We start from the raw sequence: 144179 nt of genomic DNA on the forward strand, positions 1-144179 counted from the left end.
ACTGATCTTAGCATTGGTAAATGTACTTTAAAAAAACAAAACAATAATCCAGCCTGATGCATTTGATCTGGAAAAACCAAAAACCAAACGCAGTGGCAGTGAAATGTTGTTGGCAAGAAGTGCTGCTTCTAGATCTATATTGGATTACATTCGAGTGCAATATAATATACATAAACGTACTGAGAATGACCATGACAAACAATGTTTTTGCTATTACTGTAATGTCCACACATATATATATACATATATATACATATATATACATATACATATACATATACATATATATACATACATACATACATATACATACACATACATATATATATATATATATATATATATAATTTTTTTATCCAAATAGTAGCCCAGCAGCAAATTGCGACCCGGGAACCTAATAGCCGCTGAGGGTTTGACCCCATTTAGCGTATTAAACGCAGGTCCGAGTAAACGCTGGGGCGATTATTAGCATTTTCTTAAGCCTAATTTATTCTTTGTTGCATGACGGTGCCACGCGCTGAAAATAGCATATCCATAGGCGGAGTTCATGGGGGACTGTTGGGGGACTGTTGTGTCTTTTCTATTCCCTTTGTGTGTGTCAGTATTAATAAGACGTGCAGAAGTTGGACTGTGTTAAACTTTTGTTTTGTCCCCGCTCCCCCCCCAGGGCCCCCCCCCGCTCCCCCCCAGGGCCCCCCCCCCGCTCCCCCCCAGGGCCCCCCCCCCCGCTTCCCCCCCAGGGCAAATGTGAAACTCCACCTATGAGCAACACTTTTATTTTGTGATGCTTTATTGAAAAAAGGTGCTATAGCTTAGATTTATTTTTAGTACGGTATTAGACATTATTGTTGCACTAATACATGTTGATCTATGCCTATGTTTACCGTATGCGGTACTTTTTGCACTAAAACCTAAATAAGGTCTGGTGCAGGTCGAAAAGCCTGCAGCAAATAACTGCCTGGTTCTTTTAAATGTCTGTGGTCCCAACCAAGTCTGATTTTTGAAATAAACGCCCCTGCTACTATTTGGGCAAATATGGTATATGACTCGGGTGACATATTCAGAGTATAATGTAATATCAAAGCATTTTACACATTTAACACCCAGTTCAGTCCTGTCAGACGGTACAAAAACAGACCCTCGGGGGTCTAATTCTGCACTTCGGACTTTAGTTTTCTGCAAAAACACTGATGAAAATGTCTACAAGGTGGTTCCGTCACCATTTTTTCCGAAACTCTGAAATAAACCGTTTTCGAGGCACAGACCATTTAACAAGCAAAACGTGACGTCTTTATATACGTCGCTGTGCCGTGGCGCCTTGGAACCGGAACAGCCGACCTATAACACGGCGCTGAAAGGCGCGTTGTGAGCTTACAGATCGGTTCATTCCGGTGCATGGCACTGGCGCGACAACAACCGATCACGAACAGAGCTTGGTTCCGTCACTGCGGCCGGTAACCGCCCAGCTGCGGCGTGTAACTGGAGGCCGCCTGCCGCGTCTCCGCCAACTCCCCGGCCACGCCCTCTGTGGGCGTGGCCTGCGGCGACGCCTCCTCCAGCGGGCAGAACTTGAGCAATAGCGACCCACCTTGCTCCTCCTCCTCCTCCTCCCCCCCCCCATGCGCGCCGTCAGTGCCGCGCAGCAGGAAACACGGGTTGCGCGGCGGCGGGAACCGCTGCGTCTGTCCGCCGGAAGCGGCCTCCGGCGTGTCAGGGTTCTCCTCCGAGTCCAGCAGGGGCTGCGTGGACTCGGAGCGCGCAAAGGCGGCGCCGGGGTGCTGGCCCTTGTAGCCGTTGCAGCTAGCGTTGGTGGTGGCGGACGAGGCGGCGACCACAGATGAGTACTGCACTGTGCTCGCTGTGGTCTCTGCCGACTCGCCGACGCCCTCGTCGCTGTCCGACACGCTCTGGCGCGGCGAGGACGTGCAGGAGGAGTCGCCTCCGATGCCGCTGCTGTGCTCCTCCGACAGGTACTTGTCCTTCTTCAGCGGCAGGCAGTTCTTGTCGTCGTCGAAGAACGGTGAATGGCCGTCACCGCACATGTCCACCTTGACCACGCTGACGTCTGTCAGGGCGTCCTCGTTGGGCGTGTCGGCCTGCAGGGTTTGGGGAGGGTCAGCGGTCAAATTAATGACTGGGTTTCAAAAGAACTGCCATGTCGGACAACTGTTCGGAGGACGGGCCGGTTCTGGAGAACCGCCGATCCGATCGACTTCACACTCGATACTGTACTTCCTCATAATATTTGTGATTTTAGATGTAGTCTTATAATCAATTCAATAACTACAATTTCAATGTACACTAACCATTAACCACTTAGCATAAGTGATATTGTATGGTTGAAACAATGTTCTAAGTACAAGCTCTATATTGTGATCATTGCTGTAGTGTTCAGTAACAGGGGTCTCTCCAGCTCTTTACTATAAACAGCATTTTCAGGTGGGTTGCCAATTTCATCAAATCAGGAGGTTTATCAGCTTCCATTGTATTCACTGTATTGCGTTACCATTCCATTTTTGTTTGTTTTTTCACTTCCAATTTCACTTTCGTTTATCTTCTATCCTGCCACGAGTTCTCACTTCTATCTCAGGGAGACCCCTGTTACTGAACAAATACTCTATTTCCAATATCAAATACTGAATCTCCAATCTGAATTTTGGAAAAAGTTTACAAAAAACAAATGTTGGTAGGCCATCAGGCTATGGTAAAAGTGGTTAATATAAATGTAGTGAAGCTAAATAAAATCTCACAACTGAAAAATTGTGACCTACACCAACAGTAATGTGTGATTTGTGAAACACTTGCGGTTTCCTAAACAATGAGCACAATATGCAACAACATGGTGATTTAGTAACATACTGCCTGATTGAGGCTTAAACATTTGCTTTTGTGAAATATCTCAGACCATTAGGATTTTATGGAAGATGCTTCTGCACATATTGCTAGTTTGACCACTTCAAATGCTCTAATTTTGAATTGCACATTTGCACCACATGCGTCCATAGAAGACATGCTGCTGGCTTCTATGGAATCCAAATGAGTGAAATCAGTCGTGGCGACTTGCGAACTTTAATGTGTTCTGGGTGATGTAGTCTTGCGTTAACCTGACTCCGCCAGATGGGGCAGCAGAGAGTACACTGGGTTCCCCCCTCCTGCTCCCATCTGGGAACTCTCAGGCAGACTTGATGCCCGGCCACAAAACGGCCTGGCCAATCAGCAGCAGCTAGAAGCTAGAAGCTGCTGCTAGAAGCTGCTAGAAGGTGCTGCTGATTGGCCAGGCCGTTTTGTGGCCGGGCATCAAGTCTGCCTGAGAGTTCCCAGATGGGAGCAGGAGGGGGGAACCCAGTGTACTCTCTGCTGCCCCATCTGGCGGAGTCAGGTTAGTCTTGCGTAACCAGACAACTATTTCACAATCTCCTCTGCTGCTCAGACTGGAAGTGGAAAGATATTCGAATAATCACGAGTCACGACACCGAGACAGGAGCATAGAGTCATACGAGCGGGAGATTCATGTTACAGTTGGGTGCCATCGATATTGTCCCTTATCATTTGACCCATTTAGGCCTGACCTCAAAACTTTTAAAAATCCTTCTAAATCCTGAAAAAATCCTTCTACATTTTCACGATTTTTCAAAAATAGCAGACCTACAAGCTCGTAGCGCGCCACTCGGTGGCGCGCTATGAGCTTGTAGATCTGCTATTTTTCAATAGCTAAATTATAACATAATGTTTAAAACACCAAAAGGGGTTCCTGCCCAAAATGGGTTAACTGTCCTTTTGCGCAGATCACGCAAACCTCAGCAAAAAGAAAAGGACAATATCGATGGCCTCCAACTGTATTTGTGCACGGATAGATTAACACAGAAATGTATCATGGAATTAACACAGACAAAACTAATGAAAGAAGAAATAAACCAAAGCAAACAAACTATCCATTTTAGCTTCAACATTCGACACGCTGTTTTGCTTCGAGTAGGATTTGTTTTTGCCGCCGCACCAAGTGAGGGGATGCGTCACATCCGCTTTATCACTTACTCATAGAAAGAGCTTCCGTTTTCCGGACTGTACGACGGAAGCATTTGAAAATTGCGAGAGGCAACAGTCTGGCCACGAGACTATGGGTGTGGGTGATGCAACATACAACAAGATGGCGCTCTTACTTTGGAAGGGAAGTCGGGTGACCAAGTGCCGATACTGCTGCTTCCTGGGTTGGGGATCTGAGGCCAGAAGTTCTTTTTAATTCTGTGGAGAACACACAAGAGTCATGTCACACTACAGAGAGAACACAAGAGTCATGTCACACTACAGAGAGAACACAAGAGTCATGTCACCTCATGGAGAGAACACAAGAGTCATGTCACACTACAGAGAGAACACAAGAGTCATGTCACACTACAGAGAGAACACAAGAGTCATGTCACACTACAGAGAGAACACAAGAGTCATGTCACACTACAGAGAGAACACAAGAGTCATGTCACACTACAGAGAGAACACAAGAGTCATGTCACACTACAGAGAGAACACAAGAGTCATGTCACATCATAGAGAACACAAGAGTCATGTCACACTACAGATAGAACACAAGAGTCATGTCACATCATAGAGAACACAAGAGTCATGTCACACTACAGAGAGAACACAAGAGTCATGTCACATCATAGAGAACACAAGAGTCATGTCACACTACAGATAGAACACAAGAGTCATGTCACACTACAGATAGAACACAAGAGTCATGTCACACTACAGAGAGAACACAAGAGTCATGTCACACTACAGATAGAACACAAGAGTCATGTCACACTACAGATAGAACACAAGAGTCATGTCACACTACAGATAGAACACAAGAGTCATGTCGCACTACAGAGAGAACACAAGAGTCATGTCACACTACAGATAGAACACAAGAGTCATGTCACACTACAGAGAGAACACAAGAGTCATGTCACATCATAGAGAACACAAGAGTCATGTCACACTACAGAGAGAACACAAGAGTCATGTCTCCTCAAAGAGAGAACACAAGAGTCATGTCACATCATAGAGAACACAAGAGTCATGTCACATCATAGAGAACACAAGAGTCATGTCACACTACAGAGAGAACACAAGAGTCATGTCACACTACAGAGAGAACACAAGAGTCATGTCTCCTCAAAGAGAGAACACAAGAGTCATGTCACATCATAGAGAGAACACAAGAGTCATGTCACACTACAGAGAGAACACAAGAGTCATGTCACCTCATGGAGAGAACACAAGAGTCATGTCACACTACAGAGAGAACACAAGAGTCATGTCACACTACAGAGAGAACACAAGAGTCATGTCACACTACAGAGAGAACACAAGAGTCATGTCACACTACAGAGAGAACACAAGAGTCATGTCACACTACAGAGAGAACACAAGAGTCATGTCACATCATAGAGAACACAAGAGTCATGTCACACTACAGATAGAACACAAGAGTCATGTCACATCATAGAGAACACAAGAGTCATGTCACACTACAGAGAGAACACAAGAGTCATGTCACATCATAGAGAACACAAGAGTCATGTCACACTACAGATAGAACACAAGAGTCATGTCACACTACAGATAGAACACAAGAGTCATGTCACACTACAGAGAGAACACAAGAGTCATGTCACACTACAGATAGAACACAAGAGTCATGTCACACTACAGATAGAACACAAGAGTCATGTCACACTACAGATAGAACACAAGAGTCATGTCGCACTACAGAGAGAACACAAGAGTCATGTCACACTACAGATAGAACACAAGAGTCATGTCACACTACAGAGAGAACACAAGAGTCATGTCACATCATAGAGAACACAAGAGTCATGTCACACTACAGAGAGAACACAAGAGTCATGTCTCCTCAAAGAGAGAACACAAGAGTCATGTCACATCATAGAGAACACAAGAGTCATGTCACATCATAGAGAACACAAGAGTCATGTCACACTACAGAGAGAACACAAGAGTCATGTCACACTACAGAGAGAACACAAGAGTCATGTCTCCTCAAAGAGAGAACACAAGAGTCATGTCACATCATAGAGAGAACACAAGAGTCATGTCACACTACAGATAGAACACAAGAGTCATGTCACACTACAGATAGAACACAAGAGTCATGTCACACTACAGATAGAACACAAGAGTCATGTCACACTACAGAGAGAACACAAGAGTCATGTCACCTCACGGAGAGAACACAAGAGTCATGTCACACTACAGAGAGAACACAAGAGTCATGTCACCTCATAGAGAACACAAGAGTCATGTCACATCATAGAGAACACAAGAGTCATGTCACATCATAGAGAACACAAGAGTCATGTCACCTCACGGAGAGAACACAAGAGTCATGTCACATCATAGAGAACACAAGAGTCATGTCACATCATAGAGAACACAAGAGTCATGTCACATCATAGAGAACACAAGAGTCATGTCACATCATAGAGAACACAAGAGTCATGTCACACTACAGAGAGAACACAAGAGTCATGTCACACTACGGAGAGAACACAAGAGTCATGTCACCTCACGGAGAGAACACAAGAGTCATGTCACATCATAGAGAACACAAGAGTCATGTCACCTCACGGAGAGAACACAAGAGTCATGTCACATCATAGAGAACACAAGAGTCATGTCACATCATAGAGAACACAAGAGTCATGTCACATCATAGAGAACACAAGAGTCATGTCACATCATAGAGAACACAAGAGTCATGTCACACTACAGAGAGAACACAAGAGTCATGTCACACTACAGAGAGAACACAAGAGTCATGTCACCTCACGGAGAGAACACAAGAGTCATGTCACATCATAGAGAACACAAGAGTCATGTCACATCATAGAGAACACAAGAGTCAGCGCAAAAGACTCTTCAAGTGTAAAAAGGTGATAATGAAACGTACGTCTCCTTCTTGTAGATGCACAGCAGCATGGTCAGAACCACGAAGAACAGGAAGCCAAGACAAACTCCAACCACGATGCCTTCGATCTGCCCCGGAGCTGAAAGGAACACGTTTATTATGATTATGTTCCTGCTTGGATCAATTGAACTAACCTTATAATATACTTTAAGCAGTATCATAATGAAAACGCACTTTTCAAAGAAAATTGTGTTTTTCTCTTTCTCGCTTTCTAGTTGTCATTGAAATCTTAGTGTTTTGACAATTATTTGGGGCTCACTTGTCCTCACAGACCACAGGTTGAGAACGACTGCGTTAGGAACACTTTGACAGAAAAACAACATGTGCACTACTTTAGGAAAGCATGTCCACTATGTTAGGAAGAGTTTGAGGTCCTTCTGTGTTCTGTTAGACTGAACAATGGCAGGAAACTGAGAGCAGACAGGGGAGGAAATGCAACACATGTCTCCAGTTGGAACTGAACGGGGGAGGTTGTGATTAAACGCCTCAGTCAGCTAAATCAGCACTTCATAAACTTTGACATGCCAAGAATCTCCAAATAGTCCCTGGCTGCCGCCCAACTATTGCCAAATACCAGTGTCAAGCATCCGTGTCATTTTTCATTTTTGCATTGGCCATTACAAAATAGCAGATGTAGCCTACAATCACAGCACATCACTTTGTGCCATGCTGTGAGCTTGTACATCTGCTATTTTTGAACATATTTTGAAAATTCTTGAAATTGTGAGAACTACAGATTTAGAAGGCATTTGTAGAATCGGCCTCTGGTCTTAATGGACTAATCGTCAGTTTAGTTGATTATGAAACAAAATCTATTATAATTCTATTTTTATTCTAAAATACTGCTTCTCTGTCATTCGGTTCTAAGTTTCATTATATTTGGGGTTAATGTCCCAGCCTCGAACCAGCTCAGAACCACTCACCGTATAAGTTTTGTTATATTTGGGGTTAAGGTCCTAGCCTCGTATAAGTTTCATTATATTTGGGGTTAAGGTCCCAGCCTCGTATAAGTTTCATTATATTTGGGGTTAAGGTCCCAGCCTCGTATAAGTTTCATTATATTTGGGGTTAAGGTCCCAGCCTCGTATAAGTTTCATTATATTTGGGGTTAAGGTCCCAGCCTCGTATAAGTTTCATTATATTTGGGGTTAAGGTCCCAGCCTCGTATAAGTTTCATTATATTTGGGGTTAAGGTCCCAGCCTCGTATAAGTTTCATTATATTTGGGGTTAAGGTCCCAGCCTCGTATAAGTTTCATTATATTTGGGGTTAAGGTCCCAGCCTCGGACCGGCTCCGAACCACTCACCGTATTTCACAGTGCTGAAGGAGTGCTCGGTGCCATTGATTGAGCCCCGCTCCGTGGAGGCCATGATCCACGCCATGTATTTGGTGTTGCCCGACAGCGAGGTCAGCTTGTACGTGTACGTGTCTGCCGACACCATTTGCTCTGCGCATGCACACGCGCGCGCGCATGCACACGCGCGCGCGCACACACACACACACACACACACACACACACACACACACACACACACACACACACACACACACACACACACACACACACACACACACACACACACACACACAGGGTACATTACAATACAATGTGCGGCCAGAAGAGATGATTTGTTTTAGGAAATTACAAAAATATTTCCCCCAATTTTTTCAAAAATATCAGATGTACAAGCTCACAGTGCGGCACAGTGACGCTACTGTATATCAACAAATGTTACTGTAGACTCCCTGGAACTATGCATTTAGTAATGTAGTAAAGTGAAGACTAGTTGTGAAACAGCGCACTAAATGATGGTGCGCTGTGACGAGTGGTGACTCGTCTGTGTTACTGGGAGGTCAGGAACTTCCACAGAAAAGGGAGTTAGAATGTCAAGAAGGGAAAGTGCACCGTGCGGGATGTCCTGCTTGAGTCATCATTATTAAGAAATGTGCCCATGATATAGCACTAGGTAGCAGCACAACTTTGGGTCAGTCATCTTACTCTGAATGCCCTACCAACTGAAATAGAAAGACAAACTGAAAACAAAATATTTAATGAAAAGGTTAAACACTGGTTGAAGTTGGGCCAGCGGTGCAAACACTAATATGTTAAGCACACATTTTAAAGAGTTGATGTCACTGCTTTCATGATTAACCGTGGGATAGGAAGGAATAGATCCGTGGGTTCTGTTAAGGCCATGATTTAATTAGCTGCGCATAGTGGTCTATCGTGCAACAAAATTAAATCAAGCCACACACACACCTATATCCTCTCCTAAGTTTAAGTGCAGTTTTATTTTCAATGCATATCAAACTGGGGGTCCTTCAAATTCAAAAGGTTCAGAGTCACTGATCTAGATTATAAACAAACCTTTCTCGTCCCCGTGTCCAGTGGAGTAGAAGACGGTGTAGTTGGTGATGAAACCACGGCATTTGTCTACAGGGATGGCCTTCCACTCTAGCACGGCCTCCGTGCTCCCGGGCTTTCCCTTTAGCCTCACTGAGGGTCCCTCCAATGGCACTGCAATGAAACATGTCAACAAACATTGAACCCTCCAATGGCAATGCAATGAAACATGTCAACAAACATTGAACCCTCCAATGGCACTGCAATGAAACATGTCAACACACATTGAACCCTCCAATGGCACTGCAATGAAACATGTCAACAAACATTGAACCCTCCAATGGCAATGCAATGAAACATGTCAACAAACATTGAACCCTCCAATGGCAATGCAATGAAACATGTCAACACACATTGAACCCTCCAATGGCAATGCAATGAAACATGTCAACAAACATTGAACCCTCCAATGGCAATGCAATGAAACATGTCAACAAACATTGAACCCTCCAATGGCAATGCAATGAAACATGTCAACACACATTGAACCCTCCAATGGCAATGCAATGAAACATGTCAACATTGAACCCTCCAATGGCACTGCAATGAAACATGTCAACACACATTGAACCCTCCAATGGCAATGCAATGTCAACACAAAATCTAATCCCACCAATTTATCAATTAATTTAACCCATTCAGGCCTGACGTCGAAATTAAAAAAAACGTTCGCTCTGAAAGAATATATATTCAAAGATTTGTGCCGCATTTTTACGATTTTTCAAAAATAGCAGACCTACAAGTTCATAGCGCGCCACTCGGTGGCGCGCTATGAGCTTGTAGATCTGCTATTTTTCAATAGCTAAAGTATAACATAATGCTTAGTTAAAACACCAAAAGGGGTTCCCGCCCAAAATGGGTTAAAAGCTATAATATGACACAGATGCGTCCTCAGGTCTAAATGGGTTAAGCCCCCTCGCACCTGCATTACCAAATTACTTCCTGCACATAATACTTCCCATCTCTATCCTATTCGGTTTTGTGTACACCTTCAAGCTGTGTGCCATGTCACATACCATGCCAATGCCTTCGCAATCACACAGTTCTGGCTCAGAGAACAATGGCAAATAGAAGGCAAAGCAATCTAAAATACATGTTCTGCATGTAAACTACACACAGAAAGGCCCTTTCACCTACCCCGCCTCGGGTATGGGCACGGATGACGCGGAGGAGAGAACACGCCCCCAGCATATAGCAGAAAATAGCACATCTAAAATCTCTGTGAGCATTGTGAGCTTGTAGATCTGCTATTCTCAGCATGCAACCAAGTGTAAAATCAGCCATTACAACACCATCAAGGACCGCCAAAATATCGTTTTGTCTACTAAATAAAATAAAAAAATAAACTAAATCGAAATTTGCTGTCAAAATCAAAACAGGTCTGAGCCTAATGAACAGCCAAAGATCAAATCTCTCCTCAGTCACCTCCTTGTTCCAGATAGGCAGCCTCCGTCCTGGCAGTTCCCACCCATCCAGAGTTGTACAGAGGATACACCGAAATGTTGTAGCGCTTGAACCTCTCCAGGTCACCTGATGGACACATAAAGAAAACAGTTACTGCCATGTTAACCATTTCAGCAGGGCTCATTTTAAAGGTAGGGTTAGTGATATTTGTTTGTTAAAACATTATAGTTAAATCACTATTCTGATCGTAATCAATGCTATAGTGTTAACTGGGTCCTTGTCTCTCCAGCTCTTTAATAAACAGAAAATACATTTTCTGGTAGGTGACAAAATTCCAGTAGCCAGAGTAGCCATTTATCAGTGTTCCAGTTCCAATTGTGTCTGCTCATTTCTTTGTGTCATCACTTACAATTCCACTTGTTTAATCTGTATCCTGACTGATTGGATAAAATTGGTATCCCGACCTGAAAATGCATTTTCTGTTTCATAAAAAGCTGGAGACTCCTGTTACTGAACAAACACTCAATGAGTACTATCACAATATAGAGCTTTCTAACACGTATTTTAACCAAAGAAAATCACTTACCCTACCTAAAAAAACAATACATAAAAAGGTATGTGGTTGAACCTGACAATATGTTGACACTCTGTTTATCTCATGTACATAGCTGTCGCTTTGTGGACCTCCCGACGTACTACCACCTTATGCATGTTTATATATCCCATATGGAGATCGCTGATTTCATCAGTGTATGCCGTGACATTGACGACACATTAAGGTTAGCGTGAGATGAGCGTGACGATGTGGTCTGCCAGCCGCTCATCCCTTGAGCCAATTTGAATACAAGATGCACTACCTATTCGTCAAGACAAATAGCAAAAATCGCAGATGTGCAAGCTCAAAACATGTCACAATGCGACACGTCGTGAGATTGGAGAGCTGCTATTTTTGAATTTGAGTCCTGAAAAGTTAAAGTTTTGCCACCATAATGTTATACATTATTATCACCTCTGACGTTGGTTCCGGTGGCGTTCCCTAGCTCTCTCTGCCAGTCCAGCTGTCCTCCGCTGACCGCCACCCACTCCACCACGTAGTGGGTTACATCGTAGCGGGGAGGGTCCGGGGGCAGGGTGGGGGTTTGCCACTCCACCCGCAGGGTGTCACCGTTACCCCGACACGTCAGCGCGCCCACCGCAGGCAGCTCTGTAAACATACACACAAACCACTGTTAATTCACCCACTTCAAATGTTATCAACCGATAATCACCAGTAGGTCACTTATCACTCGAATGCAAGCGAGCCGGCCAGAAGGCTCGCCTAGAGCTACGATTAGGAAACACAGAAGTGAAAGCATCATGAAACTGACTTACGTGGCCGGTTCAAACTGATATGAGGTTATGGGGCTTACATGGCCGGGGACTGAGTTTATAGGCCAGTCAATCTAATCTAAAAAGGGGCGTGGCCCAAAATAAATTGCAATAGTAATCGTTCAAGGTTTTTTATGATCCTTATAGGGTCATCCAAATAACATTATTATTATTATATTGGATCATGGTAAATTCAGGGGTTTAACGTTGGGGTACCATTGGAAATCTATATAAGGCAACAATTTGAATTATGCTTTAAGTAGTATGTGACATGTCAAACTAGGGGTTATTCATATTTCTGAACCCATTCGTTTGTAGACTCTCAGAGTTAAATTAACATTTTTACAATCTAAATTGGGTCCCAGAGATAGAAATGCTGTTAAATGGGCGTCCGTAGCCTAATGCATGTCAAACTGGGGTTCCTTGAAATAAAATCGGTTGAAAAACACTGCTAGAGGTGTACAAATGGGGGTCCGCAGGCTGATAAATGTCAATTTGGGGACCTTGACATGAAAACGTTTGAGAACCAATGATCTACAGTAACTGTCACAGTAATTTTGACACACGAGAACACCTACTCTGTGCCTGTCTGGTGATGACCATGGTTGCTTTGGGAGACTTCCCCGCGCCGTTGCGGGCGATCACTTCAATGTAAGCCGACTGACTGTCGAGCAGCTCCAGGTTCTCGACAACGGTGATTTCCCTTTGAGCGGAGCCGCGGTCCGAATCTGTGCGGTTGACCGTCACGCTCTCCCACTCCACGCCGTGGACCCTTACGTCAAAGCTTCTGATTTTCCCGTTGGACAACACTGGATCCTAACCCAAGACAAAAGATAAAATGCATGGAATTAAACAAACGGGAAGGAACGAGGCCCAGGGCGCCAGGCGAGTGTACGGTTCAGATTAAAGGAGACTTCCAGACCAGCGCTATTTCTTACCACAATCTGATGTAATTATATCCAACAATCAGTGGTAGAGGCTGGGGAAAAAAATCCATCTAGAACGAACCGTAGCTCAGAGCATGCTCACTCGTTCGCCTTTTTACAGAAGCTCCTTTGGGGCAAAACACCGTATTTGGTCATTATGAAAGACAGAAAATGTCTTTTTTTAGAAATAAATAGCAATTTAGCGTATGACCCAGTTGGAGCAGCAGTGCACTCTGAATGGAGTCAAGTAATTTTTCACCTGTACCACTCGTTATCGGATATAATCGGAACCGTAATTCTCCTTTAACGACGGCGAACAGGAGGCAGATGGGTCGACCAGGATAAATATAGGAAGTATTTGAAATAAGAAGCTTTTGCTGACACAAGTGAAAAACAGGCATAAACATATGTCCCACTTATTAGCTAGACTGATTGATTTACCTTAGAAATGACTTGAACTCTCCTTTTGTTTGCAGAATCCCCAGGAGTAATGACCCTCCATACATCTGGTGGGCTTTTAGGTTCTGGACAGGCGGAAATAAAAAAAATAACAAACATTTGAATTGACCATTGTTCTTGTTAACTAAAATAAACGTAAAAAAACAAGGCTTTTCGAAAAACAATTGGTAACTGAAACTGTATTGCGTTTTAGAAAACTAACTAAAATCGAAGAGAACATGTCCTTAGTTTTAGGCTTCATACAAAATCTTCAAACATTGCAGATCTACAAGCTCACATGGCAATGCAATACATTGGGACTCTTGGGAGCTTTCAAATCGGCTTAAAAAAAACCTAAAACTATTTTAAAATCACTGCAACAATACCAACCATGAATACCCAAATGCTACTCACTGTCCTCTGGTGTGGTGGAGGTACTATTGGCGCTCCAGTCGCTCCAGTATCCGTAGCCCTCCGAGTGGTGTTTACATCTGACCTGACACACGTACCTGGTGGCCGGTCTGAGGTTCTGCAGTCTGAACGACTGTTTGTCCTTGGTGGCCGTCTCTTCCAGAGGAACCTGAAGATCAGGGGTGGGCAACTTTGACAATGGAGAGGCCCACTATGTTTCCACACTCACTCCACCATTACATGACCTCTAGACCAGTGGTTCTCAACCTTTCCAGGCTGCGACCCACCCCAAGATAATCATATTTGTTCTGAGGACCCCCCAAAATAATCCTACTTGAACTGGGGACCCCCAAAATAATCATATTTGAACTGGGGAGTCCCCAAAATACTAAATATTTGGACAAAAGGATAAAACTGAGGATAAAATATGTCTAAAGAAGGCGGCTAAACAATAACAGTTGTTAATTGTTATGTTATGTACTGTACTGTACTATAGCATAGCCTATAGTATTAACAATCAAAATCAGTTGAAGATATTACATTTTGATGTTTATTTGGCAACACTGACTATCAAGAAAATGAAAACATGGCACTGCAGCATGGTTGCCGACACTTGGCGTAAAGACTTTCCAGGTCTAAAATGGTTTTAACTTACATTCATAAGCATGTGGACTCACCTCAGTCCAGTGAGCGGAGCCCGCGGGGCAGTATCGGATCTGATGCTTCAGCTCCACATATTGCTTTTTGATCGGTGGTGTCCAGGTCATCAGAAGAGACATGGGGAAAACCTTCTCCGAGATCAGCCTCACGTGTGATGGAGGATTCGTTTTCACTACAAGAAAACAGGTGCGTGTTAAGAGAGAGCCAGACTGAATGAATCGACCCCGTCGTCAAGTTAAGTCCCAAACCCCTTCGTACCCGTCACGGTGCGAAGAGGACTAAAGTCCTCGTATGACGTATTTATTGATATTTAATGTATTCAATTATTATTGTAAACTTGGCCTCAGAAAAAAGTGATAGTATCCGGCATAAACAAGCAGAAGGAGCCGGAATCAGTGGATGGCAGAGTTCACACTACAACTCAGAAGGTAGCACGGGTCCATCAAATTGAACCCGTTCCGAAACGGCGCCGATTAAAATAGGATCAGATTCTAAATAAACCCAGGTATAATAGACCCCATCCGAAAGACCCGTATGATATGACACTGCTCGTATAGGAGCGTCACCCCTGCCTCTCCGACGCAGCGACCGAGACCCACGGCTGTTGTAATGGAACTGACCCATAGTCAATATTTTGCGCCTGAGAGTGTAGAAATGAATTTTAATCTATTGGTACACTCCGGTTACAGACCGGTAAGGATCCGTGTGGTCAATTTGTACACTCGGAGGCCCCTTTTCCACCTGGGTTGAACCAGTTCCGTTCTTTTTCCCCTGCCTAATATTGAACAAGGTCAGAGTGTTTCCACTGAAAATGAATTGATTCAGAATCCTAAAAGTTGGTTCGGAACTGGAACCAAGAAATGTCCGCCGGTTCTGTGAAAGCACCAAGGTTCCAATAATCTAGAACGGAAACAGTTCTTGAATCAGCCAATGTTCTTTAGGTGGACCCTGGCCTCAGAGTTACAGACCCGTAAGGGTCCATTTGAATCCATTTGTACACTCTCAGATCATTTAGCATTTCCGTTGTTTTGGGGTGCGAGGGGACAGAAGCTGGACGTGACAAACGGTCGACTCACCGAAGCGATTGGCATCCTCCACAGCCAGGTGTTCCGAGTCGGCTTTCCCCAGAGCGTTGTGGGCCTCCACCCAGATGTCCACCCCGGTGAAATGAGGGAACAACTCAAAGGAGATCTGACCGCTGTTGTTCTGCCGGGCAACACTGGCCTTGGCTCCATCACTGCCGAGGAACAAACAATCATTACATTACTATCACTGTGAGGAACAGTCATTACATTACTATCACTGTGAGGAACAGTCATTACATTACTATCACTGCTGAGAAACAAACATTCATTAGATTACTTCCACTGATAAGGACATGCAGTCATTACATTACTATCACTGCTGAGGGCATACAATCCATATCCATCCGGTTCAAAATTACCGTAGGCGAGAAAAGAGAACGGAACCGGTTCAACCCCTGTGGAAAAATCGCCCTCTGAGTATTTCCAGTGAGCACAATATCAGCCCACTGGCGCAAAACCTGCGAAGGAAAGAAGAGGCCCAGTTTCTTTCCAATATGGCTGCTGTGCATAGAGCCACTTCCCCCGCAGGATCAAATAGGTTTTCTTCTTTTCTTATTATTATGTGAACAACACAGGCATGTAGCGCAGATAAAACATTTGACAGGGCCAATTACAATCGCAAGTTGTTTTTTTTCTCGACACTGCGCTTCTGGATGAACAGCAGTGGGGGACTGAAAGGGTTTAAACTCACAATGTTCCGAGGACAGCGAACAGCGTGTAGTTGGTGTGCAGTTCTCCGGTGCCACGTTTTCCAGGCTCCCATGTACAGAAAACGATGGGTGAGATCAGGTCGCCGTCCTGAGAGGCAACGCAGGACAGACCTGACGGAGTCTCTGGAGGATCTGGATGGATGACGGGGAAAGACACAGCATGTTAGAATCAGAATCAGCTTTATTGTCACATCACAGTTTTACAAGTAATAAAAGTGGGTGAAATTCGTTTTTTGTGCATAGTTCCCATCGTGTCATTTTTCCAAGAAAACACAGAAAGGGAAGAAAAGAGGAGATCAAGGCAGGACAGAAGAAAGTTTGAGCGCTTTTACCACAAAAAGTACAAGTAGGCTACATGTTAGATGTTTCACTTTGATTTGATCAATTTGATTGTTAAAAAATAAAAATAAAGTGCAAATCACAAAGTCTCGTGTGGATTTGAAAATACATCTAAAAAAACCTTGCTTCGTGATTATTCTGTTACAAGTTGTTATTGGCTCTAAATCATTTCTAGTTACTTCAAGCTCCCACTGCTTAAAGACATTTACGTTCGTGTGAAAGGGAACAACAGAACTTACAGCCCTTGGTCAGGGTGATGCCGTGCATCAGCTTGTTGATCTGCGTCTTGACGCTGCACTTGCAGAACAGCCAGGCGGGAGTGTCTGCGCCTACTGTGAGCGTGACGCTGACAGCCGAGTCGTTGACCCTGGTGTACGTCTGGCGGGGCAGCGGGGACGTCTTGTTGAACTCCCAGTACAGGTCATCCGCGCTGGCGTCACCGGTGCCCGTGAGCGCGCACGTGGCCGTGAAGTTCCTCCCGATCTCCACCACCGGGGACTGGGGTGCGATGATCACCTTCTGATTGGCTGAGCGGAGGAGTGGTAGAGAGAAGGACATTAGTGGAAAACTTTACTATTATAAGCAAGTTGATTGTCAGCTTTTTGTGGATCATAATAATAATAAACTTTATTATTTTGAATAGCACCTTTCATGACATGAAATGCAGCTCAAGGTGCTTTAGGCCCAAACCACACAGGCTGCAACTACTCGCAACTCCTTGCAACAAAACAAACCACACCAATGCAACATCTTGCAACTGCCATTGGGAATAATGGTTGCAAGTAGTTGCATGTTGCAAGGAGTTGCATGGCGACCCTCTGGTGTGGTTAGGGCTTTACAGAGCAATAAAGAAAAAAGAAAAAGCATAAAACATTAAAATTATAGCAAAAAGGCAGTGAATCGGGCAAAACGGTGAGGACATAGATAGATATATAGATAGATACTTTATTGATCCCCGAGGGGAAATTCAGATGGTCCCACAGCTCATACAGCCAGGCATACAATAAGGTTAAATACAGCACAAAAAGGAGGGCACGAGTTAAAAAGAAAGACAAATATATTAAGAATATATTATGAAGAATATCAACACAGGGAATTATTTAAAATTATGAAAAAGGAAGGGATGTCCGCACACTGAATTGTAGCTCCCAGGAAGATTCTTTATTTGTTACAACGTTTCGACCACTGTGGGTCTTCGTCAGCCAGGTATGATTATTTAAAATTAAACTAAAAACTAAAGTGAAGAAATAGGTCTTAAACAAATAGATATATAGGGTAATCTTAGTTTATACATGTCTAAAATAGGTAATAACAGCATTGGATTCATTGGAACACAGGTTAGTGTTTCCATCCATCAGTGAATTGAACTATGGCCCTTCCCATTATCCAAGAACATACTTTATTTGGTGGCCCATGGAATGGAATGTTCTACAACCTCCTGACTGTTGTTGAATAAATGTGTGTCCTGACAGTGTAGTCGTGACCAATGACCATTTCATAACATAAGCAGGATGACACTACATCCTGTGACACCAACACACCTAACCTCATACAGACACACATACACGCTTCAATTGGCTTTATTGGCATGAGAAAACATACATTGACATTGTTTACATTGCCAAAGCAAAAAGCACACACACACACACACACACACACACTTACTATTGGAGAGAACACTGGAGCAGAGCAGAAGACACGACCAGACCACAACCTGAATGAAACCACCTGGACCCATGATGATGTCTCCTAAACATACACACATCTGTCTGTCAATCAAACTATCTGGTAAACTAACTTGAGATGTGTTCATAAATGGATACAAATCAAACTAACAGTAGTACATTAATTAATTAATAAATACATTCATAAACAAACAAGTAAATAAATAATGCAGGGGCCCAAAGAACATCCATGTTAGCAGGTAGTGTTAGCATCCTTTAGCTGAATTAGCTCACACCTCTAAGGCTCACACTCACACAGTAGTGATCATCACGTCAAACAAATCAATAAGTCACACGTTTAACGTTACCCGATCGACGATAGATCCCCGTCCTCGAGTTCCTTGTTGAATATCGTTCGGACTATTAGGCGTCCATGTGTTATAAAGTGCTTATAAAAAGTGTTTATAATAACATAATGTTCACATTCTGACGTGAAACGCAGCCTCTAGTCTAAAAAAACAAGTCTCCTCCTTCTTCCAGTCCGCTCGCGCCGTGTTCCGGTCAACGTTGGAAAAAATCAACAGCCGATCTATAAATCACGAGGATGGGACGACAGACCGGCGTCCCCGGACAGCACGTGTTTTGTAGATCTGCTCGGGCGGACACGCTTCCGCAGTGTCGCCGCGGTGATTGGCTCCGAGCGGCTGTCACTCGAGAGACCGCCCGTCCAATCACGGCGGCCGCCAGCGACTGTTTTCCCGTAAGTCCCCGCCTCCTCCCTCCCCTCTTGGTCGTGTGTACAGTGTACACCCAGACAGTTGCACCGCCCACTTTGGAAAGTAGCCAAGCACATTCATTTTACTCAAGTAAAGGACAGTTGAGGACGTATTTTTAGTTTTTTACTTTATGTGTAAAAGTTGTCTGTATTTAACAAAGTCTTCTGTATTCAAATTAGTCTGTATTTGCATTTTCCACCAACATATTGTACGTTTTACTCCACTACAACTATTTGAAAACTTTAGTTTAATTATTTTTTAGATAGGCCTATATATTTTTTTTAATTATTATGGAAAGAAATTAATGACTTCAGCCCTGTTGTATAGCTTACTGGCTGTACAACTGATGACAGCACATGTTTGGTTATAAAATACAATAAGTGTACATTATAATTACAACTGCATAAGTAATATTCAGTAACTTTAAATCTAGTACTTGGTCAACTGCATGAACTATTTCAACCCTCCTGTTATCTTCAAATGTACTTTTAACCTTGGGGTCAACCTCCAGAAAATCAGTATAATTATAATTATTATAAAACAATGGTTGTCCGGGGATCTGCAGGTCAAAATATAGCATATCTACAGTGCTTGTAGATAGGCCATGTAATTGTAACAGTATTTCTACAGGTATTATTATATACTTTTACTTAAGTAAAACATTTGAGTACTTTCCCAGACCTGTACAAAACAAATTGCAGCTTTCCACACCTGCTGGCAACCTCACCCAAAACATGTTGTTGCCTGTCATCTGTGACCGAAGATGTTTGTGCTTCTTTGGCAAAGACCTGCACTGCACACAAATCACAAGAGAAAGTCTCCACTTATAAGTGAACCATATGCAGACAGACAGACATACAGACATACAGGCAGGCAGGCAGACAGACGGACGGGCAGGCAGACACACAATGAGGGTAATTACTATAGTAATACATAAATAAATACATAAAACTTTGTTATAACTATGTTTTATTTACTTGACATTTGGAGATATGTGCCAAATGTTAAGTTAAAGAACAACATTTAAAGCTCCAACATTTACCGATTCACTTATTAATATTCAGAAGTATTCGACCTGAAAAGGAAGCAGTTCAACATTGGCACACGGACAATAATATGAAACGCAAAGAGATTGTCCCAATATTTTTGTTTATTTACTATAAAGACAAACACCATATAAAATTTCCATGTCATAAAAGGCTTTGAATAGAGTATATTAAGAAAGTATTTCACGTTTACAGTATACAGCATCAGGCAGTTTCCATTCGTGTTGAGATTTTCATGAGTTTATTTTTGCAAGGTTGCCAACAGGAGGCGCCCTTGAGCCCTGGATTTTTTTATATTTTTATTTTTTTAATAAGCACTTAATGGAGAGAGTGCGATAGAGAGAGAGAGTGAGAGGGGGGGGGGGGGGGGACAAAGTATTCAACCCCAGTACTTGAGTCAAAGTATCGCTACTCCTGGTCAAATAAAGTCATCAGATTTTCCAGGAACGTTCAGTGAAAGCAGATCTCCAAGCTCAACAACATTCTGTGATCCGACGCGTTGTGAGCTTGTAGATTTGCTATTTTCACTATATCTGAAATGGGGATTAAGTGGTTAATTCATGATGTAAAATAGAAATATCCCTTCCTAGAAATGTAGTGGAGTCAAAAGTACAATGTTTGTCTTTGAAATGTGCTCAAGTAAAGTACAGGTGGTCAAAAATATTAGTCTGGAATCTGTGTGGAACCTGCATTTGCAAAGGGGGCCTCGTGACAAACCCGCCCCATATCTGCATACCGGACCCTGATTGGTGCCCCACAACTTCGGGGGCAGGAAAATCCAATCGCAACAGAGTGAGGCAAAGACCAAATCTGCTGAGGACAATTTTGTTTTTGTATGTTTTCCAGGCTAAAAGAAGATGTAATTCATTCACAGCACTCAAGTAAGTGCACTTTGATGTCCACCACACACAGAGAGAGAGGGAGAGAGAGAGAGAGAGAAGCTGAATTCCAATACCCCAAAAGCTCAGCCACTTGCTCGCTCACACTCGGTCACTCCGTCATGTCGGGGTTGCTGTGAAATTGGTGACCTGCTGAAATAATGTCAATCATGTAGAGGTCACCCAAATCATTGCGGTTTGTTTATTTGCAGAGTTCAACCTAGCGGTATTTAGGCCACGTATTTAATCGCAAATCATTGTGGTTTGTTTATGTACAAAGTTCAACCTAGCGGCATTTAGGTCACGTATTTAAATACCTGAGGAGGAAAATAATTTGCTGTCTGTGCTTCCATGTGGTACAGGTCGCCCAAATGAATTGCAGCAGCCAATGAGGTCTGATATGGATACGGCAGTTTGTGAATGCACTTTCTCAATCTCATCCTAAACCTAATACTCCAAACGCTCCAAACCTTGGACAGCATGTCCCCCCCTCTCCACCCCCAAGTTCCTGGAGGGAGCGTACTATACCAAAACCGGCCTACACACAATGCTTATCACGTCCCCAGAGAGATGGTGAACTCAGAGGTGCAAACTGAACCAGCTGTAAGTTATGTGAAGTCTACAAAAAGGTCACATATCACTGGAGTGAGCGAGTGCGAGTGAGCGAGTGGCCGATATGTTTTGGGGGGTATTGGAATTTGGCTATAGAGAGAGAGAGAGACACTTTGGTAAAAGACAGTACAGTATAGGACATGTGAGGTAGTACAGACAGCAATAACAGCAGTAGACGTCGACGATGAATACAAAATATGTACCACTAAAAAAAGTTACACAAGAAACAGTTTCCGCACGACTTTCCTTTCAGTAGCCTACAGCTGAGATCAAACACAAAACAATGACCATTAGCATCACATTTATAGCATAAAATAAAAACAAAAAGGATGATCTACGACAAGGAAACCCATGGGCGATGATTTAGAAGGGAGTGTTTCACTTTTAAAACACTTTCTGGGCCATTTTAACTCTAATCTACTCAGGCTTTTGTTTGCACCCCAGACAGTTTATGTTGCTTGATTAAAAATGTATAATATATTCATAATTCATGATCAGACCCTCTACTATCTTATATATTATTGTAACTTCAACTTCCATTATGTTACTCATTGAAAACACACCCTGCTTCAGGTGAATAATGTCTTTACAATGTGTGAGGGGCATGTTTTATTAATTACATAATTTATTTTTTATATATATTATTTGAAAATTAAACAAAATAAAATAAAATAAATGTAAAAAAGTAATTGAATTAGAAGCAAAATATCAGTCTCAAGAAGCAGGGACATACGTGAATTCAATGAATCCAACATCGTTAGAACGGAGTTTGAAGTTATAATGGGTTATATCGGACAGGAGAGGGTTAGTATCTTATAACATGAATATCAAATATCTAAATATCGAATCAAACAACTTAAAAACTGTCTGATGTTCACAAAATCCCGGGTAGACGAAATGTTCCTTTAAAGTATCGCCCAGGAATTTGATGGGTATACAGTAAAATCCACTGTGATAATTTAACTCGAGTGTACGAATGTGAGTTTGCACACTCTCTGAAATGTCTGAATTAAAATAGAGGATTTTACCGTGCAAGATGTGTATATAAAAATGAGAATGGTTAATGATTATAGACATATACAAGACAATAATACTGATTAGCTTCCATGATTTTATAGATTTCTTCCAGTATATAAAAAAACAAACAAGAGTGCATAATTTTAAAGCTCTTAAAAAGACATCGAGAAGAAATTAAGATTAGAAAAGATAACCCAAAAATATAACAAAAAAATAAACACAAAAGGTACTTTATGGAGAGAGAGAAAAAAAAACTTGAGTATAAAAATATGCTGAAGTACAATAATATTAGCTACCAAACGTAACATATATTTACATCTTATTATCAAACCTTAATCTAGCTCGTTTTGAAATGATTTAATTGTTTTCGCGTGATTGGGCGAACAGGGTTTCAATTAAAACTTCCAAAACAATATTTCCCCACTTTAAAAATGATTAAATTGCAAATCTATATTTGGCATCTCTACCGTGCTGCTATATTTTAGAGATTTTTAAGAGCAAACAGTTAAGGAGTTATATTTCATACATGTAACATAACTTATAATTCAATTTAACAAGAGATGAGTCCATTACAAATATCGATCACCTCCGATGTTCAAAAGAAACAATCCCTCCACCAAATAAAAAACACTGTAAATCGTTGATTTTGTCATACAGAAAAATAGATGATTTTCATTTTGTTTGAAAAGCTTCAGAACGATTGAGAAATGTGAACGACAGTTTTGTGAACTTACAGACAGTTTGAGAACTAAACGTGTACAGTGTATGCACATTATCCATTGTTGGTCTCCATGAGTGCGTGGGCGGACACACACACACACACACACACACACACACACACACACACACACACACACACACACACACACACACACACACACACACACACACACACACACACACACACACACACACACACACACACACACACACACACACACACACACACACACACACACACACACACACACACACACACGATATCCTCCCCTTAAAAAGGCAGAACAGCGCAGTTCTGTGGTAGATTGTGGTCCTTTAACAGCAATGCTAATAGACCTACAGTTGTTGCAATATCGCTTTTTGTAGATGAAATAATTTCCATAACCACGTCAGTCTAAGGGTAGCTTAGAAAGACGACAAATGGAGATAGATAGATATAGATAGATAGATAGATAGATAGAATCATATAAAATCATAAGTTAATACACAAATTCATCTCTTTTCTAAAAAAAAGTAAGAAGCAAAAATAAACATCTGAAAAAATACCAGCATCGTAAGCATTCACATTCAGTGTTACTTGCTAGCTGAACTAGCAACGATCAACCGTTTTTTTTGTTAGATATAATCGCAATTCCCTGAAATACTTTTAAATGATTTCAAATGATTCATCGACCAAAAATGTGTTTATGGCCCTGACAGTAAAATGCACATCATAAGAATGCACCTCTCGTGGAAAACGAATTGTGCACGACAAAACAAGTTGAAAGCTTGACCGATAAAAACGACAGTTTGATTACATTTTGTACACAAAAACAAAAACAAAAACAAAACATAAAACAAAAAAATGACATACTGAGAACACGTAAGAGATAACACGCACCTATTTCTAACATCGGCTTGAAATGGGTCCCCACGTTTCACAGCTTTTTCTCCTGCTTGCAAAGACGCAGTGAAAAGCAACACAGATTATCGACGTGTTGACCATTAATTAAGAAGGCACCGTTTTGGACTTTCCACACTAAAGGTAGGGCAAGTGATATTTTTAAAGTGATATAAGTGTTAATTTATATGCCTATATCGTAATAGTAATCATTGCTAGTGTCTCCCCCATCTCTCCAGTTCTTTAGTAAACAGAAAAATACATACAGGATGCCAATTTCATCCAATCCGGAGAGAACTCAGGATACAGAATAAACAGAATAATTCGGAAGTGATTAGACAAAAATGAAATGGGTTTTCTCTCTCCTGATCGGATGGAATTGGTATGCCCGATCTGAAAATGCATTTTGTGTTTTACAGAACTGGAGAGACGGGGAGACCTCTGTTACTATCATAGTATAGAGCCATTTAACACTTATATAAAACAAAGAAAAATCACTTACAATATCTTTAAACTTCGAGAGGGAAGGGGGTTTGGCGTTCCTTGACCCAATACGGACCCTCGAGGTGGGACGAAGGCGGAGGTCCGTCCTGGGGCGAGAGCGGCGAAGGAAGACAGTAGTATTTTGAGGAAATGATGTCGGACAGATGCAGTGGTTCACAAAGTAAGTGGGGTCCAGGGACACCCAGGGGTCCTTGAGGAGTTATGTGTCGGTGACTCTGAGATTGCACAAATGGAACCAAATGGACCCTTACGGTAAGGCTCCATTTGGTTTCATTTGTACGCTGAGTGAAAAAGCATCGTTACAGTGTAGATTGGGGTCCCAGACATAAAAACGTGGTATCAAATGGGGGGGGGGGGGGGGGTTCCGTGGCGTATTGCATATCAAACTGGGGGTTGAAAAGCTTGAAATTGAAAAGGTGGAGAAGCGCGGCTATGTGGAGGTCAGTGCGGGGTTACCGCCCCAGCCTGAAGGCGGGGTGTTTGAGCAGGTCCCGGGAGGTGGGCCGGTCGGCCGGCTGCAGCTCCAGACAACGCAGAGTCACGTCTTTCAGACCCGGGGACAGCTGGGGGGGGATGGAGGGCGCTGCTGTGGCGCTCGCAATCTGCAAGGACAAAAACAATGTTTTTTTTAGAAGCCACTCTTAACTCTCTCGCTTCTCAAAGACCCAGCGGGTCTTTAGTTACAGCAAATGACTGATAGTTCGGAACCAAATGGACTCTTACGGTTACAGACCAAGTGCTTGTTCTCGGAGTTAACACCCCCAACGCCCAGGACGAAGTTCTTTGTCTTTTCTATTAGTAACGCCCGACGCCCAGGACGAAGTATTGATCAAAAGACGAAGTTTATTGATATGAGAACGGATCGAATGGCTCCATAGCCCAGGAGCGCCTGTTGGGCAATCCTCGGTGTTGCGTAAGAGTGAGACGCTATTGTTAGCTGCTAAACACACATTCACAACAACATCCGGTCCGTCCGGAAAAGGGGTCCGTGTTTATAAATCGAATGGGCGCTATAATGTAATGGATTAAATAACCCCGGGCAATTAAAGTGTTCAAAGTCAAAGTCAAAGTCGTACGATTTGTCACACACGTTACCGCAGTGAAATTTGTTCTCCGCATTTGACCCATCTCTTGGAGCGGTGAGCCGCAGCCAAGGAGCGGTGAGCTGCAGCCGTGCCGTGCTCGGGAATCATTTGATTAGTAGATTTGACCCCCCAATCCAACCCTTTGATGCCGAGTGTCAAGCAGAGAGGCATTGGGTCCCATTTTTACAGTCTTTGGTATGACCCGGCCAGGGATCGAACCCCGACCTCCCAGTTTCAGGGCGGACACTCTAACCACAAGGCCACTGAGCTGTTAACGTGTGATGACACTTTGGAGTTACATGGCAAGGTAACTTACACAACTCAAAACCTCTAACAAACATTTGTGAAACATCTTCAATAGTTGCTCCATTCTAGCCTGTGCTGCAGGCTAGAATACCAGAACGCTCGCCTCAAAAACACAGTCGCCTCGGGCCGTGCGGCCAGCGGAACGGTAGAACGCTCGGTCTCTGCCTGGTATTCCTAAACGTAACCTCAGTAAACTACGCCTAAACGGTTAAACCTAACCTCACTAAACTATGCCTAGTTTTAACCTCAGTAAAACGACACCAAAATCTAAACTTATTTCTAACCTTATCCTCAGTAAAAACAAATAAAAGACGCACCCCGCCACAAATCTTTACTGTGCAAAGTCAATGAGGAGACAATTATTTTCTATCCATTTCTTATCAGCATAGCAACCATTTGAAATATCTCACCAATGTCACAGTACGGTAAGTTGCTTTAAATTAAACCTGAGGATCTTACAGTGAAGATTGGTGTCCCCCAAAAAATGTTTTTATCAAATAGGGGTCTGTGGTCTCCAACACATATCAGACTGAGCTTCTGAGGAGTGTGTGATGGACGTTTTACCTTGAATATGAGGGCCAGGTGGTTGGAGTGCTTCTCTGCGTTCCAGGGGGGCTTGGCACAGGACATCTCGATGATGGCACAGCCCACGCTCCACACGTCACAGCTGCGACCATACTGCTGTCCCCTCAGCACCTGCACACGCACGCACGCACGCACACACGCACACACACACAAAATAAGTAAGCCAGAAACATTTCCAGTATTTTGGAAATGGGAAGTGCACAAAGACTGCCGGCCATAAGCACCAACAGGACGCGGTGCGCTGCCACACGGCTGCCACATTTGTAGCAATTGTTTTTTTTACTAAACAACATTTTTCACCACGCGGTAATGCCTGGAAATAGAACAGTGGCGCATCGGAGCGCCAGGTGCGTCGTTTGCAGCCTGTGTGTTGCCCTTAACGGCTGGCAAAGACAAAGGCCTCAGACCGGTTCAAAAAGATCTTTCACTGTCGTACCTCAGGAGCCATGAAGGCGATGGTTCCCAGCAGCTGGCCTTGAAACTCGCCCGCCCCCGTGCCTTTGGATGCCAGTCTCGATGCCGCTCCAAAGTCAGCGATTCTCAGCCTCTGGCCTGTGCTGTCGATGAGCAGGTTGGCACCTAGGGAGAGGGTGGAGGAGTGTTAGTCGAGTCCCGTTTATGTCGCGCACCGGAAATAGCAGATATATAAGCTCACAGTAGGTGCGTTTACATGGACACCTTTCTTCCAATCTGATTAAAATAAACCCGATTGAAGGTTTTGGATCAAGTGTTTACATGGGGCAAGTTCAATCCGATCAGGTGTTTACATGTGCCCACTTTTAATCAGATTAGCTGCCGTTTGTATAATGAAATCAGACCCATCTGAACAGAGTGGTGATGTACTCAGGGGCGGCCTTAGAGATCGGGAGGCCCCGTTCATGACGTCATAATTTTAATAATTAATAATTATTATAAAAAAAATAAAAAATGTTTTTTTTTCCCTCTTTTTTTGTCAGTGTCTCAGCGCTGCTAGTGCAGTGAGTGCACGCGGGAGGCCCCGTTCATGACGTCATAATTTTAATAATGAATAATTATTATAAAAAAAACAAAAAAACCTGCAGCAATTATTAGCTGATGCCAACTAGTGGTAAGTGGACGTACAGGAGGAGGATGAATAATTGACTAGGCTGATTGGAAGGATGTGATGCAATGCAATACTACTACTACTACAAATAATAATAATAATAATAATAATAATTACATCATTTTTAAATTCAATTGAAATGATTGAGACATATATAAGGCCGCCACTGGATGTACTGTACTCGTTCTGTACTCGTACTGTACTAATACTGTACTTGTACTGTAGCCTACTACATTGTACTGTACTGATACCGTACTTGTACTGTAGCCTACTACATTGTACTGTACTGTACTGATACCGTACTTGTACTGTAGCCTACTACATTGTACTATACTGTACTCGTACTGTAATGCACTTGTACTGTAGTCGTACTGTACTTACTTGTACTATACTGTACTCATACTGTACTACATTGTACTGTAGGGCATTCACTTCTAGTCAGTTTTACTAGTTGACTAGTTGCCTAGTTTACTAGTCGACTAGTTGATTAACACCTTGGATGTCCAAGTCAGAGTTCTCCGTCCAAGTTCAAGGTCATGGTCAAGTGCCCAACACGGAGATTGTTAAACAGGACGGAGATTAATGAAAACAAAACCGTTCGCATCGCTCTAGAGCCTTGGAGCGCTTGTTGCCCGATCCGATGACGTGTCAAAAAGTGACACGTCATCGAAAATCTCCCCTGCCTGTTTAGCTGACGAAAACGAAAATCTTAAAACGATCATAACTCCCGATCTAAATCATCCCGTCTAATTCTGAAAAAAGATCCTGTGTTTGACGGCCTTCCGCGGTCCAGTCGCTAGTCGCGATAGATTTATTATGACCTCCCGTTGTTGTCGAACGACTCTAGAGTGGTGTGGCTATTGTTAGCTGCTACACAGACATGCACACCAACTTCCGGTGCGCCGGTAAAAGTGGTCCGTGCACTACAAATGATGGGCACCCTGGATGAAATGGATTAAATAGTTCCAGGCTTCTAAGGTGTTTTAACTACCTATTATGTAAAAGTATAGTACAGTACAGTACAGTAGGCTGAGAGTACACTCCACTAAAAAAATCTCAACTTCCCATCATGCACCTGTGCACGGTGTGAAGCTCGACAGCGCCACTTTGTCACCTGTTGGTACCCTAAACGGACAGACAGACATAGGGACACACATTGCCGTTCCTTAAGTGGCTGCACCACTCAATAATACATTATTATTATTATACACACAGCTAACCATATTATTATTAATAGGCCTATTATTACTATAAAATGGGTCACCACATGTGTTTTCCCACTTTTACCCATTCTTCCCTCCCGCCTTTACACACACTGAACTGTTTTTTGTTTGGGTTTTTTTTAATCGGGAGGCCCCCAATGCTCGAGGCCCGTTTCAATTGAAACGATTGAAACATATATAAGGCCGCCACTGGATGTATTTGGATTTGTTTCGTTAATGAAGCAGCAGAACAGTTTGACTTCAACTTTTCTGATGGGGGAAATGAGTGGAGAAGATGAGCAGAAGAACAAAGGGATTGTAATGGTAGGCCTACCTAATACCTATAGGCTATAGAGCGCCACAGTCCCGCCCCCTACCATGGCCCAGGAAATGAATCCCAATGCATTTTTCCCATAGACATTTCAAAAAGTAAATAAATAAAATAAATACTTTCTGAAATGTCTATGAGGAAAATGAACGGAGAATCATTTCCTGGGCCATGTAGGGGGCGGGACTGCAACGCTCTATAGGCCTACTGTTACAACGCTGCTGTTTGTGTAGGCCTACAGGCTACAGCCCTACTTGTAGATGGGCTTGCCCACTTCCAACCCATGCCAGTTAGCCCACATGTAGACCATGTTGGAACTACATGGGCTTGCCCACTTCCAACCCATGCAAGTTAGCCCACATGTAGACCATGTTGGACCAATATGGGCTTGCCTACTTCCAACCCATGCCAGTTAGCCCTTGTGTAGACCACGTGGGACCTATATAGGCTTGCCCACTTCCAACCCATGCAAGTTAGCCCACATGTAGACCATGTTGGAAATACATCGGGTAGTTTCCCTTGACTCCTTCAAAACCGCTCTCAAAGGGCACCTACGGATGGCTGCAATTCGAAACTGGCCCCCGTAAAATCTGAATCCCCCCCCACCGCCCCCCCCTTTTTCCCCTCACTGTATATATTTCTTTTCCCTTTTTACCTCCTTTATGATGAATTCCTGTTCTGTCTATAGAAGTGTCTATTTGTACGTCTCTAAATGTTTTGATGATTTGAACATGGTGGACCCTATTGGAAACAAGTGTAATGCTTAATTGGGTCGTCCACTCACAGTTAACAGCCTTTGTATTGAGTTTGTGCTTGAAATGTACTGTAATTCTGCAAACTGTTAATAAATTCTTCAATCAATCAATCAAAACATGTTCCCAGTTCAAGCCCATTCCCACTTGTACCCATGTATCCCGCATTGAAACCACATGGGACCCAAGTGGGCGTGCTGGCTGGGTTCCATCTCTCCTCTCTCATCTCTGTCGAGAATGCAACTAGCCTACTTGGACTGTGTTTGTTTAGCAATGGTAGGCTACTGAATGGTAGAGCCTTCAGAAGTCGGAGTTGATTGATTTCCAGTTTATTTTGTGGCTAGTAATTAATAACCCTTATGGTCTGAGTCGTCTCGTCTTTATACTATTTATTATTAATTCAGCTTTCACATTTTACCCTACCCTATAGTTGCAATGGAAAGAATATTATATTAAATATCTATATACAATGAAAAATATTAAGAGTAGGCTACATGGCATGCAAGCCATTTAAAATGTAAAATAGGCTAATGTGGAATTTTGCGCAGGTGGTTCCAAATGATGAATTGATTACATCACTAGCAAAAGACGTGAAACTAGGTCAAATCAATTACTGTAGCTGCAGCGGAGCTGTTCCAACTCTGACTTGAAGCAGCGGAGCTGGTCCGACTCTGACTCACTTGAAGCACACTAAACTGACCAGATTCAAGTTTAAACCATAATGGCATGTAGGCATAGTATTGGATATCAACTTTCTTCAGCCAAACAGAAACAGATCTGCGATCACAGAGGCAGGGGTGGGGGGGGGGGGGGGGCAGCGCATGCAACTTCAGGTAGCCTACGAGTGATTCTCATCATCCATTATCTCAGTGGCTGCAACACTTTTATTTATTTATACTTTTTATTTGCATGGGAGATTTTCGGCAATAGTTCCGTGTGTGTGCGCGCACGTGCGCTTGCAGAGAGAGAGGGGGAGAGGGAACGAGAGAGGAATACCGCCTCATCGCACTGCCAAAAACAAGGAGGTTAAGCAACAGAAATTGCCGACGATTTGATGTGCAGAAAGAACATATCAGATTCTAATCGGGTTAAGGTGTATACATGGAAGAAATGTCCTCTTGATCGGGTCTAAAAAAAGTCTAGACCACCCCTCTGCACCCGATTAGAATTTAAATCGGGTCGGACTTGATCGGGTTTATTTAGGTGTATACATGGATATTTTAAATCGGGTGTATTTAAAACCTTGTTTTAACCCGATTAGAACGTGACATGTAAACGTGCCTAGTGCATCACAACGTGCAATGTGACTAGCTTGAAGATCAGCTATTTCCAGTGCATGCCAATGTACTGTAAACACATCTGCTCAGAATCTTTAAAAAGCACTGCATTTGAAGTCCTATTAAAATGTATTGCGGATAAGGATATTTTTTGGATAAATAAATATGCATTTTTGAGGAGCGCTAGCCCCTAGCCCCTCCTATGCACAGCTTTGTCTGTTTGTGTGAACACAAACACGATGATTTGATTGGCTGATCACCCCATAGCGATGATTTTATTGGCTGAGCAAAGTACATATTGAGGATAGAAATCACACCTGTGTGACGTGAGGGGCGCTCTTATCATCATACATCATCATGACGTAATAGACACTATGACGTCAAATTGTCCATTCATTGTTAATGGGAATTTAATGTTTGTGTAGGACAAAGTTTGTGAACATACACCACTAAAAGCTGGACATAGGAGGGGGCTCAGCCCCTCAAAAAGTGAGGGCATATAAGTGAAGACGCCAAAAGTGATTGGCCTAATGACATTTGTGATGATTTGATTGGATGAGCACGGAATGTGATGTATGATGATGTATGATGATAAGAGCGCCTCTCACTTCACACAAGGGTGATGTAAGAGCCCCTCCTATATTCAGCTATTAGTGTAGATTTTCGTCTTACAACATTAAATTCCCATCGACAATGAATGGAGAATTACGTCATAATGTGTCTGAGCAAATGATGATGATGTACGATGATAAGAGCACCCCTCACTTCACATGGGTGTGATTTGTTTATAAAGAGCAGAAGAGATTTTATTGCAATTATTACAGTATTATTCATAATATGAAGCCATTTTACACTTATTGCACATGAACAGATCTGACCAATAAAACAAAAGTACCAGTTCTGTTCAAAATTTGTCGTCTCACGTTTTTCTACAAGCCCGGTATAAGCAGGATCGATATGGTTGCTCATTATCAACAACACATGAATAAGCTCCACCCCTACTTAGGAATGCCATTAGAGGTCAGAGTCTTTGAAACGTTAATTTATTCCAGGTTCAACTTTACCCTGCACCTCCTGAAATGTGTGTAGGTACAGTAAATCATGTTCCTGGACATAATTCAGCGTACTGTACGTACAGTAAAGCATGTTCCTGGACATAATTCCGTACCTTTGATGTCTCGGTGGATGACCTGGTTCTCGTGCAGGTAGGCCAGGCCGCGCAGTAGCTGCTCAGAGTAGTTGACAATCACGTTCTCTTTGAAGGCCCCATACTTGTTCAGAAGATGAGACACACTGCCGCCTGTGGTTAGAAAGCAACGGACTTGTTCAGAACATGAGACACAACTGCCACATTTTCCACGGAAATGGATTCATCTCCAGTGTTACTTTTCCGCAGCGTTTTTCAGCAAGGCATGCTGTTTTCAATCGGCAACAACACAGCGCGGCACTAGCTTGTAGATCTGCTATTTTTCAACAGCTAAAGTTCAAAATAACAGTTAAAGTGGTTCAAAGCTATAAGGCGTCACAGACGTGTCCTCGGGTCTCACCGGCCATCCACTCCACAAACAGGTTGTAGTTGTTCTTCTCGCAGGTGGCTCCTAGCATGCGGATGACGTTGGCGTGGTAGAGGTGACTCATCATGCGGATCTCCTCCCTCAGCGCCTCCACCACCTCCTCCTGCTCCGACGACGTGTTCCGAACGTACGTCACCTGGTAGACGACACCACAAAAATAAACATGTTTTACTATAATCTACAATAAACTGGTTAAAATAACATGTTATTCATTAAAGTGAATGAGAAATACTGAATATAGTATTATTATTTTTATTTTTTACCAAATGTAATATTATTACGTTATTCTCTGAGTGTTTACAAACATTTTAAAATCTGAAACCATTTCTGACCATAAACTGACCTGTTTGACAGCCATGAGCGTGCCGGTTCCCACATCCTGGGCCTGGTAGCATGAGGAGAAAGCCCCCAGGCCGATCTGCTGACCCTTCAGCCACTCGGCACCCTCCTTGTAGGGCTGCTTGGCTACCGTGTGTCCCGGCAGGGTCTCTGGAGTCTGCAACCGTTCACATCAATACATTCATAGCGTTAGATCATTAGACTGACCCATGTTTGGGTCGTTACAGCGCTCTCCCATGGACATATATGTAGACTGTCTGCAACTATGAGTAACTTAGTTTTTGACACATTTATTATAGGAGCCATTTTCAAACTGTCTTCATATACTGTACAGCAGGGTCCCCAAATAATTTGCCTCAGTCAAGGGCCATATTTTAGGGTACCGGGCTGGGGGCCGAGTCCGCGCAGGTTTTTTATTTTTTTATTAATTAAGCTTAGATAGATGTAGAACAGTGGTTCACAACCACTGTTCTACACACACACACCAGTGGTTCACAACCAGTGGTCCGGGGACCACCAGTGGTCCTTGAGGGGGTTCCAGGTGGTCCCCAGCTAAATGATGGAGAGTTGGTAACCAAATAGACCCTTATGGATCCTTAACTCTTGAGAATGTAAAATGAATTCATTTTCAGGGCAAGACCACATTTGAAAAGATATGGCAGGGCTCTAGCAGTGATTCTCATCATTTTAATTTGAAAGATGCCCAGTTTGACATGCATAGGCTACTGAACCCCATTTAATGCCATTTATATCTGGGACCTCAATTTATTATAACTTTTATTTATTTATGGACCTGTTATGGTGCATTTGGTTCCATTTGTACACTCCATTTGAACACTCTGAGTGCCAAAAGCCCTTGAACATGATTAAGGATTACTGTCATTATGGTAATCTCACACTTCATATTGCACACACCAAAGAAAAGTTTTTTTCAAACTTCTTCCAAGGGCCACAAGGGGGCGCCTCGCGGGCCGCAAATGGCCCGCTGGCCGCCTATTGGGAAACCCTGCTGTACAGTAATTGGTCCTTAAAGGGATAGTTCACCCCAAAAATTACTTATTTTCTATCAATTACTCACCCCATGGAGACTTGAATTCATGGATATTGTTTAGTTTTTGTTGCATTTGGCCAAAGAGTCTCCTTTGTGTCTCCATGGGTTGTTCATGGTCTTATGGTGCGGTACTCACGTCGGCCTGCAGGATGATGATGTCCTGGTCCTTCTCCACCTGCAGCTGTGGGATTATGGGTAATGCGTCCTGGGACTCTGACATGGCCATGACGGCAGCCAGGGCCTCCTCCTCCTCCGCCTGGATCTTCTCCAGGCACTTCTGATTGGTCGACACGTCCTCGCCCGGCGCGTCCGCCCGCTCCGGGCACAGCACCGCTACCTCCGACTGTAAGGAGATATGGACGATTAGAGTTCATTGAAACTAACCCAATTAACTAAAACTATATCTGACAAAACCTACAGTTAACTGAAATAAACATAACAATCACAACCGTGTGAAGTGAGGGGCACTAATATATTAAAGTCTAATCCATGTTGCTATGATTAGGTGACAAACGGTGACAAAATGGCATTTAATGTTTGTGTTGGAGGACAAGATGACATACATTTTCCCTTCATTGTCAATGGCATTTTTAAAACAAACATTGAACTAAAAACAAACATTAAACCTGTATATAGGAGGGGCTAGCGCCCCTCAAAAATTAAGCTTTACAAACAAATGATAACTGAAACTGTATAGGGTGTTTAAAAAACTTAAACTTTCTAGAATCTTAGAGGACATGTCCTTAGTTTTAGTCAGTCAATATTTCATACATAAGCTAATATTTGGCGTAGATATGAAATCTTCCAATATTTTGGGGTTTTCTGCGTCTTCCTCAGTCACTCTCACGACATCCATAAACCTCCTATTTGGCTTAACTCTTGTCCTTTTGCCTGGCAGTTCTAATGCACCTCTCATCCCTTCTATGGACATCATGTCCAAACCATTTCAACCTCGCCTCTCTTGTTTACCCCCAAACCTTCTAACCTGGGCCGATCCTCTCTAAGCTCACACCGATTCTCATTAGGAGTGACAAAGAGGAACAAGATCAGAAATTACTACATTTCTGATCCTGTCAATCCTTATCACTACTAATGAGAATCGTAGCAATCTCAATTCTGCCACGTCCAGCTCCAGTCTTTTTGTCAGTGTTTCCAGGTCGTACAGCATGGCTGGTCTCACTCCTATACATCTTCCGTCGAACTCTTGCTTGCTGGTTCCCTTCCGTCACAAATCACCCCTGAGTGACACTTCCCTCCATCCGTTCCACCCTGCCTGCACTCTCCTCTTCACCCTCTCTTCCACCCAACCCATTACTTACAATAAAAAAACTAAAACACCAACACTAATGCAAACTAAACTCATCGCACCACTTAAAAAACAAATCAAGATTAAATTAAAATACAGACTAATGAATCATGCAAAACAATAATAATGACCTTGAAGGTGACAGGTTGGTCGCCCGCCACCGGCATGACGGAGGCCTCCAGCAGGTCCTCGACGGAGGAGTCGATCTCCACCGAAGCGTCGGCGGGCAGCTCGCCTCGCAGCTCCTTCAACGCTCCTTTGAAGAAGGCCGTGCCGGGAATTAGGCCTGTCACCACCATGGAATGTGTTAGTTGACCACTCATTGTCATACACATAATTGTGAATCAATTGTGAGTTTTTTGGATTTTAACATTGGAACATGAATTAAAGTTACATTTATGTTTGCCTTTTAGGCTTTGTAAATACAAAAATTGCACTGGACAGATGACAAATAACCAAAATGATACAGAGAAATGACTGACAATAAGCGTTTCATGTACTATGGTCAAAACAGGGCAAATGCTTAAAAATGTTCATAGCATAAATAGCAGAGCTGTGAGCTAGTATGCTATTTCCTCTATTTTGGAACATTTGTCAACAGATGAATTCACACACACACACAAGAATGAAACAATAATAGTCTCTGTGCATAACTGGTCCACAAGGTTTCTAAAAATTCTTCTAAAAATATTGTTTTAATTTTGACAACGCTACTGTATGCCACCTTCTTCTACAAACCTTTTGGACTACAGCTATGCAATCACGCAATTATGTAACAGCTGTGTCAGGCCTTACCGGGGATGCAGGGGGCTTTTTGAGCGGGAGGGGCAGGGTGGGAGGGTTTTGGTCTGTGGATGGAGGGGAGAGGCCGGCCCTGGCTGTGCGTGTCCAGGTGGTCCTTGGACCTCTGCTGTGGAGCGCCGCACTGCATGCTGGGAGAGGAGGACGCCCAGGAGTGGTTGGAGGGGCAGTTTTGGGCCACCGCCTTACCGGACATGAAGGCCTGGCTCGAAGCCATGGCCCCGTGGCCCTCCAGGCCAGGGAACAACGCGGGCGGGTACAAACTGGAGGGCGAGGGGAGAATGGGCGATTGATCCATATGACGGTTATGGACCTGAAACAGGGAAAAGGCACAGAGATTACAGAGAGTAAAAGTAACTTTTCTTTTTACCACCGCGCTCTGACTTCTCTGGTGTGCTATCCTCTTAGATCCACATCATTCATAAAAGGTACTGGGTCGCACACAGTGGAGAGAAATATTTGTCTCTTGTGACATGATGTAAAGATACAATAAAAGAGAAAAAACTCACTCTCAAGTCATTACGTTTGGTTGCACACAGAAAAAAGCCGATTTACAAGCTCACAATGCTATTTTCATAGCGCAACCAACTTAACTGTAAAATCAGCCATTACGACACCATCAAGACCTGACAATTTATTTTTAACGACAAAAGTCGACTAAAACAATTTTCAGATGAGTAAAATGTGACCCAAACAAAATGAAATTTTATTCAAAAGACTGCCAAAAACTAAATCAAAATTTGCCGAAAAAAATCAACACTACACCACCACTGACCTGAACAGGCGGTTTGAAGCCGTCGCCACCAGGGGGAGCTCCGGCCACGTTGTGATTTCCGCTGACCGCTATGGCGGCCAGCTGCTCCATCAGCTCCTCCGGACATGCCCCTCCGCCACCGCCCTTCCCGCTGAGACGCTGGCTCTTGGTCGTGGTCAGCGGCATCTTGCGGCCCGGTGCGCTGCTTTTGGCGAGGGCGGGCGATAGGTCCGGGTAGGCTCCGCCTCCACGAGCGTGTTCCTCGCCGCTCTCCGTGCCAGGGCCGTTATAGTTTGCTAAAAAGTCAACGGAATAACGGAAATTTTGAATTGGAAAAACATTTTAGTTAACTGAAAAAAAACTAAGCGAATGAGAACAATAAATAACTGACTGAGATGTATTGTGGGTTTACAAAACAAACAAAAACCAACTAAAGGCATAAAGAAAATGTCCTTAGTTTTAGTCTTTCTTAAAAATCTTAAAATCTAGCAAAAATAGCAGATTTACATACACACCACGATGCAAAGCTATATTTGAACTTGTTGAGTCTTGCCCCTGACTAATCCATATAAAAAAACGACCTCAAACTAACACTGAAACTAATAAAAACAAAACCAAGCCTTTTCACAAAATAATGAACTACACTAAAGTGGCAAACACACTTTAACAACTAATTCAAACTAAACTGAAACTGAGACATATCATGTCAAGAAAATTAGACCAAAACTTTAATAACCTTGCTCCACGCCCAGGCTGATGGCGTCCAAGATGTCCATCTCCTCGGCGATGGCGAGTAAGCGACGGCGCATGCGGGCGTAGTGGGTGGAGCTGGGCCCGCTCAGCATGTCCAGCAGCTTGATGAAGACGTAGGGCACGCGCGCCACCATGCGCGCGGCGCCCAGGAACACCCGGCGCGACAGTTTGCCCACCATGGCGTGGGAGTTGTCGATGGACTGGAGGGCGAAGGCGAGCAGGCGCAGCAGCTTCTGGTACCTGGGGAGAGAGAGTCATCGCAACAGTTCAGAAATGGCCTCACGGATGTTTAAGATCATATGAAAGAGTAAACGACATGTAACACCGCACATGGAATAAAGCAAAATAAAATCTTGTGACTGAAACATTTTGGCAGGCCAAGCGCTGATTGAGCTTTGCCGGTTGGGACAAATAAATAAACTAATAGACCAGCGGTCGGCGAGATCGACAAGTCGATTTCTAAAGGGTGACCCCTCCCCATCCGGCGCTATGCATGGGACTACATAAAGCAGCTTTGAGAAGGTTTATTAAAGGGTGCTGTAAGAGATTTTCCTCTCTCTCTCTCTTTTTTTAACAGAAAATATGTTGTCAGGTGCGACACCAATTTCATCCAATTAGGAGAGAAAAGTGACATTGGAAGTGATTAAACACAAAAAAGAGCAGGGATCAGAACACTGTCCCACCTGGAAATGTATTTTGTGTTTAAAGTGAATGGCAAATCGAGTGGCAAAGTGAGTTTAACATTGTTTAACGTTGTAATCATATTGGACTTTTCTATTTGGATGTGGGCTGTTTTTTGACACTCATTGTGTGTTCCCGCATAACTTCCGGGTTTGATGATGATGTCACGCGCATACCCTCTATAAAGGGGGGGGGGGGGGGGGGGGGGACTCCCTCCAGTTGCTGAACAAACACTAACGTACTCACTTATGCCACCTTTCAGAAGATCTAAGATGACCGTATAAACATTCCTACATGCAGACAATTATTTGACGGGGTCTCACCTCTGCACGGGGGCTTGGTTGTGGTATCCGTCCAGGCCTCCGGAGATGATGTGGGGGTAGAACTCGTGCGGGACCTCCAGCAGCAGTCTGTCTATGAAGCACAGACGTCCCAGCAGAGCCTGCCAGTTGGTGGCCTCGGGCTGGGGACCCAGCACACAGCTCAGCACGTAGTCCACACCACCTAGACCTATGGAGCCTACACACACAACAATGACAAGTTAAACACACCACCCAGAGTCCTAGACCTATGGAGTCTACACACAACACAGACAAGTTCAAATTGTGTGCTTCTGTAACGTAAATAAAATAGCAAAAATGCTTAAATGTGTTTCTGAAAATATGGCAAATGTGTTTGGCAATACATTGAGAGTGAATTAATAGAATCATATTACTTGTGATTCCTTCATCACAGAGCACAGAAGCAAAAGAGAAATATGAGGACAATATTTGAACTTCTATCATGATCTGTGGTTCTTAAACATTTTGTCATGTAATATATTTGGCCGCGGACCTCCATGTGAAATATTTTGTGCCAGTTAACACCATACAAGATTTCCGTTGGAAATTCCAAATGTGTGTCTTGTGTTTTTTTCTCAAGATGTATTAATTTATAGCTGATGCGACGTGTTGTGACAAAGTTTGGGGAACCACTGATTCTAGAGGAGTTTTCATACTGTATGTGTGTTACCTGCTTTGAGCAGCTCGCTGCCTACCTATAGATCTATAGAGGAGTTAGTTACCTGCTTTGAGCAGCTCTCTGCCTACCTATAGATCTATAGAGGAGTTAGTTACCTGCTTTGAGGAGCTCTCTGCCTACCTATAGATCTATAGAGGAGTTAGGTACCTGCTTTGAGCAGCTCTATGCCTACCTATAGATATATAGAGGAGTTAGTTACCTGCTTTGAGGAGCTCGCTGCCTACCTATAGATCTATAGAGGAGTTAGTTACCTGCTTTGAGGAGCTCTCTGCCCACCGCCAGCTCTCCCAGCTGACCCTTACACAGCTCCAGCAGGGTGGACACAGACAGCTGGCTGGTACGGCTGGAAAAACAAAACAAAACAAAAAACAACGTTCTTTGTTGATTTATCACATGCACCTGCGTCAGAACAGAATGATTAGACTTAGACATAGAATAGAGGGTATGCGGGTGGCATCATCATCATACCCGAAGTTATGAGGGAACGCCAACTGAGTGGCAAAGAAATACTTTCTGGCCTTCACAGCCCATACAGTACATCCAAACATAATTGTTTATTGCATTAAAACAACGTTAATCAGCATCGACCTCACTTTGCCACTCGATTTGCCACTCACTGTATGCATGCGCATACCCTCCATTGTCAAATATTATGGAAACAGATGATCCGCTGCCTTGACCCCTGGATTGTCATTATATCATCGCTGAAGCCAAGGGTGGAAACTTTGTGTGTCCAAAACCGTTGCTTTTCAGGAAACCACATGTAGTTATTATTTATTCACATAAAGGTTTCCATCTGACAGTGATACCTGTACATTTTACAGTATGGACCAAAGCCCTGACGTCATTCCCAGTACCCCCAGGTCAGGGGAGTAGTTGTTCTATTGGAAATTCAATCTTAGATTGCGTCATTGGAACTGTGTGTGTTCCAAAAATAAACAAATCGGCCTAGAGTAATCTTTGTCAATAGAAAAAAAATAACTCAGTGTCCCAGGGGGATAGTGACCTCGCTCTACTGGAAGTTATGTCAGACTTCGGTTCTCTATACCGTTATATATTAAAAACAGACCTCATTCACCACCAATTGTTCACGATTCCTCAGAGAACTCCACATTTTAGCTGCAACCACTGCATTTAGCAAATATTCACCTTCCAATATTTTTACACAATCAGAGTTAAATGAACAATCCGTGGGTGTTGTTAAATGTGATTCAGCTAGTACACATTGCTCTTGATTCCAAGGCGTACGCACACTCCTCGACGTCGTCAGTATGTCATCCTGCTCACCTGTTGGCGTCGGCACACTTGACCAGGATGGTTTCCACCACAGGCTGCAGCAGCTGCTGCAGACGAGAACACTCTGACACCGAATGGCACGGTGTGTACACCAGCATGGCACGCAGCGTTTTCTAATGGAAACAACACATGTACACAAAGGTTACAGTCTACTGTACAAACATCAACAAAATGAGTTACACTCACATTATTTGTGAGGCATTTCAGCTCGCATTAGTACATTATTTCCAAATACAATATCGTGACTTACATTTGAAATCAGAGTAATTGTCAACAAACGACAGGGTCAATAATAGTCACAAATTCACAATAGACAAATTCACAGAGGGGTGCCCTGGGCGCTGCCATTACTGAGGGGTAATCCATGGAGCAGGTCAGGTGTAGCTAATCAGTGCTGCTGCGCTTAATGGTACACCTCAGTAATGGCCGCACCCAGGCAAGCCTCTGTGAATTTGTCTATAAGTAGAGTGCAAAGAAGTATCACACACATATCAATTGTTTGGGGAGCCAATGGCCTAGTGGAAAGGCACATATTACCAAATAGGCTCTAACGCAGTCTGACAGCGAGTCGCAGGTTCGAGTGGAGTTGCGCACAATATGCGCATCAAATAATAAATAAATACATTCTGTGAGCTCAGAAATCTCACGGTATCAATACCGTGGCTTTTTATACTGCGGTAATACCGCAATACGGTATACCATTACATGCCTAGTCTTGGGGTATACTCACCAAGGCGGCCACGTAGACTTTGTAGACGGGGTCGGCGCATACCATGGAGAGAATGCTGCAGCACGACTCCACCACCACATCTCCGCTGGCGCTATTGCACCGCGACGCACTGCCGCCGCCCCCCGCCACCACGCCACTGCCAGCCCCCGACCCTCCCCCCATCCCGGGGCACCCAGAGTGCTCGCCGTTGGCCAGGAGCAGCGCACCGCTGACGTCGTGAGAGAGACGGCGCAGCGCCATCTCGCGGACCGTCCAGTTCCTGGAGAACAGGCAGCCCACCAGCTCCACGCCAAACACCTGGGGAAGAGAGAAGCACATTATATCAGTCATGTTTAGTTAGTTAGTGATGTGCATGCATAACGTGAGTGGCAAAGTGAGTTTAACGCTATTTAAAGCAATCAGATAGGCCTTGGATGTATGGTCTGTCATGGCCAGAAAGTACTTTTTTGCAACTCAGTACGTGTCAGACCATGATGATGTCACACGCATACCCTCTATAGACTTCCATTTGCACTTCACGCAGTGATTCACTTTGCAATACCCGTGACGGCTGTTGCAAGTGGGCCCCCAAATAATCTGCAAAGCTATAAAGGTAATATTTAAAAAAAATAAGGAATGAAAGAAATATTTTAATCTTTAATGATCAGTCAATCGATTGTGTTAATGGGAAACAATGTAATACACTTTAAGTTCTTATTTTTTTACGGTTTTAAAGAAGAAAATATATAAGAGGTAAGGTACCTGACAGAAAGGCTGGATAAAAAATAAAATAAAACGTCTATGTGATTTATAACTCTTTTGCGGACAGTGCTCGTAGCTTCAGAGAAAACAGCGAGGGAAAATCCTATTTTAAATGGGACTCTATGGGATGTGCACGCAAGTTTCCTGGTGCTGGGGGTATGCAAGGCGTTGCCTAGCAACCGGGCCAAGTAGATTTTCAGCAAAACGCTTTCTCTCCAACATTTCTTGTAGTTGGCATATAACTGGTGTAGAGGGAAAGTCTGAGATTTCTCGTAGTTGGCATAGAAAAAAATGAATGGGAAAAGAATCTTCACGACTCTTCTTGACCCAAGGACTTAGGTTTAACATGCTCTGGAGGAACTAGATGTTTAACAGTGTATTAATTCCTCTGTATAGATTAGAGCCCTGCATGGCAGTGTTTTATCCCACCCGCTCCCAGCCTCCCATTGGATTTCTGACCACTCCCGCCCGCTCAATGATTTCATTTTTTGACTGCCCGCAGTGACCGCCTGTCCGCTGCTCCCGCCCACAAAAAAAAAAAGTCCCATTTAGTCCCGCACCATCCTGCAATTTTATCGTTTAGTCCCGCTAAATGCACAATATTTCCATTGAGATCGAAAAACATTACATTTACCCAAACAGTTGCTGAGATTGAGCAGGCATGCACGAGAGAGGGGTTGTTTATTTGTGCGTAGTTGCTCACAGATAGAGGGGAAAGTGTTTATATTGCGACGGGACATATATTATACGTGTGAGAACAAGCACCCTGCTGCTGCCCACGCAATGCAGAGAGAGCAGAGAGAAAGAGAGAGACTCCATGTGCGACATGTCCAGCACAGTAGGGAATATTACATTCTCCTCAGACATATTCATATGCTAAAGTGTTATAAGCTCTGTATCTGGTTAATTGTGGGTGGATGCAGGATTTTGCAGGGACCGCTGGTTTTTATCTTGACCGCCTGTTCCCGCCCGCAGCTATTTAAATACCGCCCGCAACATTCGCGTTGAGTCCCGCGGGCTCCCGCTTCCGATGCAGGGCTCTAGTATAGATGTCTATTGTCCATTTCTCTCTGCTCACGTTAATCCAGGGCTCTGCCAGTTCCTTGTAGGTGTGAGGGATGTGCTGCTGGGTGCTGCTCTGTGGCAGGGTGACGTCTTCGTCCTGAAACGACGTCCTCAGAGAGGACGTCCTGCTCTGGGACAGGGACAGCGAGGTCTGCAGCTGGGGGTCCGGGACCGGGGGGCCCGCCGACGCTTCCGATGAGCCCAGAGACTCACGGCTGCACACACAAAACACACACAAGACAGGGGAAAAACTGAACCAGTGGGACAATTTGTGGACAAACTTATACTTAAATCTAATTACATGCTCATAATGCTACATTTTTAATAATCTCGAAGATTTTTGAAAAATGTGGAGTGGGTCTCAACTTCTCTCCAGAGAATAAAAAGTTGTTCTGCAGTAATCTGTACATTACAAGGTTTTCAATGTTAAACAATCTAAAACGAGGTGTGGAAATTAAACTGAAACTAGATTTGTGGTCAAATGTTTAGACACAACCAACCGGAGAATACATTAGACTAGATAGTTTTATTGAGACTGGAATGTGCAATGTCTTCACTAAGTGGTTTTATAGTAATGCGTGTTGTGAACTTGCTTCTAACAAAAAGCAAACCACTCTCCTGAATCTAACTAAATAAATACCCCAAAAGTTACCAGGAGTCATAATGCTAGACTTATGTTGACTTGTTCCTAGCCTATTAATGGATTATTACATACTGGCCCAGAAAGTCTCACATTTTAACTATGTATACATTATATATAATCAAGTTTCATTCTCTGGAAATAAAAAAAGCACGAATTGGCCTCATGTTACCTGTAGAGGTCGTGGAACTTCCAGTTAGTTCGACACAAGGGACATATCAGCGCTTCGTTGTTCCTGCGACACTCCTCCGCCCCTGAGGGACACCACACAAGACAGGCTCATGAACTCAAATAGTACACGCATTAAGCCCTGAGGGACACCACACAAGAACATAAACAGTACAAGCAACAGGAGAAGACGAACATTTGAACGGAAACGATACAGCAAAATGTATTGCGATCAGAGCAGGGGTTACTGAAACAAACAAAGAAAACTAAAACTACAATTTAATTGCGTCTTTTGTAGTTTCGCTCTATACATTCGGTGTCTTTGCTGAAAATAGCAGATCGACAACCTCACAATTCACCGCAGTGCAGCACCTTGTGTGCTTGTAGATTTGCTATTTTCAGCAAAAGCTTTTCACGACAATACGGATGCTGGGGTGTAAGTGGTTTGAGTGCCACCAAATTGGTGAATTTACAATAGTCTCCTAAATGGGCGCTGTGTGATCTCTCAAACGTCCAATGTTTACTGATGCTCGGACAAAGAAAGGTTAATAGGTTTCGCCCGATTTGTCTCTGAAAAAAGCGATGTTGGTATGAAAATCCTGGGAATATTGTGTGGCTTGTGGCGGTCCAATATTTAGTTCTACACAGAGATGTACATGCAGTGGTGGCGCAGCTTGTTTAAGGTGGTATTTCTACTCACAGATGGACATGCAGTGGGGTTCCACTTGTTTAAGGTAGTATTACTCACATATGGACATGCAGTGGTTTAAGGTGGTATTACTCACAGATGGACATGCAGTGGTTTAAGGTGGTATTACTCACAGATGGACATGCAGTGGTGGTGCAGCTTGTTGCGGCAGCCCTCCTCGCACACGGTCAGGCTCTCCTCGTCCAGCATGTCCAGCAGACAGATGGGACACATCTGCTCCTCCTCGTCCTTCAGACTGCACACACACACACACACACACACACACACACACACACACACACACACACACACACACACACACACACACACACACACACACACACACACACACACACACACACACACACACACACACACACACACACACACACACACACACACACAATGTCCAATGTCAGGAAGAAATCCTTGCAGTTCCATATTCCAAATGTACATGTTTCGGGTCTCTACATGCAAAGTGTCTTGAGACAGTTTGTTGTGATCTCATACTTTAATGTTTTTGTTTGTTTGTAGTGTAATACATTATAATGGAAGTAAAATGTATCCGTTTATATTATGGATCATTAGAAAGCACTTTGTTTATTAGTCACACAGAAAGGGGGAAATTAATCATGCATTGGAATCGAGAGGCATCGCGATGCACGGCAATCGATTCATAACCGAATCGTAGCCCTAAATCGGAATCAGATTAAAATCGTCAAGTGCCTGGCAATTCCCGCCCCTACTAAATTATATTGGACCAAGAGTAGCACACATGTTCAGTGTGTGTGTGTGCGTGCGTGCGCGCGTGTACATCACACCTGTTCTCGTTGCTGTTGACAGCCGTGCTGGAAGGCCCCGCGGCAGCGTGTGGGTTGGACATGCGGGACACAAACTTCTGGATGGTGTTGCGGGACGGAGCCTTGATGCGGGAGCTCCGCCGACTGTGGTACTTCTGGAACAAGCTCTCCACCTGGACAGCAGCACAGCGGAGCAACAGGTATTCACATTTATTTTACTCGAGTTAAAGTATCAATACCGTCCACAATGTTGAAATACACTTTCACAAAAAACCTGTATACAAAATTTTGCCTAAGTAGAAAAGTACTGGCATCAAATAAATACAGTATGTAAAGTACGCAAAATGTCCCATTTCATAAGTTCTATTAAAAATGTTTCCTTTTCTTTTTCACCCCGTTTTCTCCCCAATTTAGTTGTTATGGAATACATCATGTGACAAATATAATATCACCACTCCCACCCAACTCCCCTCCCCCGAATTCGAACCCCCAGACTCTGTGGTGGTGGGCAGGTACTTAACCACTGTTCCACTCGAGCACCGTATGTGTGTCGTTTCCATTTTATGAAAATAGCGGCTATAGAAGCTCACAGTGAGCTTGTAGATTGGATACTTTCAAATAATGTAGATAGTGGATTAAAAAAGCACATTGTTTGCCTGATGAGACTGAGTGGTGTAGAAATATAAAGCATAGGTACCTCACTTTCCAAAATCACTTTCCACAAATTGGGCAACTTCCACGAAAAGGCATACAAATATAATGATATCAACACCCCCCAAATGTCAGTCATTTTCGTCTTAAGAAATGTGTGTCCACATGAAACCACTGCCTGTAGCATTATATGCCCTGCAGAACGCTTACCTCAAAGTTCTTGAGCGTCTTCCTCCACAGCAGGGGGTCCGAGGGCTCCAGCTGGAAGACCCTCAGCATGACGAACAGGACATGGATACAGAACGCCCCCCGACCACAGCTGCACGTCTACACAGAGCAGAGACAAGTAGAGAACATTAAATACCCTCGACCACAGCTATACGTCTACACAGAGCAGAGACAAGTAGAGAACATTAAATACCCTCGACCACAGCTACACGTCTACACAGAGCAGAGACGAGTAGAGAACATTAAATACCCTCGACCACAGCTACACGTCTACACAGAGCAGAGACAAGTAGAGAACATTAAATACCCTCGACCACAGCTACACGTCTACACAGAGCAGAGACAAGTAGAGAACATTAAATACCCTCGACCACAGCTACACGTCTACACAGAGCAGAGACAAGTAGAGAACATTAAATACCCTCGACCACAGCTACACGTCTACACAGAGCAGAGACAAGTAGAGAACATTAAATACCCTCGACCACAGCTACACGTCTACACAGAGCAGAGACAAGTAGAGAACATTAAATACCCTCGACCACAGCTACACGTCTACACAGAGCAGAGACAAGTAGAGAACATTAAATACCCTCGACCACAGCTACACGTCTACACAGAGCAGAGACAAGTAGAGAACATTAAATACCCTCGACCACAGCTACACGTCTACACAGAGCAGAGACAAGTAGAGAACATTAAATACCCTCGACCACAGCTACACGTCTACACAGAGCAGAGACAAGTAGAGAACATTAAATACCCTCGACCACAGCTACACGTCTACACAGAGCAGAGACAAGTAGAGAACATTAAATACCCCCGACCACAGCTACACGTCTACACAGAGCAGAGACAAGTAGAGAACATTAAATACCCCCGACCACAGCTACACGTCTACACAGAGCAGAGACAAGTAGAGAACATTAAATACCCGGCCTCGACCACAGCTACACGTCTACACAGAGCAGAGACAAGTAGAGAACATTAAATACCCTCCACCACAGCTACACGTCTACACAGAGCAGAGACGGCCAAGTATATGACATTAAAAACTCAGAACGCATCAACTCAAGCTTTAGTCTCGTCACACCTTGATTACTGCCCAGTCATTTGGTCATCCGCTACGAGTAAAGACATACAAAAATTGCATACAGCTCAACACAAAGCTGCCGGATTAGCTCTCCGGTGCTCCAAGCGGATACATATTGTAGAAATGCACACAGAAATCTATCAAGGCTTACTGCTGAGAATAGATAACACCCACCACGTATGCTCACCTTTTTCAGAAATGTTTTAATTGATGAAAAAAAAAACAGTATTTCTTTGACCAGGTAGGATTCATAAGAGATGAACGGAACATGGCCATATGACTAGACAAGCCAGTTCAGGTGATCTGGTAACACTTAAACCAAGAACAAATCTTCTCAAATCTTCTATTATCTAGAATATCTACAGCAGTGGTTCCCAAACTTTTTAGCTCGAGAGACCCAAAAGAGAAATTAGATGTTTTCCCGTTTTTGGGGAATTAAATATGTGTTGAAAATGTTTTGAAATAATAATTAAAAACTAAATTTAAGAAAAAAAATACAAGGACCTATAAAAATGTGTGCGTGCCCACAAATGGGTCCCAAGTTTCCCAACCCACTGCTTGGGAAATGGTGACCTATAGAGCTGTAATAGGATGGAACTCATTGCACAACTAATACAAACAGGCAAAAAAGTTAACACATGAATTGCTTCTGACGGAAGCAATTCAAAATCATTTAAAATCCAACCGTTGTCTTCTACTGACGGAAGCAGACATCGGAATATACTTTCTATATGAAACTGTCAAACTGAAAATCAACATTCAACACTGACCCGGTTGCTAGGCAACGCCTTTGTCACCTCCAGCACCAGGATTTTTGGGCACGACCCCATAGAGCTCCAGTCTTCTGTGGCTATTATCTCTGAAACTAATTAACTCTGGAGTCATGTGATCGAGATGTGTCAGTCACACGTTGCAGATTCCATTCCGATTGGCTATGACTGCCTTCCTGGGTAGACAACCCGGCATGCCAGGGATCTGCTATTTCATTGTGAACACTCTAAGCATTTGGTTCTCAAAATGTTGTCCTTGATTGGTTCCCAAACCTTTTAGCTCAAGATCAAAAAGATAAATCAGATGTTTGCCTGGGACCCAAACAAGTGAAAATAGCAGATCTACAAGCTGCGACCCATCAAAATATGTCTGTGACCCAAACATGGGTTCTTCGGATCCACCATTTTGGAAACAGTGCTCTAGAGAGCGTGCTAGGAACTGGCGGGTTAACTAACCTGCGGTCCAATGAAGACGCGGTACTTGTTGTCGGGGCTGTCTCCTCCAATCAGGAAGGAGTTGGGACCGATCTGTTGCAGCAGGTAGAGGCGGGCCCTCATCACCTTGTGCACGCGCCGGTTCGTCTCCTCTGGGCTGTAGGGAGAGAAGCCGTCAGGAGAGGGCGCTCTCCTTGGTGGCGTCACACGCCCGCTCTGAAACTAAAACAAACAAACAAAAAATACAGCTTTTTGGTTAATGACAGCCGATCAGGGTTATGATAGTACACTAAAACGAAATGAAATAACCTAAACTAGAATCGACAACTTCTTAATTAACTGGAATGAAAACAAAACTAGGCTTTGCAATACCCTGACTTGGAGGGTTCCCACGGTCATATAATTTCCTTGAAAATGTTTGTAATTAATCAAATGCTTTTGAAAATGATTGGATATATATATATATACGGTACATTAAATAAAAGATCTACAAGCTAACAACACGTTGAATCGTGATACGTTAGCTGGTAGATCTGTTCTTTATGTCACCTGACACCTTCGCTCGAGTCTGTCTTGGCGCATTGATTATTGCAACCGATGATTGTTACAGGCCTGGAAATGAGGCAGAACAGGGTTGTGTGGGAACCCTAACTTAAACTATAACTGTAAACCACTGGTTCTCAGGGAATTCCCAGCAGAAATGTGTTAAATTTAACCACATTAAACCCTATAGGCATCAGCTATTTTAAGGGGGGATATTTTCAGATGGGGGTCGGCTGCCAAAAGCCAAATACATAATTAATTTGGGGGTCCTTGACATGAAAATGTTTGAGGTCCATTGTTTTGAGGTATCTTTGAAGGAAAGGCAAATCTTTTAATTGAATGCAGTGATTTACAGTCTCACTAAAAGCACACTGCACTGTATTGACCGGCTCTACGACTCAAGACAACTCTATTCATGAAGAGCATTCCAGTGGTGCAAAGTAACCAAGTACATACTGTACTCGAGTACAATTGTGAGATACTTTATTATACTTCTACTCCACTACATCTCAGAGGCAAATATATTGTATTCTTGACTCCACTACAATTATTTTAAAACTTTAGTTGCAAGTTGCTTTGCAGATTTAGATTATTACAAAACATACATTAATCCATTGAGACCTGGAACGCATCCATGTCACGTTAGCGTTTAACCACATTAACCATTAAGCCCCATTATGTACTTTGGATTCTACGTCAACAATGGCCTGGCATCGGTCTACATAACATGCTATTCAAATGACATGTTATCCTTTTCATAAGGCTGCAAAGGTCGTCAAGGCTAGGGCAAGTTCTCCATTTACTCAAGTAAAAAAAACCTAATTTGAGTAATTCTTCACCGTTGCAGTGAGAGCAAAGTGTTGTACAAACCGTGCAAACATTAGGAGAAAAGAACATTTTAAAGGGTCAACAGAGGTGGGGGAGGGGCCGTGGGTGGTCTTTGTTTTTGAGCTTTTTAAAGCACTGGTTCCCAAACTTTTTAGCCTGAGAGCCCAAAGAGACATTTTATGTCTTCCTGGCAGAACCCAAAATAGTGAAGATAGCAAATATGTACAAGCTCCTAACATGTCGCAACGCGGACATGTAGATCAGCTATTTTCAATGCTTTTGCATTTGTTTTTCTAATTAATGGAATTCATTCGATTTTATTTGAATTCATTTTAAATTATATAGAAAAAAAAAGAAAAAAACATTGAATTTGTCTCCAATTTGTTAATGCTCATAAAAAACAAAATGTAAGAAACAAAAAAGATAAGATGAGATTCATGATGACCCATAAACATTGGTCCGCGACCAACATATGGGTCCCGTGTCCCGACCCACTGTTTGGGAAACAGTGTTTATGCAGAGAGGAGCCCAGAGGACAGACACAGAGACCTGAGTGACCCAGAAGTTCTATAATGGCAGAAAGAGGTCATTCATGTTCATCAAAGAGCTTTACCTTTACAACACAATACAACCTGAAAATCTAGTTAGAACCTGACCGGGAGCCCCCGCATGCTGACAGGCCGAGGGGTCCATTTGGTTCCATTTGTACACTCTAAGAGTTACAGACTTCTAAGGGTCCATTTGTAACCCCCTATAGGAATGGTCCAATTTAGCGTTGAGGTGCCCATAAGGTTTAAATGGCCACTGGACCTCCTTTAAATATAGCAGATCTACAAGCTCACAACGCATTGCACCGCGACACGTTGTGAGCTTGTATATCGGCTATTTTTGTGGAATGTTCGCCACTAGTGAGGATGCTATAGTTCATGTGGTAAATGCATTATTAATTTGGATTGTATGAAAGCTTTATTTAGAGGAGAAATACTGGACCCTTCAAATATTAGGATTTTATTGATTCCGACCTTCCTTTTTATGACGACGAGCCAATGGTAAGGAAACTCACCGGCACTGGAGACGCCCTCCTCCTGCGAACGCCAGGCGACTCGGGCTTCCCGCCGGCTTTGCCAGAGTTAGATGGGGGTCCTCCCGGCGAGGGACTGCGGCAGCCACGTTTTTGGGCCGCAGCGCCTGGCCGCGCCGCGTCCGATCCCCCTTCACCCCCCTGGGGAGCCGCTTCACTCGCCACTGGCTGATGGGGCTTAACCACCTGAGAAAGGAAGTTAAATTAATTTAACTTAACACCTGAGAAAAGGACATTTGTCAACTTGATGTTTAGTAGGCATTACTTTCATATCGTTGCAGTCCGGTGAAATACTCAAGTCGTATATATGTCCGAAAACGTTACTTTTCTACAGGATTCAGCATTCAAATTCAAAAGTAGCAAAAATAGCTGATCTACAGCTCAAAACGTGCCTCAATGTGACGCGCTCTAAGCTTGTAGATCGGCAATTTTTGCTACTTTCGTGTGACACTGTATGAAGATGAGGTTTCTGCTAGACAGCAATGATATTTACACTCCCAATTTACTTGGGTGACTGATAACCTCGGACGAGACTGACGTTTTTTTTATTTTTTTAATATAGAGATTCTGACCAGGTCAGTAATTCATGAAGGCCTCACTTTAGCCTGCTGCCCCTCAAACAAAATGATAAAATAAGCCCAGAGGTCAGAGTGACCTTAATAAACCACCTGCCTCTCCCCCAGCTGATTTCAGAATGGTCTCTGACCCTTTCCTGCCCATGTAATCTTTAGACACAGGTGTCTTTTGTTGACATTCTAAATTCTTAACTCTCCCAGATGACTTTCCATCTTCAAAAAGAGCCCAGTACCTCTAATTTGTCCAGGACTGACTCCACTCCTTATATCCACTCACTGGACACTTGATATTTAATGGTTCTACTTCTGCATACATGTACACATTTGAAATATCAAATATATCAATATTCAAGCCATGGATGTTACCTGTCAAATCAGAACGCTGACATATTCTGTATTGTTTAACCCTCATTTACCGTTGCTCTGTGTTATTATTATTGCATTTTTGATGCATCTAGTCTTTTTTATGCCTTGTTTTTACTGTATACAACAGTACTTTTTATTTTCATACACTTCCCGTAAGGCAAGCTGTAACCTTAACTGCTGTGCTGCCTCTGGGTGACTGATTTCCCCCGGTGTGAAAACAAACGTACCGGTAAGTAAGGTATGTATTAATCTATCTAATAAAGTAACGTTTTAATCCCGTCAGTGCCTGAATATCATCGTATTGAGTATATTACTCGATGAGTGTAGTGGTGCGGTTGAAGCAAGTAAAAACCGGTATTACTCTTGATCGAAATGAAGGAATACAGTGAAATTCAGGCATACAGGATTAAACCACTAATTCAGAACACAAGTGGACTGATTTGACAGGTTAACACCCATGATTTGAGGATAAGCACTTGATATTTTACATGTGTACATGTACAGTATGCAGAAGTAGGACTAGAAATAATACAAATTAAATGAATAAAACCTAAATCTCTGAGTTTTGTGCGAGGCTATAGGGTGCATGACAGACAATCAGACAAAGATGCTAATTTTTATGCATAACTCCGTTGAATGACGGCACCGTACACAAATAGACGATCTACAAGCTCACAATGCGTCAAGTCCTCGATGCATTGTTTGCTTATAGGCCGCTGCAACGAACTGCAGCGGCCAATGAGGCGTAGATTTATTAAAATTTTATATCTATGGCTGGGGATGTGTGTGGAGTCCAGGAAGGAAGTGAGACCACATTTTCATGCCAAATTTTGGTCATGACTAAACATCATAAAAATAAGATCTGGTTGCAAAAGGGGTGAAGTGGCCATTTAATGTCGTGCTCACCACAGGCCCTCTGCGGTTGTTCATGTATAAATGTGTTCAGGTATGGTTAAAGTCCTGCTACAACTCACCACAGGCCCTCTGCGGTTGTATAAATGTGTTCAGGTATGGTTAATGTCCTGCTACTAGTCGCCACAGGCCCTCTGCGGTTGTATAAATGTGTTCAGGTATGGTTAATGTCCTGCTACTAGTCGCCACAGGCCCTCTGCGGTTGTATAAATGTGTTCAGGTATGGTTAATGTCCTGCTACTAGTCACCACAGGCCCTCTGCGGTTGTATACATGTGTTCAGGTATGGTTAAAGTCCTGCTATAACTCACCACAGGCCCTCTGCGGTTGTATAAATGTGTTCAGGTATGGTTAATGTCCTGCTACTAGTCTCCACAGGCCCTAGTCTGCGGTTGTATAAATGTGTTCAGGTATGGTTAATGTCCTGCTACTAGTCTCAGGCCCTCTGCGGTTGTATAAATGTGTTCAGGTATGGTTAAAGTCCTGCTATAACTCACCACAGGCCCTCTGCGGTTGTATAAATGTGTTCAGGTATGGTTAATGTCCTGCTACTAGTCACCACAGGCCCTCTGCGGTTGTATACATGTGTTCAGGTATGGTTAAAGTCCTGCTATAACTCACCACAGGCCCTCTGCGGTTGTATAAATGTGTTCAGGTATGGTTAATGTCCTGCTACTAGTCTCCACAGGCCCTAGTCTGCGGTTGTATAAATGTGTTCAGGTATGGTTAATGTCCTGCTACTAGTCTCCACAGGCCCTAGTCTGCGGTTGTATAAATGTGTTCAGGTATGGTTAATGTCCTGCTACTAGTCTCCACAGGCCCTAGTCTGCGGTTGTATAAATGTGTTCAGGTATGGTTAATGTCCTGCTACTAGTCTCCACAGGCCCTAGTCTGCGGTTGTATAAATGTGTTCAGGTATGGTTAATGTCCTGCTACTAGTCTCCACAGGCCCTAGTCTGCGGTTGTATAAATGTGTTCAGGTATGGTTAAAGTCCTGCTATAACTCACCACAGGCCCTCTGCGGTTGTATAAATGTGTTCAGGTATGGTTAATGTCCTGCTACTAGTCTCCACAGGCCCTAGTCTGCGGTTGTATAAATGTGTTCAGGTATGGTTAATGTCCTGCTACTAGTCTCCACAGGCCCTAGTCTGCGGTTGTATAAATGTGTTCAGGTATGGTTAAAGTCCTGCTATAACTCACCACAGGCCCTCTGCGGTTGTATAAATGTGTTCAGGTATGGTTAATGTCCTGCTACTAGTCTCCACAGGCCCTAGTCTGTGGTTGTATAAATGTGTTCAGGTATGTTAAAGTCCTGCTACTAGTCGCCACAGGCCCTCTGTGGTTGTATAAATGTGTTCAGGTATGTTAAAGTCCTGCTACAACTCACCACAGGCCCTCTGCGGTTGCGTCTCTCCAGCCACTCGTGCTTCCAGGTGGGCATGCACGTGGCCTTCAGCTTCTCGCGGATCATGCGGTCCTCCGGACGCTCCTCCATCTTCTGCAGACCCCGCAGGCTGTCTCTGTGGGGCGGGGTAGAGGCAGAGTTAAAAGGTTAAAGTCCTACTATTTGTAACATACATTGCTCTATATAAAATTAAATGGTTTAGGATTTTATTGAAGCAACGTTTCGGTCGGTCGGACCTTCATTCTCCGCATTTGACCCATCACTTCGAGCGGTGAGCCGCAGCCGTGCTGCGCTTGGGAACAGAGCATGTGAGCGGCGCGGAGCACGAGCGGAAATTGTGGAGGAGGAAGTAGGAACCTGCGCTCTCACAAAACCAAGTGAACGCGGTTACTAATAATGTAGAGGCTATGGTAAACCAGTACTTAACCGTGTCAAGTTTACACCTGCGATGCCCAATTCATCTGCTTCAGTTAGCTATCAAAGACGCAGTTAACGAGCATGATGATATCAATCGCCTGTTAGTTAAAGTTAAAGTAAAACACATAAATGTTTATGCTCCGAAGGCCTTCAGGCAATAATGACCATGTGTTTAAACTTTACTTTAATTAGACAATTTCAGGAAAACAGCATTTTCTTTTTTTCCCCAGTCATTTTTTGCTGCTGAGCAGGCGTATCGGAGCGGATCGTGGAGCGCCCCTTGCGCAAATGAAGGTGAGCGCTGAGCGAGCGGAGAGCGGCGTGGGAGGGATCAACGCGAGCGAATGACGAGCGGGACAAAAGCCGCCAAGATTTCTTGGCAGCTCCGCGCCGCTCACATGCTCTGCTCGGGAATCATTTGTAGTTGATCCAACCCCCCAATCCAACCCTTGATGCCGAGGGCCAAGCAGGGAGGCATTGTGTCCCATTTTTACATTTGGTTCATTTTGTATACAAGCTCTGCAAGATCTACAAGCTCAACGTGCCATGTTGTGGGCTTGTAGATCGGCAATTTTCAGCCAAGAGGTTCGATGTTTTGAGGTTTTTACACATTTCCATGAATCCAACATATTAAAAGAAAAGATCATGTGTAGACAAACAGAAAGAAGAAAAATGTGTCTCTCTCTCTCCCTCGCCTGAAGAATCCTTGATGGTTTAAGCCTGGAGGGCTAAGTTGAAAAGGTCCTTCTGTCCACCCACTTCAAAAGGACAGGTGCGTAGGAGAAGGCAGTCAACGCACGAGACAGGAAAACATCAATCCTGCACACTGTCGACTTAATGGAAATATGTTTCGGTTGCACTGACCTTCATCAGGAAACCCTGATCCTGAGGCAACCACATACAGTACCTGACTGAAGAGGCAGTGTGCACGATGTATTTCTGAAATAGCAGATCTACAAGCTCACAATGCATTGCATCGCGACACATTACGAGCTTGTAGAGCTGCTATTTTCAAATGGCCCAAATGTATACAGGGCTGAAGTGGTTAATGTATGTTTTGTAATAATAAATCAAAGTAACTAGTAGACCTAACTAAAGAAAAAGTACAATATTTGCCTCCGAGATGTAGTGGAGCAGAAGAAAAAGTATTGGAAATACTCTAGTAGAGTACAAATACCTACTTATCTAATTAACTAGTTACTTTACACCACTGAAGAAAACACATTCCTAATCCATCATGTGTCACAACAAGTAGAAGGATTGTTCTGCAAAAAACAAAAAGGTTCATAGTTGGTGAAAATATGCATAAGAGAAGTGCATTTGAGGTTAACTGTGAACACCAGGGGGAAATGACGCCCCAGACCCGGTGGTTGTTGGAAGGCGGTTGCTAGGGTGCCATCAGGTGGTTGCTAAGGTGCACTAAGTGGTTGCCTGGGTCGGGGCAACCTGATATCCCAGTGGTTAGGGTGCGTACCACCTGGGCACAGTGCCCTGACTCCATTAGCTGAATGTTATTCCCCTACTCTGTCTCTTTGCATTCCCTGTGTCTCTCTCTCTCTATATGTGGGGGGGAATGCTTTAAAATGTCCCTGAAAAGAAACTTCAAAAAGTGGTGGTTAAAATAATAGTAAATGGTGCATATAGCGCCTTTATCCAAACAAGTGCAACACACACACACACACACACACACACACACACACACACACACACACACACACACACACACACACACACACACACACACACACACACACACACACACACACACACACACACACACACACACACACACACACACACACACACACACACACACACACACACACACACACACACACACACACCTCTCTCATCGGGAGGGGTTAGGGTGTCTTGCTCAAGCCAAGGACACTTTAAGACTAACCCAGGAAGGAATCGAACCAGGAAACCTCCCGATTCCTAAGCAGCAGTCGTGTTTCTGAGAAGTATTAGTAGTTGTAGCACAAGCAGCCATACGTACAGCCGTCCATCTATCTACCCATCATTCATATACCATACCTACAGCCGCCCATCTATCTACCCATCATTCATATACCATACCTACAGCCGTCCATCTATCTATAGCCATCATTCATATACCATACCTACAGCCGTCCATCTATCTACCCATCATTCATATACCATACCTACAGCCGCCCATCTATCTATAGCCATCATTAATATACCATACCTACAGCCGTCCATCTATCTACCCATCATTCATATACCATACCTACAGCCGTCCATCTACCCATCATTCATATACCATACCTACAGCCGTCCATCTACCCATCATTCATATACCATACCTACAGCCGTCCATCTACCCATCATTCATATACCATACCTACAGCCGTCCATCTACCCATCATTCATATACCATACCTACAGCCGTCCATCTACCCATCATTCATATACCATACCTACAGCCGCCCATCTATCTACCCATCATTCATATACCATACCTACAGCTGTCCATCTATCTACCCATCATTCATATACCATACGTACAGCCGTCCATCTACCCATCATTCATATACCATACCTACAGCTGTCCATCCATCTACCCATCATTCAGATACCATACATACAGCCGTCCATCTATCTACCCATCATTCATATACCATACCTACAGCTGTCCATCTATCTACCCATCATTCAGATACCATACATACAGCCGTCCATCTATCTACCCATCATTCATATACCATACCTACAGCCGTCCATCTACCCATCATTCATATACCATACCTACAGCCGTCCATCTACCCATCATTAATATACCATACCTACAGCCGTCCATCTACCCATCATTCAGATACCATACGTACAGCTGTCCATCTATCTACCCATCATTCATATACCATACCTACAGCCGTCCATCTACCCATCATTCAGATACCATACCTACAGCTGTCCATCTATCTACCCATCATTCATATACCATACCTACAGCTGTCCATCTACCTACAGCTGTCCATCTATCTACCCATCATTCATATACCATACCTACAGCCGTCCATCTACCCATCATTCATATACCATACCTACAGCTGTCCATCTATCTACCCATCATTCATATACCATACCTACAGCTGTCCATCTATCTACCCATCATTAATATACCATACCTACAGCTTTTTGAATCCCATTTCATGAGAAGTAACAGTTTTCGGTTTCCACTGGACAGTGACGTATATAATGAAGACGTTACGAGAGCTTGCAGCTAGACTTTGGGATGATGTCACCGTGAACCAGTCACTAGTCTGAACTAGTTTCAACTAGTGACAAAGTCGGGGGAATGCCGCGTGTTGTGCGTGTGCATGAATATATGAATATCCATTCTCTCCTACGGCTCCTCGTCGCACCCATCCTGTAAGAAGCACGCAAAGATGAGTGGTGCAAACTGTTAACTGAACTAATCGATGTAATGGATTAGTAATACATTTTGAGGATTTTTTCCTTTTTTCATTATTATTGTTTTCTTTCCAAAATAGTAAAAATTCTGCAGCAGATCTACATGATCACAACACATCTCGATGCGTCACGGCGCGCTGTGAGCTTGTAGATCGCTACTTTTTCTCTCACTGTTTGTCAGTAGAAAATAGGGATTAAGTGATTGATCAGACTAATCAATTTACTATAAAACATACTCAAAGGTTTTCCACAGTATATTTGTTGATATAAAAAGAACACACTTCTTGATTATTCAATGCATTTTAAAAAGCTAGCGATAAAATGATCGCCAAGAAGGCAATCGACAGTTGCCCTGAATCAGATCTTGCCATTCGATGAAATTAAAGAGGTTTTGCCAGAACCAATGGGGACAACGTCGCTGATTCAGCCCCCCGACTACCGAGGAGTTGGTAACGAGCGAGCGAGAAGGCAACAATGGGAGCCATCTTCCCTCTACCTGAATCGACTGGCCCCCGCGCCTCTCAAATAACAGCGATCCCACACAACTATGAGCTGGCAACAAAGGACACATTGTGTAAGAGACGACAGCAGCACACAGGTGGGTTATGGGAGGCCTGGCAGGGCCCAAGGAAGAGTCTATTTCAAAACCTGTTGCACGTAAGCCGAAACTGCGTCACACACACACACACACACACACAGAACACAGGTCGGAACAGAGGGGTCCACACCCTTTCCCATGGGGTAAAACGGCGAGGCCTGGGACTTAGGTTACGGTCGAATATGATCCCCCCCCCCTCACACACACTTGCCTCTTGCTGTGAGGAGAGGCAGACAGGCAGGCATGCAGGCAGGCAGGCAGGTAGGGGAGGACCAGGAATCAGTGTTGGTATACACTCAAGTAAATACTCCCAAGTGCCCAAAAGTGTAGTGTACAAGTGTACAAATAATAATAATAATATATTTCTTTTTTAATGTATGCGTTTCTGTGTTAGGAACATTTACATAAAACTGTACAAAAAGAAATTAAAAAAAATAGCGGAGAAAAGAAAATATTTGCTAATGGCTATGTCCGCTAGATTTGAAATATAGCTAAAGTGGTTAGTTCATAATACGTTTTTTTAAGTCTGGGTACAGAGAGTCCCTTCCTAGAATTGTAGTGGAGTAAAAAGGGCAATAATTGTTTTTCAAATGTGGCAGAGTGAAAGTTATGAGCTAGCAAAAAATCTGACCCGTCGGGCCGTCTGAACTGAGTGGTGCTGTTGGGGTGTCTGACTATTGGTTGTCAGACTATTGGAATAGTGGGACTATTGGCTGTCGGACTATTTGTTGTCAGACTATTGGCTGTCGGACTATAGAGCGTCGCAGTCCCGCCTCCTACCCTGGACCAGGAAATGAAACCCAATGCATTTTTCCCATAGACGTTTCTTAAAGTATTTATTTAAAGACGGTTACGCCGCGGACAAAGCCAACTCGAGTCGTGACAACTCATGACAACACAAACAATATTTTGGACCAAACAAATAATTACAAAGAAGAAAAACAACAAAAAACCTGCCGTTTTTTTCTTCTTTCTAATTATTTGTTTGGTCCAAAATATTGTTTGTGTTGCCTACTTGGAACGATGCAAGTTGGAAATGCATGCCCCACCACTATATTTTGTCTGTCCCTTATATAGCCATATATGGAGTTCTTTGTCAGGCATGCCCAAATATAGAGTCTATGCAGACGTCAGAATGATGTCAGAACAGGGCAGCTCCATATATGGACACTGGGCACAGTGGGCATACTGGGCAGGGGCCCTGTCCAGACCCAGGCAGAGGCCTTTTTGGGGCGGTTCTGGACAACCGTGGGTCCGACCGACTCGACACCGGCCACTGCACCCTCTGTGGTGGTGTGGAACGTGTGTGTCGAATATGAAATCGGTGGGGCTAATGGTTCTCGAGTTACGTGGATTACACACGTACATACAGACAGACAGAGACTTGGTGCATTTATAGATAGAAGATATTATTATTATGAAAAATACTAAATTTAATTATATATTTATTGTCTCACAGGGAGGCCACAACCTGACCTGGCCCCGAGGGGCACTTTATCTAGTTTTATTTTATTTATTTTTTGAAGCAGAATCTACCTTGAGAGATCAGATTTCTGCTAACCGTGGACTGCTACCGATGAGCCTTTCTATTTAAATAATGTAGGCTAAAATAGCAGTATAACACATCTTTTCTATTTAAAACGATTTCCAACACTGCCATGAAATACAAACTTAGACATCTTAATATTAGCTTTACGGTAGTCAAATATAATTATTGATATCCTGGCCAAAAATAAAAGGAATGGAATCTAGTTACCGTAGTAGCTTATGATTAAACATAGCTACAGGTTATATAAAGCAATGGTTCTCAAACAATGGGTCGGGACCCGTTTGTGGGTTGTGGACACAATGCCAGTGGTTCTCAAACTTTTTTTAAGAATGGTTCACGCTGCTCGGGTGGCACAGCGCTAAAAATCACAGCCCACCATCACAGAGGTTGTGGGTTCGAATCCATTGTGGTGCAACCGGGAGGAATCAATTGGCATATAACGACTACATTGGGGAGAGAAGGGGGGGGGGGGGGGGGGAATTGGCTACTATAAATTCACGCTGATCAGTAGTATCTACATTAGAACTCACTCGGACAAACAGACACAGGTGAAAACAATCTCCCAGCCTGGTGCAGATAATAAATGAATACTAAACATGCTTGGGCTGAAACGCGTGCACACACACACACACACACACACACACACACACACACACACACACACACACACACACACACACACACACACACACACACACACACACACACACACACACACACACACACACACACACACACACACACACACACACACACACACACACACACACACACACACACACACACACACACACACACACACACACACACACACACCTCAAATATTAGTATTGTTGGTTCACCCCTGATGCGGGTCATTTGAGGAGAACGATCAAGTTACAGCGATATCTGATACGAGTCCCTATTTAAAAGAATGTGAATGGTCAAAAACAAACGACTAAAAATAAAGTAAGCAAATCAGATCTGCAAAAGACTGATTATTTTAAGCTCAGGTGTTTTAAGCTCTCTGTGTTCTATCCAAGTTGTGTCACATAATATGTTCAAATCCTGCATGTAAGTGGTGTTTCGTTGGCTCCAAACAATTCAATGAAACCGGCTGATGCACCTTGAAAGTTAAAGGTTGTACAGTATGCAGGCATAAAGGATACATTGTCTGAATTGAATGTCATTTTAGTATATTTACTGTTCCAATAAATATGCACATACCAACATATTCTCAGTTCTCTCATGGCATGTTCTCAATGACTGGCACTGTGATTGAGCACTGTGGCTCTGGCACTGGTTAAAAAAAATGCATGCCCCTTATCAATTACCCAGGCTTACTGTACGTAATGATGCTCATTGCCCTGTCAATCAAATCAATTAGGCCTGGGGACCAATGTTCCCCCTAACATGCGCCCGTGCGTGCACGGCTCAGGAACGTCACGCGCCGAACAAATCTGTGTAGCGCACAGAGCGCACATTAACACCCCGAGGACGGAGATTGATAAAAGGATGGAGATTCATTGATATGAAAACCGATCGCTCCACAGGCTGGGAGCGTCTGTTGCACAACATTCAATGTTATTTTTCGGTGGGACGTCATCGAAAATGTCCCCCCCCATTTTAGCCGATGAGACCAAAAATCTTAATAACTCTTGATCTAAATCATAACGTCCAATTCTAAGCAAAGATTATGTTTTAGACGGCCCATCGCGGTCCCGTCGCTAGTCGCGTTAGAATTAATCATACCTCCTGTTGTTGTCGGTCACCTCGGGAGTGTTTTGGCTACATCTAGCTACTTCAGCTACATCCGGGATAGCGCCTGGTCCATCGCTAAATGTGCTCCGCTGCTATAAATCGCTGGGCGCTCTGATTTAATGGATTAAATAACCCCAGAGATCTATTTGTGTGTTGTAAATGTAGTTGGGTTGCTAACAAAGTGGTTTGATTCTGTTGTGTTGTCTGCCTAACTAACTACCCCCCTCTATGCAATCGCCATTGCATCGTGCGCTCGTACATACGGTTTAATTTTGTCCGACGCGATTACGTTGAACAGTGTGGCTGTGCCTCTTGTAGGTAACTGCCCTTATATCCTACAGTTTATTAAAAGTAATGCAACTGTTACTTATTCTATAGGTTTGAAACAGCCATAACATGACATGAGCATAATGTACAAAGTGCACTCATCATATGTTGCTCAGCCGTTGTTCAAGTTGCGCTCAGAAGGTTGGAGTGTTTGCTCAGACCGATGAAAAATTAGAGGGAACATTGCTGGGGAGCCTGTTGCCTGCTAACCTGACTCTGCCAGATGGGGCAGCAGAGAGTACACTGGGTTTCCCCCTCCTGCTCCCATCTGGGAACTCTCAGGCAGACTTGATGCCCGGCCACAAAACGGCCTGGCCAATCAGCGGCAGCTAGAGGCGGGATCAAGGCATACACATTACACAGTGCTACCTTGGAGCAGGAGGGGGAAACCCAGTGTACTCTCTGCTGCCCCATCTGGCGGAGTCAGGTTAGTTGCCTGCCCTTAGTGACCAAATAATAATCTAATAAACCAATAATCCTATCAAAACTAATAGAACTAATAATGTTAAATAATAATAATAACTACAATAATAATAATAATAAAACACACATTAAAATGTTTTCTACACTGTAGTCTCGCGTAGCCAGACAACTATCTTTAGAGCTTTTTTGTATTATTCCTTTTCTGCTAAGCAGCAAACTATATATGCTTACATGATTTCGATTAATATTAAGATAAATGTGCGTGACTGTAAAGATGAAACGGAAGTGGGGAGGAGGCTTCACTTCCACATTATATTTTACTCATGAGCAGAGCTTCCGTGCGCCAGACTGTATGACGGAAGCATTCGAAAATCGCGTCTGGCCACGCGAGACTATCTACACTGCCATATATTATGTGTAGTATATTATGCATAGATTGTAAACAAAACAGAAAATCTGTTCAATAACTATAGAGATGGGGAGACCTCTGTTACTCAACAAACAACTCTATATTAATATAGCAATGGTTTATCACAAATATACAGCTTTAACTTTTTAACAATAAAATCTTTTTAAGCCAGAAACATAACTTCCACAACTTGTTGGTTTAACCCAAAACAGATCACTTGCATGCAGCACCTTGAAAGTGTCACGTGAGCGTAGTGTCATGGCTCAAGACAGCAATGAGAGAGAGAGAGAGAGAGAGAGAGAGAGAAGGTTGTTTTGACTAGGTAATCTGGCCCCCCTGCGTGTGCGTGTTGACTTTACACATGTAATCTCAGCGCCCGGCCCCGTCCTGCCTGCTAACCAAACAGACAGGGGGGCTGGCTGAGGGGCCGGGCCGCTCACGCCTAAAACAGGCCCTGAAATATCCGGGGGACGCTTTTGTTCTGGACGGCCTCCGAGCTGCTAAACCTCCACTGCCCTCCCCTCCCGGGGGCTTTTAAAGCAAGCCGGTGTCTGTGGTGGAGGGGGGGGGGGGGGGGGGACTCTCGGGAAGAAGTCCGTGCAGCGCTAACCCAGACACACACACACACACACACACACACACACACACACACCCTCGGGACTCAGTGGGGACACAAAGCCAAGTCCCCAGGGTCCCTTTGACACCCAAAAGGTCAGAGAATAAGAACAGCATACACAGTGAAATACTAGTGAATAATAGTTGGTTATTGGATGCAACCAAAATAGACATTGGGTTGCATTGTAGACTAGATAGTTGGATAATGGATACAGTAACATTTCCAGTTCCAATGTGGTGACTGTCTGCTCATTTCTTTGTTTCGTCACTTTCAATTTCCCTTGTGCATCCTGTATTCTGCAAGTATGAGCTCTGTCTCCTGATTGGATGAGATTGGTACCCCGACCTGAAATTTTCATTTTCTGTTTACTGAAGAGCTGGAGGTCATCTCCAATTCTCAATATTGACAAATTGACAGACGGCATCCTTCAGTTAGAGATCTCCAGACGGCATCCTTCAGTTAGAGATCTCGTGCATAGGGTCGGGATCCGGATCCACCATTGAGGAACCAGAATCGGTTCCATCACATTTGGAACAGTTTCCGGAACCGGTTTATCACACTGTTGGTATATTATGTGCACTACTTCACGTCTGTTATATCATTTGAGCCGGTAACAAGGTGTGAGTGAACATTCCGTGCGCAGTTCAGTTCGGCAAGTCATTGACCGTGACGCCTTCCGAGCATGCGGAAGCGCCGCCCGTACTCCGCGGCCGCAATACGTCACTGACCTTACCCGTGCGTTTTCAACCCAGCTCTGTGGTTTCACTTTCCGTGTCTCACTCAGATCCCACAGATTTGTAACCCTAACGAGAGGTTCTCAAACCTTTTAATATCAAGGATGACAATGAGTCTAATGCTGCGTTCAAACAGGCAGCTACAAAGATACAGGCTACCATTAATTTCCAATGGAAGCAAGGGATATTATTATTAATATACAAAGCTACAGCCGACATCTGTAGCTGCTGCTACAAAAGCTACAAAAAGGTTGAGCTGTTTACAACTTCCGATATAAAGATACAACGCTAGCTTTGAATTTTTGTACAGAATATTTGATGTGCCAGTGTGAACGCAGCATTAGAGTGTACAAATGGAACAAATGGACCTGTTAAGAGTCCATTTGGTTCCATTTGTACACTCTCAGATTTACAGACCTGTAAAGGGACAGGGTACATAAAGGAACCCCCTCAAATAACCCAGAGGGTCCCTAGACCTCACTTTGAGAAACAATACAACAATATGCATGCAATAGAGCGTATGCGCATGCATAAAGAGGATGGAGAATCGAGTGGCAAAGTGAGTTTAACGTTGTTTAACGTCGTTTAAAGCAAGGGTTCTCAACGTTTTGAGGAAAATGCTTTGGCCATGGCTCGCGACCCCCGCCCACCTCCCCACCCCCAATACAAACTGACTGCAAAAATAATAGAGAAAATATATCATAAATGAATACTGAACCCAGATATAATCATTAAGTCAAGTTTATGCATGTACTACTATGTGCACTATGTAAACTCTTCATTTCCATTTTCCAGCAACGCACGGGTTGAGAACCCCTGGTTTAAAGCAATCAGATAGGACTTTTCTGTTCGGATGAATGGGCTGTCAAGGCCAGAAAGTAGTGTTTTTGCCACTCAGTAGGCGTATCCGCACTAAGTCCAGGTATGATGACGATGTCACACGCATACCCTCTATACTGCATGTATGATTGAATTTGTGTTCAAGGGAACCATTAAAGAATGGGAGCGTTAAGGGGAAATCGTTAAGGAGCCGTTAATCGTTCATATCCAGAGGGATCCCAACCCTAGTGCCTACACCCAACCAGTGGGTTTCACTGCTGCTGCCCCGGAGCAGAGCTGTGTGATCCTATCTCCTTTCTGCATCGCTGCACTGCCTCTCACATGACCAGCTTATTATTACAACCACACAGTCCGTCCCACACTCCAAAACTCCATCACAACAAAACTAGTCATATTCCATCTGGAAGGTTGTTTTTGGGATCAATGATGAAGCCAGTGGTTCTCAAAATGTTTCACGTCGTCAAGCACCCCCAGATTAACGTGCATTGTATGGCCATGGCAACCCCATCTGAAGAGATTTTGTGCCAGGGACCACTGACACAAGATCTGTGTTGAAAAGATTTTTTTTTTTTTTATCAAAGCAGAACTACAAGCTCACAACATTGTGAGCTTGTCTATTTTCAAATAACTTGTGTACTGTAAGTTTAAAGTAGTACAACTGATTTTTATGCTACATTAGATTATTTTGCCCCATGGGGTCCCCGAGCCCCTCTTTGAGGACAACTGTAATAAAGTATCTATCTAATGATCTAGCATGATCTCTGCCAGACCAATTACTTGCTGCTGCAATGTTTGAAGGAGAAAGGAATCTGTAGGTTATTGTTTTGTCCTTACTGTATGATGTACCTGTACACAAGATGGAACAATAAAGAAAGACAACACTGCACCTCGGCAAAAAATAGCCGACCTACAAGCTCACAACGCCTGTTTGTACTACAGACATCCAGCTGCGCATGTTGAACAGCTGGATAGTGGACCTCCCTGCCACTCCCTGCCAGGTGGTGGTTCCACCAGACCCTCTGATCTTCAACACAGGAGCCCCTCAGGGCTGTGAGAGGAGTCCTCTCGGCTAGGGGTGTTAACGATACAGTAACTGCATCGATACATCAATTTTAATTTCAACAATCAAGTATTTGATTGATATATGTAAAACAGCAACAAATAATCGGTATTGAATTTCGAAAATCTCCATTTTTGCAATTGAAATGATCGATTGTATCGATACTAAGTGCGTTGTATTTAGCAATTTTAAGAAGGAAAAAAAGAGGGGTTTAATTACTTTTCCATTCAATATCGCTACACTTGGTCTATTGATGTGTGTATTCTCTGTATTCATGTCAAGGAATATTTGTGTTCAAATACAATGTCCATGTATTTGCCAGAGAATCACTGTGTTTACTTATTTATATCCATATCCCTTAAAAGCCCTGCACTATCCACACTTTTCACACAGATGTAATTTGAATTGCTAAATAGTTACCGTTTCAATTTTACATCATTGAATCGTATCGTCATGAATCACCAATATCATCCATGTATCATAATTGTCAACCATGTATCGTGATGCGTACCCACTGTTAAAACGTATCGTTACACCCCTACACATGATTGTATGGCCACACACAGCTCCAACCATCATCAAGTATGCTGATGACACAACGGTGATGGGCCTGATCGACAACAACAAAGATCATAGACGAGACAGCCTACTACAGGGCAGAGGTTGGAACAATGACACAATGGTGCAAGGAGAATAACCTTGATCTCAATATCAAAAAGACTGGGCGCTCGCGCTCGGGTGGCGCAGTGGGAAAAGTGCCTGCCCTCCACCGCGGAGGTTGCAAGCTTCCCTCTAGGACAGGGGTTCTCAACGTTTTTGGCCGGGGACCCCCGGAAATGCTTTGGCAATGTCTCGGGACCCCCGCCCCACCTCCTCCCGACCCCCAATATAAATTGACTGCTACAATAACCTTAAACCATTTTGGGCGGGAACCCCTTTTGGTGTTTTAAGCATTGTTATAATTTAGCTATTGAAAAATAGCAGATCTACAAGCTCATAGCGCGCGCTACGAGCTTGTAGGTCTGCTATTTTAGAAAAATCGTGAAAATAAAATAAAATTTAATTTTTCTTTTTTTTTCTTAAATAATTTGGGGACCCCCTAAAATAATTTGGCGACCCCCCGAGGGGTCGCGACCCACGGGTTGAGAACCCCTGCTCTAGGAAATACAGATGATGTGTGGCTAATACTGTATGTCTGAGAGTATCATCAGGGATGTTCACCCTTCCATCATGGAGTGGAATACGTTCATGCCGGCTCATTCGTTGCTGTTCAAGTCCTGCCTAGCATTTAGCTACACTGTTCTCCCCAAATCAAACCAGTGTTGTGCGTGAGAACTAAATGTGATTCCCATTAGATATTATTCTCACAGTTCCCCGGGAGCGCACTGCCCCGAGTTTCAGAACCACCAGGCGGATACACGTGAGATAAGGATGAGCCTTGTTGCTATAGTGAAGCTAGGAGTGTGGAACTCAAAACAGGCAGACACAAGAACACAAGACACACAGTCACACACTTGTCTGTTCTCGTGAAAGAATGCCACAACCCACCGTCGGCCCGGCCTGAGGGTCTGGGATTTTTGGAGGTATGAGAAGTCAACCCAAAACCACAGAAAATGTGAATGCCGTTTAGGCCTAAACAGAGAATACACAGTGGCAGAATACCTGATCCAAAACTAAGCAATGTGTATAGTGAGCACAGTCTCGTGATCGAGAAGGCTGCCACAGGCAGACCTGGCGCCCAAGAGAAGACAGACTGCACACAAAATGTGGTACAAAAAACTGAGCTACACTTATTTATTTTAACTGCTCGGGCTGGGCAAGTCATATCTGCTAAAGGACCACTTCACCCATTTTCAACCTATCTTCATATACTGTAATTGGTCCTGGTAGGTAGGTAGGTAGGTAGGTAGGTTTCTGAACTGTCCACAGTCCACCAATGGCAACACAGAGCGATTAGACACATGGTGTCATTTTATAATGATTAAATGACCAATCGTAATGAAGACACGGTTGAAAATGGGGCCATCTTGGTCCACACCACAGCTGTACTGTAGATATTAGCGAGACAATTCTGAATCAATTAAAAAAAACCTAATCACGTCAAGGGCAGAAATCGACATTAGGATTTATCACGTGAATCATGCCGATGGCAGTCAATGTGTTGCCCAGCCCTAGTTACAGTTAGGCAGGAAATAATTACACAATAACCAATCGCAATTACTAATATTATTTTGTCATCATTTCTATTTTATAAAGAAATCTTACATCTTCTTTGCATTTTCCCATAATAGCAGAGATAGATCTACAAACTCCCAACATGTCACATTGCAACCTTGTAGATAGGTAAGATCTGCCAAAGACGTCCCAACGCGTCCTTATAATTACACCCGTGACGTGTGGAGACATCTTTAGGTCTTTTTGGTATAAACCCGGATCGCTAAAATCTGTTTTTTGACAGGGCCGTTGCTAGGTAACACATTGTGCAATGCTCTCGGACATGTTTTGCGCATGCACGCAGCCATTCACTTCCTTGTTTGCGGGCCGAAAAAACGGTCTATTATCTCTAAATCTACGTTGCGCTCCATGGTTTTGATCAGAACGGCAATGTTCTGTCCTAATTTCTGACTTAATCAAGCATTCACAATGAATCGTCAGGTAAAACGTCATCGTGATAGCCCTGGATGTGGATTTAGTGATTTAACCATTCTTGCAAAGCAAAGATGTTTCAGTGTGTGAGCGTTCATTTCCTGTAACACTATCTTCAAAACAACAGCACTACCCTGGGGGGGGGGGGGGGGGGGGGGGGTTGTGTGTAGGAAATCCGGAGTCCTTCGATGGCGCTTACTACTGGCAGTGGGGGAAGAAGTACTCTCCGATTGATATACTTAAGTTAACGTATCTGTGTTCAAAATGTTGAGTAAAGAGTACAAACTCAAATTAGACCTACTGCAACCGGTCCTTTTCTTTTTTGAAAATATCTTGTATCTACAAGCTCAGAATGCTTAGTAAATAGGGCTTAAGTGGTTAATGAATGTATGTTTTGTGATAATCTAGTTCTACAAACTAGTAACTACTAGCTGAAGCTGTCAAATTATTGATTAACAGAGTGCTTGAGATATGAGATTCATATCTCAAGAAAAACCTTGACCATTTCAACAACATTAACACAAAAATGTTGAACATTAACATTTCGACAACAGTGTGATCTGTGTGGGTCCTTGAGGTGGTTCAAGGGGGTCCCTAGCAAGATTGGTTAAAAATCATTTTAACCAAACAAACCCTGCTTTATACATAGGGGTTATTCAAAAAAATAGCTGATCCTGATCTACAAGATCACAGCACTGTCCATTTTTACCTATACACAGGTTTAATGTTTGTCTTTAGTTCAAAGTTTGTTTAGTAAACGCATTGACAATGAAAGGAAAATGTACATCATAATGTGTCGTTTACGTCATATTGTCTCTTTATTGTTAATGGTGTTTAATGTTTGTGTTGGCACCATTTGTTTTACATCACCATTACATCACCTAATCAACATGAGTTAGACTTTAATATATTAGCGCCCCTCACTTCACACGGGTGTGATTTTTGAAAAATAAATAGAAAAACCTTGAAAGAAATGTGAAACATTTGTAATAATTTGGTCGTGTTTAAGCACAAATGTCCTCGTATGGAGGTCCAACTCCCAACACAAATATGCACAGAGCTTGGAGTTAGGTGGGTCTCAAAATGAGATCCGGGACTCCCAGGGGTCCTTCAGGAGGTTCCAGGGGTCCCCAGCAAAATGATTGATAGTTGAACCAAATTGACCCTTGCAGGTCTGTAACTCTGGGACCAAATGGACCCGTTCTGATGATACTACAGTGTAGATTGTGGGTCACAGAGAACAAAATGTTATCAAATGGGGGTCCGTGATCTAATGCATCAAAGTATCAAAGTAGGGGTCCTTCACCTTGATATTAAAATGGTTGAGAATCACTGCTACTGAAAATGAAAAGCTGTAAAAAAGAATATTCTCTAGCAGGGGTTTCTGGAATATATCTTTCAAAGGGGGGTCCGCAGGCTAATATGTGGCAATTTGGGGGTCCTTGACATGAAAAACTTTGAGAAGCACTTCTCTGCTGTGGTGTAATGGTGTACAAGTACTCAGATTTTGGACTTAAGTCAAAGCATCAATAACTCCTGTATTACAAATTACAAAAGTATTAGCATAAAAATATACTTAAAAGTGCCAAAAGTAAAAGTAGTCATGCAGAATGGCCCATCATGTTATTGGACTATAATTATCACCACTCAACCCATATTTAACATATTCAAAAATAGATGATCCATGTTGTGAGCTTGTAGGGAGATGTGCTATTTTCAAAATATTTTTGATTATTAATAGTCTAAACTGCAAAGTAACTAAACCTGTCAAATGTAGTGGAGTAAAAACACTATTTGCCTGTTTGAAAGAAGCATAATAGTAGAAGCATAATAATTATACATTAAAGTAGGCAGCATACTTTAGCCTAGGCTACAAAATATGGACAACTACAGTACCTGAGTAAATGTACCTCATTACTTTCCACCACTTGTTTTTTACTCTTTTTTTCTTTTTCTTTTTTTTTTAAAGTTTTTTCCTGCTACAATGATAATATGATAAAAAATGGCCACCTGGAAAAAGAGGAAGTGGCTTTTATTACAATAAGTTCCTGTATACTCCAAAACGGACCCAAAAGGGTTTAAATTTGACCCTTTAACAGATCTGAGAGTGTGCAAAAGCTGGATCCGACAGTCCAAATTGGTTTCATTTGCACACTCCTCAGATCAGATTCAGATCATTTGAAGTCAGAGACTCAGAGGCGTAATTTCGGGGGGGGGGGAAATAGCAAAACATTGTTCAGAATCAGATCCTTTGAACTTAAGTAAAAAATAAATAAATAAAGTTGACTAAAAGCGTTTTGTGGTGGATGGATATGTATAATAAATACCTGTGTTGTTGTGGCGGCGGGGCGCTCAGTGCGGCCGCAGGGATCACCGAACCGCCGACACCAGAACCAGAACCATGGTGGTGATCATGATCAGAGCCACCAACAGCACAACTTCTCCCCGATAACTGATCCTCCTGGCCCGCGTGCTCACCACCGCCACCTCCTCCTAGTCCTCCTGATCCGTGCGTGTTGTTGTTGTTGTTGTTCTGGAGGTCCACAACTCCTCCGGTACCGAGTCCACCTCCTCCGACACCAGCAGCCCCGCCGAAGTGCAGCAGATCCGGCGGCGGATGGTCCGGTTCACCGCCACCGCCGGGCCAACTTGTTGCGCCAAAGTTCCCGTTAAAGTTGTGGCCCGATGATCCCTGAGAAGAACCGCTGCTGCTACTGTCCAGAACCGGGTCGATCGTTGCTGCTGCTGTTGTTGTTGTTGATACTACTAATTGTGGGTCCTGTGGTGGTGGTTGTTGTTGTTGTGGTTGTTTTTGTTGTTGGTGGTGAGTTGTTCGGTCCCGGTTCCGCGACAACGAGCTGCGGCTCCTCGCCGTCGCCATTTTCTGTCCTGGAGTAGAGCTACCATTTAGATCTATGTGTGTATGGGGGGGAGCGAGAGAGAGAGAGAGAGAGAGAAAGTGGGAGGAGAGAGCGAGAGAGTGGAGAGAGAGGGGGCTCATGGGCTGGGAGGGAGCTGGGAGGGAGGGAGAGAGAGAGAGAGAGAGAGCGAGAGAGAGAGAGAGAGAGAGAGAGAGAGAGATGGGGGGAGTGGGAGGGGAGAGGGGGGCTGAGAGAGAGAGCAAGAGAGAGTGGGAGGAGAGAGAGAGAGAGAGAGAGAGATGAAGAGAGAGAGAAATAATTTGAACAAGAGACTAGAGAGAGAGGGGGCAAGAGAGTGAGATAGGAGGAGCTCCTGGGGTGCCCAAAGGACCGGATGTTTACATATTAACGTCAGACTGTGCTTTAAAGGTTCAATGCAGTGATTTAAAATATACCTATAGAATGTGAGAGTTGACTTGTAACATAGTTGTACAACTTATACCATTGAGTGCTAGCTAAGAGTACAAAAGCGTTGGTGTTTTGACACCAACGACAGTACCATCATAATATATGTAATCATCATAGGCCCATAAGCTAATCGGATAGTCATCATTAGTAATGCATAACCAGCTGCAGCAACATTAGTTCCTGCAGCTGGTAAAGGTGTGGCTGATTTTAATAGTAACAAAGTCAAAGCACGATTTGTTTTCAATTCAAATTCAAACTCAAAGCCAGACACACAAATATCTTATATCTACAAGCTCAGAATCCTTTAGTAGGCTTAAATAGGGCTTTTGTGATAATAATCGGACTCTATAAAGTAAGAACTTAAACAGTGCTTCATATGCGATTCAGGGTGTAGTGGTTCTCACTGTGATGTCTGGGGACCCCCAGTGGCCCTCTGCGGGGTTCCAGGGGGTTTGAGCCTTGAGCTCGTGGTACAAAACACTGGGGATTGGTTGATTGATTGATTGATTGATTGATTGATTGATTGATTGAAGTATTTATTAAACAGTTTGGAGAATGACAGTACATTTCAAGCACAACTCAGCTAATCCTCGATTTTTAGTGTTATGTTGATGGCTGGGCAGAGGCGCCTGGCCCTGTTTATTGAAATGACACAGTGTCCCCCTCAGCCTGAGGGGGAAACTCATCTAAACGGTCCTTCTAGTTAAAGGCATCAGTGGTAGACTCAGCTAGTCAGTTTTCAGTCCCCGGACCCCACTCCACTTGATTTGTTGTCTTTTTTTAACCAGTGCTAGCATGTGCAGCACTTCGGAACCATGTTTTGAAAGGTGCCATATAAATAAAATAAATACATTCACTAGTATTATAATCTACCAAAGAATACTACTTTAGTCCGCCATAAACGCTGCAGTTACGCCATGTCGCCTGTAGATGGCTATATTTAGTAGTCTATGAAAGAAGTAGACAGACAGACAGACAGACAGACACACAGACAGACGCCTTTATTGATCCAGCTGTCAAAAATACAGGACCGATGCAGAACACATTGCGCACGCACGTGCACACACACACACACACACACACACACACACACACACACACACGGAATTGGTTAAATAACAGTAACAACAATAACAGTAACAATGATTTCTAAGGTTATAAAGTAGTGTTGACTATCTCACTGTTGTCTAAATTGAACATACTGGTAGACAATTTATGTCATAAATGTGTATAGGCTACTTATTTTTTCTAGGATTGGGCCTATATGTTTTTTCCCTGTAGGTCTAGCTATTACTCTTATCTTTTCAAGTATTTATCTTTTATAGAGGGATAGACAGTAGGCTGACAGGAAATAGGGGAGAGAGATGGGGGTGACATGCAGTAAAGGCCGCCGGGATCGGGAGTCGAACCCGCGTCACACTGCCAGACTGGGCTACCCCTACCAGCCAAGGTGCCTGGACCGCTGAGCCACGGCCCAGGCCATCATAATGCTGACCCCAGGAACTAGGCTCCAAAATGTCCTATGCACTTGTGCAAATGGCAAATAAATTCTATTCTATTCTGGAACAGAACGGTCAGTCCGTAGTGGATAATATATTCCTGTTAAGATTTTGTGTAAAAACAAACAAACATCCATCCATCTTCATCTGCTTAATTATCCGAAGTCAGTCGTGGGGGTAACTTTTAGTCACTTATTAATTTGTAGAATTTGTACAAAACATACTTATGTTAACATAACATTAACTTCAGCCCTATTGGCTATTTGAAAATGTAGATCTGCCATACACCTCAAAACTTGTGAGATGGAATTGAGACAGCCTACTTGTACTTTTGGTATAGGCCTACTTTAACCTAACGCCGATACTTTTGTACTTTTACAAAACAACATTTTGAATACCAGCTAGACTTTGTTTAGAATTTCTACAATGTATTTTATAAAGTAGTTAAAAGTATTTCTACACCACTGCTCCCATGGCAACTAGGTTTCAGAGAGGGGCCTGACTAAGAATGGTTCAAGATGACCAATTTTATAGTTTTTATAGATTTTTTCATTAGTTTTTAAATTTAATTTTGTTTAGATTTTCTGTTTTCAATGAGTTTAGTTATATTAAAGTCTACTCGTGAATCAATTCACTATGGGTTATGTCCATTCTTGGACGTACGTCCAAGAATGGACATAACCCATAGTGAATTGATTCACTCATATCCTTTATATAACCATGGTTATTGCATAACCTCCAGTTTTGATTCGTTTTCTAAGTGTGTTTGCTAATTGCTAGTTTAAATTAGTTTTGTTATAGGCTTAGTTCGATTTTATTAGTTATAGTGTTAGCAGGGCCGGTCCTGAGCAATCTGGCGCCCCAAGCAGGATTTTTCGCTGTGGAGGCACTGGGGGTCCATTGGGGAGGCACTGTGGGGACACTGGGGAGGCTCTGTGGAGGCACTGGCGGGACACTGGCACTGGGGAGACACTGGGGAGGTACTGGGGAGGCACTGGGGGGACACTGGGGGGACACTGGCGCTCGAAGCCGCTGCTTCATCGGCCTGTAGGAAGAACCGGGCCTGAGTGTTAGTTTTAGTTTTGTATTGTAATTTGAGCATTATGAGGAGTGTGAGGACCAATTAAATGAATTGGCCGGTATAAGGAAGCCAGCAAACTCAGACAGTTTAAGCTTTTTTATTCAACAGGGTGCAAGTAAAAAAGCGACGTAGTTTTTTACTTGCTCTGTTGAAATAAAAGTGCCTTCCTTGTCCTGCTACCATGCATTACAAACACTATTATAATAATGAGTTGCATTTAAACATTGGGATGTGAAGCGGCAAACAGTCGACGCCAGCGTACTCACTTCCCACCTCAATGGTGGCACGCAAGTAGGCCTACTGACCGACTCATTGGAGGCAATAGGGTTAAACTATATGAAACATTTCAAAGATTTATTTTCAGGCAAACATGTCCACCGTAAGATGAACCTAAATAGGTTTGAATGGGGTTTGAGAATGCATTGGGCGTTTAAGTTAAATACGAGGGGGACATATTTTGACAGCAGAAACTGCCTGTCATAATTTCTCCCCCCTCCCTATTCCATGTACATTATATATTTATATTATATTACATTATATAACTATTTTCAGCAATGGTACACTTATTTTTTCAGTGGGTAGATCTTGTTGAGCTGGTCATTTTGAAAGTAGATATCACGTCATAAATGTGTGGGCACCCCTGATGTAGGACTATAGTAGCATGCCAAAGTTTGTGCTATTGCCATTGAGAATGCATTGGGCGTTTAAGTTAAATAACTGAGAAACTACAAATTATAAAATGTGTGAATGGAGTTTCTAGGTGAAAGTGACTTTTTGACGTGCCATAGAGCTGCCATTGAGCCCCATTATAAATTTCTCAAATTTGAAAGCACTATATTTCTAAAACTATGAAACATTTCAAAGATTTCTTTTCAGGCAAACATGTCCACCGTAAGATGAACCTAAATAGGTTTGAATGGGGTTTCTATATGTGTAAGTATGTACAGGTAGGACTAGTAGCATGCCAAAGTTTGTGCTATTGCCATTGAGAAGGCATTGGGCGTTTAAGTTAAATAACTCAGAAACTACAAATAATTTCAAAGTAAAAATTTCCAGCATGTGTCTCCACAGTAAGCTGAATTATAAAATGTGTGAATAGAGTTTCTAGGTGAAAGTGCTTTTTTGACGTGCCATAGAGCTGCCATTGAGCCCCATTATAAATTTCTCAAATTTGAAAGCACTATATTTCTAAAACTATGAAACATTTCAAAGATTTCTTTTCAGGCAAACATGTCCACCGTAAGATGAACCTAAATAGGTTTGAATGGGGTTTCAGGTGTAAGTATGTAGGACTAGTAGCATGCCAAAGTTTGTGCTATTGCCATTGAGAATGCATTGGGCGTTTAAATACGGGGGGGACATATTTTGACAGCAGAAACTGCCTGTCATAATTTCTCCCTATTCCAAAGCCCCCCCAGGTACATTATATATTTAAACTATTTTCAGCAATGGTACACTTATTTTTTCAGTGGGTAGATCTTGTTGAGCTGGTCATTTTGAAAGTAGATCTCACGTCATAAATGTGTGGGCACCCCTGGTCTTGCCCATTGACACTTTGACATGTACAGGAGGAGCCGGGATTCGAACCGCTCCTCCTGTCTACATGTTGATCATCACACGGCCATCATTGGACAATTAACCTGCTCTACCTCCTGAGCCACTGGTTATGAATTTATCACCTACCAAGTTACCGCCTAACCACCCTATTTCAAATATTGTGAAGATTACTGATCTACAAGCTCACATCGTGTCCACGATGTGATGCGTTATTGTGAGCACGTAGATCTGATATTTTCACTTATGAATATATACAATATATATACAGCACCTTTCCAAAAAATTAGAATATCATGGAAAATTTGGTTTATTTCCATAATTCCATTCAAAAAGTTTAACTTTCATAGATTATAGATTCAGTGCACACAACGTAAATTATTTCAAGTATACATGTATTTGTTTATCTTTACACAATTTTGGCTTCCAGCTCATAAAACCCACTAAAACAGAATTTCAAAAAAATTGAATACTGTGAATTTACTCCTCAGTTTTTGCAGAACATGAATGTTTTAATCTGAATGCCACATTAAGAAATTAGGATCACATCAAATCAATCAAAAAATGGTACTTTCAAAACAGAAATGTCAACTTGGTTGGGAATGCCTTTGCCTTCATCACTGGCCAGTCAAGCACTGTGATGGCATGGGCATCAAACCAGGTTGTGGTGCTTCTGGTGTTATGGGCAGGGGCCAGGTCCTGCTGGAAGATGAAATCTGCATCTCCATACAGATCCTCAGCAGAAGGAATCATGAAGTCCTCTAAAATATTCTGGTAGACTGTTGCGGTGACCTTGGATTTAAGAAAGCAGAGTTTACCAACACCTGCACTGGACATTACACCCCAAATCATGGGGAGGCATACTATGGTCCGACGGAGCATTGGTTCGATATGCGTCCGCACCTCGGACTAGCGCCTGCTCCCGTGCTTGCGGTTATGGTTAGGTTAGGGGTTGGGGTATCGGATCAATGAATCGTCGGACCAAACACATGTACCCCAAATCATGACTGACCAGTCTTCCTCCAAACCCTTGGACCTTGATTTCTTCTTCTGAGGATCTGTATGGAGATGCAGATTTCATCTTCCAGCAGAACCTGGCCCCTGCCTATACCGCCAGAAGCACCACAACCTGGTTTGATGCCCATGCCATCACAGTGCTTGACTGGCCCGCCAACTTGCCAGACCTAAACCCCATTGAGAATCTATGAGGGAAAATTAGGGGCACAAGACCCAAAAACAAAGAAGAGCTGATAGCAAGCAAACTTTTTTATTTTATTCTTATTTAACCTTAACCAGTAAAAACACCTTGAGACTGCGTCTCTTTTTCAAATGGGAACTGGCCAAGCGGCAGAATACATAATTACACTTTCAAACGCTACATTGTACATGTCAAGTTTTACAACAACCAAATAATAAATCCATGAACAGTACGTCCAGAAGCCTATACAGGGACGACTGTGGCTCAAGAGGTAGAGCAGGTTGTCCAATGATCCATGGGTCAGTGGTTCGAATCCCGGCTCCTCCTGTCTACATGTCGAAGTGTCCTTGGGCAAGACACTGAACCCCAAATTGCTCCCGATGTGCTGGTTGGTAACTTGCATGGCTTCCGCCGCAATTGGTGTATGAATGTGTGGGTGAATGTAATGCACAATCTATGTAAAGCGCTTTGGATAAAGGCGCTATATAAATGCACCATTTACCATTTATAGAATATATACAACAATACTCCAAAATAATACACTAACGAAAAAACCGGGTACAATAACTTTCGAGGCCAATTTTAATCTGGCTTGCAGGTCGTTCCACAACCTGCAGGGCCAAAGAAAGTAAGACACTTTTTACCCCCCTCAGATTTAAAGGCTGGTACTACACACCGTAGCCAGGCATTTGATCTGAGGTTTAGACCATTTTTTACCAAATTAAATTTGGAGGAGATGTAAGGGGGCAAAACACCAAGAATGGCTTTATAAAAGAGAATATACCAATGATGCAGCCTGTGTGAAGTCAGAGAGAACCAAACCAACAACGAACAATGATGTGTTCTGAAAGTTGAGTTAGTTATGAATCTCAGTGCAGCAATTAACTAGGGCTTCCATAACTCCCGGGCAATAACTCCCGGGCAATGCCACAATGATTGCCTCAATGCCACGGCATATCGAGGCAGTGATGAAGGCAAAGGGATCCCCAACCAAGTATTGGAGAGTGACATTTCTGTTTTGAAAGTACCATATTTTGATTGATTTGATGTGATCGTGATCCTAATTTCTTAATATGGCATTCAGATTTAAAACATTCGTGCTCTTAGTGGCTGTTATTGGGTTTTATGAGCTGGAAGCCAAAATTGTGTAAAGATAAATAAATACTTGAAATCATTTACGTTGTGTGCACTGAATCTATAATCTATGAAAGGTAAACCTTTTGAATGGAAGTATGAAAATAAACCAACTTTTCCATGATATTCAAATTTTTTGGAAAGGTGCTGTATATACTTTGTCCACCACTGCGGTATTTCTTCTCTGGCGACTGCATGGCAGGTAGTCTACAAACACTATAGCCTATAGCCAGAAAAAACACTTCTCTGTCAATATTGATGTGGAGATCAACTGCACTACAATTTGGTGGGCTTGTGACTTGTGTCATGACTAACCCATGCAGAGTCCACTTCACATGATGACTACAACCCTGACAATAACACATTCCTAAAGGAATTACATTTTTAAGCAGTTTAAAGGTTATCTCATACATTCCGAGCATGAATGCTTCTATAAATGTTGATCACTCGTTCCACAAATGTTTGGACTCATTTGTGACGACAATAAAGAACCTTAGTCAATAGTCATATCTCATTTTCAGGAATATGCACTTGAATTATTTTCTTGTTCATTTCCTCCCCACATTTGAATGAAAAAGACATGCAGGAGTGTGATATTTCTTTGTTTAAACTTGTGGAATGTTATTATTAGTGTGGTTTCAGTAGGCAAGCAGACTATAGTCATTGCCCGACTTCATTCTAGATAAATATTCTGTGTAAAGGTTTTGTGTGGTTCAATACATAACATCATCATCTGTACATAGCGAGCTGCTCGAGGGAAAGTGCAACCACACTTGCAATTCCCTAGAGTTGCACCTTTATAGTTATTATACTTGCGGGAGCAGAGCGCAAGTACTGTTTTCGGCTGCGTATGTCGGTGACTCCCTCGGCCAATGAGTGATTGTGTATTTTTGGTGGCCACACCGGCCAATCAGGAACCACCGTTTTTACATAAACATACACAGTTACGTGTTGACTGATGTCAATCCCTGATTGGCCAAGCGACGGCACCAAAAATACACAATCCTTGATTAGCCGAGTGACGCCACCAAAAATACACAATCCCTGGGGGCACGGTGGCACTAGTGCTGTCGCCTCACAGCTAGAAGGTCCTGGGTTCGATTCCCGCTCGGGACGCTGTGGGCTCTGGCGGCGTGTCCTCTCCTCCGCGTCATCAGTGCCCATACCCGAGGCGGGGTTGGAGAAAAGCCCTTTCTGTGTGGAGTTTGCATGTTCTCCCCGTGTCCTCTAGGGTAGGTACCCTCACAAAAAAACATGCAGTAATCCTGGTCTCTAAACTGCCTGATGGAGGGGAAAGGGACTGGTTGGAATAATGTGTTCCTTCCACACGCTACTTCCAACCATGCAGGGAAACTCCCCCCAAGGAGCAACTTGGACACTCATGCATAAAGGAAGCATGTGTTCAAGTCCGTTGTTCTCCCCAGGTTGGCGGAGGGTGTGTAGAGCCCAGTATCACATTAGATAATTGACACAGGGTGAAAAATGGGTTACAAAATCGTGGGATAAAAATTATTAAAAAAAGAAAAGAAATACACAATCCCTGATTGGCTGAGCGACAACACCGACATATGTGGATGACGTAACCAATTGGTGGTGAGAATTAGCACAATTAAAAGTGGTGAAAATTAGCACATGTGCTAACACATTGTAAACTAGAAAAAGTGCCCCTCGGGGCTCAGGTCTCCACCAGGGAAGGTCGGGTTGTGGCCTCCTGGTGGCGCTATAATAGGCCAATGTGAAAAGGGTGCCATTTCTTCATACGCCTTTGATGGCAATTGGATGATTTGAGGCATTTTGTTCCAAAAATGTGTTTTGCAAAAATCAACCTGTTGGTGGCGCTATAACAGGCCAATGTGAAAAGGGTGGGATATATTCCTCAGCCTAGTAAGAAAATGTGTGAAAGATTTCACGTAAATTGCATGCTGCGTTCATGATTTGAGGCTTTTGTTCAAAACGGGGCAATCTTGCAAACTGTGAAAGCCAATTATAGCCAATTAGGATGGAATATGAAATATCGGACAGATCCGACTTGAGCACATGACCATAGAGATACTGTGTAACGATTTGTGAGATTTTTGGACAGAATCTGGAGGAGTAATATCAAAAAATGTGTTTTACAAAAGTCGGCCTCCTGGTGGCACTATAAAAGGCAGATGCGGAAAATGCAGGTCAAAGGTTTGTCCTTGGCCTCTAGGGAGTGTGCATGCAAGATCGGTGCAGTTTTAGGTAAAAAATGTGAAAAGCTGCCTCATGGTGGTGCTATAACAGGCCGTTCTGGAAAATGTGGGGCAGAGGTTCATCGTTGGCATCCAGGGAGTGTGTGTGCAAAGTTTGGCATCGACCGGGTTAACGGTGCCGGAGATTAGCTGGTAACGGACGGACGGAAGGACGGACACACACACACACGGACGGACGGAGTGCAAAACATACTCTCTCCCCATGCGGGTTAACGGTGCCGGAGATTAGCTGGTAACGGACGGACGCAAAACATACTCTCCTTCGGCCTGGTGGAGACAACAATGCATCTACAAATTGTACAACTGTGCAATGAGCAATGTGTTTGTTATGTCCATATCAAATAAATCAACATAAACATAAATATAATTTTAGTTTCAAACTTATATATAGGACACTTAAAACATTTAGAACCCATTGTAGTGGATATCTCGAACGGGATTTATATAGACATATAACTCAGATGTTTCAATAACTTGATTGGAATCTGCTTATGGCAAATAAAATTGATTTGACATACAGTAACTTAAAATGTCCATGGATGCTGATACTGTCTGTTTCTATTTCCATTTGCCAAAGAAGAGAATATACATATAGGCAAGACATCCTCGCACTTTGGGTGGTCTAGAATAGACCAGGGGTGTCAAACTGGTGGCAGAAGCTTGGGGGGAGGGACGGTAAGTTGACAAGAGACAGAAGTAAGTTGCGCACTCTGCTCGCGCACAAATAGGCCAACTTGTGTGCAAAGTACAAGTTGGCAGCTCAACAGAGTGTATTTCTAGTTATTACTTGCGCAAGCAGAGCGTGCAAGTAATGTTATAAGTCAGGTGCTACGATGCGTATGTCCCTTAGCAGCATATGATATGACGTCATATGCTGGCACGGGACATACGGAAGCAGACCGTGCAGGTATGTTTTCCGTCATGCTACGAAGCGTATGTCCCATGACGTGATGAAGATATGTACCAATGTCGCACTCCCTTAGCAGCATATGATATGACGTCATATGCTGGCACGGGACATACGGAAGCAGACCGTGCAGGTATGTTTTCCGTCATGCTACGAAGCGTATGTCCCATGACGTGATGAAGATATGTACCAATGCCAGGGTATAATTGGTTTACGATGGTGACGTAATGATGATATGTTTCAGTGTCGGGTGGATTAAAGGGACATACGCATCAAACCACCCGAGTAACCACAGTATACCACTAATCAACTCACAAATTACATATACATATATACATAGACATATGAGCATATGCGAATAAAAAAACTAGAGGATAGAAAGAAAAAGCAAAACCGGACCAAGAAAAACGTAATAATAACCGAATAAATGAAACCGATGGACAACGAAAGGAACGGCTTTCAAAAAGACGGAATGCATAAAAAGGATATGAGTAAAATACCACTTGAAATTCAAGAAAATAAAAAACTTAAGAGAAACAGACGACTTCGAAATATCCGAACAAAATAAACGGATGAAAGACGAAAGGAACGGTTGGTTATGCGTAACAAAAATCTCAAGAATATGGGAATACAAAAACTAGAGGAGATCAACGGAAATGAAACTCATAAACTAGAACTGTGTGATCGAAAAATGGATACAAAGAAAAACCAAAACCATAAGGACAACCAAATAAGGAAAACCAAATAAATGAAACCGATGGACAAGGAAAGCAATGTTATTGTTTAAAATAAATAATATTATACTGTATACGTAACAACATATTTTTTTTCAATTCATATATATTTTTTTCATCTGATATCCATGACTTATTTTTCTTTGAGAAACTACAAGTGGATCCTGGACACTTCTAAAACGATGGGATTGTATTTCCTTTATAGATAGAAGATTTTACCATACTTCAAAATACTACTTTTTTTCCTCCAAAAGCAAGGTATGTAGCAAATAGCTAAACCTAATAATTCAATATTGCAAACGTTCTTTCACAGAGAGGCTGAGATTTGAAAGTTTGTAGCGGTCTCTACAGTACTTGCACGCTCTGCTTGCGCACTAATAAGGCCATTTATGGCCTACTTGTGTGCAACAAGCAAGTAGGCACTCGACAGAGTGGAGTTCTAGTTGTTATTATTATTACGCGCAAGTACTGTCTAATCGGCTGCGTATGTCCGTGGTGTCCGTCGGCCAATCAGGGATTGGCTGATGACGTAACTAAGGTACGTTTGGTGGTCTCTGATCGGCAGGTATGTATGTACAGTATGTATGTCTTGTTTGTACAGTACTCACAACCCCCCTGCCAAAAAACAACATGAAGCCAAGGAAAATGGTGGTCTACGTCTACAATGAGTTGTACAGCGAACGCACAATGTTCTCAGACACAGAGTGCATAATCCACGACGGAATCTTCCTGGAAGTGACGGGAAAGTCTGAACAGGACACCATTTCCAAGTTGAAGGACATCATCTTGCAGCTGAATCTGCGGAAGAAGAATTTTGTCGACGAGGAAAGCTGCCAGAATTACCTGATGTGGTATATAAGTTGAAGACGCTGGCGAAAAAAACATTAGGTGAGGATGATAGGACCGCCGCTATGGATGAGGTGAAGAAGATCAGCTCAAAGTACAAGAACATTGAGGTCTACGCTGGAATTGATCCCAAAAAGTTCAGATGCCTGGTTCTGCTGGACGTCGATGTAAATGGCCATCCGATCATGAAATTCTTCAGAGACTCCATTGTGAAGGTTCTGAGTTCGAGTGTTCCCTGCAGCTCCTCTGGAAAGCCTGATTGCGAGGACTACCAAGCCATGATTGCGGATTTCAGATCTCAGTCTGATAACCGTGCTACTATACCAGGAGGCAGAAGAAACAGTGGATACCTGGAAAGATGATGTCTGTGTAAAGACCGAACTGGAATCTTTTCGGAAGAAGCAGGTGGTGGTCAAGGTGCACCTTGTCAGCTCAACGCACGATTCAGACCATGTGGAAGTTGCCATTGATAATCGTGGGGTTGGCAAAAGCTCTGGAACAGGCACTGCTTTCTGAAGTGGATTAGTGTGGCATTGTCGTTGTCATTCATGATACAGACTACAAGATGTCTGAGAATGCCAAAAGAGCTTTTCCAAAGCTCTCCAACATCAAACAAATCTATTTTAAAACTAAAATGTTGAATTGTGGGATTGAGCTCACATGCCATTTTGATGTAAATAAATCAAGCCACCATAATTTAAGTGGCATATGCCAAAAACATATATTTTTTTTTTCTTCTTTTTTAATTAAATATTGTCAAGTGATCTATACCTGCAAGTAACCTGACTTTGCCAGATTAAAGGGATATTTCACTTTCAAAAAAACTTTTGGTCATTTTAACATCTACTCAGACTTATGTGAGCACCCCGGGCAGTTCTTAAGTTGCTTGATTCAGTAATTAGATATTTGATATTAATTTTAGCTGCCGCCCCCTTCCTATACAAACCCATTATAACTTAAAACTCCATTTTAACCATGATAGATTCATCAAAAACACCTAAACTATTTTCTTTGACTGATAATGTCCTTCTAATACGTGAGGGGGCTGTGGATTGTCATTTACTGTTTTAATTTATTTTTAATAATTATTTTGGAAAATAACCCATATCTAAATACTGACTGAAGCAACTTAAAACCTGTCTAGGGTGTTCACATAAGCCTGAGTATAGATGATGAAATGACCAAAAGTATTTTTGAAAGTGAAATATCCCTTTAACCTGCAAGGCCTTTGTGATCTACTGGTAGATCACGATCTACCTTTTGGGCACCCCTGCACTAAAGGGTGCTATGTCTACATACGCCTTAAGGTTTTTGCCTGTAAGGTCATCGGGGCTACAGCAAGTGCTAAAATGGAATCTGAAGAGGTGGGTTTTCAGACTATGACAGAAGATTGGGAGTGAGTCTGCAGTTCTGATTGCAGTGGGAAGTGCATTCCATAGTTTTGGAGCCAGAAGGGAGAAGAGTTTGGGACGTGTGGAGCATTGTCCCAGCGTTTTTAGTGAATGTTCTTCCAGCTCACCTGCGTTGAGTATAAACTATACAGGATCGAGTGACCGCTGTGTTGAATGAAAGCTGACTGTCAACACGAAGGTTTTTGGCTGTTCAATACGTTGTCTATGGAAATAGTTAGCTACTGCATGGGGCAGGACTTAGCTGCATGGTGTAGTGAGTTTAGCTTTCATAGTCATGTGACACCCCATCACCCATATTCAGGACAGCTGAGACACCTGCCTGCTGACTGAATAAAAGGGAGCCACCCAGCCATCAGAGTAATGTAGCTGGCTGGCTTGTTGTGGAACTTGTGGTTGCCTGGTGTGTTGCGTCTTAGGTGCAAGTATTAGGTATGCAACACAGTTTCATATTTTTTTGGTAAATGTAAAGTTCTGAGCAAAATCTGAGTGTTCCTTAATCTTGCAGGCATTGATGGTGGGAATCCCAGATTCCCTGGGATAGGCTACTTTCCCCCCACCTGTCGTAGGCCTAGGGTGCACTCACACCTTTAATGCAATTCTCTGTGCTCGTTGGATCAATGCTGTGTTGTGTCATGGCCGCCCAATGCATTTCCAATGGAGGTCACATGGTTTGACACAACATTGTGTTGTGTGAGGGGGAGGGGCGCATTCGACTGCGCCCCTCCCCCTCATACAACACAATGTTGTGTCAAACCATGTGACCTCCATTGGTGCCTTGAGTCATGGCCTCGTATGCGAACTGCATGCAGGGCCCTTCAGCTCCCGCATTCAGTGTCGTGCTGCGTCTGACCGTGGACCAGATGATGTCATGGCCTAGTGTGGCCGTCATGGCCTAATGTGGCCCTCTTAATCTCAGGTAAAGAGCTGCCTATATTGTATTTGTATGTTTTAAATTGTAATATTGTTTATTAATATTGTCCTTTGGGAGGAGTTCTTTGCCTCTGCTGTCTTTGTCTATTATTTGGTTATTTGTTTAGGTTTGTTTGGTTAATTTTACGTTTTGTGATACATAGTAGTGCCTCAGAACAAGTGTACATTTGGCCAGGGGTCCCCAGCCAAATGTGCATCTATCAGCTAAACCACTTTAAACACTATACACACCGGCGGCTATTTTCCAGAAATCTTGGAGGAAAAAAAGAGAATATATTTGAATATTTTTGATTTTTTTGATTAAACCACCACGTCTCGGATGCAAATATTGTACTTTCTGACTCCACTGCAATTATTTGAAAACTTTAGTTGTATAGATTTAGATAATTATTACAAAACATTTCTATATATATTATACTATATGTTATTTAATAACTCAAAGTTAATTGGATTAGTAACTCTAATTATTCTCTATTAAGAGTCCCCCTATTCCCCCCCTTTTCCCCACTGTATGTATTCTTTTCCCTTTTCCTCCTTGATGATGATTTCCTGTTTTTTTGCTATATTGAAGTGTATATTTGTATGTCTCTAAATGTTATGATGAATTGAACAAGGTGGACCCTCTTGTAAACGGGTCTAGTGCTTTATTGGTCGTCCACTCACAGTTAACAGTTTTTTGTATTGAGTTGTGCTTGCAATGTATTGTAATTCTGCAAACTGTTAATAAATATTTCAATCAATCTATTATTAGTCTATTATATAACTAATATATTAATATTACAGTAATATAGATACACTGTCTGCCTGTCTTATAATGTAATGTATATAAGCCTACCGGTCCAGTACTATAAGAGATAACATAACATACATAACATTAAGCATACAAGCTTGTAGATCTTGAAGCTTGCAAGCAAACAAATGTTCAAATGAAAAGGCAAAGGGTGAGGGGTGGCGGTTAGAATTACGTCGGGAAACATGTACTTTTAATCAAATAAAATGTTGTATAAAGGCCTTTACTTTAGTGTAAAACAAAAAGAAGATATGCATACACAATGTGTATAGTAACTAATACCATAACCTGACATGTCTCTTACAGTCTGTATGACAGTGAGACTGAGTGCAACCTTGAAGCAACAGGAGCCCCCTCCACCTCCCCCCTCGGTCGCCATGGCGACGCCTCAGGTCCATCATCATCTTCCTCATTGTGAGCCGCTCGGCCCACACCTCGCCAGAACAGAAAATCACAGCGGCGCTCCGATTGGCGGAGCCTCTCTCACCATATGCCGTCGGCCTCTCCCCATTGGCCGGGCCGGGCCGCTCCACGGCGCATGGCCTCTTCTGTCCGCGACGCCGATTGGACGAGAGAGAGAGCGAGCGAGAAGAGAAGGGGCGGGGGGCGGGCCACGACTGTTTTGATCTTGAAGGAGGTGGCGACGAGTGGACAGTGCATGGTGGAAAAAGTACTCACATCATGTTATACTTAAGTAAAATTATCAATACCGCAATGTAAACTAGAAATACTCTGGAATTCTGGAATTCAAAAAGTACAAACGTGTTATCAAAATGTATACTACAAACGTAGAAAGTACTCATTGTGCAGATATGTCCCGTTTCACAAGTTCAACATGTATACAATCTTTTGAAAATGGCAGATACAATTAAGCTCAATGTGTTCATCACAATGCATTGTGAGCTTGTAGATCCGTTATTTCAATTTCAAATGGCTGGGCTGAAGTGGGTAATGTTTTATAATAATAATAATCAAAATCTACAAATAAAAGTAGGCTAGCTAAAGTATTCAAATAATTGTAGTGGAGTAAATGTACAATATGTGCCTCTGAAATGTAGTGTAGAAGTACCGAAATGTGGAAATCCCTTATAGTTAGTCTAGTAAAGGTACAACTTTTTTTTCCTATATGAAGTACTTGAGTAAATGTACTTAGTTACTTTACGCCACTGGCGACGGGAGACGCTGATTGGACGGAGGGGCGGGACGGGGCGGGGCTGAGCCACGGGCCACTCAGGTCCTTATAAATAGATTTAGACTGAGCGACAGATTATACCCGTTAAAAGGTTTTAACTGGATCATCACAACATACACGTTTGTTTTATTTTATTATTTTTAGGATACCATTCAACTTTTTAAGGTGAGTGAATTAATTTACATATTATTTATTTACTTATTGATCTGTTTATTTATTTGTAGGCAGTTGCAACTTGTGAAATCCTTCAATGTGTGAACCAAATGGACCCTTATTGCTTGCGAGTCCATTGGTTCCCTTCCGTTTGTACCCCTTCAGAGATGAAATAATTTACTTAGGCTACAGTAGTACAATTATAGCTTATAATTATAGAAACATTTAAAAACGGGGCTATTATTCCTTAAGTTAATCATGCTGATTCGAATAGGATCTGCAGCGAATGAGTATTATTATTATTAATAATAAGCGATGATATCGTACGTTTTACATCGTTGATCGTTTCTATACATTTCTATTTTTATTTCTAGTTACAGTTCACCAGCTGAAGTGTTTGTCGAGACGTCGAGTCAATAATGATGATGATTCAAAAGTTGTGTTGACTTGAATGGGATGTCAAGGCGGAAGCTAGTCGATCGGCCAGTGTTTTGTCCTGGCGGAACCACGTTTGTTTTTGTGGTCGGAGAAATAACAAAATAAAACCTTGTCGCAGCAGATTATTTTATTATTATATGCTTTAATACAAATGTGTATTACTTATTTTCATAAAATATAATATTCGAGCTTTTAGTGCTCCACTACTGTTATTATGCTGTTTTTATTTGCTCGAGTAGAAGCCAATTCAAGCAGATAATATCACATACTACATAATAGCGAAAGTAGTTCGCTAGTGTTGTTGGGGGACGCATTTTGATGTGACACCGGGCAGGCTGAGTCAGTGAAGTAAGGTTGGTGAATGGACTGGAGGAGAGCGTCGATCATCATCAATAACATCGATTAACCGGTTCCGATCAGCGTCTCATCGGCCAGGTCTGTGTCCCCCGATCCACACGGGTCCACATGTGGCCGTTTAGAGCCGTCAGATCGCTAGGTCGCTGGGTGCCCGTTCCTGCAGTGTTATACTGGGGTAATGTGAGTCGCCGCACTAGCCACAGTCGTATTATTTGGGCGATCGAACCGCAGGAACGGGGCCAGTAGAAAGGTTCCGGTGATCAATATTGAAATACTTTTGTTGATCAGGCTCGCTGGCTTGATCAATGAATCTGAACGTTTGTTGTTTAGCCTATACTTACCCGCGATGTTTACAAACAGGCTAACGCTAGCCTGGAGTGGAAGCTTGCATGTGTGTCATGATGATCATGAGTTATTTTGTTATGTCATTGATTAATCACTGTTTTTGTACAATGTCGTGTTAACTTGTGATACTGAATGGATGTTAATGATTAGAAGCCTCGGTGTGGTGTCTGTCTGTCTGTCAGACTCGCAGAACAGGAACTAGGTGAAAGGTTTCTTCTCGTAGCCTTGAGCCACAGGACCAGGGTGACCTTTGACCTACTCGCTCAGCTCACTAGCTCTGATGGTGGTGTCACCCTAGCCTGTCCTCCAACCTCAACTGTCTAAAACACCACAGTTCTTAGTGGGACCCCCTCTCCCCCCGTGGACCACCCTTATCTGAACATTTGTGCCAGGGGAGGGGACCCCATATAGCTCTGGTCCAGAGCATTAGTTGGACCAGAGATTGGTGTGTTGGTTTTAAATGTATTCAAAATGATTTTTCCTCTACCTCCGAGTCCTCGCAAATATTTGTCCTGGGGAGAATACAGGCCAATAAGCCAATGTCTCCTAAGGCTAGAGTGTCTAGTGCAACTCAATCAATATGCCTAAATAAACACTGTAATTTGTATGCTGACGCCTTAGAGACAGGCGTCACGGTCCGACGCATTCTAGACAGCGCCATGATGAACAGACTCAGACAGATTGGTCATCATACATACACCATATTTAGGTGTAGATGGTGCGTATCTCCAGATAAGGATATGGTCGATACGTCATGGCTTCGTCAGGATGACCCGATCAGACGTATGGCTAAATAAATGCATAATATCAGGCCTCGCGTTCACCACTTTTAGTAGTAGTTTGAGCTCTGCGACACTTGGGATACGTATATCAAGGTTCTAGAGGCCCATGCAGGTTCTAGGAATATTGCAGCGTAGAGCAGAGATATTGATATTGATTTCAGTGATATTGATTTGAACTCATCGACGCAGGGCCATATTTAAACCCCACTTTTTCCCCACTAGCGGTGTAAAGTGAACTAAGTACAATTACTCAAGTAAACTTGTACTTGAGTACACTTTTGAGGTATTTTGATTTACATCTTAGAGGCGAATATTACACTTTTTACTCCACTACAATTATTTGATGGCTTTTGGTTAGATTTTTATTATTATTACGAAACATACAGTAACAACTTCAGCCCTATATCATTTTGGCCATTTGAAAATAGCCGAGCTACAAGCTCACAATGCTCACAATCTGCTATTATATTCATTTTATACATGGAAATGGGACATTCTGCATAATGAGTACTTAATACTTTTGGCACTTCAAGTACATTTTTATATCAATACCTTTTGTACAAGTACATTTTTATATCAATATCTTTGTACTTTTAATCAAGTACATTTTGAATTTCTGTTCTTTCTCCCCCCCCTGCACTACAGACAATGCCTGGATCGCTGCCCGCCAGCCTGGCAAACAAGTGGCCCAAGGATGTGGGCATCCTGGCCATGGAGGTGTACTTCCCCTCGCAGTACGTGGACCAGGCGGAGCTGGAGACGTTCGACGGCGCCTCGGCGGGCAAGTACACGGTGGGCCTGGGCCAGGCACGCATGGGCTTCTGCGGCGACCGCGAGGACATCAACTCGCTCTGCCTCACGGCTGTGCAGCGGCTGATGGAGCGCCGGCGGCTGCCGTACGACAGCGTGGGCCGCCTGGAGGTGGGCACGGAGACCATCGTGGACAAGTCAAAGTCAGTGAAGACGGTGCTCATGCAGCTGTTCGAGGAGTGTGGCAACACCGACGTGGAGGGCATCGACACCACCAACGCCTGCTATGGCGGCACCGCCGCGCTCTTCAACGCTGTTAACTGGGTGGAGTCCAGCTCCTGGGACGGTGAGAATTAAAGACGGATGCTTCTTGCTATTTTTTGCAAAGTACAGATGTGCCATTTGAGAACTTCACATGTCATGCCGTTGGCAAGACAGTGGATTGTCAGTAAATTGTCAGAACATTGTCACTGAGAAAGGAGGGAATTTGCAAAAGGTGTTATGTAAATGCTAAAAGAAAGATATTGTGTCCTCTCTGTTGTGTGGGTCTAGGCCGCTATGCTCTGGTGGTAGAACTATAGATATTGTGTCCTCTTTATGTTGTGCGGGTCTATGCTGCTATGCTCTGGTGGTAGAACCTAAGATATTGTGTCCTCTTTATGTTGTGCGGGTCTAGGCCGCTATGCTCTGGTGGTAGCAGGGGACATCGCCGTCTACGCCACAGGAAGCGCCCGGCCTACAGGGGGCGCCGGAGCGGTGGCCATGCTGGTGGGACCCGACGCTCCTCTCATCTTCGACCGAGGTCAGTCCACACACTAGGGGTGCAACAAATTGATTGATTTAATACTTTATTAATCTCGTGTGGCCAGACTGTTGCCTCTCGCAATTTTCGAATGCTTCCGTCATACAGTCTGGAGAACGGAAGCTCTATCATGAGTAAAATATAAAGCGGAAGTGCACCCTCCTCACCACTTCCGTTTTGTCTTTACAGTCGCTCAAATTTATCCTAATGTAAATCGAAATCATCTAAGCATATATTATATAGCTTGATACTTAGCAGAAATGGAAATAAAAAATAAATAAATGAAGACATTTTAAAATACATTTTATTTTGTGAACGGAAATGCAGCTTCCTTACTCTGATTTCGGGATGTGTAGTTCCAGACAAGGATAGTAGTACAGTCCAAAGCTTGTGGTCCATTGTATTCAATAAGTTAATCGAACTAATTGATTTAAGCAATTTATAAAAATATTATTGATAATTTTATAACAATCGATTGATAATCTAATAGGCAAAAAGCTTTCAACATAGCAATAGCAATTACAATATTTTTAATGGTGTTGAGCTTGTAGATCATCTATTTTAACTACTTTTGCACGACACTGCTGTGTGACGAAGCATAAAATAATGCTTGAGTTTTTCATATATAATAAAATGTGCGTTTTGATTATTAGAGTAACTGAATTATCGCTAAGAACATAGATAGATGTAGCCCTTGTCCATGCACCACAGACCACACTACTGTTTGATTTACTTTTAGTCTTTCTAGGACTAACTTCCTAGAAGTTTTAGTTTACTAAAAATCATAAAAGCTTAGTCAACTAAATCTACAGTTGATTTAGTCGACTAAAATATATTTTGGCAGGCCTCGATGGCTTCGTAATGGCTAATTTGCTTGTAGATCTGCTATTTTCAGCATGCAACCAAGCATAAAATCACTTGCCTACATTTCCGCCATAGTTTTAGTAGACAAAATCAATACTGCGCACCACACCAGCTGAACCCTTATGAAATGGAAATGAAACATTTTATCGGATGTACCGTGTTTTTTCCGCAGGCCTGCGGGCGACACACATGCAGCACGCCTACGACTTCTACAAACCAGACATGCTGTCAGAGTACCCGGTGGTGGACGGAAAGCTGTCCATCGAATGCTACCTCAGTGCCTTGGACCGATGCTACTCTGTGTACCGCAAGAAGATCCACACGCAGTGGCAACGAGGTGAAACACAACACCCACTAGTATAGTATAGGGCAGGGCTATTCAACTGGCGGCCCGCGGGCCAAATGCGGCCCGCTGAGCGCCCCCTAGTGGCCCTTGGAATAAATAAAAAAATAAAATATATATTTTTTTTAAGAGAGAAAGTTACAGCTATGATGTGTGCGATATATAAAGTGCTAGATTATCATAATGACAGTACTCTTGGAGAGAAATTAGACAGACTCCTGCAGTCTGTGTGTGTGTGTGTGTGTGTTTGTATTTTCAGCTAGTGCTCGTTGACGCTCGTTCTGTCAAATAGGTCTATTCTAAGGTATAGCATATACTTGTATAGACATTTCACCCTGTGCTCATACTGTGAACAAATGTATTAGCCTACATAGATATTTGTGTTTGACACAAAATGCATTTGTAGAATCCCCAAAAAATTGCGCTTTGCACGCACGCTGTGCAGCCCTCCACACACAATCATTCTACAGTTGTGGCCCCCGACCTAATCTAGTTGAATACCCCTGGTATAGGGTATGCACATGCGTGAAGTTGAGTGGCAAATCGATCGAGTTTAACGTTGGCTGGTTGGTTTGTTTTCAGAGGGCCTAGACAGACGCTTCACCTTGGAGGACTTTGGCTTTGTGGTGTTCCACTCTCCATACTGTAAGCTGGTGCAGAAGTCTCTGGCCCGCCTCATGCTCAACGACTTCCTGGGACACCCCGACCCCGACACCCAGACGGGCCCCTTCGCTGGCCTGGAGGCCTTCAGGTACTGTACAGTATACTGTATATCGTGTCATGAAACGGGCCATTGTTTCAAAACAATTATGGCCATTACAATGAGTTACACTGCTGGGTGCTCAAACCACAAGCACGGAGCAGCACATGTTCGCCAACCTTAACGCATGTTCGCCAACCTTAATCCGGTCGTTTCCCGCATGTCGGACTGTTGGCGAGTCAGAAAAGCGTACGGACCCACACTGCTAGATAAAAAGACAAAACAATGATGGCCATTACAATGAGTTACACTGCTAGATAAAGAGTATGTGGAAAGGGTAAGGCATGTACAACTAACTACCAAATTACATTTGAGCAAGATGATCTAAAATTGGCTGCCAGATATCATAAACCTTGCTTGATTTGTCCACGTCATATCGTATTCTCTTCATTATGTAATATACAAGTAAGTACAGATAACCAAGTCTTGAAGTAACGGACAATATCTGATTTTAAGGTGACCAACTTTTGGTAATTACAAGAGAGATGTGTTTGGGGTGAGCGGTGAGTTTCTTACCACCACCGAGTGACGTCATTTTGTAGTTTTCGGTGGTCACCTAAAAATTTAGTATGAATAGGCATTTAGAATAATTTTCTTTTGCAATACATGTGTTTTGTACAGACACTATGATTTGACAATATGAGAAAAAAAAAAAACAATGTAGTTTTGTAATGTCAATGACTCCTCATTTGATATGCATTAGGTCACGGACGCTGCCGCTGTAAAAGATAGCTAAACAGAATCCAGGTCTGGTGAGTCGCGGGCGTGTGCACGAAACGAGCACGCGCGCAACAAATTCACGGGACCGCGCTCACATAAATACGCTTGCGTTGTCGCACCGCGACTTCTCCTTGCAAAAACGCAGGTCTCATTGAAAATTAACTATAGGCGCGTTATATCGCTTCACGTTTGAAAGGCCCTTTAAGCCGCCAAGCACTTGCCTGGCTTGTCCTATGGGCGTTCAAATTGACCTCATTCATATTTTCGGAAGTCAGGATCTCCTAATTCAACATTAGTCACACTCATTTTGACAGCCACAGAACAAACTACTATGTGATACTCTGTATGGAACCAAGTCGTTCAAACATGCATACTGTAAACATTGAATGCCCATTTTGAACAGAACCAGTAAAATTAGGTTCCATAGCAATGTGAATATTTATTTTCAGAGAAATAAACACTCCAAACTAGAAAAAGTGCCCCTCGGGGCACAGGTCTCCACCAGGGCAGATCAGGTTGTGGCCTCCTGGTGGCGCTATAATAGGCCAATGTGAAAAGGGTGCCATTTGTTCTTACGCCTTTGATGGAAATTGGATGATTTGACTCAGGCATTTTGTGTGTGTTTTGCAAAAATCCACCTGTTGGTGGCGCTTTAACAGACAGGGTGAGATATATTCCTCAGCCTAGTAGGAAAGTGAGTGAAAGATTTCATGTAAATTGCATGCTGCGTTCATGATTTGAGGCTTTTTGTTCAAAATGGGCTAGTCCTGCAAACTTTGAAAGCCAATGTTAGCCAATTAGGATGGAATATGAAATATCGGACAGATCCGTCTTGAGCACATGACTATAGAGATACTGTGTAACGATTTGTGGGATTTTTGGACAAAATCTGGAGGAGTAATGGCAATTTGTTTTTTACAAACGTTGGCCTCCTGGTGGCGCTATAACAGGCCCTTCTGGAAATCTTTGGTCAGAGGTTCATCATTGGCATCTAGGGAGTGTGTGTGCAAAGTTTGGCATGGATCGGGACTCCCCCTCACTTCCAACCTTCAAAACCGCACTGAAAACCCACCTGTTCAAAATCGCATTTCCAACGTTACCTGCCATGTTTTTTTATTGGTTTCACTCTTAATTGTTTTTTCTAATAAAGTTGTCCTTTTCTTGTTTCCCCCCCCGGCCCCCACACATGTGAAGCGTCTTTGAGTGTTATGAAAAACGCTATATAAGTCCCAGATATTATTATCGGGCCAATGGTGCCGGAGATTAGCTGGTAACAGACGGACAAACGGACGGAGTGCAAAACATACTCTCTCCCCATGCCTTCGGCCTGGTGGAGACAATGCATCATTGGCTACGTAAATAAAGGACAAGGGAGACACCCTGTGGTGAGATGAGGGTACTGCTGCAGTACTACTGCAGAATCAGAATAAGCTTTTATTGTCACATCACAGATTTACAGGGGTAACAAAGTGGGTGAATTTCTTTTTTCATGCACACCACTATTTTTTAGTTTTTGTTAGAAGATGGAAGTGGAATAAGAGCAGGAGAAAATACACAGTATACCAACAGGTTAACCAAAAAGATGCATACAGATAGCATATGTAGTTTACATGGTGCCTGAGATAAGATATAAAAAGGTGCGTGAGCATAGCAGAGGATGTATGCTGTGCATGATATACTACTATATTACTACTAAAAAAATAATTTGTATGTGTGCGTTCGTCCCTCAGGGAGGTGAAGCCCGAGGAGACGTACTTCGACCGTGAAGTGGAGAAGGCGTTCATGAAGGCCAGCGCTGAGCTGTTTGAGCAGAAGACCAAACTCTCCCTGCTGGTCTCCAATCAGAACGGAAACATGTACACGCCATCTGTGTACGGATGCCTCGCCTCTGTACTAGCACAGTACGTACTACTACCTCCTCTGTACTAGCACAGTACGTACTACTACCTCCTCTGTACTAGCACAGTACGTACTACTACCTCCTCTGTACTACATGGATTAAAGTTCTCAGTCGCCACGACTGATTTCAGTCATTTGGATTCCATAGAAGCCAGGATGTCTTTTGCGAAAGCATGCTGCGCACCGAGAATTGCAGCGCAACGTGTTGTGAGCTTGTAGATCGGCTATTTTCGGTCAGTAGTTATCTTAAGATGAGGTACTACTACCTCCAAAAGCACTGCAGTGTACAGGGTATGTAGCAAGAGAGTGGAGCAGGCGATTGGATTCCATCGTACATTTGCAAAATATCGCATTAAAGTAAAGAGTTTGCGCTCGCAGTACAGACCAAACTATGAACTACAGGTGTGAATGTGACCTAGGTTTAACTTGTGGCACGTTGGACAACTGAGGCAACTTGCGGTGGAAATGGGCGAATGGTTGTGATATGTCTGGGAAGACAAGTCATGTTAATCAATCAATCAAATGGCAAACAATAAACAATAAATCACAACCATTTGCCCATTAATAGGCTCTGTTGTTTACATGTACACAAATATAACCAAATGGACCCTTACACTTACAGAACCCTTTCAAGTTCAAATGTGTCATTCACAGTTGTATCGCCGATACAAAACGATGTTGCATTTGGTTCTGTTTAAAACAACACAGTTTAAAAATAGATAGACAATAGGATAAGCTCTGACTTGGAGTTGTTGACGCGTGACTATATCCTGTCTTGCGTTGTTCCCACCAGACACACCCTGCAGCAGTTGTCGGGTCAGAGAATCGGTCTGTTCTCCTATGGTTCTGGTTTCGCCGCTACGCTCTACTCTGTCACCGTGACGCAGGACTGCACGCCTGGTGAGTTCACCACCACAGATGACATTCTTGTACCCAAAACGACCCAACTCGACCCCGAGGTGTCTGTGGCAAGACTTGGCCTCGTCCGTGGACTAATTTTGTTTTTAGAAGACACCATTATGATGTTCATATTTTGATCATAGGACCCAATTACTGTATAACTGAATGTCAGTCTTCAGGTTTTCTTCAGAATATGTACAGTATGACTGATTTAGTCCACCTCGTACTAGTGGTTCTCAAACGTTTTAATTTTCAAGAACGCCCATAACTCCTTGAGTGTACAAATGGACCCACTCATTTGGTTCCATTTGTACACTCAGAGCTACAGAGAAGGTCATTTAGGGCTATCTCTTTAACATTTTTAACTCAAACCTTTGCTTCTGGGTGCAAAAATATTGGAACAAAATATTTTGAGACTGAGGTCTGCGGCCAGATACATAATTTTGGGGGTCTGCCATGACATGAAAACATTTCAGAACCAATGATATAGATACATAACGTTTTTCAGAAAACTGTTAGGATTTAGGAGACATTTGTAAAATCGGCCTCAGGTCTTAATGTGTAATTCTGTAAAATGTGATGGCTTATTGCATGTATTTTTATGTGCAGGCTCTGAGTTGGACAAGCTGGTGGCCAGCCTCATCGACCTGAAAGATCGCCTTGACTCACGGAGGAAGGTGTCTCCGGCCGTGTTCGCTGAGAACATGAAGTTACGAGAGGAGACCCATCACCTGGGTACGGTGCCGTTGCCATGAAGCTCACACTCACACCACTAGTTCCGTGGTTCTCAGCAGTTTCAGGCCGTGGCCCCCCAACATAATCATATTTGAACTGGGGTCCTGGGGACTCCCCAAAATAATCATATTTGAACTGGGGACCCCCCACAGCCTGACAAGCACTTGGAATGTAGGAGTTGAGGCATTACATTTAGTTTGAATCAGTTCCACAGATAAATATTGTGAAAATAGCCAATCTCACGTGAGCTTGTAGATCGGCTATTTTCACATTTATTGCCTCTTTCTTATTGACAATTTGGCCAATGTATGACCAGTTTTATAGTATAAAAACTATAAAACTAAACTATAAAACCTGAGAACCATTGCACTAGTTAGGAGACCCACCACCTGTTTGGGTATGGTTCTGTTACTCACACCACTAGTTAGAAGGGACCTACCGCCCAGGCGGTGGCGTAACCGTCTGTGCACCCGACTGGTAATCCAGTCGCAGTGTGCCGCGGGTTCGACTCCCGAGCCCGACACGGCCTTTACTGCATGTCTTCCCCCATCTCTCTCCCGTTTCCTGTCGGCCTACTGTCTGTCCCTTCGAAAACCAATAAAAGGCGTAAGCCGCAAAAAAAATTCTTTAAAAAAAAGAAAAAAAAGAAGGGACCTACCACCTGGGTACGGTATAGGGATGGAGCTCGAAACCTGAGGCCATTACAAACTCTATAACAAATATATTGAGACCCGGTATCAATAAACTTTGGTCTTGTCGAGTTAAAGGTTCCATGTTCTCTCCTGTCTGCAGGTAGCTACGTAGCGCAGGTTTTAAAGGTTCTATGTTCTCTCCTGTCTGCAGCCAGCTACGTACCGCAGAGCCCAGTGGACGAGCTCTTCCCAGGGACATGGTACCTGACGCGCATCGACGAGAAGCACCGCAGGACGTACGCCCGGCGCTCCCACGACAAGGAGAACGGACACCCCGAAGCAGCGCTGCTCAACTCGACCACCGAGGTACGGTCACACGTTTTCCTCTATGATTGTTACCATCCTCTAGGACAGGTCTATGGCGCAACAGTGCTATAATACATATGTACAGTATGCACCGAGTGTGGCCAGTCTCCTCTGACCACCCTTAGGGGCGATTCACACTATGGTCCCGGGTGCGCACTCGGGACCACTTGGCAGATGTTGTGGTAGTGTGAATGATGTGTACCGTTCCCGGGAACGGATTGCCCAACCGCCCCCGAGACCGCATGGGGGGCGGGTCTCTGGACCGTTGAAGTGTATTCAGATACGGTTCGTTCCAATGTGAATGCATGCGTACCTAAATAAGGAAGTGGATTGTTTTTTTTAAGTCGACGAGCCAAGTGTCAACAAATAAAACACACAGATGCTGCATGATGCGTAACACCAGCGCATTTCTCAACGCCGCCCGTCTCCTGTTGAATCTGCGTATACGCGCAGCACCGCAGTACGCGCTGATCTTATTCTGCGGACTACACGTGGCTCTTGGGCTTTGCTTGGCATAGTTTCCAAAGTAAAACAAAATAATAATAATGCTAAAGTAGAATCCATAGCAAACTAATATCAAACACGACACTGGAGCACAGAACTGACTGACACAGTGAATAGCAGGCAGGCTGACAGTGAAATAGTATAACGGCAAAGAGCCAAAGAAGAGGCAATGCAATGTGTGTCTGGATTTATTGGAGACAATGTCGCAGAGTTGATGGTCAGTGTCCGGTGATGTGAATCATGGCCATTGGGGACCAGGCAACCGTATTCGGAAACGGTTCCAATGAAACGGATTCAGTCCGTCTCAGTGTGAATTGCCTATTAAACTCCTCTGGTCCTTTAGAAATCCAATATCCAGGAAAGGTACTCCACATAACGTTGTTCTTATCCAAAGGTAGATATCCAAAAAGATCCAAATTGAATAACTGAATTGAATAATAAATCTTCTTGCTTCTCAGTAGACTGTCTGTCTCACTCTGTTCACCTCCACTCTGGACTGAGTCAAACTCTCCAGGTGGCCCAAACATTCTGATTGCCCAATGCCCATCACTCAATCAGGCTAGGTGAGCCTTGGGTGGGGCTTCCCAATCATTGATTGTTGCCATAGCAACACATGCATCTCACTGGCTTCTTGTAGCATATAGTCCAGAGGATAAATAGCAAAATCTCATAGACCAGTGGATTGGTAGAAAATAATGAAGTACATCAAAATGGAACATTGCAAAAAAAAATTCATAGAAACAATGTGACTCTGGGCACAGAGGTTACACCATGTTGAAAACTTTTCATGCATTAAAAAAAGCTGAAATTGCAGATCTACAACGCTGTAAGCTTGTAGATCTGCAATTTCCTCAATGTTTTGTAAGTATAAAAATAATGAATGTCAGTCATTTCTTTGTATATTTCAGTTGTTTGTCATATCTGCCCTGTGATATATATATATATATATATATATATATATATATATATATATATATATATATATATATATATAATCAGGCAAACAAATGTATTCTTCATTCATATGTTCAACGCCACGAGTTAAATCGTTAATTTGTGTGACGATTAATCGACAACTTAAATGTGTAATGGTGACAGCCCGAGTTGCTAATGTCTTCTCTCTCCTTTCCTCTCCAGCACATGCCCAGTCCCGCTAAGAAGATGCCTCGCATGCCTGGCTCCACGGATGCCATCACCAACGGCGACCACTAAAAAACAAACACTTAAAAAGAAAAACCTCCGTGAGGTTAGCGAGAGTGTCTGTCTGTCTGGGGAAAAAATAACAAACGGGACATTTAGCGTTGGCTGTTCCTCAAGGCTACCACCAGGGGGAGCCCCTACCTCCCCCTCAGATTATGTTTACAACTCCATGGCTGCAGAGTGTCTGTCTGTCCGCTTTGATCAATCTGCATAAATGGCACCGTTCATCCGCTCGTCATTTTATTTTGGAAACGGTATTCAGAGCCGTGGTTCTCAACCTGTGGGCCGTGACGATATTGCAATTGGACCCCCCCCTCACCCCCAATAATTGGCAAAACGGTATGATTTTATTGATAATATAATAATTATATAAACTAATGCACATGCTCTGAAAATGCCTGTGTGCCATGGACACTTTCCAGATGTTCTATTCGGGCCCTGATCCAGACTAAAGGTTGAGAACCACCGCTTTACAGTTTTATTCGTATAATTTTGATCACTTGGTAATATATTTACGTGGCAAAAACCCAGAGCGTCATTAGTGTAGACATTTTTACACTGTTAAAGGAAGCATGAGGTCAGTCTGCTGCCCCCCAGGTTGGCAGAGGAAGTGTAGCACCCAGGATTACATTAGATAATTGACACTGGGTGAAAACATGGGTTGCAAAATCGTGGGATAGAAATTTTGAAAGTAAAAGAAGAAAAAAACCGTTGATCCCGCTTTGGAGAAGAATGTGTTTTCTTTTCCTTTTTTTCTCTTTTTTTTTATAAGCAATGATATTGCTTTTTCTTTTTCAAAACGTAATCTTTTTTTGAATTTTTTTGAATGTCTTGGCACCCTTTTTTCCCAACATTACATTTCCCCTCCCTCTCGTAATGGGAAATGTACTTTCAAGTTGTGGGGGAAAAAGTGTATCAGGTATGGTAATGTTTTAAATGATCGTAATGATCATGTACACATGCTAGCAGCTAGCCTCGTCACTGTAATAGCCATCCGTGTGCACAATACCTCAGTTTTAATTTAAGACAATTAAAACTAATACCATGATTCTGGAAAGATGTCTATATCCATATAAATGCATATACCAGGCTAGAATTCGCCTCTGAACAAACATTAACAATAATAGCTTCTGTTTTTTTAGTTTAGTTCAAGCTAAACGGCTATTGAATGTTACTTAACATCAGTGGTGGACAAGGTACTCAACCCCAGTAACTTGAGTCAAAGTATAAATACTCCTGTCCTGATCAAATATACTTGAGTTAAAGTACTGGAGTACTTGCGTTAAAAAAGTATATATGTTCTAATGCATTGCTGTATTAAAATAGAGATGTCCCTGAGATGTCTTGATACTGTATCGGAAAAGTATCGGTATCGGCCCTTATTTGTCATATCGGTATCGGTGAATAGGCCAGTCTAACCGCCGATCCGACACAGGGGTAAGGGCTTGACACTATGGGAGATAAATAAAATGTTGGGGCATGTGGAGTTTGCTTTTGAGTTGCCCAAACTGCAAGTGCACCATATTAGTGAGGAGTCTGCTATAAACTCAACACAAGATAGACAGCTATAAACACAACACGAGATCACAACACTGGTATCGGTATCGGCTAACGCAGACATTTTGGTATCGGGATCGTACCGGGACATCCCTATTTGAAAGTTATTACTTTGTAATCGTCCACCACTGCCTAATGTACCTGTATGCAATCCTGCTTCATCGTAAATTATGTCATGTTGCTTGCAAAGGTGCAAAGAAAATGCATAGTGATTTAAGGAGTTCATCAGGGCCTTATTACTGTTTAAAGGGCTTTGAGGGAGTAGTGGGTTTTACGTGTATGGTAGCTGTGATGTACAGAATATATAGCATTTATTCATGTGCAGACATGTACATAATATATATAGCATTTATTCATGTGCAGACATGTACAGAATATATAGCAGTTATTCATACAGATATGTTTCTGTTCAATGACATAGTATGTGTGACTTTGCCCTGTGTTTACCTAACCATACATACATTTATTTTTTTTAACCAATAATTTCCCTCTACGCCAGACATTATCAACAACTGGACTGGAGTAGTGTGGTGGTGTTGACCGGCAGAAACACGCCACTGTTTTTGGGGCATTTTCACTGTATGTTTTGGTAGATTTTTGGCTACATTTTTGGGGCCACCAAACAACCAGCGAAAACACCAAAACCCAGCGAGAGGGCGATGTGTGTACTGCAGGTAAACACCACTACACTGCTCCAGTGGCTGTTGAACTGCTGGTGCAGGAGGAAATGACCAGTGGTGGAAGAAGTACTAAAGGCCTCACTCAGACCTTTACTGCATTGCTGTATGCTTGTTGGATGAATGTTGTGTAGTGTCATGGCTGCCCCAATGCATTTCCAATGGAAGTCACATGGTTTGTAGTCCACATTTTGGACTACAAGCTGTTGTATGGCTTTCGGCTGTGTTTCGACTGCGCCCCTCCCCCTCATACAACACAAATGTTGTGTCAAACCATGTGACTCCCATTGGAAATGCATTGGGGCGGCCATGACACTACACAACATTCATCCAACAAGCATACAGCAATGCAGTAAAGGTCTGAGTGAGGCCTAAATGTACTTAGTATCAAAGTATCAATACTGCAATATAGACATGCTCTGTCTGGGATTCATCATTTGCTTGAGTAAAAGTACAAAAGTATTGGCTTTAAAATGTACTTAAAGTACCAAAAGTAAAAGTACTCATTGTGCAGAATGTCCCATTTAAAGTTTTCAAATGTATGAAAATCCTTTGAAAATAGCAGAACTACAAGCTCTCAATGTGTTGCAAATGGCCGAGATATATAGTACTGAAGTGTTTAGTATATATTTTGTAGTTATAATCAAAATCTATGAAGTAACTAAAGTTTTCAAATACATTCAGTGGAATTAAATATTTCGATCTGAGATGCAGTGGAGTAAAAGTATTGGAAATTGGAAATACTCAAGTAAACTACAAATAATTCAGTATTTAAGTAAATGTCTACTTAGTTACTTTACACCACTGGAAATGATTGGTATAAGTGTGTGTGTGCGTGCGTGCGTGCGCGCGCACGCACGCACGCACACACACACACACACACGCACTGTTATGTCATGTGCTGTAAACACAGGGCAAGTTTACATGCTATGCCTTTTAATGATAAGGTCACACCCACATGTGACGGCTTTATTCCAACAGATATTTTTTACCAGCTTTTGATGGTATATTGTACAGTACAACTAACCCCCAAAGGACATTTATACTTTGTAGCAATAAATCAGTAGGTGAATGATGACGTGTCTCTTATAGAAACATTCTGTATATACTGTAGATGGTGTAATGGAGAGGTGAACTACAAAATAAATATCTTCATTTCAATGGTTTATGGCTGGTGCATTGTTAATCTTTGGTATGGTGAAAACATTAATATATATATCTGTGTGGCTCAGGAGATAGAGTGGTGGCTTGGGAATCGGAAGGTTCCCGGATCGATCCCTTGCTCCCCCTATGTTAGTGTCGAAGTGTCCTTGTGCACAACAAAGCTGCTTTCTTAAATCAGCATTTTCTCCTACAACCTCCTACTTCCCAGTAACTGACAACAACCTTATGACTCGTCACCTTATTAGCTTAGGTCACCAGGTCATTTAGCAGTGGTGGAAAAAGTAAATTCTAAGTGAAAGTCAATACTCAGTGTTGCAAGTAAAATTCCAGAATTCTAAATGTAGCCTACTTTAGTAAGTACAAAAGTATTGGGATCATTCAGAATGTAGGCTACTTAAACTAAAGTACCAAAAGTAAATACTAATTATACAGGAGGTCCCATTTCAAGTTTTAAAATCTGTATTGAAATTTGGAAATACTATTTCGGGTGGGCAGGGGACCGCATTCAATTGTCTTATTATAATTATTAATTTTAAATAAATGTAGGCCATGGCCGTCGTTGCCCCATGCCCCGAGGTCACAGTGGCCTTTATGCCCCAGCCGACTACCACTTTCTTCCTCTGTCTTCGACAGGCTGGAATGGCTTAGGGTCGACGACAGAGTACAGCATCTTGCAATGGGTCTGGTCCACAAGATTCGATACACCACCAAGATACCCATGTACCTGTCTAGATACTTCCTTAATGTTAACGAAGTCCACACCCACAACACCAGAGGGAGTGCAACGAACCATGTACAACCCAGATTCGGCACAAACAAGGGACTAAATTATTTTCGCTCCTATGCCACCAAAATGTGGAACGCCCTACCAACTGTCATTAAGACATGCGAATCCCTTGACTCCTTCAAAACCGCTCTCAAAGGGCACCTACGGATGGCTGCAATTCGAAACTGGCCCCCGTAAAATCTGAATCCCCCCCCCCCCCCCCCCCGCCCCCCCCTTTTTTCCCCTCACTGTATATATTTATTTTCCCTTTTTACCTCCTTTATGATGAATTCCTGTTCTGTCTATAGAAGTGTCTATTTGTACGTCTCTAAATGTTTTGATGATTTGAACATGGTGGACCCTATTGGAAACAAGTGTAATGCTTAATTGGGTCGTCCACTCACAGTTAACAGCCTTTGTATTGAGTTTGTGCTTGAAATGTACTGTAATTCTGCAAACTGTTAATAAATTCTTCAATCAATCAATGATCATGTCTACACGATTGTCAGTTTTGTCACATATTTCAGCAGGTCACCAATCTCTCTGTAACACTGCAACGCTGGAGTGACACAGTGGGATTCCACTAGCTAAATCTTGATTTAATCTCCACTTTTCAGGTACAAAATAAGTATGCCAGCCCTTGTTATATGATGTCTTGTTATGTTTATGGATTGGTTAGATTAACATTCTGACCGAATATTGAGTTGTTTACATTAAGTGCATGTGCCACTGCCATCATGTTGTTAGCCCCAAGTAAATTAGCATTTATAGCATCTATGTTTAGGTTGCCAACATTGACTCCCAGCAATACGGTTCCCTGTTATGTTCGGTCGCCCCGGTATTTTTTCTCGTTTCTGTTGCGCAAGCATTACTGTAGGCTGTGAACATTAGCATCTTTAGTGTGTGTGTGTGTGTGTGTGTGTGTGTGGGGGGGGGGGGGGGGGGGGGGGGGGAGAGAGAGGAGAGAGAGGAGAGAGAGAGAGAGAGAGAGAGAGAGAGTTAACTGCATTGTCTTCACCCAATACATTACTTAATTTCTATTGTTTACTCACCTCATGATGTGTTGAATACAAGGGGTTTGTATAACATTGCTTCTAAAAATGAAGAAAATGCTTGCTGAATTGAAGTAAATTGGGGCCAAGATTAACAGCAAAAACATGTAAAATCTGGTTATAAACACCATAGCAAATAAATAAATAAAAATAAACACCAAAGAAATTTCCATTTGTGGAAATGATCTTATATACAACAGTGGTTCTTGACTTGTTCAGATGAATTGAGTAAGAGGCAGTGGATCAGGGGTAGAGTGGCCGGTAGAACAGCCGGATGGGAACCATGAGGTTCCCAGTTCGATCCCGGGTCCCCCAGTAGTGTTGAAGTGTCCTTGAGCAAGACGCTGAACCCCTAATTGCTCCCGATGTGCACGTTTGGTGCCTTGCATGGTTTCCTCCGCCATCGGTGTATGAATGTGTGTGTGAATGGGTGAATGTAATGCACACAGACCCCCTTTCCACCAGTTGGTTCTCAATGGGAACCGGTTCAGTTCTTTTTGGTTCTTAGTCCATGAGCCAGAGTTCCAAAATTGGTGGGAAAAACTAGACCTACTATATTAAATTGTTTATAGGATCAATACAAGTAAATGAATACATGATAAGTTGATAACCCTTCCACAGTAGTAGCTTTTTCATATTTTCGATTCTTTTGCATATTTTCCTACATAATACCTAATTTGCATATTTAAAAATGTCAAATTTGTAATACAATAAATCATTGTCTTCGTGTGAGTACTCAATTGGGGAAGTTTCATGGTGATAACAATCTAATATAGGTATGGTTTTGCCCACTCAATTCATAATTAACGTTCCAATTTTGGAGCTCTGGCTCATGGACTAAGAACTGAACCGGTTTGAACCAACCGGTGGAAAAGGGGCCTCTGTCTATGTAAATCACTTTATAAAATTGCTATATAAATGCACCATTTACCATATACTGTGTGTGTGTGTGTGTGTGTGTGTGTGTGTGTGTGTGTGTGTGTGTGTGTGTGTGTGTGTGCGCGTATCAGAACTGCAGATTCACTCCCAATCTTCCGATGCAGTCTGAAAACGCACCTCTTCAGGCTCCATCTTAATATAGCCCATAGCACTTGCTATAGTACTTGCCCTAGCCTCGACCTCCTACAGGAGTATGCTGCTGCATAGGCTCAATTTATGTAACTTGAATTGTATGTAGATATAGCACTCTATTACCATGTTTTTTGTTCTTGCTTACTGTAAATCGATCTGGATTACTAAATGCCTAAATTGTATAAATCAGATGTCTACGACTACCAGTGATTCCGACTCAGCAGCCCTCATTGAAGACCTGAGCTCTGCTGCCCCCTTGAGGACTGCTGCCTGCATGACTCCCATCTTCACCCTTGAGGATCACAAGTGAGACACACACACACACACACACACACGCTTTCTCAGGCACCATAAGGTTTAAGACTTTATCAGGAAGACTGCACGTAATGGTACAGGCTGGAGCGACACCTGTCAGCAGGGAGTGTTGGGTGGGAGGAGTAGGAAAAAGGCTCTATGTCCCTCCGGTGGGAGCTCCTCACTCAGTGGCAGGTGAGTCAGTAGGGGGGAACATTACTTGCTCCTGGCGACGTGCTGTGATGGAACAATCTTTACCCTGATATGAGAAACAGGAAATTATAAAACTAAACTAACACCATGCCAACATTTAAAAAATCTTTTACCAAGTGCATAATTGTTATGATTTTTTAAAACATATTAAATCCCAGTTTATAGGCATTTTAGCTCCTGGAAGCCATCATGTTTAAAAACAACAATTATGCACTTGGTAACTGCATTTTTAATTTTGGCATGGTGTGGTATGACCATAAGGTTTTCAAAAACCATTGCAATTTAATTTGGCTTGCCACCTAGTGATCGGTTTGTAGTAACAGAAAGAAGAGAAATCTCTTCTATCAATTATTTGGCGTTTCAACCATATACTGACATATCTAATAGTGGTTTCATTGCACTTGGGGGAGAACCAAGTTTGCGATGGTTTTTGAAAACCTTATGCCCATACCTAGCACCATGCCAAAATTCAAAAAGTAGTGCATAATTGTTATGATTTTTTACATATTAAATCCCAGTTTATAGGCATTTTAGCTCATTTTAGCCACAGTTTATGACATCTTGAACGATGCCTTTGTTAATTTTTCCTAAAATCTTAGTAGGCCTATGTTATTTACCACACGCAATAGTAACAGAATCCATTGAAAAATCTCTTTAATCAATTATTTTGGTTTTCAACCATACCGATACGTATCTAATATTTGAGTCTGTGCAAACAGACCACTAGGCGGCGCGCCCAACACGTTTGCACAGCTTTTTGAAAACCTTATACCCATACCTAACACCATGTCAAATTTCAAAAACTAGTCACCAAAAGCCAAATCTTGGTGATTTCTTAAGAGTTCGCCCCCAGCTAATTACAATAATCAATACAAAATAAACCAATTGGTTGATACAATCAGAAATTGATTTGTTCTCTGCTGATGTTACGTCCTCTCTCCTCCTCGTAGATCTCACACTCCTTCCTGTGTGTAAAGAGAAGGTTTCCCCTGAACAGCAGATGAGTCACAGTCTGGTTCAGGTGAAACTAGAACCTCCACAGATGAAAGAGGAACAGCAGGAGATGAGTCCCAGTCCAGCCCAGGTGAAACTAGAACCTCCACAGATTAAAGAGCAACAGCAGGAGATGAGACCCATTCTGGTCCAGGTGAAACTAGAACCTCCACAGATTAAAGAGGAACAACAGGAGATGAGTCCCATTCTGGTCCAGGTGAAACTAGAACCTCCACAGATTAAAGATGAACAGGAGGAGGAGTTACTTCAAAGACCAGAGGAGGCTGCAGGGTCATCGTTGACATTACTATCAGTGAAAAGTGAAGATGATGATGAAAACAGAGAGACAGAGCCTCTAGCCAGCACCTCAACTCAACACATGAAAACACAAGCTGATGTAGAGCACTGTGGAACATCACAACCAACTAGTTATGACCAGCTCCTCTCTTCACACAGTTCTGAATCTGACATTACTGAAGACAGTGATGACTGGAGTACCCATACAGGAGACAAACCCTTTGCTTGTTCCGTTTGTCAAAAAGGCTTTAGCCGATCTCAAGATCTGAAAACACACAAGAGGACTCATACAGGGGACAAGCCCTTTGCTTGTTCAGTTTGTATCAAAAGGTTTAACCAATCTGGACATCTGAAAACACACATGGGGACTCATACAGGGAACAAGCCCTTTGTTTGTTCCGTTTGTAGCAAAAGCTTTAGGGAATGTAAAAATCTGAAAACACACATGAGGATCCATACAGGGGAAAAGCCATTTGCTTGTTTAGTTTGTAGCAAAACCTTTAGCTATTCTCAAAGTCTGAAAACGCACATGAGGAATCATACAGGGGAAAAACCTTTTGCGTGTTCAGTTTGTAGCAAAAGCTTTAAGCAATCTGGACTTCTGAAATCACACATGAGGACTCATACAGGGGAAAAGCCATTTGCTTGTTTAGTTTGTAGGAAAAACTTTAGTTTATCTCATAATCTGAAAACGCACATGAGGAATCATACAGGGGAAAAGCCTTTTGCGTGTTCAGTTTGTAGCAAAAGCTTTAAGCAATCTGGACTTCTGAAATCACACATGAGGACTCATACAGGGGAAAAGCCATTTGCTTGTTTAGTTTGTAGCAAACGCTTTAGCTTATTTCAAACTCTGAAAACGCACATGTGTACTCATACCGGGGACACACCCTTTTCTTGCTTTATATGTGGTAAAAGCTTTACTACAAATCAATCACTGAAAACACACATGCGTACTCATACCGGGGACACACCCTTTTCTTGCTTTGTATGTGGTAAAAGCTTTACTACAAATCATACACTGAAAAGACATATGAGGACTCATCCGGGGGAAAAGCCCTTAACTCCCCCTGCTCTCCCCGAGTTTCCCGAGTTCCCCTACTAAACCCCAGCCCTCGCCCACCCCTTCCAGCAGTGTACTGGACACAGCTGCGGACAATGATAACGTCACCAGTGGGGTCACTCTATGTGAAACCAGGGAAAGACTTGGGACTGACTCGCTTGTCTTTGCAGCTTCCATACTAACTCAATGGAGGTAGTGGACACAGGGAAACGCTTGGGACTGACTCGCTTGGCTGTGCAGCTTCCATACAAACTCAATGGAGGTAGTGGACACAGCTGTGGTCAATGATCATGTCATCAGTGTGGGAATCCAGAGTGGGGGTCTCACTTGCCACCAACCACTGCAGACGTCCCACTTGCCACCAACCACTCACCATCCGTCACGCAAAAAAGTGGACCCTCAGCGATATAGCCGTCAATGTGGCAGCCCCTGTCCTCTGGAATTCTCTCCCCTTGGAGTTTCGCCAGACGCCTACATTGGACTAGTCTCCACTGAAGAGACATTTGTTGGCTTTTGGCAATTAGTACCTCTACCCTCCTTCGTCACAATGATTGTCCTTCATGTGAAGACCAATGATCGTTATTCAGAACAAACCAATCTATTTTATATGTCTCCTTAATCTCTTCAGCAGCAGCCTCTGTTTACATCTCCGGCGCACAACCCACACTGTTGCGTTCACGGAGATGTGAATTATTCACCATTTTGTATCTGTTTTGGGACCGTCCATTTTATCCTGATGGCCTTCATCCGAGTAATGCCTTAGAAACAAATGGATGCCAAATGTTTGCAAATTTGTGTCGCTCCGTAATAGTGTTGATTTCAGTGACTAAAACTATGACTATGAAAACTAATTTTTTCACAGAGGAAAACAAAAAGATTAAGCTACAATGACTAAAACTAAGACTAAATATACTAAATAGCAGATCTACAAGCTCACAATGCATCACACTAAATATACTGACAATTTTGTCAACAATTAAAAACTGGACTAAAATGTCTGGCAGGAACTAGTGGAGAAGTAGCCTCGGAGACCACATGCATTTCCCTTTCAAAACAAAAGGAAACGCCTGGGCGAGAACCCCTTCAATTGTGGTATACAACAGCACTAACATGTCTCTCTCTTTCTGCTGATTACTGATGCTCTGCAGCTTTATTCAATTCACGCACACACACACTCATCTCTCTCTCTGTCTCTCTAATTAATTAGTCTCATCTGCTGCAGCTGTGGTGTGTTCACAAAAGCCAGATTAGACGATAAAATTACCCAAAATGTTATTGAAAGTAAAATATCCCTTTAACTGTCATGGGGCTGCCCGAGAGTGAATGAAGCTTTATTGAGCTGAAATATTTACATATGACAAAAATATCGAATACAGAAAAAGCCATCGCAATGTGTTAGAAAGAAAATGTGCAAAACGCTACTTGTGCCTATACAGTAAGTTCAGATGCTATTCAGGTGAAACCCAACAGGTCACCTGCGTCAGCTATAACTTCCTCTATACGGTACACAATACACATCTACAACTATACTTCCCTGTTTTGACTTAAGTTGTTCCCTTTCTCTTCTACAAACACAGTAAGTAGTGTTGACATAGAACACAGCAGAGAACACAGTCGATTGCAATAAAAAAACGAGGATTTTCTACTACAATCACAGTATAGATTGAAGTAAAAACAGACCAGAGAAGAGCTTATTATACTACAATCACAGTATTATATATCAGTAAAAACAGACCAGAGACAAGTGGACCAGGGTTCAGCAGAGACGGAGAACTAACGTCTAAATTACAGGACATATTTTGTGGTCGTTATAACTTATAGTATAGAAAGCTATTTGAAGAACAAAAACGATGTCCGAGGAACATCCTGGCGGCGAGAAAGATGCCACCGCAGAGCAGTTCCACCTTGAGGTGGAAAAGATAGTGAGCATCTACGTGTCTCAAGACAATCTGACCATATATGAAAACCCCTGGGTGGTGGAGAACACTTCAAACGGCATGCAGGACCCTGGGACGAGTCAGCTGCCAGGTAGGAAATAGGAATGCACTCACACACATACAATACAACAGGATAGAGAAGTGCAGGTTTTCAAAACTTTGCATATCAGGGTCCATTATTTATTTGGCATTTGAAAATATTATAACTTAGAATATTTGGACATGGACCCGTAAGGGTCTCATTTTACACCCAAGAGTTAAAGATCTGTAAGGGCCCATTTGGTTACCAACTCTCCATTTAGCAGCCTGGGGACCACCTGAAACCCCCTCAAGGACTACTGGTGGTCCCCGGACCACTGGTTGAGGACCGCTGGTTGAGAACCACTGGGATAGAGTATAACCCACAAGCTAACATATATATAATACATATTGTTGCTGTCGATCAGAAACCTCATATTTTAACTTTATTGTTTTTTTAATTGGCGCCCTACTTGATCCCACTAGTCTCAAAAATAGCAGAAACTACAAGCTTGAAATGTGGTGCGAGGTAATGCGTTTTGAGCTTGTCGATCTGCTATGGTTGCTATTTTTGAATTTGAATCCTGAAAAGTAACTGTTTTGGACTAGGGCTGTATGACATTTTTTGGCAAATATCAATATCCGATATAATGAATTGCTGTTATGGCCGATAACTCATATAACCAATGTCGATATGATCTCATTCTGTATTTAAAAAATATACTTTTGTCCATTCTGAAAAAAGGGTACAACCACTGAATTTTTTTAAAAAATGCCTCTTTATTCCAAAACTATTATTGAAATGTTGGCCCATATCCCAACATAAATAGCTTGAATGTTGTATTTTTATTTAAAAATGGTCAAACTTGTTTTGAAAGCTTCCCCTGAACACACTGATAGAATCTGCAGCCTTCATCATCATAAAGGGCTTTTTCATGCTTTTTTGTTTATTTTTCAACATAATTATAAAATAATATTTTGATATCGATTGCATTGCATTTTAAGGCCGATACCGTTATATGTGATGACCGATTAATTGCACATCCCTATTTTGGACATATGAAGTTTCCACCCGACAGAGACGATAATTATTCATTACAAGCTATTAGTGCTAAGCCTGCAGCACTTGACCTAGCCTTGATGACCATGCAAAGGTTAATTTATGTCTGATAACTTGTTTTTTCAGTCCCTGTCCATGGGGAACACACTGCTTCCTTCAGAGCTGCAGTGGGTTTAGGACTGATGTGTTTTCTACTGCTGACCGTGATCATAGGACTCACTGTAGTGACTGTACAATGTGAGTGTATGCGCACACACACACACACACACACTGATGGTTTTATATATTATTTGTTATAGTATGTTTTGATGCATTTGCGTTATTATTCATGCTCTATGACAGTCAATAAAGACAGAAGTCATAATTGTTATTCATATTCTATGACAGTCAATATAGATAGAAATCGGCTACGGGCAGAGATGGTCAACTTGAAGAAGGACCGTGAATGTTTAAATGGTACAAACTACAAGTTTTTTGTCTTTTCCCACTACCTACTGTAGATAACTGGCTGATGTTTTGTGCTAACTCAACTGAACCAGAAGTCTCCAACATGCATATGTGTGTCTGTAACACACTGTAGTGTTTAATACTGTTATGATGACTAGAACTAAGACTATAAATATACTTTGACAACTAGACTAAATGTTAGGGAGGGACTAGTGGAGAAGAGATCCAGTAGACAAGTCATTTTATGCGTGGTTGCGCTCTGGTGTTTTGCACTTTGAGCTAGAAGATTGGCTATTTTCAGCAAATGAAGTGTAAAATCAGCCAAAATAAATTTTAGTCGACAAAATCAACTTCGTTCAATTTGGTTCTATCGAGTATACTTTCAGAGTTGCACTCCACTTGGATCCTCCTAACAGGAACTAAAGCTAGAGGCAAGGAAGCAACCAGGTGCTCAGGAGGTGTGCAGGTATAAAAAATGTAAAAATAGTAAAAAGGTGCTCCTGGGATCAATCGGGATACCACATCTATATAGAACAAAGCGGAGATCCGGGGACACTCTATGTTAAAAAATGAGGAAAGCCTTATTGAACCGACATGTTTCGACCTATACGGTCTTCATCAGCATATAACATGTATATCGGAGGACACAGACAATAGTAATAGTAGCAAAGGTTAATATAGAGCCCAAATGAACCTATAAAAAGCACATGAAGTCTATGTCCTCATTCAGGCCAGGCGGGGTAATTGCATCCAGGGTTTCTGGATTCACACCCTGGATGCAATTACCCCGCCTGGCCTGAATGAGGACATAGACTTCATGTGCTTTTTATAGGTTCATTTGGGCTCTATATTAACCTTTGATAGCTTTAAGTGTACTTTTTCATTTGATGGTTCCTTTTTCACACGTTTCCTTTTTTCTACTTAATGATTGCCTGATTGTTCTTATGTAATAACAATGTAATGAGTTGAACCACGTGATCTGCTTCTAAGTGGTTAATTGCTGGACTGGTCCCCACCTGTCTCCAGCCCTATTTAATGAGTTTGTTGCTCTGTGTTTTGTTAGCCCTGATGAAGACCGTATAGGTCGAAACATGTCGGTTCAATAAAGTTTTCCTCCTTTTTTAACATTAAGTGTGCCCGGATCTCCGCTTTGTTCTATACAGGAACTAAAGCTAGTTCTGACATACTATTGGTCCGACTGTCATTAGAACGACAACCTACCTCAAACCCTAACCTAACCATAACCGCAAGCACGTGAGCAGCGCATGTTCGCCAACCTTAATCCGGTCGCCAACCTTAACGCATGTTCGCCAACCTTAATGCATGTTCGCCAACCTTAATCCGGTCGCCAACCTTAACGCATGTTCGCCAACCTTAATGCATGTTCGCCAACCTTAATCCGGTCGCCAACCTTAACGCATGTTCGCCAACCTTAATGCATGTTCGCCAACCTTAATCCGGTCGCCAACCTTAACGCATGTTCGCCAACCTTAATGCATGTTCGCCAACCTTAATCCGGTCGCCAACCTTAACGCATGTTCGCCAACCTTAATCCGATCGTTGTTTCCGCATGTCGGTCCTATGGTATGTCGGATAAAAATGCACACCCCCCTCCTAACTATATATATATACTATTGGAATCCTAACAAGTTTATTTATTTGTATTTATTTTTTAATGTCTTGGACCCCAACCTACACTGTGAAATCCTCAGGGCTAATTTCACTCTGAGAGTTAGGGGTCCATTTGTGACCCCATTTGTGCCCATAGTCACAGGGCAGCACATTGAAAACCAGTGTTATATTGCATGGCTTTGCATGCATGACATTTTAAATGCTGAAGACTTTCCTCTTTCTGAGCTGTGTGCTGTAGTGTCATGTTGTTTTATAACACAGCATGTCATGTTGTTTTGTTACCTTTTATTACGCGGCTTGGTTGAATGCTTGATTCTGATTGGTCAATTGCTGAATTCAGCGGTGTGCTATTTCTGGATAATGACCGATCAGCTCTAAACAGATCTGCGCTGCATGAATTTTAGTCGGTATCCAATGTGACAGCCATGTAAACAAACACAACTAAACATTGCTCTCAAGAATGTTTTTGAACATTTTAAGTGAGAAATTGGCGATGCAGTAACCTAAAATTGATAATATTTGATCAACACTTCTTTGTTGATAAGGAAAGGATAAGGAAATCCTTTTTTTATTGTTACTTTTGGGTCAATTTATCAATTCATGTATTAAGTAGCCCCGTAATAAGCGCGATAATATACTCTACTTTAGAATAACCCCCTTCAGGATGATTAAACATCTCGCTTGGTGTTTAATCATCCTGTGCATTATTTCTCAACAATTACCGGTGCAGCATTTATTATCCCTTGCATAACAGTAACACACGTGCCATGTTGTTGTATAAAACCGAAGGTACAGTTTGCACCAACAACTGGAGGTGTTTGGGGAACAGTTGTTATCGTGTCTCCAGGAGAAAGAGAACGTGGATGGACGCCAGAAGAAAGTGTAAAAAGGATCATTCACACCTGCTGGTCATTAACAGCGACGAGGAACAGGTGAGCTATGCATGGTGTCTCCTTCTCCTTTGCAAATAGACAGGTGCCCGTTGAGCACCGGCCTACGCCAGCTTAGGAATGACGCAAGTTGGGAACGATGCAAATAGACAATGCATGCTCTCTCTAGGTTGTCCTCAGACGAGCCCTCCATCGTCGCTTCCAGTTATCCCGGTTCTCATCTCCATATATCTGGCCAGTTTGTTTGTGCTTTGCGCTCCTGTGTCTTACATCCACATGTAAGACACACCGGTCACGTCCCGCGTGTTGGTTCCCACAGCACTAACGTTGCTGGCTGGCAGCTCTTGGTGTCTTTGGCAGTGTCCTGCTAGTCTCATTGTCCTGGCTGCTATTTTCTGGCTCACCCAAGGCATCGTACAGATTGTTGTTGGTAACATGTGTACTCTTGCTGATGTTAAGTAATGCATGCAGAATTCTGGTGTACCACCCGTCTAGAGACTTATTTAAAATTAAATTAACAATTAAAAGATGCATGTCCGTTTAAAACAGAAGTTTATCCTGGAACTAATTCCAAAGGAGATGATTGGACCGGTCTGGATTGGTCTGTCTACCAATGACAATGGAGAATGGCAATGGGAGGATGGAGCACCACTCTCACCACAACATAACATTACGTAAGATGTAACATTATATACACACACACACACACACACACACACACACACACACACACACACACACACACACACACACACACACACAGTATGTACCATCATATGTGTTGATTATTTGTACACATAGAGGTTGTTTATTTATCTATTGTAGGTTCCAGGATAATTGGCAGTCAGACACGGAGGAAACATCTGGGATGGACAGACTTTGTGCTGGAGCCTCTCAGCATGGATGCCATGTTTCACCATGTGATGAGGAGTCGTTCTGGATGTGTGAGAGAGAGAGAAAGATCTCTGATAAACCTTAAAACATGGTGTGGGTGTGTGTGTGTGTGTGTGTGTGTGTGTGTGTGTGTGTGTGTGTGTGTGTGTGTGTGTGTGTGTGTGTGTGTGTGTGTGTGTGTGTGTGTGTGTGTGTGTGTGTGTGTGTGTGTGTGTGTGTGTGTGTGTGTGTGTGTGTGTGTGTGTGTGTGTGTGTGTGTGTGTGTGTGTGTGTGTGTGTGGTCATTTCCCCCCTCAAAAATATATATTAAACAATTTCTAGAAAAACATTGAATTTAGTTTTTTAATTCATGCTTTTATTTTTTTGTATTTTGAAATAATAATGTAGGAAATTAGGAATGTAGGAAACAAAAACATAAAGAGACCCAAAAGTGTTTCCACGACCCACAAAGGGGTCCTGACCCAGTGTTTGGGAAACAGTGATGTAGGCCATAGCGAAGTCATCTCTACAGGTAGGTGGCGGTAGTGAGCACCCTGTAGGCCATAGACAAGGTGACCACCATGCCGGTCATCCAGCTCAGGGCTCTGATTGGCTGGGGCAGAGGGCTCACGTACGCCACCGTGTGGCAGATCCGGGATGCCGCAAAGACCCGGAAGTGGATCAGGGCCGTGGCCAGGTCCGGTCCAGTCAGAGAATACAGCAGACCAATCAGAACGAAGGGAACGACGTTCTCCAAATCATTCTGGTGACATCTGTGGATCAGAGTAATCCACACTTATTTTTATTTAATTTTAATTAAAAAAAAAATTCCTACGATTTTGCAACCCTTTTTTTCACCCATGTGTCATTATCTAATGTATTAAGATAATGACATTATCTAATGTAATCCATTGGCGCTACACACTTCCTCTGCCAACCTGGGGAGAGCAATGGACTGACCTCATGCTTCTTTCTATGCATGTCCTCATGCATAGAAAGAAGTTAGTTAAAGCTGCTTCTTATCACCTGGCTTCTTATCACCTGACAGGGGGGGGTGTCCCCGGTTGGACGTAGCGTGTGGAAGGAACGGGTGGAACACGTTATTCCAACCAGTTCCTTTCCCCTCCATCAGGTGCCCTGGCTGGTCAGGTGGAGGCAGTTTAGAGACCAGGATTACTAAACAGAAAGGCCCTTTTACCAACCCCACCCAGGGTATGAGCACTGATGATGCAGAGGAGAGAGCACGCCCCCAGCGCCCACAGCGAGAATCGAACCCAGGACCTTAGCTGTGAGGCGACAGCGCTACCGACTGTGCCACCGTGCCCCCAAGTATAGTCCACACTTGACTCCGTAACACATGATCCCGAAATGAATCCTCTCTCACACGTATAGCGGATGTGAGATCCGCTACGTGTCGTGAGCTTGCAGACGGAGTCGTACCTTCGTACTCGCTCCACGTCCGGATCCACACGGACCAGCTTCCTGTCCTCTTCCCTGGACACTAACCTGGTGTCCTCCACGTTTGCAAACACCTGGAGACCAAGACAAGTCACACGAGAAGAGGTGAAGTTGTAAAATGTAAAAATGAAATGTTCTGTGTTTTTAAACCCGACGCTCCCCATGAATAGTTAGTTAAAGTTAAAGATGGAGTGCCAGTTTTTCCAGTTTTTCATGTGTGAGGTGAGGTGAGGTGTCTACCTTGGAGTCGTTTTTTTGTGCAATGGTGTATTAACGTTGTATTTAGGGTTTCTTCCTGGAGGCTGAACCCTTGACAGTCAAACGGGCCAATGAAATAAACAGTAATATAGTGACATCACACTATCAGCCCCTCCCCTAACCCCTCCCTCTTTATCATACAACTACAGCTGTGGGTGCGGCTTCAGTTCAGGTGGATCACCACCCACCAGGCAAACCAGGCATACTTAATGAACTGGTGGGCGTGTCCACATACAAGCATGATTTTAACAAATACTGTACACTTTTTGGAAAAAGTACTTCCTCCTTATATTATAATAATACCTGATGATCATGTTTTAGGGTGGAAAGAAATCGTGGCACTCCATCTTTAAACTTAATAAACTTAACTTATTTTCAACTTTATCTTCAAGAAATTGGTCCTAGTTAATGAAATACATGGCTGTGGATGGCGCAGGCTGAACCAGCTTGAACAAACACTATTTAACGATTGCGACCATTGTCATATAATCGGTCCAGGAATAGCCTATAAAAGAATACATACTGTATCACAAGTTGTTTTCTAATCACTTGCTTTTCGAGGTACATTGTACTTACTTACTTACTTACTGCCCTTTATGCCGGCTGGCATGTAGGGCAGCAACAAAGGATCTCTGTCCCAGGACAGACTGAAGTGGAGATCCTTTGTTGCTGCCCTACATGCCAGCCGGCATAAAGGTACATTGTACACAGTACATTTTACTGAGACGTTTTGAGCTTGTCGATCTGCTACTTCTGCTACTTTTGAATTGTAATCCTGAAAGTAATAGTTTTGGACATATGAGGTTTCCACCCGACAGAGACGATATTAAGGTTGGGTCTAAAATGCATAAGCGAGGGATAATATACCCCGTGCCGGTCATTGTTGATAAATTACCCCCAACAAGCGCACACAGTTTCACTGGTTAAACGGAATAGGTAGTGAGCGTTGGCATTAGTATAAAGCGTGCTACCTTCCTGGTCAGACGGAAGTAGGAAGTAAGCGGTGACATCAGCATCATCTTCACAACGACCACGGTAGCGTGTGTGGAGAACGCCAAAAACACCTCGCTGTCAATCATATGAGTCAGCTCCACCATTTTACCTGCCAGGAAGTAATAGTATCAATAAGTATCAATAACACAAAATAGAAAACATACTCTGTTTACATGTTAGAACGCCTGTATTAAAGACATTTCATTGAGTTAAACTATATTGGCACCAACGTGAAAGTTCTGAAATTGCTAAAAATTTGTCACTTATTAAAAGATATCAGATCTACAAGCCCTTTGGGATGCAAGTTTGCAACGCGTTCTGTACTTGTAGATCTGCTCGTTGTGAAAGGATTGACAAGTTTTGCCAATGACTATGTTGATGCCAACACTTTTGCACTTTTACTCTAGTACATATTTAAATACAGTTCTTTTTACTTGTAAACAGCATTTTTTCATATTGCAGTATTGATGTATTGATAAGATGTTCTTCCAACACCAGTGTTAATTTTGCCGACTAAAACTGACAAAAAATGTTGGCAGGTCTGAGATTTGAATGGAACATACATGTTATGTTATACTAATCCCCTCGACTACCTTTTTTCACTGACGAAAACGAAATGAAATTATGATGACTGAAACTATGACTAAATATACTGACAATTTCATCAACAAATAAAAACTAGACTAACATGTTAAGGAGGGACTAGTTGAGAAGAGATCCAGTAGAACCAAGAAGTAATTTTATGCTTGGTGTCGTGCTCTGAAAATATACGATCTACAAGCTTGTGAGCTTGTAGATTTTACGACGCCATCACGTCCTGCCAAATTATATAAATCAACTAATAACTAGACTAAAACTAAAACATTTCAGATGACTACAATATGACTAAAACTAAATGGAATTTGATTCAAAAGACTTAAAACTATTATCCAACTTTGGCAAAATGAACACTCAACTCTTTCTTCACCATAAAAGGAGGGAATTTTGCTCTAAATGCAAACAGCCTGATTTGATTAAAACAACAATGTGCAGCATGAGCTGTACTGGAAAAAGGTACTTGCATGTTTTACTTTAGTAAACAATTGCAATACCACAATATAAACATACTCTGTTACAAGTCCTTTATTCAAAACTTGAAATCAAATTCTGTATTAAAAAGTATAGGCATCAAAATAGATACAAATATAAAAGTACCAAAGTAAAAGCACTCACATTTTAAGTAAACAGCAAGTTTTACAAGATCACACATCACAGCTATAACATAAGGCTTAGTTTCTTACATTTTGGAAATGATATATATACTTTAGGAAATACATGCAGTTGCTATCTACCATTGAACATACATTTTAGTACAGGCCATAGCCATACTTTAGCATATACTAACTGGTAACATTATCTACAGATTATATGTATAGCATATAATCTGTACTATATAATTTATAGTAACCTACTGTATGTCCTCCACGATCTTGTCTTTTTGGTTGACGGCGTTGGTCCTCGTGGGGACGTCTCTGTCTGTCCAAGGTGTTTCAGCTTGTACTCGTGCAAGGGGACGTCTCTGTCTGTCCAAGGTGTTTCAGCTTGTACTCGTGCAAGGGGACGTCTCTGTCTGTCCAAGGTGTTTCAGCTTGTGCTCGTGCAAGGGGCCGGATGTCTCTGTCTGTCTGTCCAAGGTGCAACACGTACAGACTTGTGGAATGTCTGCCAGATGTTACGCAATCCGTCTGTTGGACAGAGCAAATGTTAACCCCTTGCAGTCACACACTGACACAGTTTCTACACCCATTAAGAGCAGATTCTACAAAATGCCTTCTAAATCAGTAGGCCTATAGTTCTCACACTTTCAATATTAAAGGACATTATAATATAAAAATAATGATAATAATAATATATATATTTTTCAACCAAGGTTCATGTTTTAGGTTGTTATTAGAAATAACGGTAGTGGGTCGCACACACCAAGACTTCATCAGTGTGGAGTAAGAGTAAGGTTGTTATTAGAGAAAGTAGAAGTTGTGTGTTAATTTTTTTCATTTGCTGCTTTTATTCGTTTTAACGATTTTAGCTATTTTTGACGGGGGCGGGAGCATTCGAACAAGTGGCTAAATATGTATTTTTTTTACATTATTTTACGGAGATTTCTTTATTATTATTTACTATAGTCATTAGTCCAGTCCTACTAGACCCCAGGAAATGACATCTGGCCACAGTAGCCTAGTTGTTTTCTGTGTGTCTGAACGAACAACTGAATACAAGGGGGCTGCCATACTGTGTGGCTCAATATGTCAGTTTGTCACCTCCCCTTTCACATTCAATAGATCATGTGATCTTTTGTGGCCAGATGTACTTTTCTGAGGTCTAGGACTATAGTAAATAATAATAAAGAAATCGTTGTAAAATTTAGCCACTAGTTTGAATGGCCCCACCCCTGTGTCAAAAAGAGCTAAAATCGTTCAAACTAAAGAAAGCAGCAAATTAAAAACAGTAAATAAAAAATTACGCTCATCTTTTACTTTCTCTAATAACCTAAAACATGAACCTTAGTTGAAAAGAAAAAAACTATGTTGTCCTTTAAATTGTGTTCAACTGGTTAATATAAAACATTCAAATAAAACATACATCTTCCTATATCGCAAACATTTGTTTCCGAACGGCCAATCTTCCGACGACCCATTGTTCTGACCTGTCCAGTCGGTTCAATGGGTCGTCGGCATATCGATGCCCGGCAGCCCATTGTTGCGATGGGCCACTGTTGCGACTGGTCGGCTGGTCGCTGTTGCGACGACCCTTGGTTCTCTTTTTCGAAATGTGTGCTCAACAGTGCGCTGAATAAAGGTACTTAGTTAGGCTAATGTCCCCCACTGAGGGAGAGACAGTCCAGAAGTTTGTTTTTTTCCTCTAATTGAGGGAGGGGTTCCTGCATGAGAGAGACTTTAAAGTAAAAACATACTCACACATTCACTGGAAGTCAAGAGCAGCAGACCACAGACCACGGTGGGTAGCAATTACTTTTTACTCAATTCAATTTGCTTACTTTGTTTTTTATAAATTGTACTTGACTAGTTTAAACCCTAAGGCCTTATTTAAACAATGTATATTCAAAGACTTGTACTTTCTTTTTATATAGATCTACAAGCTCATCTACAAGCTGCTACAAACATTAAATCAGATCATATAACCCTGCAGTAACTGAGTATCAATGGATACGTTCCTTTCTCAAGTCATTATTCGAATTACTACTTTTAATTCCACTTCAGTCATTATTATTTTTAAGAAACAATACTTTATTTACTTGAGTAACAGTGCTCAACTATTCTACCCACCTCTGCCTACCACAGGCCAATTGGAAAACGCACTAATCTATGAAATATGTAACATTGACAAAGACCAATGTTAAGGCCATTTTCACTATGATCTTAGTTTTAGTTTGTTTGTAATACATCAAATGCATTATGCATATAAATAGTAGGGGTGTGCTGAAATATCGATATGGCGATATATATCGATACGTCCTCCCGCGATAAATAATCGATATTGATTATTAAAATATCGATATCGGGGGGGAAAAAAGCCTTTTTTTTTTCTTTTTTTTTTTTATAAATTTGAAATGTTGTTCATAATGAAGTGATGAACAACATGTTTAGAAAAGGAGGAAATGACAGCTAAAATAAAGCAAATCCCACTCAGATTCCACAGCAACCAGAAGTACTGAATTACTGGATGGTGATTTGTCCAAAGTCTCCAAACAGCTTTGTGGGAATACAACATGCTGCATTTTTAGTATTTTGTAGTTGCAGATATCGTGATATATCGGTGATGAAATTTCATACAATATATCGATATATCGCAAATATCGCAATATATCGAATATCGTGATATTATCGTTATCGAGGGCCTAATATCGCGATATATATCGTATCGTGAGGAACCCATATCGTCCCACCCCTAATAAATAGTATACAGTAGGTAAACCAGGCAAGAACCTATCATCACCAGTCTTAAACATTTGAAACTATACACACTACTATAGGATGCCAGTTCAACAAATTAACCTGGCATTTGTCTACATATCTATATATATAAGCCTGCAAGGACGTCAAGGCTATAGGGCAAGTGCTACGGGCTAAAGTGGAATCTGAAGAGGTGAGTCTTCAGATGTTGGCAGAAGATCGGGAGTAATATATGCTCCTTAACAGTTATTTTTTACCCCCTCCTACCACAGGCTCGTGATGGGAAGACAACAGGACGTGTTAGACCGGCTGGCACAGAGCTTCCAGACACGACACCCTCTGCTGCGCCAGGCCCTGGCGGAATGTCTGGGCACCCTCATCCTGGTGGTGAGTCACTTTAACCCAGTGGTTTATTTGAACCTTTTTCATGTCAAGGTCCATGTTGTTTATTCACCATTTGTGCCACGGACCACCATTTGATGAGATTTAGGGCAGTATTATGCGTGTCTTAAGTACCAGGTCTTATGACTTAACTTAAGACCTGGAGGCGTGGTCAATGCTGTTTGGCCACTCAGAATAGCCAAATGGCATTGATCACGCCTCCAGGTCTTAAGTTAAGTAATAAGACCTGGTACTTAAGACACACATAATACTGCCCTATGTCTCTCAGACATGCACAAAACTATATCATTAGATTCTAGATGTTGTTAATGAACTAGTAATGTTTAGAATCGAACTTAGGTCTAAAGGGGTCATGGTTCTCAACCACACGGCCTGTCTCCCCGGCTCTTTAGAAAACAGAACATCTATAGGCTATATTTTCAGGTCAGGATACCAATGTCATCCAATCAGGAGAAAGAAAACATAGCCTACAGTACATTGCATGACATATTGTAGGTCGGATAAAAAAATGAAATTGGTGGAAGTGATGACAGAAGTAATGCATTGAGCAGCAGACCGAATTAGAACAATTTAGGCTGATAAATCCTCCTTCCCGACTGGATGAAATTGATATCCCCACCTGAAGAGTATTTTCTGTTTATTAAAGAGCTGGAGAGAGGTCCACCAAATCTTGTGTGCGATAGGGACTTTATTGCTTTTATTTTTACACGAAGCACTTGGAACAAACAATAGCCAAAATGAGTGGGGGTCCCAGCTAAGAAGTCCTTGGCCTGAAAAACGTTGAAGACCCCCTGCTCTATAAACGACTACTATCATAATATGCAGCTTAAACCTTTAACATAAAAAACAGTTTTGTTTTAACCACAAATATTTAACACTTTACTGCACCGTTCAAACCCTCACACACCTTGGAATACGGCTAAGACAAACAACAGGCAGGCAAATCCGTGGTTTTCAGTGTAACCTATATGAAAGCATCAACAGCATGGGGAGAGTGTGACGGTGTTGTTCTGATAGCCAGCAGTGCAGTCCGCTCAACGCCCTCTGAGAAAAACCTCATCTATTTGTTATTCTGCTGCCCAGAAGCCGTGCTCGAAAGTAACATTATTCTATACATCTAATCTAAGAGGCAAATTATTGTACTTTTTTCTCCCATACAATTGTATGAATTATATAGCCTATATCTCAAAGTGCTACTGCAAGGGGAAATCCAAACATTTAAAAAACTATTAAAATAATAATAATAAAAAACAGTGAAATGAATAGAATTCAGATCAAACGTCAGCTATACAGAGCTGAGAAAAGGTTTAAAAAGTATAAAAGGCACACAATGCATCAATAAAGGCCTATTCATACTCCCGTTGTAGGTGATTTAGGTGACCACCAAAACGGTGGTTAGTAAAAACAGACAGATGTGTTTGGGTGAGCGGTGAGTCGCTTATCACCGCGGCGTGACGTCATGTTGTAATTTTCCCAACCACCACGGTGGTCACCTTATCACCTAAAACTGGAGTTTGAATAGGCCTTTAGTCCATCTAGGGCCTTGTTAAAAAAATAAAGGTTCCTAGTCCCCGTTTAAAAGCTTCAACAGACTGCGGTGCTGTCAGATGGTCTGCAATGTAACTAGCAGCAACTATCAGTGGCATTATGTACAGTATGTATGCACTTGCATGGAGGGAAGCAGCATATGAAATCTCCCCCATCAAATCAAACTCAGCTTCTTCTACACAATGGTAGAGTCTGTTCTCCTATACGGCAGTGAATGCTGGACCCTGAAGCCAACCCTGCTGAAGTCTCTAGATGGGTGGTACACCAGAGTGTTGCGTTCAGTACACAACTACACGTGTTATATGATTCTGGAATGCCAAAGGGTGAGCCAGAAAATAGCAGCCAGGAGAATGAGACTATCAGGACACTGCCAAAGACACCAAGAGCTTCCAGCCAGCAAGTTCGCACTGTGGGAACCAACACACAGGCACCGGTCACGAGGACGTCCCACATTAACATACCGGTCTAGTGGATGTGCTCAAGAAAGACGCAGGAGCGCAAAGCACCAACGAGCTGGCCAGATGAATGGCGAACCGGGATGACTGGAAGCAACAATGGAGGGCTCGTCTAAAGACGACCTAGAGAGATTATGTGGTGTTTTCTCAGCACCCCTCATGCTCAGGGAGATTCCCCGACTAAAACTGCAACTCCCATACACACGACCCATTGGTGGTCAGGGAGACACCCTGACTAAAACTACAAGCAGGTCTCAACAGGAGGCTCGAGCCCTGGGTCAAAGTGATGAAGTTATTGACATTGTCTTTGACCTATTTCTTCTATATGTCATCACTGTCGGGTGGTAACCATGTCCAAAACTGTTAGTTTTTCGAAAATAGAAAGATAATAATAACCTGTGTTCCAATGGATCCAATGTAGTTATTCAATGTAATATTGGTATTACTTTTCATTGGTTCAACCTTCAGATTCACACTATCACAAAAAATATAAAAAATAGTAATTATGTGAAAATAGCTCACATTTTGGCGATGCGACACGTCAGCGGGTAATGTCGGACGGGAGGAGTAGGACGGAGGCACTACTGTCCTCTCTGTGGTGGCTCCTCACTGGCATGCGAGCCAGTAGGACACGCAGTGGGAGAAATACATTAGCATACTGCCCTAACATTTCCAGAACGGCCTGTTATAACTAGACTAATGACAAAAAAAAGAAAATAGGGTACAAATAATTGACTACTCGAAATAAAGTGTGTGTGTGTGTGTGTGCGCGTGCGTTCCACTGTGCAGATGTTTGGATGCGGTGCAGTGGCACAGATGGTGTTAAGTGGCGGCTCTCATGGCATGTTCCTGAGTGTCAATCTGGCCTTTGGCTTTGCTGCAACACTGGGCGTCCTGGTGAGCGGACAGGTGTCAGGTGAGAGCAATTATAGATCTAGTGGTGGAAAGTAACTAAGTAAATTTACTTAAGTGCTGTAGTACAATTTTGAGGTATTTGTACTTTACTGGAGTATTTCCTATTTCCGGTGCTTTTACTTAATCTCAGAGGCAAATATTGTACATTTACTCCAAGCTCACAATGCGTTGCGAGCTTGTAGATCTCCTATATATTCAAAAGATCTCTGGGTTCCTTGAGGGAGTTCCAAAAGGACCCTTACAGGTCTGTAACTCTGAGAGTGTGGAACAAATGGAACCAAATGGACCCGTAATGAAACAAAATGTATACACTCTCAGAGTTATGGGGGTGGTTGAAATTAAAAGGTTTTAGAACCAGTGATCGAGGAATAAAAATGTCACTACTCACTAATAATTCTTAAAGCGCAGCACAAGGCTACTTTTCCTATGATTAGGGGGACATTTGAACATGGCAGTGTCATTGTTTTCATATGTTTAGAGGGACATTTGAACGTGGTAGTTATATTGTTTTCCTATGTTTAGGAGGACATTTAAACCCGGCAGTGACATTTGCAGTATGCTTACTGGGCAGAGAGCCTTGGAGGAAGTTCCCTGTGTTTTTCTGCTCCCAGACGCTGGGCGCTTTCCTGGCTTCTGCCATCATATTCTGCATGTATTTTGGTATGTGTCTGAAACATCTATAAATCAATCAATAAATAAATAAATAAATTAACAATAACAATGATTTATATGTTTCCTACAGATGCATTATGTGACTTTGGCCAGGGTGTATTCATGGTAGAGGGGGTGAATGCTACTGCTGGTATATTTGCCACCTACCCATCCAGTCACGTCAGCCTGCTTAACGGAGTCTTTGATCAGGTGAGTTGTATTCCTGTGGGTTGTGTGTTTAACCTATTTTCTGGGTTCAATTACATAATTTGTTGCTGTTTCAATGCATAATACTAACAGTCCGACATTAGTCCGACAATACCCCAAACCCTAACCCTTACCTCACCTGTCCACCAGTGACATCATTGATGGGAAATCCAAGCTAATAGAAACTGCAGGCTTTCTATTATTCTCACGATAATAATAAAAAGGAATCTGCCTAACGATGATGTCACTGGTGGACGGATTTCTGAACTGTACAGCCCTATATGAGACACAGACTGAGTAGAAATGTTTGGGGGTATTTTATCATGCACATTTATATATGAAGATAGGTTGAAGTGGTGAAGTGGTCCTGTAACACTGGTTGAGAATGGATCATGGAAGTGCTCCTTTTACTGTACCACTGAACAATGCACCCCTGTCCTTGTATCTTAGCTGATTGGAACGGCATCGCTGGTGGTGTGCATCCTGGCTATAATGGACCCTCATAACAACCCCGTTCCCAGAGGACTGGAGGCCTTTAGTGTGGGCCTGGTGGTGCTGGTGCTCGGTCTGTCCATGGGCTTCAATTCAGGTTAGTATGGGCCTGGTGGTGCTGGTGCTCAGTCTGTCCATGGGCTTCAATGCAGGTTAGTCTGGGCCTGGTGGTGCTGGTGCTCGGTCTGTCCATGGGCTTCAATGCAGGTTAGTGTGGGCCTGGTGGTGCTGGTGCTCGGTCTGTACATGGGCTTCAATGCAGGTTAGTATGGGCCTGGTGGTGCTGGTGCTCGGCCTGACCATGGGCTTCAATGCAGGTTAGTGTTGGCCTGGTAGTGCAGGTACTCGGTCTGTCCATGGGCTTATAGAGGTATCACAATGACAATCAATCAACTTTATTAATTTGACTCCTTCGCCTTTTCTTAGTGTTTTTTCCCCTGACAAAGTTGTTTTTCTTTGTTGTTTTCTCATGTCCCCCATAGTCTTTGGGTATATCATATCAATTTGAGATATTATTATTGTCACATGATACATCACAGGTTTACAGGTGTAAAACAGTGGGTTATATTTACACTGTACACATCTATAGATTAGGCCTACTATCTCCTTGCTTATACTGTAAGTTGCTTTAAGAGCGTCTGCTAATGCCTAAATTGAAAATAGTTCTGGCAGACATACTTATTTCCTGTGTCGAGAAATTACCTACTTGATTTTTCACGGACAGATAGCTCTTTCAACCAATCAGATTGCTTCCTCGAAACTATCTGCTGTATAACCACAGTTAATCAGCCCATAACCCATATAGTCCAGTTTGTTGTACAACAGTATTGCAATGTTTGTAGATGGCCTATTTGTACGCTGTTCTAAAATTTAAAATAGGGTAAAAAAATTAATTTGCCATTTTCGGCAAATAGATTTGGTGCAGAAAAGAAGAAAATTGATCCAAGTAAAAGAGACAACTCAGTTCCACTTCACCAAGTATTGGTTAAAATCGATTATGGGTTATTTGTTATAATCAATTTGTTTGATTAAGTGTTGCACTTCCAAATGCATGCAGGCTATGCATTCAACCCAGCCAGGGACCTAGGACCACGCCTCTTCACAGCGCTGGCAGGCTGGGGTGACCAGGTCTTCACGTAAGTTCTGTTCTGTACACCTCCTGAGCGCTGGTGGAAAGACATAGGCCTACACTACAAGGACCATTTCTAAATACATTAAAGCACTGGTTCTCAAACACTGGTTCGGGACACATTTGTGGGTCACGGACACATTTGTATGGCTCCCTTTATACTTTTTTTCCTACATTTAAAAATATATATATGTATTATTTCTTAGTAGCCTAAACATTCCCCCAAAAATATACAAATATTTCCATGAATTAAAACCAAAATTCAATGATTTTTACAGTAATCTTGTGAAGAAATAAACAAAATATCAAAGAAATCCCATCAATTACAGATTTCAGAAGTAGTGTAAATAGACGATCTACAAGCTCTCAACGTGACGCGAAGTGCCTTGTTGTGAGCTTGTAGGTCTCGAGCAAAAAAAAGTTTTGGAACCACTGCATTATACCGCTTGTTCTTGAACCGTTTCATGTTTGTTCTCTCCCTCTCTCCCTCTCTCTTTCTCTCTCTCTCTCTCAGAACCAGATCCTACTGGTCTCTGGTCCCCCTGTTTGTCCCCTTCCTGGGTGCAGCAGTCGGGGTGATGGTGTACCAGCTGATGGTTGGATGTCAGGTGGAGGCGGAGGTGAAGCCAGAGGAGGGAAGAGTGGGGGTTCAAACTGTGAAACTTTCCAATATCACCACATAAAGGTCATTTTCAACCATTTTAATCAATATCACGTACCAGATAAAGATCAGTTCATTCTAATGTCTAAAGGACCCTCAGTTTGAAATTGTGCATTGATTATGCCACGGAACCACATTTGACACCCTTTCATTCTTCTGCCTATACACATATGTCATGTCCTAGTATGAGTGAATAGGGGAAGGGGATCAATCTCGTGATTCTTTGTTTGACGCCACAAAAACCCAGATGTGTGTCTCAAAGAATGTGATTATTGGCAGAATTGCGGAAAAGTTTACAATATGTGGCAGTCCCGTTTTCATTTTTCGGTGGTTAATAATACATGATACAATTTATATAGCGCTTTTCAATGTATACTCAAAGTCGCTTTACAGAACAAAATAATAGAAACCGTTTTATTAGAAATATAAACTAGTTAAAAAGTTAAAAAGGTTAAAAACTAGAAACTACGGTAGGCAAACAAAGTGGGGGTTGGGGAATTATGTAGGGAAAGCAAGTCTGAAAAGGTGGGTTTTAAGTGTGCTTTTGAACGTTTCAAAGGTGGGGGCAGCACGGATGTGAGCTGGGAGTTCCACACATCCACAGTGAGGGGGCCAGGTTCGCTTGTGGGGTTGCAATTACCTGCACAACAATAGTTCAACATATATGATGCCCTTTGACGGAAAGAAAATACATAAAATTGAACAATGTGTACATTCCCTAATAATGCAATTCCAATGGTATAGCTGTGTTGTTTTCACCCCATGGCGGATTCGGCCAAGCCCCCAAAATACCTGTATGTGTGTCTCATCGCTGGGAACTCAATCTACTCTGTAAAACCCTCTTGTGTTTTGTTTTTTTGATAAATAGTTAAATTGTTTGTCCAATAAGGAGTCTCCACTCTCCAGCTCCTTATTAAACAGAAAATGCATTTACCAATTGTATGCAATCAAGATAGATAACTCAGGCATGCTACAGGTTTTTGCATTGGTTTCGACCTCCCGTTAGTTCGACCATTAGGCCTACTAACACTATCCCAAACCTTAACCTAACCCTAACCTCACAGGAATCCACAGGTGAATTGTAACCTGCAGCACAGATTAGTTGTAACCCGTCACGTATGTCGGGAGCCGCAGGTGAATTGTAACCCGCAGCACGGGTGATTTGTAACCCACAGCACAGGTCGAACTAACCGGAGGTGTGACAGTCAAGTCCCCAGCTTGTAGATCGGCTATTTTCAAATAGCCGCTATTTTCAAATAGCCGATGTACACCGTATACTATACGGTCTACATACGGCGTATAGGGTAAAAGTTGAGTCAGCTGTCTCATCCAAGACCCAAATTGCATATTCTTTATACTCTTGTTTGTCCAATAAGGAGTCTCCACTCTCCAGCTCCTTATTAAACAGAAAATGCATTTACCAATTGTATGCAATCAGGATAGAGAGCAACTCAGGCATGCTAAAAAACAAGTGACATTGGAAGTGATGACACAAAGAAACGAGCAGACACATTTTTTAACCGGGACACTATAACATTTAAGCTGATAATTAAGGAAAACTCAATGGCAATGATTAACCTTTTTTCAATATAACTCACCTACCTTTAAGTCTCAGTGTGTACAAATGGAACTATAGATGGACCCTAATGTACTCATGTGATCCCTAAACTTGACCTAAGACAAAAAGAAATGGCAGCCTGTTAACTAACATCCATTTCTAACGGTGTATACAATGTAACTTTATTTTGTGTGTAAATAAAATGACGTTTGTAACCAATCGTGTCTGTTTCATGTCAAGGACCCCCAAATTAATTTATCTTTGGCCAGGAGACCCCCATCTGAAAACATTTTGTGCCAGGAGAACCCCATGCAAGATTTGGGTTGTAAATATTTAAAACATATTCCAAATTGTCACAAGCTTTTTCATGAGCTCAAAATGTGACACCCCAGCCGGACAATGGTTGCTTTGTACCAGGCTCTATATGTGTGTGTGTGTGCGAGAGAGAGAGGGAGAGGGACAAAAAAAACTAGCCTATGTGTAGGCCATCTCACGTTCAAATGGTCAAAGCCTCGCACTTCATTATGCAAGGGGGAGGAGGTGTGCACGCGTCGACAGGTGTAGAAGTGAATGTGCATTAGCCCCGCCTGGGCGCACTCTTGTAAACAACCAAACAGAAAGCGGGTGCTTATATGTCGCTTTCCCATGTGTGACCAAAATTAAATAGCAATATTGGTGAAAGCGTGACAACACGCCCATGACCACACCTCCAGGCGCAAATACCGGTGTCGGCATAACGGGTAAAGGCAGGGACGAAAATAGAGCCCCTAATAACTCTTTTGGGTTATGGGCTAAAGTTTGGGAACCACTGATCTAATCTATCTATCAGCGACAGTTGCACACCTCCTCCACCAGGGGGCGAAAGGCATTAAGGCAAGTGCCCTGGATCCTGTGTTCATTCTTGGCAGTCACGTTGACCAGGAAGTAGAATGTCGCGTAACGCGTTCTTCCTGTTGACACACGAGGTTTCTCCTAAACGAAGCCGGTCTCACAACAAAGGAGGCCGTTAAATGTCTCATAAAAGGAGTTAAAATGTCTCTTAAATTAGTTTAAATGTATCATAAAGGAGGTCAAATGTCTCATAAAAGGAGGAAAAACTTTTCTTAAAGGAGATAAAACGAATCAAATGGAGTCTGTACGGGGCTCCGTTCTTTTGGCAAATCTAGAACTTCCTGTTTGAGAGCTAGCAAATTTAAGACATCCGTCTTTTGTCCAGTGTCCACTCTGGGTCTGGAAACGGCACAATTTTTACATTTGACAGCAGTAGAAGGTCTGCTGCTCGGAATTTTACACCTCTCCCGCTTAGCGGAGAGTGGGGTGTGGTAGAGGACATCTCCCTGAACGCGTGCGTATGTCACAACAGTTGCCTCGCGGAGGCGTCTTTTGTCCAGTGTCCACTTTATAAAGTCCATGCACTCCAGTGAATAGCATTTATCCATTTAGATAACTTTTTTACGTTATTTAATTACTTATTTTTACACAGAAACATAATGTGTGTCTTATAGCATCATATAGCATCATTTAAATGCTTCATTTGTAGTTTTAATGTGCAAATTAAACTTTTTTTCAATACTCTAGAGGGTACTCTTATTTTGAAGAGATCGTCCACCGGAAGTCTTATATTTGCTCCCTTAGATTTGCCAAAAGAACAGTGCAACGCATTTAGAGCTATGGACCAGCGCTACAGTTATATGTAACTCCGATTGTGTATAAAGACAGGATCCGTGAAATCAAAAGGTTTGAGAACCACTGCCTTATCTGTTGCCCTGTCATTAACACACACGGACTGTCATCAAACAAACACATTTGTTTTCATGCGACACATGAAAGTGACAAAGATAGAAATGGCATGTCTTACGTTCATTGATCAGCCTACATTATGAACTTATTGAAGACATTTATATGACTGTCAAGTCAACTGAATAACCGGAGAAACGGAAAGCTCTTCGCAAACTTCGCAAAGTTGCATTGTTTACAACAACATAACATTACCTTCTTGTTGACGGAACAGTTTTTCCCGCAACTACATTTATTATTCTGCTGCTTGTAGTGACGTCACGGAGGTCGAGAAGAGAACAGAACAGAACAGACGCCAGTACACAGCCTGCAGCGACACCTACTGCGTTGGATGTTTTTTTGACTGACGTCAGCTACACACGCACACAGTGACACACGCGCACACACACACGCACACACACACACACACACACACACACACACACACACAAAGGAAATAATATGTGGATGGCCCAGATGACAGGAGAGAGCACATCTCTAACACATTGGGCGGATCCCAACAGATGCAATTGAAAATGTGCACTCGCAGTTGAGATCCAACAATGTCATCCACCCATTGCCCTCTCTCAATTTGAAAGCAACAATGATGGCACAATGATAGACCTAGATCTCATTGACACCTTGGCCTAAACAGAGGAGCCAGTCAACATTGTTGAGTTGCCAACTGATGCGTTACTATTGAGTTCAAAGGTTATCTAAAGTCCAATAAACAGGCTGTAAACATAAGTCAAGGGACTGGCATAACTGGCATATATTTTAATGATTAGGCTACTGGGAAACATATCCCAAAATGAATGGGTCCACGTGATATGATATGAACAGCAAATTAATATAGATAAAAGCAGATACGACCTGTTATATCACAAATTATCCGATCCATATCAGTCCGTTGGTCGGGGCGGCCCCTTGGAGCACAGGCCAGAGGTGTCGTCTGTCCTGGAGAGCTCAGACGTGTCTTTACTTTTTCAGACACTATATAGAAATCTTCCTGTCTCTCTGTGACCTTGCTAAGCACAGCTAGGGTGCACTCTTATAAGTACTGGTAACTGCTTTAAAGTGTGCCCTTGATGATGAGCACAGCTATCACTGCAGTCAGAGGCAGTACTTTAATACCAGGATCGAAAGTAAGGGGAAACTGGTGCACCCTTCACAAAATGTCCATGACTTCACAAGAGGCTCCACCACCTGAGTGCAACAACTGAGAGCAACCAACCACAAAATGACTTGTCTTTTAGTTCTGCTGGATCTCTTCTCCACTAGTACCTCCCTAACATTTAGTTTGTATCTGTTGACGAAATTGTCCAATATATGTAGTCTTGGTTTTAGTCATCGTAGCTTAGTTTTTATTTTGTTTTTTGTCAGTGAATAAGGTAGTCAACAATAATTTAACTTTAGTCAATCAAATCAATATTTGTATACATGTCCACTGCTGACTTCTTGTCTTGTAACTTGTTGTAAAGACTACCGATCAGCACGGTATGACAGTATCATGGTCAAAATCGATACTGTCAGTTAAATTCATACCTTTTATACTGTCAACCCTTAGTAACTAACAGTATACCGTTTTAAGGTATTGGTATCAAGCAGCCATGGTTCTGAACCATAAGCTATAGGGTGATGAATCATATTGAAAGAACATATTGTATATTGCAAAGTTTTTGGTGTTTTATGAATTGCAATATTGAACCTACTTATTATAGGTAAAGTCATTTTGTGCAGTACAAACACACTTTTTTTTAATGGGCCATAGAACATTTACTCAGTGCAAACTAGCCTATTGTATCTTAAGATGTACTGACGTCACATGCTGGTAACATGTTATTAATTACTAACAGCAAACGGTATGTATACCATCTGTATACATAGAGTAGTTTTGTGTTTAGTTTAGTGCAATTCAAAACTGAACCATGTAAGAAATTCACAATTTAACCTTTTAACCCCATGCATATGATGAGACATTCTTTGATGATTTGATCCCTTTTATAGCCTATTTTGTTGACCGAGGGTCCCCAAGGGGTACAGTATATACTTGGTCCCCTCCTCTATTCCCTCTACACCAAATCTCTTAGCTGGAAATAGTCAATCTACAAGCTCACAATGTGTGTTATTTTCTCTGAATGTTTGCCTATATTATGACCTAGAATAGTGATGTTAGGGTTGAGATGCTGCTGTGGTTGAAAAAGTTGTAGGAACAAGATAAAAATGGAGATTACATTTTTGTATTGTCCAGATAAAAAAACAATATGTAATAATAAACAACAATATAAATAAACAATATAAACAACAATTATAAAACAATATATAAATGTACACTATTTACAATATATATTTACAGTATGAATCTCTGAAGTATAGAGTCTATAAAGCATCATCATGGAGGAGAAACGCCATGTGCACGGCAGACAAGCTCCAAGTACTGCAGCCTCTGAAGCAGCTGCTTATTGTCCCCCTCCAGCGCCTTGACGCTGCTCTCCAGAGACTGCACGTAGGTTTTCTTCTTCTCTCGGGACATTCTGGCCGCTTCCTTGTTCCGCTGCAGATAGAGCACCTTCGTCTGCTCGGCGTCCATGATGACGGAACGCTGGAACCGGCCCCTCTTCTTCAGCACGGCAGCCTTCTGAGGAAGACCGGGGCTGCTGCTGCTGCGGGGGCTGAGCGTGGGGACCGCCGTCCACGTCCCCTGTGGTGGAACACCGTCGCTGGTTGTGGTGGTGTCGGCCCATCGTGTGGTGTTGGCCCATGCCAGGCCCATCGTGGTCCCATGAGAAACGCTTGAGGAGGAGCCATGGCTTTGTGCGGTGGTCGTCTGAGGACGGTGCTCAGTAGTGGTGGTGGTGGTGGTGGTGGTCATCACCGTTGTCCCCTGAGAGAGGCTTGAGCCGGGGCTAAAAAGGTCAAACAATGCAGCCATTTCTTCATCCACATTGTCACTACGGCTACTGGTGGACATCACTGTCCCCCGATGGGGGAGGCTGGAGTCATCAGGGCCGTATGCGGCTGCGCTGGGCATCACTGTCCCCCGATGGTGGAGGCTGGAGGCATCGGGGCCGTATGCGGCTACGCTGGGCATCACTTTCCCCTGATGAGGGAGGCTGGAGTCATCGGGGGAAAACAGCAGCTCATAATAAGGGCCAGCCTGCAGAGTTGGGATGTCCCTACAGGGTTGCAGGTCATAATACTGCAGCAAGGCAGCAGCACCGTCCTGCACCTGCATCTCCTCCATAGAGGTGGAATAAGCAGCATCAAGGACACCACATGCTGTCTCCTCCTTCACCACTGCGGTGGGAGGAAGAGGACCAATGTTGAGCATCTCTCCGCCGATATTTCAGATGAGCTTTGAATAAAGCTTTAAAGTGTAACAGAATGTTACTCTCTGGTTGATATGGTGAGGTCTAGTGGCCACACAGTGATGTTGTTGCTGCTCCTTTCTCTGTATCTCTCCCTTGAACTGTGCTGGACAAAGACAAAGTGTGAATGAGGTGTTGAGCTTAAACGTTCACCTTTTATTTGGGGGAACTGGTCAATCACAGCATAGGTTTCCTCCCATCAACAAACAGGGTTGCCACGGTAACGCCGAACTGGCTAATCACAGCATAGGTTTTCTCCCATCAACAAACATGGTTGCCACGGCGACGCGGAAGCGGCGTCGCTGTTCCGCGACATTTTTTTAAACTAGAACTGTCGTTGGGAACTCGGCATGTGATTGGCTGAGATAACTCGACTTATGATTGGCTAAGAGGGACGTTGATTTGTCCATGAGCGCTCCGCACCGGCGTCTCAGCCAATCAGAAGTCGAGTTATCTCAGCCAATCACATGCCGAGTTGCCAACGAACATCTAGTTTAAAAACATGTCGCGGAACTGCACAGCGCTTCCGCGTCGCCGAGACAACCCTGTTTGTTGATAGCCTCGGTGTCAGGCTTACGCTTGTTGATGGGAGGAAACTTGTGCTGTGATTGGCCAGTTCCCCAAATAAAAGGTGAAGGTGAAGCTCAACACCTCATTCACACTTTGTCTTTGTTCAGCACAGTTCAAAGGGAGAGATACAGAGAAAGGAGCAGCAACAACATCACTGTGTGGCCACTACTAGACCTCACCATATCCATGATGTCTTACAAACGTAGAGACAGAAAGCCTTCATGCATCGACTCAGGAGATGATTCCACCTGTACAGCAGATGAATATGACTCCATGGTTTCAACTGGAGACAGCAGAAAGAAGAGGAGAGGAGGGGTGAAGCGTGAGGCAGGTCAGGAGGAGGAGGCAGCCGTAGTCCAACTGCAAAGACCCAAGAAGACACGTGGCCGTGTAAAGTTAGACAATGAGTTCATTGAGAACACATTAAGGCGACGCAAAATCTTCAGCGTTCGTAAAAATGGTGTAATAAAAAAGATTGAAGAGCTCACCAAGCTGACAGGAACCCAGGTTCTGTTTCTGGTGGCCAGTGAAACGGGACACATCTACAAATTTGCCTCCGACAAGCTCCAGCCCATGTTCACTAGTGAGGCGGGCAATGCCCTGATTCAATCCTGCCTCAATTCACCACAGGGCTCACCACCCCACGATGATGATGCTCCCACGGATACTGGAGGCAGCAGAAAGAGGAGGAGGAGAGGAGGGGTTAAGCGTGAGGCAGCTCAGAGGGAGGAGGCAGCCGTAGTCCCACTGCAAAGACCCAAGAAGACACGTAGCCGTGTAAAGTTAGACAGAGCCACGGCTGCCCCGGGCAACAAAGAGAAGATGGACCTCACCTTCCAAGCTTCTGAGGACGAGAGCCTGGGCAGCACTAATGATGAATCGAAACCATCTTTCAACAACATCATGGCCAGTCTACCAGGAACCGCCACCACCCGTGCTCAGTCCATGTTGCCCACAACCACCTCCACTGTGCAGGAGAGCAGCGGGCTACAGGTACAACAGCACAGCCATGCCCCCACGTCCTCCCCACCTCCCCACAATGATGATGCTCCCACGGATGTGAGTGCCACGGCTGCCCCGGGCTTCAAAGAGAAGATGGACCTCACCTTCCAAGCTTCAGAGTCGGAGAGCCTGGCCAGCACTAATGATGAATCGACACCATCTTGTTTCAACATTCTACCAGCGACCACCAGCAGCAGCAGTGACCAGTCCATGGTGCCCACAACCACCTCCACTGTGCAGGAGAGCAGCGGGCTGGAGGTACAACAGCACAGCCATGCCCCAGCGTCCTCCCTGCTGCCCATGGAGGGTCATGTGATGTACCCCAGTGCCTCAGACACAGTGATGTACAACATCTCTGACTTTCAGTGGTCACATGAGGAAATGATGGAATTTGCACTGAGCATATGCGCTGCTGATAGCCTATAGGCAGTTCGACATGCAGCGTCAGTGTGCAAGGGACAGAGAAAAGGCGTTCATATGCGACATGTATGATTATAAGAGCGCCGCTCACTTCACACAAGTGTGATTTTATTTGTGTCATTCTATGTCATTTTCTTCGTTATGTAACACATTCTGTGGGACAATCCCAATATTGTGCTCCTGTATATACTGTAAATAAGTTATTGTTATAAGTCATAATTGTATGTTTGTATATTCAGTGACAAATAAAACTTCTTGAATCTTGAACAGCAAAGTGTATTTCTCTCTGTAATTATAAGTGAGTGGTTTCACTGAGGAAAATTGTCTTTCATCAATTGCTATAGTTACACATTGCTTGATGATAGGTTAGGACACGTATATCACATGGGCTTAAATTAATGATATTGATTCCTCGGCTCGATCCCCATCGCCCCCCAGGTCTGTTCACCCCCAGTCAGTGTTTTAGTTTAAGATTGTGACGCTTTAAGGCTTGATGAAGGAACAACTCCAAAATGCATGTGTATTGTGTGTGTGTGTGTGTGTGTGTGTGTGTTTCTCACAAGTCACAACACACGTGACTCTTGATGTATGGAGAACATGGAGTCACAGCCTGGGGAGAGACATATCTTGTGTAATATATTGAATTTGGGGGTATATTGCATACAATATTACAAGCAGAGCAAGTAAAAGAATCTGTTCTTTAATTGGCCCATACCAAAATGCTTCTATAGTTCCCCCCAAATTAAAAGTACACTCGCCAACCAATCACTGTCCTGTACTGTTGGGACGACGTCACTGGTGGGGGACATGGTTACTATAATTGCTTGTTTCCATTGTGGTCTCACAAACTAACAAAGGGTTAATAAAATAAATAATACCTACAATAAATTAAACCATTTTACCTAACTACAAATGAAATTATACATTGACATGTATGAAATTAAAAATTAAATGGCTTTATAGCCTATCAAACAGGGACCTTTCCCAACAGCTCAGTTGTCCCAAACAAATTATATTTGTGATGTTAATCATCTATGACGTCCCAACTTGGTATAAATTATTATATATGAATCCATGATGTAATGATAGATTATAATAGAATATACTACAGGGGTTGTGCAATAACAGGAAGTCATGTGTGTTTTAGCTTTATGTTGTTTTGTGATATGATGCACTGATTGGTTGGCACTTTTAATTTCGTACATACATTGCAATGACAATAAAGATCTATTTGTAAGCCACTTTTTTGTTAAGGCTTTTTTTGGATGCCACTAGCAATACCCTCAGTAAATACTGGAGACCTGCTGTGTTTCATTTATTTATTTTAAAGGGAAAGTGGTTAAGTCTGTGTTGGTTTCATAAATATTTAACCAAGAGCTTGTAAATAATAACTACATGGATGCATTGGAACTCAGGTTCTTTCCCATTCCTGAAAAGAAAGGCTTTAGGACACACAATGTTTCCACTTGACAGCAGCGATATGTTTCTCATGAACCAAAGGTGCTCGGCTTGCAGCAAAAACTACAGCATTAGAGCTAGTAAAAACGTGCCTGCATATTCCAACTGGGAATATTTCTAGTGGTTCAACAGCGATCTTTATGCTTTAAGGTTATCAAACATTTAAATTGCAAGGTCTCCCCTTAACTCTTTAAACCTTTGAAAAGGAGACCATTAATCGTGCTTTGGGTATTCAGAAAAGCGCTATATAAACTTGAGCTATTATTATTATTATTAATGCATTACTGAATACATCTTCATTAGACGTTAATGTCTAGATTCTAGAAAACTGAAAGACACGAGGCACTCGAGTTCAACCTGCTTCCTTTGCAACCGGGAAATGACTGCCACTCAAGACCTTCTAAAAACAAAAAAACAGTGACCTACCAAACCATGGCACAAACTGGTCTCCCAGCTTAGAAGCATCATACTGGTCCTTGTCACTAAAGCAGGGAGTGTTTGACCGTGTCCCTCTCCCTCCACACTGGGGAGGGTAAAATACTCTAATAAACCTTGTCTCAGTGGGTAAAGTATGAGAAATGTAAAGAGCCCGCCCTACAGAAAATTTCAACTGTGGGCATTAATAATGGAGGCAGAAGTTCCCAAGTCACATTGATTAATTAACTTCTTTATTTATTTAATTCATCCATATGCAAAGACAACTATAAAACATACCGAATGCTTCCCTCCCACCCACTACAATCCCGTCAGAACGCAATACTACCAATCAGTGAATTCATTGAATGAAAGACATTCGCCGATGGGCTTTAAAAGCATCAACCTACGCATATCGAATACAAGTTCACACAACAGATTTAAAGCAGTAATTCATGATAACCTAAAAGTCTACAATAATACAAAAAATAAATGCAAAGCAGTGCACACACATCTGAATGACTGAATGTCTTTAAAGCGCTACTTAACTTTCCTCACAGTTGCGAGTCTTGTGACCAGTCGGAGCTTTGGCGCTGGGGCGGAGGTTTCAGTTTGTAATTGGTGTGTGGGTCACCGTCCGCCGGAGCAGACAGAGCCTTCCTAAATGTCCCCACTATACCAATTTCTTTCCCTGCCTAAAACAGGAGCCTAGCCCAGCTATCTATCTTCACCGCCAGCAGCCCTAAACAGCATGCGAACGGCACCCAGAAGTGAGTGCATGACAGGTAGCTCAGCTGGCTTCGCCTATAACGTTCACTGAGCTCCGCTCTCCAGAGATCCTGTCTCGTACTGAGCAAAACAGTTTTATAGTCTCTCTTTCCTCAAACTAATCATGTCCAGCCGTGAATGATCAGCGTGGCACATGTCTCTCACATCACATCAGGTGAGGGCCATCAGTCTGTGATTGACACTTGTCATTTCTGATGTCACCCAAAGTCAGGTTCACCACAAACTGAAGGATGATGATGGTGCACAGAGAGGTTTGGCACGCTAGAAGAGCTTTCTGCCAGCTTTCTTCGCCTCAGTTCTAGCAGCTGTAGCAGATTTGTTGGCTGCGGGTTCATCCACCCTCATCCTGAGAGACGCACATCTGATTGAGCAGTGACTGGTGGGCATCTCTCCCATAATTTCCCACTTCTTCACAGTAACGCTCAATGGTCTGAATGAAGCTAAATAGAGACCAAAACATAGCCGTGAGAGAAACGCCTGGTGTGGACAAAAAAGAAAACACCACTTCCCTGGCCTTCGGGGAGCAACAGCCTCTTACCCTGTTGTTTTGGGCACACAGGATACACGCGTCTGTGTCTGCGTTGTAACACTCAACCCAGTGCGTGCGTGCATGTAAATACCGGTGGACACACACCACCTATGGATAAGAGGGAATTAACAAGATAGTGACTGTAAGTGTGCTCTATTTATGTGCCCAAACTAACATAGATCAGTCCATTCTAGAGTGACCACAGAAGTGATGATATCGCAAGCTCTCTGTGCCCTCCATGAGCTGCCAGTTGTTAGTGCAGGGGTTGTAACGCTGCACTGAGTCCATGCTACCCACTGCATACACGTAGCCTTCCAGCATCACCAGGCCTATGTGGAGAACCCACTGCATACACGTAGCCTTCCAGCATCACCAGGCCTATGTGGAGTCCATACACGTAGCCTTCCAGCATCACCAGGCCTATGTGGAGAACCCACTGCATACACGTAGCCTTCCAGCATCACCAGGCCTATGTGAAGAACCCACTGCATACACGTAGCCTTCCAGCATCACCAGGCCTATGTGGAGAACCCACTGCATACACGTAGCCTTCCAGCATCACCAGGCCTATGTGGAGAACCCACTGCATACACGTAGCCTTCCAGCATCACCAGGCCTATGTGGAGAACCCACTGCATACACGTAGCCTTCCAGCATCACCAGGCCTATGTGGAGAACCCACTGCATACACGTAGCCTTCCAGCATCACCAGGCCTATGTGGAGAACCCACTGCATACACGTAGCCTTCCAGCATCACCAGGCCTATGTGGAGAACCCACTGCATACACGTAGCCTTCCAGCATCACCAGGCCTATGTGGAGAACCCACTGCGTACACATAGCCTTCCAGCATCACCAGGCCTATGTGGAGTCCATGCCACCCACTGCATACACGTAGCCTTCCAGCATCACCAGGCCTATGTGGAGTCCATGCCACCCACTGCATACACGTAGCCTTCCAGCATCACCAGGCCTATGTGGAGAAAAAAGAAAAGAAAAAAGCATCAGAAGTTCAGAACTAGATGACTTCATATGGAGACTCTCCTTGTGTAACCAAGGCAACAACCTTAACCTGGCAGTTATTACCAAAGTTAGACTAATACTATAGAGCGACTATAAACACAATGTTTTGGGCCAAACAAAGAATTGGAAAGAAGAAAAAACACTTTTTTGTTGTTTTTATTCTTTGTAATTATTTGTTTGGTCCAAAATATTGTGTTTGTTGTCATGATTTGTCACAACTCGAGTTGGCTTTGTACGACGCTTATAAAAGGTCTTTAAATAAATACTTTTTGAAATGTCTATGGGAAAAATGCATTGGGACTGCGACTGCGACGCTCTATAGAAGTATGGGGTGTCATAATAATAATAATTAGAAAAACATTGATCAATCAAATAGAATCATGACCTGACTTACAGTGCAGACTGCAGTGGGTAGTGTGTACAAACATTTCACCCACACTTTCACAACCTGTACATTTGTAATGTGACAAATATACTGTGAAATTGAAGTTTAAAAAGCCACTAGATGGCAGAATTTCCACTTTTACAACAGCAGCAGATGTTTGCTCATCCACAAAAAAAGACACTAGGGGCTTGTGCGGCTTAGGGTCCAGGCACCATGGCTGGTAATGCAGCATGACAGTGTGTCGGGGGTTCGAGTCCCAAACCTTGAGGAACTTTGAGGAGGAGGTATTGCTTTGATTTCAAAATATTTTCGTAATTTCCTGTATTTTTTACATTTTTTATTTCCTGAAAAACATTTTGAATTTGGAGTTAGGTGGTTTCTTCCCAACACCAGAGCTATGATTATATTCTTGTGCGGCCAGCCCTCCAGCATCATAAAAAACCCCTAGTTTGACCCCCTAGAGGTTGGTATGGTCACATATTATGCCAATTATGAAACTTGCTCAACATATGCGTTGAGTGAATTGGCACCTGGCAGTTTCTAAATGCTGGGGACCCATAGCCTACTCAAAATTTCTAACATCTCCCTACGCCCATGAGTGTAGTGCTGAGGGAACATACTGGGGCTATGGGCTGGCTAGTACAGTGGTTCCCAAAGTGGGGTCCGGGGACCCCCAGGGGTACCTGAGGGAGTTACAGGGGGGACCCAGCTAAATGATAATTTGGAACCAAATGGACCCATATGGGTCTGTAACTCAGAGAGTTAAATTAACATTGATTTTACAATATAAATTGGGGGTCCCAGAGATAGAAATGCCATTAAATGGAGGTCCGTAGACTAATATGCA

At 42.8% G+C, this 144179-nt stretch overlaps 6 protein-coding genes across 11 annotated transcripts; 3 read left to right on the forward strand and 3 right to left on the reverse strand.

The window, feature by feature from the left end:
- Positions 1 to 745: 745 nt before the first annotated feature.
- On the reverse strand, positions 746 to 18935 carry il6st (interleukin 6 cytokine family signal transduce). The gene is made up of 16 exons (XM_079524209.1): positions 18754 to 18935; positions 18387 to 18470; positions 16961 to 17248; positions 16364 to 16514; positions 15664 to 15824; positions 14605 to 14759; positions 13931 to 14096; positions 13520 to 13602; positions 12731 to 12968; positions 11794 to 11988; positions 10806 to 10910; positions 9345 to 9494; positions 8283 to 8423; positions 6959 to 7055; positions 4161 to 4242; positions 746 to 2096 (listed from the first exon to the last, which is right to left on the reverse strand). Exons 2-16 carry the CDS (start codon positions 18457 to 18459, stop codon positions 1443 to 1445), a joined length of 2739 nt encoding a protein of 912 aa, XP_079380335.1. The 5' UTR covers positions 18460 to 18470; positions 18754 to 18935; the 3' UTR covers positions 746 to 1442.
- Positions 18936 to 22794: 3859 nt separating this feature from the next.
- map3k1 (mitogen-activated protein kinase kinase kinase 1, E3 ubiquitin protein ligase) lies at positions 22795 to 72454 on the reverse strand. Its single transcript, XM_079525021.1, has 24 exons — positions 71852 to 72454; positions 54713 to 54845; positions 51456 to 51659; positions 49043 to 49243; positions 46706 to 46822; positions 45866 to 46017; positions 45179 to 45300; positions 44361 to 44442; positions 43562 to 43763; positions 41743 to 42039; positions 41004 to 41125; positions 39968 to 40059; positions 39020 to 39215; positions 37999 to 38255; positions 37284 to 37558; positions 36503 to 36821; positions 35839 to 35993; positions 34538 to 34744; positions 33355 to 33507; positions 32985 to 33147; positions 32606 to 32737; positions 27231 to 27373; positions 26774 to 26905; positions 22795 to 25420 (listed from the first exon to the last, which is right to left on the reverse strand). Exons 1-24 carry the CDS (start codon positions 72403 to 72405, stop codon positions 25271 to 25273), a joined length of 4560 nt encoding a protein of 1519 aa, XP_079381147.1. The 5' UTR covers positions 72406 to 72454; the 3' UTR covers positions 22795 to 25270.
- A 13772-nt stretch (positions 72455 to 86226) lies between these two features.
- On the forward strand, positions 86227 to 101488 carry hmgcs1 (3-hydroxy-3-methylglutaryl-CoA synthase 1 (soluble)). 4 transcript variants are annotated; one of them, XM_079525035.1, is made up of 11 exons: positions 86227 to 86371; positions 87482 to 87845; positions 91088 to 91538; positions 91869 to 91994; positions 93031 to 93195; positions 93784 to 93952; positions 96412 to 96582; positions 97374 to 97480; positions 98090 to 98215; positions 99059 to 99213; positions 100855 to 101488. In XM_079525035.1, exons 2-11 carry the CDS (start codon positions 87666 to 87668, stop codon positions 100927 to 100929), a joined length of 1725 nt encoding a protein of 574 aa, XP_079381161.1. In that variant the 5' UTR covers positions 86227 to 86371; positions 87482 to 87665; the 3' UTR covers positions 100930 to 101488. The 4 variants fall into 4 exon arrangements, with proteins under 4 accessions (XP_079381161.1, XP_079381164.1, XP_079381163.1 ...); XM_079525038.1 differs by lacking the exons at positions 86227 to 86371; positions 87482 to 87845 and adding an exon at positions 88459 to 88532; XM_079525037.1 differs by lacking the exons at positions 86227 to 86371; positions 87482 to 87845 and adding an exon at positions 89292 to 89393.
- Positions 101489 to 105620: 4132 nt separating this feature from the next.
- LOC306939620 (CD209 antigen-like protein D) lies at positions 105621 to 117178 on the forward strand. The gene is made up of 8 exons (XM_079524253.1): positions 105621 to 105698; positions 107395 to 107510; positions 108662 to 112092; positions 113206 to 113316; positions 113467 to 113535; positions 115948 to 116090; positions 116598 to 116722; positions 116874 to 117178. The coding sequence occupies exons 3-8, from the start codon at positions 111915 to 111917 to the stop codon at positions 117025 to 117027; spliced, it is 780 nt and encodes a 259-aa protein (XP_079380379.1). The 5' UTR covers positions 105621 to 105698; positions 107395 to 107510; positions 108662 to 111914; the 3' UTR covers positions 117028 to 117178.
- Positions 116849 to 121354, reverse strand: LOC306939621 (microsomal glutathione S-transferase 1-like). 3 transcript variants are annotated; one of them, XR_013791893.1, is made up of 5 exons: positions 121078 to 121354; positions 119609 to 119739; positions 118362 to 118453; positions 117367 to 117694; positions 116849 to 116984 (listed from the first exon to the last, which is right to left on the reverse strand). XR_013791893.1 is itself a non-coding variant. In XM_079524255.1 (4 exons), the coding sequence occupies exons 2-4, from the start codon at positions 119732 to 119734 to the stop codon at positions 117448 to 117450; spliced, it is 465 nt and encodes a 154-aa protein (XP_079380381.1). In that variant the 5' UTR covers positions 119735 to 119739; positions 121082 to 121354; the 3' UTR covers positions 117320 to 117447. The 3 variants fall into 3 exon arrangements, 2 of the variants coding, with proteins under 2 accessions (XP_079380381.1, XP_079380380.1); XM_079524255.1 differs by lacking the exon at positions 116849 to 116984 and having other exon boundaries at positions 117320 to 117694; positions 121082 to 121354; XM_079524254.1 differs by lacking the exon at positions 116849 to 116984 and having other exon boundaries at positions 117320 to 117694.
- A 2505-nt stretch (positions 121355 to 123859) lies between these two features.
- On the forward strand, positions 123860 to 130062 carry LOC306939442 (aquaporin-3-like; the record flags this gene model as incomplete). The annotated part of the gene is made up of 7 exons (XM_079524030.1): positions 123860 to 123967; positions 126775 to 126901; positions 127423 to 127560; positions 127643 to 127761; positions 128209 to 128347; positions 129308 to 129386; positions 129894 to 130062. 7 exons carry the CDS (start codon positions 123860 to 123862, stop codon positions 130060 to 130062), a joined length of 879 nt encoding a protein of 292 aa, XP_079380156.1.
- Between the last annotated feature and the right edge of the window lie 14117 nt (positions 130063 to 144179).

The sequence above is a fragment of the Electrona antarctica genome (assembly GCF_951216825.1).
Source record: "Electrona antarctica genome assembly, chromosome: 16".
Taxonomy (NCBI): Eukaryota; Metazoa; Chordata; class Actinopteri; order Myctophiformes; family Myctophidae; genus Electrona; species Electrona antarctica.

Coding starts and splice junctions, on each gene's coding strand:
- LOC306939620 (XM_079524253.1), top strand. CDS start 111,915: ATGTCCGAGGAACATCCTGGCGGCGAGAAAGATGCCACCGCAGAGCAG. Junction 112,093..113,205: donor TGGGACGAGTCAGCTGCCAG/GTAGGAAATAGG, acceptor TTGTTTTTTCAG/TCCCTGTCCATGGGGAACAC. Junction 116,091..116,597: donor TTAACAGCGACGAGGAACAG/GTGAGCTATGCA, acceptor CGTTTAAAACAG/AAGTTTATCCTGGAACTAAT.
- LOC306939621 (XM_079524255.1), bottom strand. CDS start 119,734: ATGGTGGAGCTGACTCATATGATTGACAGCGAGGTGTTTTTGGCGTTC. Junction 118,454..119,608: donor ACTTCCGTCTGACCAGGAAG/GTAGCACGCTTT, acceptor CTTGGTCTCCAG/GTGTTTGCAAACGTGGAGGA. Junction 117,695..118,361: donor GACGTGGAGCGAGTACGAAG/GTACGACTCCGT, acceptor TCTGATCCACAG/ATGTCACCAGAATGATTTGG.
- hmgcs1 (XM_079525035.1), top strand. CDS start 87,666: ATGCCGTCGGCCTCTCCCCATTGGCCGGGCCGGGCCGCTCCACGGCGC. Junction 93,953..96,411: donor GCTGGCCTGGAGGCCTTCAG/GTACTGTACAGT, acceptor TTCGTCCCTCAG/GGAGGTGAAGCCCGAGGAGA. Junction 98,216..99,058: donor AGAGGAGACCCATCACCTGG/GTACGGTGCCGT, acceptor TCCTGTCTGCAG/CCAGCTACGTACCGCAGAGC.
- map3k1 (XM_079525021.1), bottom strand. CDS start 72,405: ATGGCGACGGCGAGGAGCCGCAGCTCGTTGTCGCGGAACCGGGACCGA. Junction 36,822..37,283: donor GCTTCAAACCGCCTGTTCAG/GTCAGTGGTGGT, acceptor TCCCTGTTTCAG/GTCCATAACCGTCATATGGA. Junction 32,738..32,984: donor GTTTGTGGAGTGGATGGCCG/GTGAGACCCGAG, acceptor TTCTAACCACAG/GCGGCAGTGTGTCTCATCTT.
- il6st (XM_079524209.1), bottom strand. CDS start 18,459: ATGGGTCCAGGTGGTTTCATTCAGGTTGTGGTCTGGTCGTGTCTTCTG. Junction 9,495..10,805: donor TGCCTATCTGGAACAAGGAG/GTGACTGAGGAG, acceptor GTTTCATTGCAG/TGCCATTGGAGGGACCCTCA. Junction 7,056..8,282: donor CTTCAGCACTGTGAAATACG/GTGAGTGGTTCG, acceptor TGTTCCTTTCAG/CTCCGGGGCAGATCGAAGGC.